At 45.6% G+C, this 121,680-nt stretch overlaps 1 protein-coding gene across 3 annotated transcripts; it reads right to left on the bottom strand.

Annotated features, from left to right (window-relative positions):
- Positions 1 to 5,151: 5,151 nt before the first annotated feature.
- Positions 5,152 to 101,601, bottom strand: nipal2 (NIPA like domain containing 2). Of its 3 annotated transcripts, XM_078541104.1 has the most exons (11): positions 101,226 to 101,601; positions 83,283 to 83,351; positions 74,579 to 74,750; positions 55,935 to 55,994; positions 51,553 to 51,674; positions 36,214 to 36,310; positions 32,377 to 32,512; positions 27,851 to 27,939; positions 23,985 to 24,048; positions 23,605 to 23,699; positions 5,152 to 6,597 (listed from the first exon to the last, which is right to left on the bottom strand). In XM_078541104.1, the coding sequence occupies exons 1-11, from the start codon at positions 101,331 to 101,333 to the stop codon at positions 6,488 to 6,490; spliced, it is 1,122 nt and encodes a 373-aa protein (XP_078397230.1). In that variant the 5' UTR covers positions 101,334 to 101,601; the 3' UTR covers positions 5,152 to 6,487. The 3 variants fall into 3 exon arrangements, with proteins under 3 accessions (XP_078397230.1, XP_078397231.1, XP_078397232.1); XM_078541105.1 differs by lacking the exon at positions 55,935 to 55,994 and having other exon boundaries at positions 101,226 to 101,484; XM_078541106.1 differs by lacking the exons at positions 23,605 to 23,699; positions 23,985 to 24,048 and having other exon boundaries at positions 6,342 to 6,597; positions 101,226 to 101,484.
- Positions 101,602 to 121,680: the final 20,079 nt, after the last annotated feature.

The raw sequence follows: 121,680 nt of genomic DNA, 5'->3' as shown, positions 1-121,680 counted from the left end.
CAGCATCTGCGGAGAGGAATACAGTTAACGTTTCGAGTCCGTATGACTCTTCATCAGTTCTCCTGATGGTGAGTTAATGGTGTGTTGAGTATCCCGCTGCCTGGTGGTGTGAACACCATTTGCATTCATTACCATCTCATGAATTCCCATTAAATTAGCTGCTCGCCAGAATCATGTGACACCTTCCGACCTTGCCAAAACATGTCAACCTGAATCTCGTTTGAAAAAGAGTGGTGTGCACCGATTGGACCTCATTTCGTTTGTGACTGGTTTGGACTTTGGAATCAAAAAACACCATTTCTAAATTGGCGGATGACACTAAGTAAGGGGGGGTAATCAATATTGAGGAGGATTGCAACACATTACAGGACATTAATAAACTTGCAGAATGGAAAATAATTGGCCAATGAAGTTCAACACAGATAAATGTGAGGCCGCACACTTTGGCAGGAAGGGTAGGGAAGTCACTTATTACTCCGTAGGTGTAAGTCTAGGTGAGGGGTAGGGGAGAAAAGGGATCTCAGAATGAAAATACATCAGTCACTAAAAGTTCCACCATATAAAAAAGCAAACCAAGCACTATCTCTTATTTCTAGAAGGATAGAAGTGAAGAGTAGGCAAGTTATGTTAAACCTGTATCAAACCTTGGTTGGACCACACTTAGGCCTGGATATCCGTGAGGTCAAGACGACTCCAGAGTCATTTAAAAATGGCAGGCGGGACCCCCCCATTCCCATTGCCCCCAGATTTCATCAGCGTGGGATAAGGCTGCGGTCAGCAAGACTTATGTACCCTGCACTCCTGACCCGGCTGGCTCCATTGCGTGGGCAGGCAGCTCCCAGCCCCTCACAATTTTCATGGAGGTGGGCCATCTTCTCCATGACTCATGGTTCACGGCTCCTCAGTGAAGTCATGAACCATAGACTGAATTCGGGAACCTTTTAAACCATAAGTTCAAAATGTTTTACCCATGCCAACAATGATTCTTCCATGCTCCCTCATTCCAACTCAGTGCCAACTCATGAAGTCCACCCACCCTATGCTGCCTTATAGCCCTCATGCCAACTCATGGCCCTTCCATGCCCATTCATCCAGTATACACAATGTATAGATCCAATGAGCCATATAGTAACAATGGCATGTGTGTAACTGCTCAGCAAAAACACACCCAGTCACAAATCTTCATTTGAAAAAAAACAGGTCCTACAACCCTAGTTTTAAAAAATTCATTCATAAGATGTGGGCTTTGCTGGCTGGGCCAGCATTTATTGCCCATCCCTAGTTGCCCTTGAGAAGGTGGTGGTGAGCTACCTTCTTGAACGCTGCAGTCCATGTGGTGTGGATACACCCACAGTGCTGTTAGGGAGGGACTTCCAGGATTTTGACCCAGCGGCAGTGAAGGAACGGCAATATATTTCCAAGTCAGGATGGTGAGTGACTTGGAGGGGAACTTCCAGGTGGTGGTTTTCCCATCTATCTGCTGCCCTTGTCCTTCTAGATAGTAGTTGTCATGGATTTGAAAGGTGCTGTCGAAGGAGCCTTGGTGAATTCCTGCCGTGTATCTTGTAGAAGGCACACACTGCTGCCACTGTGCGTTGGTGGTGGAGGGAGTGAATGTTTGTGGATGTGGTGCCAATCAAGCGGGCTGCTTTGCCCTGGATGGTGTCAAGCTTCTTGAGTGTTGTGGGAGCTGCACTCATTGAGGCAAGTGGAGAGTATTTCATCACACTCCTGACTTGTACCTTGCAGATGGTGGACAGGCTTTGGGGAGTCAGGAGGTGAGTTACTTGCTGCAGGATTCCTAGCCTTTAACCTGCTCTTGTAGTCACAGTATTTATATGGCCAGTCCAGTTCAGTTTCTGGTCAATGGTAACTCCCAAGATGTTAATAGTGGGGGATTCAGTGATGGTAATGCCATTGAACATCAAGAGACAATGGTTGGGTTTTCTCTTGTTGGAGATGGTCATTGCCTGACACTTGTGTAGTGCGAATGTTACTATAAAAGTGTCAGTCAGGCAGACTGTTAAAGTATCAATAGCAGAGGCTTCAAACACTTCAGATCTCTTAATCTTGTGCAAATAAATGTTGAGACATTGACACAAGAGATCACAGAAAGAACAGGTGTTGCCCAGGTATAATTGCCCTGGTATAATTTGCCCAGGCATGTCATGCCCAGAAAAAGCAACACAATCCTAACCCAATCAATTACTGCCCTAACAATCTACTCTTGAATGTCAGCAAAGTGATGGAAGATGTCATCAACAGTGCTATTACGGGGCACTTAATCAGCATTAATCTGCTCACTGATGCTTAGTTTGGGTTCCACCAGGGTCACTCAGCTCCTGGCTTCTTACAGCCTTGACCTAAACATGGAGACATCCAAAGTAGCATTTGAACAAGTGTGGCATCAAGGAGCCCTAGCAAAACTGGGTTCAATGAGAGTCAGGGGAAAAACTCTCCACTGGTTGGAGTCATACCTAGCACAAAGGAAGATGGTTATTTTTGTTGAAGGTCAATCATCTCAGTCCTGGGACATCACTGCAGGAGTTCCTCAGGGTAGTGTCCTCGGCCAAACCACCTTCAGCTGCTTCATCGATGACCTTCCTTCTATCATAAGGTCAGAAGTGGGGATGTTCACTGATGATTGCATAAGGTTCAGCACTATTCGCGACTCCTCAGATACTGAAGCAATCCATGCCCAAATGCAGCAAGACCTGCACAATATTCAGGTTTGGGCTGACAAGTGGCAAGTAAATTTGCAACACACAAATGCCAGGCAATGGTCATCTCCAACAAGAGAGAATTTAACCATTGCCCCTTGGTATTCAATGGTATTACCATAGCTGAATCCCCCACAATCAACATCCTGGGGGTTACCATTAACCAGAAACTGAACTGGACAAGCTATATAAATACTGTGGCTACAAGAGCAGGTCAGAGGCTAGGAATCATGCAATGAGTAACTCACCTCCTGACTCCCCAAAGCCTGTCCACCATCTACAAGGCACAGATCAGGAGTGTGGTGGAATACTCCCCACTTGCCTGGATGAGTGCAGCTCCCACAACACTCAAGAAGATTGAGACCGTCCAGGACAAAGCAGCCGCTTGATTGGCACCACATCCACAAACATTCACTCCCCCGATCACCGACATACAGTAGCAGCAGTGTTTACCATCTACAGGATGCACTGCAGCAACTCACGAAGCTCCTTCGACAGCACCTTCCAAACCCACGACGTCTGCCACCTAGAAGGAGAAGGGCAGCAGACGCAGGGGAACACCACCACCTGGAAATTCCCCTCCAAGTCACCCACCATCCTGGCTTGAAACTATATTGCAATTCTTTCATTGTCGCTGAGTCAAAGTCCTGGAACTCCCTCCTTAGCAGCACTGTGGGTGTGCCTACAGTGTGTGGCAGCTTATCACCACCTTCTCAAGGGCTGTTAGGGATGCGCAATAAATGCCAGCCTAGCCAGTGACGCTCACATCCTATGGAATGAATATTTTTTAAAAACCTACTATAACCACTTAAAGTTGCCAATCAAGCAAAACCAACTGTTCATCTGTCAAAACAACCCCCGCTGACATAACCCTTTCATGAGTCTGGGTTATCAGCCAAGCATGCATGATGAGGACGGGTGTTAGTACTCTTTCAGTAGAATTGGTTAGCCTCATATTTACCTTGTTATAATAAGTTGTTCTTTCTGAATTGGATGGGCAAATCTGGCCCTTTGACCACTGCATAAGGTTCTGGGCACCATATTATAAAGAGGATATAGAGGCACCGGAGAGGGTGCAGAGAAGATTTACAAGGATGATACCAGAAATGTCTGGGTGTACATATCAGGAAAGGATTGACAGGCTGGGTGTCTTTCATCTTGAAAAAAGAAGGCTGAGAGGTGACCTAATAGAGGCCTTTAGAACTCTGAAAGGTTTTGGTAGAATTGATGCAGAAAGAATGTTTCCTCTTGTGGGGAAGAGCATAGCTAGAGGCCACCCAGATAAGATAGTCACCAAGAAATCCAATAGGGAATTCAGAAGAAACTTCTTTACCCAGAGAGTGGTGAGAATGTGGAACTTGCTACCTCAGGGAGTGTTTTTTAAAAATTCTTTCATGGGATGTGGGCATCATTGGCAAGGCCAGAGTTTGTTGCCCATCTCTAATTGCCCTTGAACTGAGTGGCTTGCTTGGCCATTTCAGAGGGCAGTTAAGTGTCAGCCACATCGCTGTGGGTCTGGAGTCACACGTAGGCCAGACCAGGTAAGGATGGCAAATTTCCTTCCCTGAAGGACATTAGTAAACCAGGTGGGTTTCTACAATTGATGGCAGTTTCACAGCCGCCATTACTGAGACTAGCTTTCAATTCTAGGTTTATTAATTGAATTTAAATTCCACCAGCTGCAATAGTGGGATTTGAACCTGTATCCCCATTAGCATAGGCCTTTGGGTTATTAGCCCAGTGACATTACCATGACACCATCATCTCCCTCAAAGCAAATAATATGGATGCGTTGAAGGTTTTGCTGATAGAGTGAGATGAAGAGAGGTGGGAGAAGGCTCATGTGGAGCATAAACAGTAGCATGGACCAGTTAGGCTGAAAGGCCTGTTTCTGTGCCGTACCTTCTGTGTAAATAAAAAGGAAAAGATTGAGCAATGGTTGGAAGAGGGGAGGATTGTGGAAAAGGTGAAAGGGCAAAGGAGGTAATGGGAACAAAAGGGTGCAGGGAAACATGAAGGCCAAGGGTGGAGCGTGGTTGAAGGGAATGGGTGAGGAATTGCTGATGGCCACACTATTCATGCATCTCCGGCACCCCAAGCGCAGTGTACATTTTTCCTCCAGATTCCCTTTGACTCCAGTTTTGCCAGGGCTCCTTAATGCCGCCCTCGGTCCAATACCACCATTGGCGGCTCATCTTCAGTCGTACAAAACCAGGCAAACGCCTCTAACCAAAGACAGGGAGAGATGAGGAAGACAGCAAAGAGAAACAATGAGAGTTAAGGAGAAGTAACCGAAGAGAAACAGAGACAGAGAGGCAGAAACAAGAGAAAAACAGCAACTCAGATGCATCAGGCCCAAATAAGGAAGTGACTATATCCTATGCCACCACAAAAGATCAACCAGGTTTTTGTTGAAGCTTTGAGTTAGAGATTTGTTTTCAACAGGAAACCATTTTATTCATAATGACAGCAGAAGTTTAACATTTTGAAAGAATCAAATATTAAGTAACTTCTTGAACGTAGCTAAAATAAATATTCTATCCTGTGGTTTAAAATAATAAATGACTGAACTTTGTAAATATAGTACTTAATGTTGTGGGTTCAAATCCCACTCCAGGGACTTATCCACGTAATCTAGGCTGACAGTCTAGTGCAGCACTGGGGAGGCCTATCTGCCCTCTCAGGTGGATGTAAAAGATCTCATGGTATTATATTGAAAAAGAGCCAGGAGTGCTCCCCTGTGCCCTGGCCTTCATTTATTCCCCCATTCAACACCACTAAAACCTTCCCCAGTCACATATCACATTCCTGTTGGTGGATTCTTGCTGTGCACAAATTGGCTGTCACTTGTCCTACATTACAACAGTGTTGCACTTCAAAAGCACTTCATTGGTTGGAAAGCAACTCATGGGGTCATTATGGCACAGAAGGAGGCCATTCGGCCTATCGAGTCCATGCCGGCTCCCTGTTGCGCAATCCAGTCAGCCCCATTCCCCTGCCGTACCCCTGCAAGTTCATTTCTTTCAAAGCCCGTCCAATTTCCTTTTGCAATCGTTTATAACTTCTGCTTCCACCACCCTTGTAGGCAGCAAGTTCCAGATCATCACCAATCGCTGTACAAAACGTTCTTCCTCACATAGTCCCACAATTCTTGCCCAAAACCTTAAATCTATGCCCCCCCCAATCCTTTATTATCAGCTTTAGTATGTCCTGAGATCATGAAGGACATGAAATGAGTTTATGTTCTTATTTCTTAAAATAATCTACACCTTTACCCTAGAATTGATGACATTTTTTCTGATTGATTTTCCTCTGCACTTGTATTGAATGGAACAGCTAAGCTGACCTTCTCCTTAAGGGCATTTTACACAACAAATAAAATAAATAACGGAAAGAATTTCTGTCTTGTTTCTTTGTCTAAACCTTGGAATAAGCTTGTGTCCATTTGTCAAGAGTTGAGTGCAAAAATATAGTCGAATCTTTTCAGCCCAAAATAAGTTGGCCGATATCAAAAAAGGTCGTTAAGAGTGTCCTTTTGGTACATACTTTTAAAAGCTGGCAACAATAAAGGAGAGTGTTATTTTCCAATGTAAACAGTTGTGTTGTCTGGTTGAACCACAATTGGCTCAACGATGCAGAGACATAATATTGTCAAACGAAGGATCCTAGCCCCAGCTAGAAAAAACTAAGGATATCTAATTTGATGAAGTGTTAAGGTTCAGTTAATGCTTGGCTTGGAATATTAAGTCCAATTTGTGCTTTAATGGTTATTTTGCGTCTTCACTCGGAGAGTCAGCAGTTTGTTCTCCATCGTGTACAGTCCCATAAGAATTGATGTTGCTCAGCTCGGGTTGGATTTTCTCTGTGTTTCTTTGCTCTGCCGAGAAATGGAAAAGTGTGGTTAAGTACAATTTTTTTCAATGCTTCTTCAAGCTGGAGTTAACGACAAACCCATCATATCCATGGATAATGTCGTGACTCTTCATAGAAACAGAAAGTTTACGGCACAGAAATAGGCCACTTGACCCATCGTGTCTGCGCCGGACAAAATACACGCCACCCTTTCCAGCATTTGGTCCGTATCCCTAGAGGTGACTGAACTCCAGGTGCAGATCCAGTCACCTTTTAAATGAATCACAGAATCACTGAATTTTAATGGCACAGAAGGAGGCCATTCGGTCCATTGTATCTGCACCGGCTCCCCAAATGAGCATTATGACCTAGCGTCATCACCCTGTCTTTTCCCCGTACCCCTGCACATTGTTTCTATTCAAATAATCATCTAATGGCCTCTTGAATGCCTCGATTGAACCTGCCTCCACCACACTTCCAGGCAGTGCATTCCAGACCCGAACCACTCATTGTGTGAAAATGTTTTTTCTCACATCACATTTGCTTCTTTTGCAAATCACTTTAAATCTGTGCCCTCTTGTTCCTGATCCTTTTACGAGCGGGAACAGCTTCTCCCTATCTACTCTGTCCAGCCCCCTCATGATTTTGAACATCTCTATCAAATCTCCTCCCAGCCCTCTTCTCCCCAAGGAGAACAGTCCCAACCTCTCCAATCTATCCTCATAGCTGAAGCTTCTCATCCCTGGAACCATTCTTGTAAACCTCTTCTGCATTCTCTCCAATGTGTTCACATCCTTCCTATAATATGGTGCCCAGAACTGTACACAATATTCAGCTGAGCCTAATAAGTGTCTTATATAAATTCAGCATTACTCCCTGCTCTTCTATTATATGCACCTATTAATAATGCCCAGGATATTATGCACTTTATTAACTGCTCTCTCCACCTGTACTGCCACCTTCAATGATCAACACACATATACACCCAAGTCTTTCTGCTCATGCACCCCCTTTCAAAATTTCACCCTTTATTTTATGTCGTCTGTCTATGTTTTTCCTACCAAAATGCATCATCTCACACTTCTCAGCACTGAACTTCCTCTGCCATCTATCTGCCCAATCCACCAACTTATCTATGTCCTCTTGAAATTCCACACTGTCCTCCCAAGCTTTGTATCATCTGCAAACTTTGAAATTGTCCCCTGCACAACAATATCTAGATCATTAATATATATCAGGAAAAGCAAGGGTCCCAATACCAACCCATGGAAAACTCCACTACAAACCTTCCTCCAGCCCGAAAAATATCCATTACTCTCTGCTTCCTATTTTTCAGCCAATCTTGTATCCACATTGCTACTGTCCCTTTTATTCCATGAGCAATAACTTTTCTCACAAGTCAGTTTGTGTGGCACTGTGTCAAATGCCTTCTGAAAGTCCTTGTACACCACAACAACAGCATTACCCTCATCGACCTTTTCTGTTACCTCTTCAAAAAACTCCAGCCGGTTAAACAAAATTTCCCCTTTAGAAATCCATGCTGGCTCTTCCTTATCAACCCATATTTTTCCATGTGACTGGTAACTCTATCCCAAATAATTGTTTCTAGAATCTTGCCCACCACTGAAGTTAAACTGACTGGTCTGTAATTGCTGGACTTATCCTTACAACCTTTTTTGAACAAGGGCGTAATGTTTGCAATTCTCCAGTCCTCTGGCACCAGCCCTGAGTCTAAGGAAGACTGAAAGATTATGGCCAGTGCCCCTGCAGTTTCTACTCTCACTTCCTTCAGTATACTTGGATGCATCTCATCCGGTCCTGATGCCTTGTCAACTTTAAGTACTGACAGTCTATTCAACACTTCCTCCTTAACAATTTTGAACCCTTCTAGTGACAGAGTTTCCTCGTCTGTCACCATGGCCTGGTTAGCATCTACCTCCTTGGTAAAGACAGGTGCAAAGTATTCATTTAATACCTCAGCCATGGCCCCTTCATCCATGTGTAAATTCCCTTTTAGGTCCCTAATTGGCCCTACTCCTCCTTTTACTACCCTTTTACTATTTATATGTGTCGATAGAAGACTTTGGGATTCCCCTTTATGTTGGCTGCCAGTCTTTTCTCATAATCCCTCTTCGCTTCTCTAATATGTTTTTTCACCTCCCCTCTAAACCTTCTGTATTCCTCTTGGTTCTCAATTGTATTTTCTACCTGACACCTGTCATAACTGCACTTTTTATTCTTTATTTTAATTTCGATCTCCTTTTTCATCCAGGGAGCTCTGGATTTGTTTGCCCTTTCGATGGAATATACCTTGACTGTGCCTGAATCAATTCTTTTGTTCAGCTTCAGTTTTTCCTGCCAACCTTTCGTTCCGGTCTATCCAGCCCAGTTCTGTTCTTGCCCCATGGAACTCAGCTCTTATCCAGTTAATCAATCTTACTCTGGATTGCCTATCGTCCTTTTCTATCATCATCCTAAAATGTACAATACAATGATCACAGTCTCCTAAATGTTCCCCCACTGACACTTGGTGGTCCACATTTCCAAGAACCAGGTCCAACAGTGCATCTTTTCTTGTTGGATTAGACACATGAGGGTTTCTGCCTCTATTACCCTTTCAGACAGAGAGTTCCAGGCCCCCACAACCCTCTCGGTGAAAAACCTTTTCCTCATCTCCCCTCTAATCTTTCTAACAATCACTTTAAATCTATTCCCCCTAGTCACTGACCTGTCTTATTTCCTCCTCTATTTATGATGGGGTCAAGGTTGCTGTACTGATTCCTACCATGTGGAATCTTGAGAAATGTTACTTTTTCTTTATTCATTCATGGGATGTGGGCGTCACTGGCTAGGCCAACATTTATTGCCCATCCCAATTTCCCTTGTTCAGAGGGCATTTTTAAGAGCCAACCACATTGCTGTGGGTCTGGAGTCACATGTAGGCCAGACCAGGTAAGGATGGCAGATTTCCTTCCCTAAAGGACATTAGTGAACCAGATGGGTTTTTACAACAATCGACAATGGTTTCATGGTCACCATTAGACTTTTAATTCCAGATTTTTACTGAATTCAAATTCCACTGCTTTTGCACTACTTCTGTCAGGCTTGGAATTAACAGCCTACGTCAAGTTATAACCAGTTGTGTTGTGTGCTCTCTGCCATCTGCATTGTGGTTCATGTACAGTGCACCTTTACAAATTTCTACCTCTTCAGTTCCGAAGAAGAGTCATATTGGACTCAAAACGTTACCTCTTGCTTCTCTCTCCACAGATGGTGCCAGACCCTGCTGAGCTTTTCCAGCACTCTCTGTTTTTCTTTTAGAAACACAAAGACATGTTCATCAGAAATGAAGGAATTACTTTGCGCGATGACCTACAAGTGTTATTTGAACATTTATTGGTGTTGGTTCTCCTGACTAGGAATATGTGCTGTCAGGGAACAATGGGAGAGAATGGGACTGTTTCCAGTGAAAATACTCCAAGGAAAACATTCTAATGGACCAAGTGATTGATTAAGAATGACAGTATCTCTACAAACCTATTTGAAAAATTAGTTGGATGAAATTTTGAAAGATTTAGTAAGTTAAATGAAGAGTCTTAGAAGAAAAATTGGGCTCCAGTAGCTGAAGGGTTGAATTCTGTTCCCCAGAGAGCAGTGGAAGTTGGGTCATTGAATTTATTCAAGGCAGAGTTAGACAGATTTTTGATAGACAAAGGTTATGGGGCAGACAGGAAAGTGGAATTGAGGCCACTACCAGATCAGCCGTGATCTTATTGAATGGCAGGCTTAATTAATGAAGGGCTGAATGGCCTACCTACTCCTGCTCCTAAACCTTACCTTCCTAGGTGGAGTGGAATTATGTGATGTTAGAGGTGAATTAGGCAGTCTTTATGTTGGAGAGGATAAGAGATTGGAAATTCAAATTTAAAAAGGTTTTATGTTGAAATTATGTGATGTATGTTAGTTATTACGGTTGTTGTATAGGTATAATATGATCAGGCGTCACTGCAAGTCTCTCTGATCAGTTTGTCTTGCAGTTGGCTCCCAGGTTAGTTACCCTGTTTTGCCCTCCTCATGTCCAAGTTTGTATGCCTTGAGGGGTTTGGCACATTTCCTTCTTGGGAATCTCAATTTCCAGGCTGTTTTGAAGATTGTGAAGGGCACAGTAGGACATGACAATTCACAAAATAACATACGAACATACAAATTAGGAACAGGAGTAGGCCATTCAGCCCTTCGAGCCTGCTCCGCCATTCAATAAGTTCATGCTCCAGGTGACAGATGGCCCCTAAAGCAAAGAAGATGGCAGCCCCCAAATTTAATGGCTCCTTTCTGAGGCGCCTACTGGATGCACACAATGATGTCCTCTACCCTTGCTCTGGCACACAGGAGAGTCACCAATCCGGCCTGGGAGGTGGTGGCAGAGGCACTCAGCACCACCGGAGCACAGAGGAGGTCAACCATTCAGTGCAGGAAGAGCATGAATGATCTCATCCGTTCCGCCAGGGTAAGTCAACCACTTCATCACTCTCAACTCACACACTCCCAAACCCATCACACATCCAGAGGGATCTCACACCTCAAAGGACAACACCACTAACTCTCACACACACCCTCACATCTCCATCAGGCTCATACCCTTTGGAGCTCTCGTCCTCATCCTGTCCATGGCTCCACTCACCACACAAACATTCCCCTCAGTGCCATGTGCCCTGCTCACACTCTCCCCATCTGTTTTCACGCAGGAGAAGCTGACTCACATCAGCAGGGAGAGGTCCCAGCCACATTAGGTCCCTCACTCACTTTGAGGATTGTGCCATCACACTGACTGGTGAGGACGTGGACAGTGCCTGCGGTGACGGTGAGGTCAGCAGCAAACACCCACATGAGGATCCTGCACCACCTCATCGCACTCTCAAAGCAACTGTGAGTGTCTCTCTCTCTCCTGCGTTTGGATCTGCTGTCATGCATTAATTATCTCTACTTTGATTCACAGGGAGCTCTGCCAAGCGATTGATCCCCTCAGCCAGCCAGCCATTCCTCAGCTCCATCCACATCCTCAGCAGCTAAGGGCAAACCTCCTCCATTGAAGAGCTGGAAATAAGCAGCCTGGAAGACCCGTCACAGCGCCTACCCACACCCTCCACCAGCGCAGAGACACACACCTCGGTGGGACCTCGATCTAGAGCAGGCTCGGGTTCACAATCTGGTGGTCACCGCACGGACACGTGTCCGCAGCAGGAGGAGGCAGGTTCAGCTGAGCACCCCGGCACTCGGAGGACAGCTGGGGAAGGGGTATCTGTGAGGTCCAAGTCAGGTGATGAGCTTCTGGATTCAGCCTTCTGACTCACCCTGGAGAGTCAGCAGAAGGTGGGGGAACATCACACAGAGCTGGTGGAAGCCCTCAACAGAGTGGCATTTGAGTTAGAGGAGTACGCCTGCCCGCTCTCTCATAAAGTGGTGCCCACATGTGAGCGTATGGAGGTCTCCATGGGAAGGATGGTGGACGCCATGGAGACACCTGGTCCAGTAGAACATGGAGATGTGTGCAGACCTGCTCTCCATCGCGGGAGCCATGGGTGAGTTCCTGCAGTGGCAACACAAGAGGGAAACGGGGCACCTCGACATCCCTCCAGGTGCTCCTTCCCCTCAAGGAGCCTCCCACATACGCAGAGCCTTCATCCATCTCACTCATCTCACTGTCCTGAGCATTTTCAATGCTGCCTGCTGGGGTTCACTTTCAGTTGTCCATCTGAGCCGACCTGCATCGCCGCCCACCCACTGATCCCACTCCCATACAGCACCTGTCCCCGTCCAACACCAGGTTCCGCCCACTTTCGATTTCGACAACGATGGTCATAGTAAGATTTCTTGCTCAATTCCCTTGTCCTTTTCCCTCTCTCAGTCACCCATGTCCTTTCTCCCATCACTGTTGACCCCTCTGGCATCACCTTCCACCTCCCCATTGTCACCTACCAACCCAAACCCTTTACTTTCCAGGATGTCCAGGTGAACATGCACATTCCCTACCTCCCTAAGAATCCCACCCCTATCCACATTGAACTCCCTGACCTCCTCCTTCCTGCCCCCCCCAGGTTCATGTCTGCCTCCGAATCCCCAGCAACCACTCTCGCCATCCCTTCTACCGCTATCAATGCACCCTCACCCTTCCAGCTCCCTCTCATACTGACCATTCCCTCCTACCACGTCCACCCACAGTTTGCTCTCCAGGAGACAGTCATCAACTCCACGGACTCTTGCACTACATTCTCCATCTCTTACTCCCTCCTCCACCCTTACTCCCTCCTCCCCACAGGCACCTTCCTACCCTGGACTCGTTCCCCCTCTGAACCCCATCCTCCCCGCACATATCTTCCTCCCTCTGGACTCCTTCCCCTCTCCAAACTCCTTCCCCCTTTCAAAGTCCTTCTCATCTCCAAACACCTTCCTCCCCCTGGACACTTCCTCTCCCCGGACACCTTTCCCCCTCCAAGCTTCCTCCTTCCCCCAGACTCCTTCTCCCCTCTGAACTCCTTCCCCCTTCCAAATTCCTTCCCTTACACATTCCTCCTCCCTTACAGCTACCTCCCCACTTACTGCATTAACCCTGCTACACCCTCCTCTCCTTGTACTCCCTCCAGCCCCTCCCCTCTGACACCTTTGTTCCCCCTTTCCAGCTTCATCACCCCGACACCTTCATCTCCCCCTCCCAACTTCACCCCTACAACATCTTCATTACCCCCCTAACCAACCTCACCCCCTGCACCTTTGTTCCCCCACCCAACCCCACTCGCCCGACACCTTCATTCCCCCACCCCTCTCATCCTCACCCCCCACCTCCTGAGTACACCTTCCTCTCCAGCTCACAGCTGGACCTTCCCCTCCACTCCCGCCGATCATTCATAGCCACCCATGGCCAAAACAACGAAGTTCCGAAGCAGACCTGAGATATCAACGGAGACCTCCCACCTTCCGGGAGCTGCTTGGTGGTGGAGCCATGTCCACCAGAATCCACCCAGCATGTGATGCACGTGTTGTCCCAGGGTCCGGTAGCTGTGGTGCTCCAGCACCTTCTGCTCCTTGGGTGTCCTCAACCTGAGCAAAGCGCTAACGATAAGTCCCAACTTCCGCACGTCACACTTGTTCAGATGTGACCTGGGACAGCGTAACAGTAAATCTGCATAGGGGATGATTCAGGTTGGGCCTTATTTGCATCACATTAGTGGGATCTAAAGGGGTTCACGCAGGCCTCCATTGTGATTGGCGTTCTGCCATGGCCAACACCATCAGAAGATCTCACTGTGCTTTCATGCTGGCGTGAAACCAATTTTTGACTTTCTCGCCATATTGTTCAAGTATCTCACCAGCCACTTCTTTTAAGACCCTAGGATGAAGTCCATCAGGACCTGGGAACTTGCTGGCCCAAAGCTCCAACAATCTGCTCAGTACCCTTCCTTGGTGATTATAATTTTCTTGAGTTCCTCCCTCCCTTCCATTTCCTGATTTACAGCTAATTCTTGAATGTTCTTTGTATCTCTATATTGTAGACTGATACAAAATACCTTTCAAATCATCTGCCATCTCTTTATTGTCCATTATTAATTCCCCAGACTCACAATCTATAGGACCAATGCTCACTTTGTTAATGATGCTCTTATTTAAATATTGATAGAAAATCTTAGTATCTGCTTTTATATTTCTAGCTATCTTTCTCTCGTACTGCAATTTTTCCTTCCTTATTAATCTTTTTGTCATTCTCTGCAGTTTGTTATATTCTGTCCTGTCTTCTGATCTGCCAGCCATCCTTGCGCAAGTTTAAGTTCTTTCTTTAAGTTTGATACCATTTTAACTTTTTTAGTTAATCACAGATGGTGGGTCCTTCCCTTGGAATTTTCTTACTTGTTGGAATGTATCTATTCTGAAAAATCCCCTTAAATGTCTGCCATTGCATCTCTAATGATCTATCTCTTAACATAATTTGCCAGTCCACTTTAGCTAACTTTCATGCCCTCATAATTGCTCTTATTTAAGCTTAAAATACTAGTCTTGGACCCACTCTTCTCTCCCTCAAACTGAATGCACAATTCAATCATGTTATGATTGCTGCCACCTAGGGGCACCTTCACTATGAGGTCATCAATCAATAATATCTTCTTGCACATTAGGAGCATAATAAAGATAGTCTCAAGTCTATTTTAGGCATTTAATTCTTACTTTAGCATGGTAAGGCTTGTTCAAATTGTATTCAAGTGCAGATATGAGCCTCAATGTTCCATTTCTTCTATTCACCAGTGGTCCTTCTCAATCATCTTAGAAGCCATAGCAGTCCCTAATCTCCCAAAGTCCTGACCTTGTTTCTAACAGATTGCATGAAGACTGCACTGCCAAAAGATGAATAAATCATAAACTCCCTTCATGCTGGTCATGATTATGCAGAGAACTATCCTTGTAATCATGTTTTCCCATTATTCATTCATGGGATGTGAGCATTGCTGACAAGGTCAACATTTATTGCCGATCCCTAATTGCCCTTGAGAAGGTGGTGATAAGCCGAAGTCGGTGCAGGCACAATGGGCCGAGCGGCCTCCTTCTGCACGGTAATAATTATGTAATTCCGTGAAGTCCATGTGGTGTAGGTGCACCAACAGCGCTGTTAGGAAGGGAGTTCCAGGATTTTGACCCAGCTACATTGAAGGAGCGACGATATCAAGTCAGGATGGTGTGTGGCTTGGAGGAGAACTTGCAGGTTGGCGCATTCCTATGTTTCTGCTGACCCTGTCCTTCTAGGTGGTAGAGCTCGTAGGTTTGGAAGGTGCTGTTGAAGGAGCCTTGATGAGTGGCTGCAGTGCTTCCTGTAGATGGTACACACTGCAGACATGATGCGCTGATGGTGCGCAGTGAGTAGATGTACAAGGCGACCATTAAGGGGCTAAAATTCCTTTCAGTTCCCATAGTAAACTGATAACAAGGACCTGTATGAGAACCTGACAGCTACCTAAAGCTCCATGTACTCATAGAAACCCATCAAACATGGGCAAGGAAACTTCCTGCTGATTACCACATACCCTACCTCACCCCCCACCCCTCAGCTGATGTATCAGTGTCGCTCCATGTTGAACACCATTTGGAGGAAGCACTGAGGGTGGCAAGGGCACAGAATGTACTCTGGGTGGAGGACTTCAATGTCCATCACTAAGAGTGGCTCGGTATTGCCACTACTGACCGAGCTGGCTGAGTTCTAAAGTACATAGCTGCTAGTCTGGGGCTGCAGCAGATGGTGAGAGAACCAACAAGAGGGAAAAACATACTTGACCTCATCCTCACCAACCTGCCTGCTGCAGATGCATCTGTACATGACAGTATCGATAGGAGTGACCACCGCACAGTCATTGTGGGGACAAAGTCCTGCCTTCACATTGAGGATACCCTCGATCAAGTTGTGTGGCACTACCACCATGCTAAATGGGATAGCATTCGAACAGATCTAGCAACTCAAAACTGGGCATTCATGAGGTGCTGTGGGCCATCAACAGCAGCAGAATTGTACTCGAACACAATCTGTAACCTCATGGCCCAGCATATCCCCCACTCTACCATTACCATCAAGCCAGGGGATCAGCCCTGGTTCAATGAAGAGTGCAGAAGGGCATGCCAAGTGCAGCACCAGGCATACCTAAAAATGAGGTGTCATCCTAGTGAAGCAATAACACAGGACTACTTGCATGCCAAACAGCATAAGCAGCAAGTGATAGACCAGAGCTAAGCGATCCCACAACCAATGGATCAGATCTAAGCTCTGCAGTCCTGCCATATCCAGTCATGAATGGTGGTGGACAATTAAACAACTCACTGGAGGAGGCTCCATAAATATCCCCATCCTCAATGATGGGGGGAGCCCAATGCATAGGCGCAGAAGATAAGGCTGAAGCATTTGCCACAATCTTCAGCCAGAAGTGCCAAGTGGATGATCCAACTTGGCCTCCTCCGGAGGTCCCCAGCATCACAGGTGCCAGTCTTCAGCCAATTCGACTCATTCCATGTGATATCAAGAAACGGCTGAAGGCAATATAGCTGAAGGCAGGATAGTGCAAATGCTATGGGCCCTGACAATATTTGAAGACTTGTGCTCCAGAACATTCCACATCCCTAGCCAAACTGTTCCAATACAGCTACAACATTGGCATTTACCCTTTTTTTCATTCATTCACAGGATGTGGGCTTCACTGACCAGGTCAGCATTTATTGACCATCCCTAGTTGCCCTTGAGAAGGTGGAGGTGAGCTGCCTTCTTGAACCGCTGCAGTCCATGTGGTGTAGGTTCTGAGCATCTAAGAGTCAACCACATTGCTGTGGATTTGGTGTCACATGTAGGCCAGGTCAGGTAAGGACAGCAGATTTCCTTCCCTAAAGGACATTAGTGAACCAGATGAGTTTTTACGACAATTGACAATGGTTTCATGGTCATCATTAGACTTTCCATTCCAGATTTTTAATGAATTCAAATTTCACCATCTGCCGCTGTGGGATTTGAACCCAGGTCCCCAGGACCTCTGCCCTGGGTCTCTGGATTCCTAGTCCAGTGATAATACCAACATGCCACTGCCTACCCCGGCAATGGGGAAAATTGCCCAGGTATGTCCTGCATATAAAAAACAGGGCAAATCCAACCCAGGCAATTACTGCCCATCAGTCTACTCTCGGTCATCAATAAAGCGATGGAAGGGGTCTTCAACAATGCTATCAAGCGGCACTTGCTGATCAATAACCTGCTCACTGATGCTCAGTTTGGGTTCCACCAGTGTCACTCAGCTTCTACCTCATTACAGCCTTGGTTCAAACATGGACAAAAGAGCTGAACTCCAGAGGTGAGGTGAGAGTGACTGCCCTTGACATCAAGGACGCATTTGACTGAATGTGGCATCAAGGAGCCCTAGCAAAACTGGAGTCAATAGGATTTGGAGGGAGAAGATGGTTGTGATTGTTGGAGGTCGATCATCTCAGTTTCGGGACATCACTGCAGGAGTTCCTCAGGGTAGTGTCCTCGGCCCAAACATCTTCACTGCTTCATCAATGATCTTCCTTCCATAATAAGGTCAGAGTGGGGATGTTCGTTGATGATTCCACAATGTTCAGCATCATTCGTGACTCCTCAGATACTGAAGCAGTCCATGTCCAAATACAGCAAGACCTGGACAATATCCAGGTTGGAGCTGTTAAGTGGCAAGTAACATTCACACTACACGAGTGCCAGGCAATGAGCATATCCAACAAGAGAAAATCTAACCTTGATATTCAATGGCATTGCTATCACTGAATCCCCCGCTATCAACATCCTGGGGGTTACCACTGACCGGAAACTGAACTGGACTAGCCATATAAATACTGTGGCTGCAACAGCAGGTCAGAGGCTAGGAATCCTGCGGTGAGTAACTCACCTCCTGATTACCCAAAGCCTGTACTATGTGTACCATGTGTTCAAAGTATTTTTGTATGGTAGTAAAGATGAAAAAGCCATTAAATTCAAAATTAAAATATATTTTAAACTATGACTGTGTCAAAAATGCATTGCAGAACCCCGACATGTGGTGAAAGAGTAGATTCCTTCAGCAATGATGGGCATTGCAAATTTATTTGTAATACACCAAATATATCAGTGAATTGTGTTGCAATTGCAATATTGTATGAGATTGTCATGTTTTAGATCATCTCTTTAATTTAAGGTAAAATGGAGGAGTGAAGAGGAACATGTGTTATGAATTCTGCCTTACTAGCCTGTGTTGCAAGCTTACAAGCTTTGTTACCATGGAGACCGGGGGCCCAGGTGGGACTTGCTGAGAGCAAGGTGCAAAATGTTCAGAAGAAATCAGAGACCCAGAGCTGTCAACTAAGCAATGTTTTCCCTGGGTTGCAGCTGCATCAACAGCCTAATGGAGGCTTGGCTGAGATTCCAGAAATCCATTACACTGTTGAAACAGTTGCACCCCAGTTAGCTGAGAGCTTGGAAATCCATTAGACTGCTAAAACAGCCGCACCCCAGGGAAAGCATCACTTGATTTACATCTCTGGCTCTCTGATCTCTTCTGTCAATTGCACAATGTTTCTTTACACAAGATAAGGAGGTTTCGACTGCTTGCAGTTTCTGCCATTGATGCTTTAAATGGTCTGGATGATTGACAATTTTATGGGCCTGTAGTAAAAAGGAGCTTTTTTTAAGAGTTATTAATGAATGACTATTTTTTAAAAATTATTTTTAATCCTCCCTATTGTGACTATAGGGCTCATTGCCTCTACACAGTATGAATGGGTTTAGAAGCATTATAGCTTGACATGGAGTGGGGAATGAGTTTAGAAGGATGAGAGGAGATCTAATTGAGGTATATAAGATGCTAAAGGGGATAGACAAAGTAGACGTGGAGCGGATGTTTCCCCTTCTGGGGCATTCTAGAACGAAAGGCCATAATTTTAGGCTAAGGGGTGGTAAATTTAAATCAGAGATGAGGAGGAATTACTTTTCTCAAAGGGTCGTGAATCTATGGAATTCACTACCTCAGAGTGCAGTGGATGCCGGGACGCTGATTAAATTTGAGGAGGAGATAGACAGATTTTTAATTAGTAACAGGTTGAAAGGTTATGGGGAGAGGGCAGGAAATTGGAGTTGAGGCCGGAATGAGATCAGCCATGATCGTATTGAATGGTGGGGCAGGCTCGAGGGGCTGAATTGTCTACTCCTGCTCCTAGTTCTTATGTTCTAATGAGGGAGCAGAGGGTTTGGTGAGGGACATATCTTGGCATGGGGGCATGAAGGACATGTGGGGTGGGTGGGGGGTATAAGGTGGCATAGATAGGGCATGGAGTGTGTGTGTGGAGGGTGTTTGGGTATGAGGGGTGAGGACTAGAGGGCCTTTTATCATTATAACTGGGACAGAGTCCCTCGGTAGGCAAGCCTTTTAAAAAGCCCGACTGAGCACCTGGCAGCCGCTGTGGCTGCCTCCAAACTTTTTCCTGGGTCAGCAGGTACTACTGTGAAGGGAAGGGAAGAGAAGAGAAGAGAAGAGAAGAGAAGAGAAGAGAAGAGAAGAGAAGAGAAGAGAAGAGAAGAGAAGGGAGGGGAGACGAGGGGAGACGAGAGGAGACGAGAGGAGAGAAAAGAAGAGAAGAGACAAAGGCTTCTGTTGGTGTGGTCAGCTGAGAGGAGAAGACTGCTGGTCCTGGTCCTGTGTGAGCTACCAGATGGAGCATGGGAGGAAGGACCGTCTCTGGTCAAAGGGACACATCCTGTGGTGATCTAAAGATTTTCCCAGGAATAACCAGAGTCAGCCTCACTGCTGAAAGTCAGTTCTGGAATTCTCGGGAGACTGAGGGAGAGGATCTTTGCTGGTCGCTGGATATTATGACTCAGTGAAACAGGGAGATGTGAACCCATTGGAAGCTGGGAGTGACCATTCCCTGTAAAGACTGCAATCCTGTGGAGAGCATGTTGTAAAGTATAAATATACAGTGTGGGGTTATCAGTCATGTTAAGACATTAATAAGTGTTATCTTTTCTGTAGTTTAGAGTATTAGTTGCCTGCTAAGTAATATTTAGTTGACGTTGCTTTTAGTTTATTGTAGTAAACATCTTAAAACTTGAAACCCTGTTGTGCAATCCCTTGAAGTTAGTCACTGGGAATTCAAATCTTATCTAAAGTTGTCGGTCGCTACGGGGATCGGAATAATTGAGTTGATTTTACATCTTTGCCTTAAAAAACCTTTCCTTTTTGTTTCTCTGAGGTTATATTGGTGCCAATTAGTGAAAGATGATGTGGTTTGCAGATTGCACAATGTCCGAAAGGGATCAAACTGCGTAAGTCTCATTCCTCCACTGGCTTTATCTGTTGATATTAAGGGCTCACATTAAGGAGCCACTACAATTGCCAAATGGCAATAAAATATGAAGGGTCCTCCTCATCCTTACTAATGCTTCCTTACTCATGACTAAAAATAGATGTGGTTTCAATAGGGAACACCACCTAAACGCACCTGAAAGTAATACCAATTATCTGTTGCTTGCAAGTTAGGAAAACCAATCTTTCCATCGAAATAGCATTAAGGGGAAGAATATTACAACTTAAAAGTTTTCTAACTAAGAACTAACTAAGATCTCCCTTGGGAGATAACATTCTAAGACCCAATAAATCTCTGCCTATATAACTCAGTAAACAATGAGGCATCACTCTGTGTTATGGTGCATGTGTTATGAATTATCTGAACCATTTTGACTTCAGTCCAGTCTTAGATCACGTTGGTCTCACATTTAACTGATAAATATTCCATGGAGTTTGCAATTGATAGATTATCAAAGATGCGGGGCACAGAATCAGATCAAATTGAAGTGACATAAATGAAAGACAATATGGGAGTGGGACTGTATCCTTTTACTGTAAGCTTTGTATTATCCAGCACTCCACCAGCTGGAATTCTTTCCTAACTGGAATTTCTGATATTCCCCGAATGTGAATCATCACTTTACCAACTGGAAGCCATTCAGAAGTTATCTGGAACCCAAAGGTTTCCCAGGTCTCCTTGGTGTAGCTAGACAAGCTTCCAGTAGAGGCATTGGTAGTCCTTCTTCTTCGTAACCACCATTATAGTTTTTATTTTTGCTATTGTGTGAATTATAAAACCCATCCTGCCATTATGGCATCCAATAAACTAGAGAAAAGCCTGAGGGGAGGAGTGACGAAAAGAGTTGTGTTGACACTAAAGCAAAAATTGACATCCGTAGACATACTGAAAAGGATAAGAATTGGACGGTTTTGATGAAAGAATATAATGTTGGCTCATCCAGAATATACATCAGGGAGCAAAAAGAACAATTGCTGAAGTTTGTCACTAGTTCCAAATCAAATAAAGCTGTTTAAGTATGTCATACCCTAAAGGAATATGGAATACTTCCCTATATTAGGCATAGAATATAAGAGCAGTGAGGTTATGCTGGAACTATATGAAACACTAGTTAGGTCACAACTTGAGTACTGAGTGCAGTTCTGGTCACCTCATTACAGAAAGGGTATAATTGCATTGGAGAGGGTACAGAGGGGATTTGCGAAGACCAGGAAATTGCAGCTGTGAGGAAAGATTGGGTAGGCTGGAGTTGTTCTCCTTGGAGCAGAGGAGGCTGAGGGGAGGTTTGATTGAGGTGTACAAGGTTGTGAGGGGCCTAGATAGGGGGAGTGCCTATTTCCCCTGTTATGGACCAAGTGCTGGAAAATGGGATTAGGCTGGTTGAGGGGGGGGGGCTTGTTCTTTGGTCAGCACAGCCACGATGGACAGAGTGGCCTGCTTCTGTGCCTTCATTTTTTTCTAACGTCTCTAAATATCTGAAAGGGAGGAATGTGCAGGGATGTGCGGAGAGTGCAGGGGAGCGGTAGCGCGTGAATTGCTCTTTCAGGGACACAATGGGCCGAATGGCCTCCTTCTGTGCTCTCGCAATTCTATGGTTCTATGTCCCTTAGTTAGAGCAGCTAGGCAGTGTTTTATACAAATGGTTTCCTTTGAAACTTGTTACTCTGCACAAGAGGTTCTGCACATTCTGCACTCTGCTGTGCTGCATAACAGGCAGAAGGCAGATAGGCAAACTGATATCAGGGGTTTATTCAAGAGCTTGACTAGGATCCAATCTCCTAAGCCTTCTACATCTTTAGGGGTAGTTATAAAAGATACTGAAGATTAGTTCTTATTTTATTTTATGTTATAATGTGAAGGCTCAGAGGATAAAGAGTACTGTGCTTCCTGAGTACCTGTATACATATTAAATTTATATTTTATTTTATGTTTTAATGTACTGTTGAGGATTAGAAGTAAAAAGAATGCTGTTCTGTATTCAGCACGTGCATATTATTTTATACTTTCCTCTTTGAAAGTTTACGCTAAAAGTATTGCACTGTATTCCATCGGTAAATGTAACTCTCTGTTAACCAGCATTATTGATTAACCAGCACCACCTGTTCCCGGAGCATGCCAGATAATAAAAGTTTTACTGTAGTATGACAGGATTTATGATGTAAAGATGAAACTAGAAATAACGTTCAATTTTTGGCAGTTTATCTACCTGATCCTCTGATAGGGTCAATCGGAAAAACGCTGGTTTATTGCTAAAATCTGGAGATGGCCTCCAAAAGTGTTACCTCACAGGACTACAGTAACAGATCCATAGAACCATAGAAAAGTTACAGCACAGAAGGAGGCCATTCGGCCCATCTTGTCCATGCCAGCCCGAGGACACCCAGGTGCCCTTTCTAATCCCACCTTCCTGCACCCGGCCCATAGCCCTGCAGCTTACGGCACTTTAGGTGCAGATCCAGGTACTTTTTAAAAGAGTTTAAAGTTTCTGCCTCTACCACTAACTTGGGCAGCGAATTCCAGACACCCACTACCCTCTGCTTAAAAAAGTTCTTCCTCATGTCCCCCCTACACCTTCTGCCACTTATCTTGAATCTATGTCCCCTGGTTCTAGAATTCTCCACCAAGGGAAACAATTTTATCCTGTCCACTCTATCTATTCCCCTCATAATTTTGTACACCTCATGTACGAGGATCGTGAGATCCTTCGGGCATCTCCAACCACAAGTTCGTAGTGAAGCAAAACTGACAGTAGTGTTTGCGAGACACGACTGTGGGATCGCCAGTGTTTCTGCCTTTGTTTATTCTTTCATGGGATGTGGGCGTCGCTGGCTAGGCCAGCATTTATTGCCCATCCCTAATTGCCCTTGAGAAGGTGGCGGTGAGCTGCCTTCTTGAAGCGCTGCAGTCCATGTGGTGTAAGGACGCATAGCCAGGAACCGCCTGTACTTGTAGTCAACTTCATTGTTTCAGCTCTCCAATCTAAACAAAAGCCACTAAAATGTAGTTTTGTTTGACTTTTTGCCACATTTCTGAACCCTATAGGCTGTGTTGTATTTAATCGCTGCCAGCTTTTTTTTTTGTTTCTTCGCCTATGTTTTGTAAAATGACCAGGACTGACAAATATAATAACCACATAAAAAGTCCATACTTGGAATGGTGCCCAAGTCAATATATGGGATTTCAGATGTCTGCTTTTCTCTGTTTCTGGCTATCAGGAATACTCCAAGGAATGACAGCATACACCTAGGAATATTGAAACAAGACATTACTGAACCACTGAAGACAAAACATGCACTCCAACAGTACAATATTGTCCTTTTACACTGTACAACTTGTGCAAAGCGGTCTTAACTTGCAAAACATTGTTCGTGCATGAAATCACTTCTTAGGATTTACTGTGCGAAAAAGCAATTTGGTAAAACACACGCTAAGATTTAAGCAGCCATGGGACAAAGGCATAAATCCTGACCAAGGGAAATGGGAAGCAATGAGGGACTTTGTTTACTACTGGCCGATTTAATCACTTACCCGAATAAGAACATAAATATATTAAGTATAGCAGCACCATGGAACTCCTGATAAAATATCACCCCTGCAGTTAAAAACAAAATGAAATACAAAACCATGGTTAGAATAACACATTCAACCTTCTACCAGTTTTTTAAATGTTTAAATGCTGCTGAAACAGTATCCCATTGCGCCCTCTTGGATTTGGTTTCCAAATTGTATATATAACTTCATAGAAGCTTACGTTTAGACTAACAAATTGCAATACTCCACATCAATCCACTTGTTAAAGTGAGTGTAATAGGAATGATACTTAATATATACACAAAGATAAAGATAAAATACTGTGGGTGCTGTAAATCTGAAACAAAAACAAAAATGCTGGAAAAACTCTTCAGAGTCATATGGACCTGAAACGTAAACTCTGTCTTTCTCTCCACAAGTGCTGTCAGACCTTAATATATACATTTTGGTAGGAAGAATGAGGAGAGGCAATACAAACTAAATGTTTAATATTATCGGGAGTGCAGGGACAGAAAGACTTGTGGATATACCTACACAAACCTTTGAGGGTGCCAAGGCAAGTTGAGAAGGCAGTTAAAAATAACAGGGGATCCTTGACTTTAGTAACACAGGCATACATTATAAACACCATAAGCTAATTATTTATAAATTACTGGTTAGGCCTCAGCATTGTGTTCAACTCTGTGCACCACACTCTAGGAAGGATGTAAACCCCTTAGAGAGGGCGCAGAGGAGATTTATTAGGATGTTACCAGGGAGAGACTAGAGAAGCTGGCGTTGTTCTCTTTAGAGCAGAAAAGGTTAAGAGGAGATTTTAAAGATGTGTTCAAAGTCATGAAAGGTTTTGATAGAGCAAATAAAGGGAAACCATTTCCAAGGGACAGTTATTTTGACTGGACCTCTCAAACTCACGAGCTCTACCAGCGAGAAGAAAAGAGCAGGAGACATGAATAACACAACCACCAACTTCCTCCCCAAGCCCACTCTCCATCCTGACTTCGAACTATATCGCAGTTCCTTCACTGTCACTGGGTCAAAATCCTGGAACTTCCTGCCTAACAGCACTGCAGGTGCACCCACACCACGTGGACTGCAGCGGTTTAACAAGGAGGCTCAACACCACCTTCTCAAGGGTCATTAGGGATGGGCAATAAATGCTGGACCACATCCGACGAATGAGCAAATTTTAAAAAGTAAGAAGGTAGTGCAGTAACCGGAAAACTCTGATTTAAAGCAATTAGCAACAGGCAACATGAGGAAAAACAATTTTATGCAGCAAGTTATGATGATCTGGAATGCGCTGCCTGAAAGGGTGGTGAAAGGATAGTTACATTCCAAAGAGAACTGGGTAAACACTTGAAGGGGGAACGTTGACAGGGCAGGTGAATGGGATTAATTGGATAGCCCCACCAAAGAGGGGCAGAGGCACGATGAAGCAAATGGCTTCCTTATGCACTGAGTCGTTCTATGATTCCATAGTGTTATGAATGAAATATGTTGTGATGGTACCTCATATTCAGTTGTATCTTTACACCAATATGAAACTCATATTAAGACAATACTAGCACCAAATAATTATGTACTTCCCTGGTGCTGGCTGTCAAAGAGTATGTCACGCATGCACCATGAATAATTCATAACCAAAGCAACTAATGATGGTTGTGTCAAGACACGTGTTATTCACATGCGTCTGCCGCCCTTAGGATAAAATCAATGATCCACGTCCTTGACAGGGAGGCTTTGCTGCAAGAGAGCCTCAGTCACAAGATACGGCACTTCAGCCCTAATTCTGCGACTCATATTTCCTTTGACCATGCTCCTGCTGGGCTGTACAGGATTACTGAGTGCCAAATGAAAGCGCTGCTCACAATCAGTGAATCATATGACATAGAAGGGAGGCCATTCGGCCCACTGGCCCTCTGACTGCTCTTTGGAAGAGCCATCCAATTAGTCTCACTCCCCTGCTCTTTCCCCATAGCCTTGCAAACGTTTCCTTCTCAGCTAATTATCCAATTCCCCTTTGAAAACTTCCTAGTAATTCTGCAGCCGTCCCAGATCATGGCAACTCTCTTGCGTAAAATAAAAAAATTCTCCTCACATTTTTCCTGGTTCTTTCTCCAAATGCCCTAGATCTCTGTCCTCTGTTAAAATCCTGTCAGGATTTAAAAAAAAAAATCTAAACAAAAATCTTCCCTTAAACTTCCCCGCTCTAAGGAGATCAAACCACTCATAATTCTAAATTAGAAAATCTTATCTTTCTCCTCCATATACTACAACACCCAGTAAGTTCAACTTACCCTTCATTTTTTTCTTTTAAATTCAAAACTCTAGCAGGCATTGTACGCTACGTGCCATTGAGTGATAATCTTGCTTGGCTTGGTATTTAAACACACATTAGAAATTTCTGGTCCTTAAATGCCTGGCAGCTTCTTGATAAAACCATCACCAATTGCTACGGTTATTAATTATTCACCGTGCCTGAGTAACATGCTGGCTGGCAGAATCTCGACTTACACTTGCTGCTGACACTAAGATCAGGCTAGCTCCGAATAGCAGCACATGTGAGGCCACGGTGAGTTTTGCAAATGAATTACAGATACCCAGCAGTGATTTCAAGGCTGTAATTTAATCGGATGGGTAGGCGCACAGCTAGAGCAATGACAAAGGCAAGCTTTCACCCGATTAATGCTTTGCAATCAACTTTGGATGGTTATTTCCCAAATCAATCATCTCTATTGATTATTGCCACAGCAGTGTTGCGTCACAGGAAATCATAGATCGAAAACCGGAGAAGGTGGAACTTTTCCCAATGATATTGTTGACAGAAATATAATTTGCTGAAAACGTGGAATTAACTGAGGGAAATTTCCAGAATAAAATGAAAAATTCCCTTCACTGGAAGCTTCAAAGTTACAGGTGCAGAGATGCTCACTTACAGTTGCAATCGCTGTGAAGCGACAGGCGGTGCTTATATTATTTTCTCTAAGGGGGCATCCAGGAAAAGGGGGTGTGACCTGAAAATTAAAGACAGGGCACACGGGATGATGTCAAGAAACATTTCTTCACACTCAGGAAAGTGGAAACCTGGAACTCTCTCCCCCAAAGACCTGTTGAGGCTTTGGGCGGGGATGGGACGGGCGGGAGGGGACAGGGGTTGGGGGGTGGGGTGGTGAGGAGTGGGAGGGGGGCGGGGGTGTTTGTTGGAAATTTCAAACCCGAGGTTGATAGACTTTTGTTAGGTTAGGGGATACGGAACCACACAGGGTTAGTGGAGCTCAGATACAGATAATCTATGGAATTCATTGCCACAGAAGGCTGTGGAGGCCAGGTCATTGAGTGTATTTAAGACCGAGATAGATAGGTTCTTGATTGGTAAAGGGATCAAAGGTTACGGGGAGAAGGCGGGAGAATGGGGTTGAGAAACTTATCAGCCATGATTGAATGGCAGAGCAGACTCGATGGGCCGAATGGCCTAATTTCTGCTCATTTGTTTTATGGTCTAATCCACAATCTAGTTGAATGGCTTAGCAGGCTCGAGGGGCTGAATGGCCCATTCCTGTTCCTATTGGGCTGCAGTATTTTGGACATGTCAATAAAGGACTGCAATATCTCACAACATGTCTGTAAAGTATTGGGCTGAAGGTACACAATGCATTACAAAGTGAATAGTGCCCAATATAAGTAATTGTCCATTTTCAGTGGGGTTAGAGGGGAGCATTTGGACAAAGTTCCTTTCTTAATGGAGGGAAGCAAACCGATTCTGTGGTAGTGCTCCAGTAGTTGCACCGTGTTCCTAGTCAGCACCAGCCTGGATGTTATTTGAGTCTCCGGTAGCAGCAGGATTGAGAGGCACATTATCATACCTGCGATGATGGCACTAGTTGTAAAGAAAACAAAGTTGATTGGCACCACTTCTGTTGCATTATAGAGTCGCATGGCTTGGTTCAAGAATCTGCAAGAAATCATCATTGTTGTGCATGAGCAGCAATCTCCAAATTCAGCTCACATAATCCACCTTTTCATACAGCATTTCTTTTAAGAATTCCAAAACAAAATAAAAAACCGAGCAGACTTTCATTTATGTAACAGCCTCCTTTACAGCCATTGGAGTACTTTTGAAGCATAGTCATGTAGTTGTAATGTAGAAAATGAGGCAGAAAATCTTTGCCCACAAACAGCACTGAGATAATGTCCAGGTATTTTTTTTTAAAAAACAGAATTTGGTTGAAAGATAAATATTGGCCTGGACACTGAGCAGAGCTCCTGCTGTTCCACACACAATAGCGTCCGGGACTGAGAAGACTGAGCCCTCAGCTTGATGTCTCACTTGAAAGACGGCGCCTCCAACAGTGCAGCATTCCCTCATTACTGCACTGGAGCGTCAGCCTGCATCACAAGCTCAGGGCCGCCGGAGTGGGTCTTGGGCCCACAACCTTCAAAATCAGAGGTGAGCATGATACTAAAGCAGTGCAGTGCCGAGGGAATGCAGCACGGTCGGATTCAATGCCAGAGCACTCAGTGCCTCAGACCTCAGGAGTGAATACCCAGTGATTGGAGCTGGAACTAAAGTACAACTGGGAGCATGGTTATCATTAGAGGAGAGAAATGTTACAGAGCAAAAGGGAACATTACTCAGAGATATTAATCAACAGATACTGCACAAGGTAGCAAAATGTTTTGTTAGGAAAAGTGATCAGAAAACCAGAGAGGTCAGTTTGGTCAAGAATGCAGGGCACAGAGAGATTGTATTAATAGGATATATGGCGCAGAAACAGGCCATTCAGCCCAACAAGTCCATGCTGGTGTTTATGCTCCTAACAAGCCTCCTCCCATCTTTCCTCATCTAAATTGATCATCGTAACCCTCTATTCCCTTCTCCCTCATCTGCTTGTCTAGCTTCTGCTTAAATGCATGTGGTAGCGAGTTCCACATTCTCAACAATATTTGGGTAAAGAAATTGTTTCTATTGGATTTCTTGGTGACTATCTTATATTGATGGCCTTTAGATACGTCCTTCCCCACAAGAGGAAACATTCTCCCTGCATCCACTCTATCAAAAACTTTCATAACTTTAAAGAACTCCAATCGGTCATCCATCAGGCTTATATTTTCAAGAGACCCAGCCTGTCAATCCTTTCCCGATATGTACACCCAGGCATTTCTGGCGTCATCCTGGTAAATCTTCTCTGTTCCCCCTCCAGTGCCTCTGTATCCTTTTAATGTTATGGTGACCAGAGCTGCACACAGTTTTCTAAGTGTGGTCTAACCAAGGTTCAATACAGGTTTAACATAACTTCCCGACTTTTCAGTTCTATCCATCCAGAAATAAAAGCAGTGTTTGCTTTTTTTTAATGGCCTTGATAACCTGTGGTGCAGTTTTTAGTGATTGATATATTTGGACTCTGAGATCCCTTTGCTCCTCTAATCTACCTGGACTTCTATCTCCCTATTCTTCCTACCAAATGCGCTATCTCACATTTATCTGCGTTGAACTTCCATAGAACAATAGAAAAGTTACAGCACAGAAGGAGGCCATTTGGCCCATCTTGTTCATGCCAGCCCGAGGACACCCAGGTGCCCTTTCTAATCCCACCTTCCTGCACCCGGCCCATAGCCCTGCAGCTTATAGCACTTAAGGTGCAGATCCAGGTACTTTTTAAAAGAGTTTAAAGTTTCTGCCTCTACCACCAACTTGGGCAGCGAATTCCAGACACCCACTACTCTCTGCATAAAAAAGTTCTTCCTCATGTCCCCCCCTACACCTTCTGCCACTTATCTTGAATCTATGTCCCCTGGTTCTAGAATTCTCCACCAAGGGAAACAATTTTATCCTGTCCACTCTATCTATTCCCCTCATAATTTTGCCAATTCATTTGCCAATGATTTGTCCATTCTGTAAGTTTATTAATGTCCTCCTGTAATTTGTTGCAGTCCTCCTCAGTATTGACCACCACCTCCCCACCCACCCAGAAAACAATTGGCATCATCCACGAATTTAGAAATGGTGTTTTTGATTCCAAAGTCCAAGTTGCTCGTGTAAACTGAACAGCAGGGGTCCCAGCACCTGATCCTTGTGGAACACCGCTTCCCAACTTCTGCCACTCTCAATAACTACTCTTCACTCCCACTCTCTGCTCTGCCTTGAAGCCAGCTAGCAACCCATTCTGCCCCCTCCTCCGTCTCCTGACTCCACATCCTCTGACCTTATCCATTAATCTATTACAGGGCACCTAACTGAAAGCCGTTTGAAAAATCCAGATGAATTACATCTGCTGTATTTCCATTGTCCACTCTCTCTGTTACCCCCTCCAAAAAAAATTCAAGGTTGGTCAAGCAAGGTTTTCATTTTTGAAACTCATGCTGACCATTTATATAAGTGACTCCTTGCGCACAAAAGTGGATCCTCATGTTGGCAACACACACCAGAAGGTGAGCCGAGTGCCTGGAGCTAGAGCAGCTTAACAGCAATCAGCATGGTTCAGAAGGGAAGAATCTGCCCAACCAACCTCCTTGACTTCCTGGAGGAATTAACAGCCAAAACGGATCCTCATTGCATCTCGCGGCTTGGGAGCCTGCTCTATTTTTGTCAACGACAGCGGCTGAACCCTTGAACAGAAGCCCTCAGAACGGGAGACCAGAATAAGGGCTCTCCAGCTTGCTAGCTTTCTTTGAAGATATCCAAGGTGGATTTCCAGGCGGGCATTCCTGGTGAGGAACATAGGCACAGGAGGAGGCCATTCAGCCCATCTGCCTGTTCTATCATTCAATGAGACTGATCTGCAATTTAACTTCATCCGCTCACTTTTGCCCCACATCCCTTAAAACCTTTGGTTAACAAAAATCTCAGATTTAAAATTTACGATTGATCTAGCATGAATTACCATTTGTGAAAGAGAGTTCCAAATGTCTTATGTATGTGGAAGGATTTTCTGATTTCACTCCTGGAAGGTCTAATTTTTTAAGCTATGCCCCAAAGTCCCAGGGTCCTCAACCTGTGGAAATATTTTCTCTCCATCTACCCTGTCATTTTCCCTTACTATCTTGAAATCTGATTAAATCAACCCTTAATGGTCTAAATTCCGGGGAATACAGCCCTGGTTTATTTAATTTCTCCTTGTGAGTTAGACCTTGGAGTCCAGGTATCATTCTGCTAAATCTATGCTATGAGGAAGGGGCTTTGCAGGGAGCAATGGTCCGGAGATTGCATCTCTTCACTTTCTACCCAATCAATTGAAAGGGAAGCGAGCTCAAACTATCAAGAGGATATTTTAGTTTTGGTATCAGAAAATTCATCTTGACCCACGCAGAATAATCATAACATGACAGAATAATGGAGGCAAAATCCCAGGAATCAATTACAACAAAAACCAATTCGATGCTAGAATGGGGGGGATGTTAGGGTCACCAGGACCTTCGATGGGCTGAGTGGCCTTTCTCATCTGCGCCGCTTTTGGGAAACAGAGGATCAATTCCCCATGGACTGGGGCAACAAGTTTCCTCATGTCAACTGTCCTGCTCTAGCTGGGCAGAGATCAGGTACCTGCCTATGGAAGGAATAAGAGGAATCAAATTCTTCAGGCTGCTGTCATGTTTCAACTCACAGGCCACAATATGGTTTGTACATGGCATAATAAAGATCCCACGCCCACTATTTCCAAGAGGAGCAGGAGAGTTCTCCCTGGTGTCACGGCCAATATTTATCTCTCAACCAAAATCGCCAAATGAAAAAGATTATCCGGCCATCATCACATTGCTGCTGGTGGGAGCTTGCTGTGTGCAAATTAGCTGCTGTGTTTCCTACATTACAACAGCGACTACATTTCAAAATGGCTGTAAAAGACTTTGCGACACCCTGAGGTCGCAGAAGGCGCTATAGAAATGCAAGTCCTTCACTTATATGAGGGGGGTCTCAGAGCAGGTTTCTGCTGTACTTTATCGGATGCAGGTTAAGTCAACGCGTGCACAAACTGACAAGAATGGAGAGATTTTACGTCCCATTGCATATTTCAGCCTAAGCAATGTCCTGCACTCTGGTCCTCCGCTGAAAGCACCATCCATATAGGAACAGGAGCTTGTCTGTGCTCTCAGGAGGATGGGGAGGATCCTGTGGCACTATTGCAGAGGAGAGCAGGGGAGTTATCCCCGTTGTTCCGGCCAATATTTATCCCTCAATCAATGTCACAAAAAACAGATTGCCTGGTCATTATCACATTGCTGTTTGTGGGAGCTTGCTGTGCACAGATTTGCCACCTACATTACGACAGTGACGCCATTTCTAAAGTACTTTTAGTGGCTGTAAAGCACTCTGGGATGTCCGGAGTTGGTGGAAGATGCTATATAAACGCAAGTCTTTCTTTTCTTTCCAAACTGTTGACTGAAAAACACTTACTGTACTTGGAAAATACAAGATGTGATCATGATAATAAGCATCACGTAGAATATGGGATACTGGAACTGAATCTGCCCCTTAATGGAGCTTGTTACCATCCCGGACACGGCCTTTACCGAGATCACAGACAATGAGGCTGTAAAAGACACAATAAGGATTATTATACTTATATACGCAAAAGTCAAACAGAAAGAGAACAGGCCTGGGGGTACTGTGTACAGTTTTAATCTCCGTACCTAAGGAAGGGTATGCTCACTTTAGAGGGGCTGCAAAGGAGATTCACTAGATTGATTCCTGGGATGACGGTGTTATCCGATGAAGAGAGTTTGAATTTAGAAGAATGAAACATGGAAGACTCTGAGAGGGCTTGACAGGGTAGATGCTGAGAGGCAGTTTCCCCTGGCTGGAGAGTCGAGGGCTAGGGGGCATAGGGGGCATGGTCTCAGGCTAAGGGGTTGGCCGTTTTGGACTGAGGTGAGGAAAAATTTCTTCACTCAAAGGGTTGTGATTCTTTGGATTGGCTACGCAGAGAGCTGGGGATGCTCGGTTGTTCAGTGTACTCAGGACGGACATTAGATCCTTGGACTCTAAAGGGGCATGTGGATTGGCCAGGAAAGTGGAGTTGATGTGGAAGATCAGCCATGACCATGTTATATGGTGGAGCAGGCTTGAGGAGCTGAATGGCCTCCTACTATTCCAATTTCTTATGCTCTTAAGTAAACAAAGATCACACATTCCTCTGAGATCTGAGCTGTCATGTGTAAAAACAAGCACTTAGCCCTCTCCAGAGTCTGTGCTGTAAAATAAAAGGATCACAAATCCTTCTGGAACCTGTCCTGTAATTTAAACAAAGGGGATTACATCACTCATTGACAGTGCTCTAAGACAAATGGAGATGCGCACAGGCTTCTAACTCTGTGCAAAAATAGAAAATAGACAGCCCGTTTGATTGGCACCACATCCACAAACATTCACACCCTCCACCACCGACGCACAGTAGCAGCAGTGTGTAGCATCTACATGATGCGCTGCAGGAATTCATCAAGGCTCCTTCGACAGCACCTTCCAATCCCATGACCACTACCACCCAGAAGGACAAGGGCAGCAGATAGATGGGAAAACCACCACCTAGAAGTTTCTCTCCAAGTCACTCACCATCCTGACTTGGAAATATATCGCCGTTCCTTCACTGTCGCTGGGTCAAAATCCTGGAACTCCCTCCCTAACAGCACTGTGGGTGTACCTACAACACAGGGACTGCAGTGATTCAAGAAGGCAGCTCACCACCACCTTCTGAAGGGCAAATAGGGATGGGCAATAAATACTGGCCCAGCCAGCGAAGCCCACATTCCATGAATGAATAACAAAAAAAGAAGTTGCTGTAACTATCAACAAAGGGACATGGAAAATTCCAGCTGCAAAGCTGTGATATAAATGAACACCGTCTTGGGGGATGTAGCTTATAAGCAAAGTGCAGAGGAAAATGTAAATGGTTATCACTTACATTGAATAGTTGGCTGTCTATTCCGTTTATTCATTGGTGTTGATCACTAAGTATTTTGGAGGTTATTTTATTTACTTTATTCTTTGATATGGAGGATGATGTTGGTGACTGGTGAACGTTCTGGTTAAAGAATTATAAATGACTTTGATTCAGCAAAGACAAATTTTTTTTTTGCCAGTCGTTAGATTCATAAGCCCTTAAAAACCGAATGAGGCCATTCATGGGTGATGTGACGAAACACATCCTCACACACAGAGCCGTGAAAATCAGCAACTTGCTCCCCAAAAAGACCTCAGGATGTCCCGAAACACTGAAGTATTTCTTGAATTGCAGTCACTGTTTGGATGTAGGGAACATTTTAATATGTGTTCTGAAGCAAATAAAATAAACTGAGGCCCTGTCTGCCCTCTCATGTGCAGGTAAAAGATCCCACGGTCACAGTTTTGGAGACGAGCAGAGCAGTTATCCCTAGTGTCCTGGCAAATATTTATTCCTTAACCAACATAGGAACAACCTTAGGAGGAGGCCACTCAGCCCTTTGAACCTGGTTCTGGCATTCAATGAGATCATGCAGCCCAACTCCATATACCCACCTTTGCCCTATTCCCCTGAATACCTCTGGTTAACAACAAAAAATAGCACATCTCAGCTTTAAAATTTACAATTGATCTAGCATAATTTCCGTCTCTAAAAAACAGATTTTCTGGTCAATGCTATTTGTGGGAGCTTGCTGTGTGCCAATTGGCTGGCGCCTTCTCTAAATTACAACAATGACTACACTTCATAAAGTGGGCTTTAACACGCTTTTGGAGGTTGTGAGGAAGGCTATGTAAACGCGAGTCCTGCATATCTTTCTCAATGCCTACTTTGATTAACATGAAGAAAGAAAGCACTAAAAATATAAAGCGTTTTTACTTAATCCACTGTTATAAGGAAGGTAACATTTAATATGAGTGCTTTCATCTACTTGTGCACTGAAAATAGTGGCTGCAATAGGGATGGGCAAATCCCATCATTCAAATTCAATGGATTCAAATCCAGAGAACCTCCCCCCTTCCTTGAATTTTGCTTTGCTGCTGATTACAAAGGCCCTATATGAAATTTTTTCAGCCCACGTTTCCTGGCTGGATATGAGCCTGGAGTAAAAATTGGTCAATTCATTCCTGGATATGAAGTGTAGGAAATAAAATCACTCTTCTGTGTTTGGTATTTAGGCCCCATTCTAAAGGGTACGATTTGCACTGCGTCTCACCAAGTTGCACCTCACCCGGGTGTGTTAACAGTGGATCTAGGCTGACACTTCAGTGCAGTACTGAGGGAGTGCTGCACTGTTGGGGGCACTGTCTTTTGGATGAGATGTTAATCCGAGGCACTGTCTGCCCTCTCAAAGATCCAACGGCCACCATTTCAAAGAAGAGCAGGGGATTTCTCCCCAGTGTCCTGACCAATATTTATCCTTCAGTCAACACCATAAAAAAACAGATGATCTGCTCATTATCACATTGCTGTTTGGGAGAGCTTGCTCTTCACAAATTGGTTGCTGAGATTCCTACATTCCACCAGTGAATGTACTTCAAAAAAAAAGTACTCCATTGCGCTGTACTCCATTACTTTGGGATGTCCTGAGGTTGTGAAAGGTGCTATAGAAATGCAAGTCCTTTATTTCCTTCTGCATGGCTATCTTGATTAGCATGAAGAAAAAGTACAAAAAAGTTTTTAAAAATGAAATGAATATTTAAAAGAAACTTGTGTCGAATGTTTTATGTCTTGGAGCTATGCAGAGATGACATTAGTTTCTATGTGTGTAACAGGTTTTATTCACAGTGTTTTAAAATGTCTACTCCATCCTTCAACTCTGGTTTCCTTTTTCCTGAGTCTACACTCAGGCTTAACCAGCCAATCACAGTGAACATTCATTGTAAACAGACTCACATAATCAAACACTGAACGAGTGAACTATGGAACACTACAGGTGGCACAGTGCAGAGGTGTTTCAAGTTGGTATCATGCTTGCAATTTCATGTGCAGCAAATTTCCAAGCTCAGAGATGCTGCTCTGAGGAGGTAGTGACTGTATGCCTTCCGACAGGGCAGGGACAACTTGTTATTTATCACTTTGGGACTGTTTTAATTTGTATTTCCTCCCCGGTTAGGAGCAGCTTTACAGCGGCCTGGGAATTGCACACTCCTGGTTTCCTTAGCTACAGTCTGCAGCACGTGGAGACCAGAGGCAGGGAAGGAGTTGGTCCCACCGAAGCATTTTTCTCTCCGCGTCAGAATGGAAAGAGTATTAAAGGGAAGCTGTGGCTATTCCCCCAACGCATCAGCTCTTACCAAGTAATGAAGAAATCAGCAGGAGGAGCACTATGTGTTTCATGCCTCTTCTCTTGTAGAGATACAGCAAAATAACGAACAATATGAATTCCAAAGCCTGCACGAAAACAGAAACAACGTGTGGTTATTACGCTGCACAGCTGAAATTCCATCTCAAACAGAGAGTTTGTCTCGTACAAAACTAGGAAAAGCTCCACAAAACAGGGCCAAAATGGTCCAATTTTGCAGGGCCAGGTCCCATACAGGAAATACGTCCAATGCCATATTGGCTCAACCTTTCAAATAATGGGGCCTCTTAAAAGGTAAGAAGAGAGGATGGCCTGGCAGGTCATTGACGCTGAGTCTCCTGATGCACATTCACTTCACCAGCCAGCAAACAAATGTTCATTGTTACAGTTGTCAAAATTTGATCAATGATCACCGAATGGGGGGCTGAAGCAGGTATAAACTTTTCAGATTTCAATTTTGTTCAGTGCTGTGCTGGCAAGGAAAATTACATTATAACTACTCTTTGTTTGGGTTCATTTTTGATTGCCACAAAATTCAACACTATCCAGGACAAAGCAGCCTGCCTGATTGGCACCCCATCCACCAAATGAAACATTCACTCCCACCGCCACTGACGCACAGTGGCAGCAGTGTGCACCACCTACAATGTGCACTACAGTAACTCATCAAGCCTCTTTCAACAGTGCCTTCCAAACCCATAACCTCTACCACCTAGAGAGGCAAGGGACACATGGGAACAACTCCACCCTCAAGTTCTCCTTTAAGTCACACACCATCCTGACTTGGAAATATATCGCCGTTCCTTCACTGTCGCTGGGTCAAAATCCTGGAACTCCCTCCCTAACAGCACTGTGGGTGTACCTACACCACATGGGCTGCAGCGGTTTAAGAAGGTGGCTCACCATCATCTGCTCAAAGGCATTTAGGGATGGACAATATTTTATTGGGGGAGGGTGAACAGCCAGAGGTCGTGGTCCACAATGGGACCAATGATATAGAGAGGAAAAGGGATGAGGTCCTGAAATTAGATTTTAGGGAGTTAGGAAGGGAATTAAAAAGCAGGACCTCATGAGCAGTAATCTCAGGATTACTTCCAGTGCCACACGCTAGTGAGCATGAGAATAGGAAGACTGAGCAGTTCAACACGTGGCTGGTGAAATGGAGTAGGAGGGAGGGCTTTAGATTTCTGAGGCATTGGGACTGATTCTGGCGCAGGTGGGATCTGTATAAGAAGGATGGGCTACACCTTAACAGAGCTGGGACTAATGTCCTCACAGGGAGATTGGGAGGAGGATGGGAACCTGAGGAGAAATTCTGAGTGCAGAAGAGAAAACCTGGCAGTGAGAAGTAGAGAAGTATTAACTGATAAGGAGGGTATCAGAGAGTTGTATCAAGGTAGATAGAACACTTGGAGAGTTTGATAGAACTAGAGTAGGCAATAGTAAGTCATTAGATGGGGTCAGAGCAAGGGGGGGAAAGTAAAAAAGCCTAAATCAGGGCTAATGTGAATGTATGTGAATACACATGGTTGAAAAGATTGGTGAACTACAGGCACAGGTTGACAAATGGAATTATGATATTATTGCTATAACAGAGACCTGGCTCAAAGAAGGGCAGGACTGGGCGTTAAATATTCCTGGGTACAAGGTGTTTAGGAGAGACAGGAAAGGAAGAAAAGTGGAGGGGCATGGCAGTATTGATTAAGGATGGCAATTCAGTACTGGAGAGAAAGGATGATCCAGAGGGGTTAAGGACGGAATCTCTCTGGCTAGAGGTAAGGAATGAAAAAGGTGCAGTAACATTGATCGGTGTAGTATATAGACCACCAACTAGTGGAAGGGATGTAGAGAAACAAGTTTGCAAAGAAATTACAGAGAGGTGCAAGAATTATAGAGCAATTATAATGGGGGACTGCAATTATCCAAATATAGACTGGGATAGGAATAGTGCAAAGGGAAAAGAGAGGCGAGAGTTCCTGGAATGTGTTCAAGATAATTTTCTACAGCAGAATGTTTCCTGTCCAATGAGAGGGCAGCCACTGATGGACCTGGTTTTGGGGAATGATTTGGCCCCAAGTGGATCAAATATCAGTGGGAGAGCATTTAGGGGACAGTGACCATTGCATCATAAGGTTTAGGTTAGCCATGGAGAAGGACAAAGAGCAATCCAGAGCTGGGAAAATTAATTTGGGGGAAAGCCAAGTTCGATGGGATGAGAGTGTATCTGAGTCGAGTGAGTTGGAATCAAACGTTGGCAGAAAAGACGGTGGCTGAACAGTGGGCCACCTTCAAAGGAAAACTATTGCAGGAAATGTCAAGGTATATTCCCTTGAAGGGGAAAGGTAGGACAAATAAATCCAGAGTGCCCTGGGTGACGAGAGAGATAGAGGTAAAGATGAAAAGGAAGAAATGCGCTTATGACAGATGTCAAGTGGAAAATGCAACGGAGAATCAGGCTGAATATAGAAGGACCAGAGGGGAAGTGAAAAAACTAATAAGAAAAGCAAGGAGAGAGCATGAAAAGAGGCTGGCAGCTAATATAAAAGAGAATACCAAGGTCTTCCATCAGCATATAAATAATAAAAGGATGATAAAAGAAAGAGTAGGGCCGATTAGGGATAAAAAAGGAGACTTGCATGTGTGGAGGCAGCAGAAATAGTGGAGGTATTAAGTGAGTACTTTGCGTCTATCTTTACAAAGGCAGAAGATGCTACCCAGGCCGAAGTGAAAGAGGAGGTGAAAGAGGACTCTGAAAAAGAGTCATAGGGACTATTTTCGAAGAGGTAACAGAGAAGGTTGATAAGGGTAATGCTGCTGATGTGGTGCATATGGATTTTCAAAAGGCATTTGATACAGTGCCACAAAATAGACTTGTCAGCACATTTCTAGCTCATGGAATAAAAGGGAAAGGAGGCACTTGGATAAGAAATTGCCTGAGTGACAGAAAACAGAGTAGTGATAAATGGCTGTTTTTCAGATTGGAGGAAGGTTTGCAGTGGAGTTCCCCAGGGGTCAGTGTTGGGGCCTTTGCTCTGCTTGACCTAGACATTTTAAAAATTCATTCAGGGGATGTGGGCTTTGTTGGCTGGGCCAGCATTTATCGTCCATCCCGGGTTGCCAGAACCGCTGCAGTCCATGTGGTGTAGGTACACTCACAGTGCTGTTAGGAAGGGGGTTCTTCCTTCTACATCGTAACAATTCTGTGATTCTGTGATTTTGACCCAGCGACAGTAATAGAACGGTAATATATTTCCAAGTCAGGGCAGTGAGTGACTTGGAGGGGAACTTCTAGGCGGTGGTGTTCCCATCTATCTGCTGCCCTTGTCCTTCTAGATGGCAGCTTGTCATGGGTTTAGAATATGCTGTCTAAGGGTGCTTGGTGAATTCCTGCAGTACATCTTGTAGATGGTACACACTGCTGCTACTGTGCGTCGATGGCGGGGGGAGTGAATGTTTGTGGAAGTGGTGTTGCTTTGTCCTGGACAGTGTCAAGCTTCTTGAGTGTTGTGGGAGCTGCACTCATCCAGGCAAGTGGGGAGTATTCCATCACACTCCTGACTTGTGCCTTATAGATGGTGAACAGGCTTTGAGGAGTCAGGAGACGAGTTACTCATTGCATGATTCCTAGCCTCTGATCTGCTCTTGTAGCCACAGTATTTATATGGCTAGTTCAGTTCAGTGGTAACCCCCAGGATGTTGATAGTGGGGGATTCAGTGATGGTAATGCCATTGAGCATTGAAGGGCAATGGTTAGATTCTCTCCCATTGGAGATGGTCATTGCCTGGCACTTGTGTGGCACAAATGTTACTTGCCATTTGTCAGCCCAAGCCAGGATATTGTCCAGGTCATGCTGCATTTGGACATGGACTGCTTCAGTATATGAGGAGTCGCAAATGGTGCTGAACATTGTGCAATCATCAGTGAACATCCCCACTTCTGACCTTATGATGGAAGGAAGGTCATTGATAAAGCAGCTGAAGATGGTTGGGCTGAGGACACTACCCTGAGGAACACCTGCAGTGATGTCCTGGAGTTGAGATGACTGACCTCCAACAACCATAACCATCTTCCTTTGTGCTAGGTATGACTCCAACCAGTGGAGAGTTTCTTCCCGATTCCCATTGACTCCAGTTTCGCTAGGGCTCTTTGATGCCGCACTCGGTCAAATGCGGCCATGCTGTCAAGGGCTTTCACTCTCACCTCACTTTGGGAATTCAGCTCTTATGTCCATGTTTGAACCAAGGCTGAAATGAGGTCAGGAGCTGAGAGACCCTGGTGGAACGCAAACTGGGCGTCAGTGAGCATGTTATTGCTCAGTGGTGGTTAGAGCATGATTTCAAAATTTGCAGATATACGAAGATTGGAAACGTTGTCAACTGTGATGAGGATAGTCTTAAACTTCAAAAGGACATAGACATGTTGGTGGATTGGGCAGACAAGTGGCAGATAAAGTTCAATGCAGAGAAATATGAGGTGATTTATTTTGGCAATAAAGAGAGAAACTCCAAAGGAGGTGCAGGAACAGAGGGACCTCAGTGTATTTATACATCGGTCGTTGAAGATGGCAGGGCAGATTGAGAGAGCAGTTAATAAAGCATATAACAAGAGTAAGGAGGTCATGTTGGACTTGTGTAAGACACTAGTTAGGCCTCACCTGGAGTACTGCGTCCAGTTCTGGGTGCCATACTTGAGGAAGGATGGAAAGGCATTGGAGAGAGTGCAGAGGAGATTCACAAGAATGATTCCAGGAATAAAGAACCGGAACTATGAGGATAGTTTGGAGAGGTTGGGATTGTTTTTCTTGGAGAAAAGAAGGCTTAGAGGAGACTTGATAGAGGTATTCAAGATCCTGAGAGGTATGGTCAGGGTAAATAGTGAGAAACTGTTCCCACTCAAGAGAGCAACAAGAACTAAAGGGCACAGATTCAAAATAATGGGCAAAAGGAGTAAGGCAATGTGAAGAAAAATGTTTTCACCCAGAGGGTGGATGGAATCCAGAACAAACTTCCTGAAAGGATGGTGGAGGCAGGTTCAATCGAGACATTCAAAAGGGAATTGGATTGTTCTCTGAAAAGAGAGAATATGCAAGGTTACGGGGATAAGACAGGGGAGTGGGACTAGGTGGAATGCTCTTTCAGAGGGCCAGTGCTGACTCAATGGGCTGAATGGCCTCCTTCTGCACTGTAAAGTCTCTGTAAAATGTTGGCCTAGCCAGTGACACTAACATCCCATAGAATAGTAAATTTTAAAAATGTTTCAAGAAACAACGGTTAACAGTTTCAATTATTTGCTGTCGTCCATTAATAGTCCAAACTATTTCCACTCCAATCAGAATTGTGGCAGAGTCGTGCAGGGATTTTACACATGCTGTTCCTTGATGTGGTCACAAGGAGGTGCCCAAGTCCACTGAGCTTGACTTTGAGGGAGCTAAACTGCAGCTTCAATCAAGTCAGGTCCAATATGTAGGCTAAGTCAGGTCCAATATGCAGGCCAAGTCAGGTCCAATATGCAGGCTAAGTCAGGTCCAATATGCAGGCCAAGTCAGGTCCAATATGCAGGCCAAGTCAGGTCCAATATGCAGGCCAAGTCAGGTCCAATATGCAGGCCAAGTCAGTCCAATATGCAGGCCAAGTCAGGTCCAATATGCAGGCCAAGTCAGGTCCAATATGCAGGCCAAGTCAGTCCAATATGTAGGCCAAGTCAGGTCCAATATGCAGGCCAAGTCAGGTTCAATATGCAGGCCAAGTCAAGTGCAATACACAGGCCAAGTCAGGTGCAATATGCAGGCCAAGTCAGGTCCAATATGCAGGCCAAGTCAGGTGCAATACGCAGGCCAAGTCAGATCCAATATGCAGGCCAAGTCAGATCCAATATGCGGGCCAAGTCAGGTGCAATACGCAGGTCAAGTCAGGTCCAATATGCAGGCCAAGTCAGGTGCAATACGCAGGCCAAGTCAGGTGCAATATGCAGGCCAAGTCAAGTCCAATATGCAGGCCAAGTCAGGTCCAATATGCAGGCCAAGTCAGGTGCAATATGCAGGCCAAGTCAGGTCCAATATGCAGCCCAAGATAGGTGCAATATGCAGGTCAAGTCAGGTGCAATATGCAGGTCAAGTCAGGTCCAATATGCAGGTCAAGTCAGGTGCAATATGCAGGCCAAGTCAGGTCCAATATGCAGGCCAAGTCAGGTGCAATATGCAGGCCAAGTCAGGTCCAATATGCAGGCCAAGTCAGGTCCAATATGCAGGCCAAGTCGGTTCTGTCAAAACATGAGACTCAATTTTAACTCAGTCTAAGTGAATGGGTTTTGAATTAGTTAAAAGATATCTCCTCCAAACCAAATGTTCCTGTGAACCACCAAGACTCACCAGGATTAAAGCACAATCAATGGGAAAGAAAGGACAGTAAGAGCTAATGTAATACTTCATTGCCCGACGTTGATATGAGAGAGAAGGAATAAGCAAGGAACTAAAGAGGAGTGGAGGATGAAGACAGGCAGGCAAAAAATGTCCAGGAAAAGTAATAACAAAACTAGGAAAGCAAAAAGGAAAGGCTTGTGATATAATTTTAAAATAAAAAGTCATATTGACAAGCAGCACAAGGTAAGTCAGGGCAGTTAATACCAGGAGAATCTCTGATGAGGACAGTTTCATACAGAATAATTAAATTCATCGAAAATTTATATCAGTGAAACATGGTGAAGAAAATAATTAAAGACAACTTTTAAAATGCACATGTTACATAGCCTATTATGCAATCTCATTCTATATATGTGCTTTTATTATGGGCCGTGTTATGTTAACTGAAAGTAAGGGCAAAATCTTGCCCTCGACATGCGGGCTCGGAAGGCAATTTCACACCGGACGGGCCGATGAAGGCCCAGTGAAAGTCCCAGTGTGAAACGTGAGCAGCGGTGCTGAGCGCTGTCTGTGCGGGCGGGGGCAGGGCGGCGAGCGGGCCGAGCGCCACCTTGGCACATGCGCGCGGGTGCGCGCTGCATAATAAGACATAAGACCATAAGACATAGGAGCAGAAATTAGGCCATTCGGCCCATCGAGTCTGCTCCGCCATTCAATCGTGGCTGATAAGTTTCTCAACCCCATTCTCCCGCCTTCTCCCCGTAACCTTTGATCCCCTTACCAATCAAGAACCTATCTATCTCCGTCTTAAATACACTCAATGACCTGGCCTCCACAGCCTTCTGTGGCAATGAATTCCACAGATTCACCACTCTCTGGCTAAAGAAGTTTCTCCTCATCTCTGTTCTAAAAGGTCTTCCCTTTACTCTGAGGCTGTGCCCTCAGGTCCTAGTCTCTCCTACTAACGGAAACATCTTCCCCACGTCCACTCTTCCCAGGCCTTTCAGTATTCTGTAAGTTTCAATCAGATCCCCCCTCATCCTTCTAAACTCCATCGAATATAGACCCAGAGTCCTCAAATGTTCCTCACATGCTCTCTGCCTCAGGGAGATGAAGATATATGAAAAAGTATACTTAAAAAAATAAAAATGCAATGAAATATGTCTGTTAGTGTGACTCTGTCACATGAGCAGGGACATGTTATTAATGAAAAAATAAAGCTTTTATTTGATTTTTATTTGCTTTTGGAAACCTCATCCCCACCCGTGGATGAGGTTTCCAAAAAAGTGCAAAGCCATAAGGTTGGACGGGCAGCGAAAAATTTCTTTTAATCAACTTTTTAATGGCCTTAATAGGCCTTTTAATTGTCGGCGGGCGTGCTGCCGACTCTGGCGCGCGCCCGCCGACCGAAATATCGCGCGAGTGCGCGATGACGTCGGGACGCACGCCTGACGTCATCGCACGTCACTTTGCGCTTGGTCGGGTCAGGCACACGCCTGCCCGCCAAGCTAAAAATATCACCCTCGGTTCCTGCGGAAATTTCTTTTCATCCATTCGTGGGATGTGGGTATCGCTGGCGTTTATTGCCCATCCCTAATCGCGCTTGAGAACCGAGCGGCTTGCTCAGCCATTTCGGAGGGCATTTAAGAGTCGACCACATTGCTGTGGGTCTGGAGTCACGTGTAGGCCAGATTGGGTAAGGACGGCAGATTTCCATCCCTAGTGAACCAGATGGGTTTTTACAACAATCAACAATGGTTTATATGGACATCATGAGACTTTTAATCTTGACTTTTTTAAAAATTGAATTCAAAGTTCACCATCTGCTGGGAGGGGCGGGGTGGGGTGGGGGCTGGGGTGTGGGTGGGGGTGGTGGTGCGGGTGACAGGACCGGAAGATTCCGCCCACCATGACGTCTGCTCCTTTCTCCTTCGCCTGTTTATTTAGCTTCCCCTTAACTGCATTTCCAGTATTCACCTCAACTACTCCTTGCACAGCGCGCTCCACATGCCAAACACTCTCTGGGTTGTAATTCATGCTGAAGCTGAGTTATTCAATGATCATAAATAAACTCAGAAGTTAAAGCGACTTCACTCTCCCCGATGAGGGAGAAAGGGATGAACGGATATATCCGCAGGGTGAGATGATGTAAGTAGAGTGGGAAGGTGCTCCTGGGGAGCATAGGCCAGGTTCTGTGCTGTAAATTCCACGTAATTGTTTTATTAGCTGAAGTCTTTCCCTGTTCCTTGGTCACATTGAAGCAAAACAAAAGGCTAAAGACAAGCCTGTAATTTGTCTGGAATGTGTAACATACTTAAGCTGTCAAAGACTGATACCAGATCACAATTACACAACACTGAAACTCCGCGGTCGCAAAGCTCTGCAGCCTTGTTTGCCTGAGATCCGCCTTGGTAAACTGAGTCCTCATCAGAGGGTTCTCGATGTTGACAATGCTGCATTCCACACTGAGGGACACCTTCAGCAGCAAACGGACAGACTCTCACACCCTTAAAGAGCTGGATTTGAACCATCGGCATCAAGAAGACAAATATCCTGATCCAACATGTTGCCACACTGCCATCTATCAGCATTGACAATGTGGCGCTGGAGGTTGGCGATAGCTTCACGTGTCTAAGGCTCCACAATCACCAGCAATCTGTCACTTGATGCTGAAATTCAACCTTAGCATTACATTCCCATAATACAGTCACTTCTGTGCCGATGAGATTTGCTAAAGTCCTAGGGTGGAATCGTCCCAGATTTGCACTAAGTGCAGTAGTGGGCATGAAAACATGACGTTTTACCCACCGGCCGCAGTGACGGGTTTTCACGCGGTATCGCCCCAATCCCGCCTCATTAGTTATGCAGCCACGGGAAACACGCTGTCTTGGTGGCTGGTGGCCTCTGATTTGCCCGCCATGCCATTACCTCACCGCTTCCTCACACTGAGCGCCATGTTTAAACTGCAGCTATGTGCACACTTATCGATGCTCGCAGACCAGAACTGCTCTGGTGAAGACATGGTCCCAAAAGCTAGATAGAATGCAGTCCCCCAATTCAGTGACACATCCCCGGGATGGTGTGGAGGCCGGTACAATGTCCTGTATCCCCGCTCTGGCCGCGGGGTCCCATCAGACTCAACGCTCCAGCTTGGAAGGCAGTGGCAGTGTTGGTTAGTGCCAATACTGCATATAAGAGGTCGGCCATCCAGTGCAGAAAAAAGATGAATGAAGGGTAAGACAACCATCTCATCACTCTAAACTCACACACTCACAAGCCCATCACACATTCACTGGCATCTCACTCACTGCCAGCTCAAGGGACATCACCGCCCACTCTCTCACACAAACCCTCACATCTCCATCTGGCCTCATCTCCTCTGGAGACTGCCTCCTCAGCCCTCACCCTCTTGAGACCAATCGCACTGATCAACATGTGTCCCCCACACACACCCTGGGATACCTCCACCCTGCCCCAAACAAGCACTTGCCCTTAAGCTGTTGAAAAGCCACCCCCGCCTTCCAACCAGTCTGATGGGTAGAGACCTGCCCGTGAGCCCCCCTAAAAGTGATGTGGTGCTGCCTGTGAAGCCTGGCGCTGATGACTGCGAGTGCTGCCCGAAGCAAGATGGGCAAACAAACCTCGAAATCCCAAGTGAAGTGCAGCCCGCAAGGTGCTCGAGGCTTATGTTGAGTTGTGAAGCAGGTCAGCGTATAATCACGCCAATGTGCCCGGATGATCCAGCCTAGAGGGGTGGGAGGGATGATTCCGAAGAGCAGGGCTTAAAATGAGATGCTAAAGTATTGAAATTAGGTTTCATGACGTGCAGTGGCGGACGATTGCAAACTGGTTTCACGACGAACCGAAACCAATTTTCGGCCTTCCCGCCACATTGTCTCCTCCCTTCCTTGGCCGCGATGCCCAGCGCCAACGGGGCAGGAAAATCCCAGTCCTAGATCCTGAGCAAAACTACTTCCAATGTAAAAGAAACTCAGCTCCTGAGGGATGAGGAGGAGCCAGAGGGAGTTAAGATAAACAACAGAGGGTTAATAATCAGTTCACCTCAAATGAAGGGATGTGACACCCAGAGCCACTCACCTGTTATTGAGATAACAGGAACATGGGCTGTTCTTCTTTGTTACTCAGTTCACCCCCACCTTCCCCTCAGCCCCCCTCCTCTCGGCCTCCCACCGTGCCCAGCCCACCCAAAGGCAATGCCGACACATGGGCAGACGCATAGTGCACTTAAACGTGCACTCCTCCATCCACATACACTCGCACACCCTCTCAAACAGAAGCACATCAGACAGCTCGACAAACATACCAGGAGTGGGCTTAAATAATTAGAAGGTTGTCCTGGTAATGCTGCTGGCAGTTTGCCAAGGCACACAAAGTTGACTGGCAGCAAAGAGCATGTTACTGTTTGGATAATTACCCACCAAACATTGAGGGATTGACTGGAATTTCAGAACTATTGGCTCCTGCTTTTCAACGTGAAGCAATGTGAGGTGATTCATTTTGGTAGAACATGGAGAGACAATATAAAGGGTGCAACTCTAAAGGGTGTGCGTGATTTGGGTGTATATGTGCATAAATCATTGAAGGTGGCAGGACAGGTTGAGAGCACAGTTAATAAAGCATATAGTATCCTAGCTTTATTTATAGGGGCATAGAGTACAAGAGCAAGGAAGCTATGCTGAACTTGTATGAGACACGGCTAGGGCAGGATTTTCCCCCCCATCGGGGGTTAGGGGGGTGGAGTTGAAGTACGGGCATGTGGATGCGCGCCCCCAATTGGGGGCACGCTGCCATTTTACATGGGCGGGTCAATTAAGGCCCGCCCAGCGTGATGTCCGTACGGAAGCGCTATGCGCTCCCTGTGCGGGCAGGGGGATTCCCTAAACCCGAGAGTGCGCTCTTTCGCGCATGTGCACAAAACAGCACACTCATCTCCCTGAGGCTAAGTGCTGCCTCAGGGAGATCGACCCTCATGTACAAATTATTAAAAATAGAAAAAAAGAAGTTCCCTGACATGTCCCCTCATGTGACACTGTCACATGAGTTGGGACATGTCCATAACTTTTAAAAAAACTTTCATTAAATTTTTTAAAACCTACATGAAACCTCATCCCGCCCCTGGATGAGGTTTGATGCTTTTTCTAATGCCCGCCAGGGCTCCCACTAATTAGGTCCACTAATCAGTTTAATGAGTCTGTCAATGGTCTCAATTGGCCATTGACAGGTCGGCGGGCGCACAGCTAATTTTGCTGAGCCCCCGCCTACCTGAAAATTTAAATGGGGCGCGGTGACATCATCGGGAGTTCCCCTCGACGTCACCGCGCGTCATTTTACGCGTCGGCGAGCGGGCCCCGCGGACGCAGGAGTCCATTTGGCCCATCATGTCCGCACCGGCTCTCGAAATTGAGCAACTCACCTAGTGTCAGTAACCCACCTTCCCCCCATAACCCTGCACTTTCTTCCTTTTCAGATATCAGTCTAATTCCCTTTTGAATGCTTCAATTGAACTTGTCTCCACCACGTCTCAGACAGTGCATTCCAAACCCTAACCACTCGCTGCGTAATAAAATTTCTCCTTATATCACTTTTGCTTCTTTTACTAATTACTTTAAATCTGTGTCCTCTCATTCTCAATCATTTCATGAGTGGGAACAATTTCTCCCTATCTACTCTGTCCAGACTCCTCAAAATTTTGAATACCTCCACACCTTAGGAAAGGTGTGAAGGCATTAGAGAGAGTGTGGAAAAGGTTCATGAGAATGGTTCCAGTGACGAGGAGCTTCAGTTATGAAGATAGGATTGAAGAAGTTAGAACTATTTTCCTTAGAGAAGGGAAGGCTCAGAGGAGGTATTCAAAATCACGAGGGGTCTGGACGAAGAGGGAGAAACTTTTTCCATTTGTGAAAGGATTGAGGATGAGAGAGCACAGGTTTAAAGTAATTGGCAAAAGGAGCAAAATTGATTTGAGAAAAAACTTTTTCACGCAACAAGTGGTTAGAGTCTTGTGGTAATTATGGATTTATTTAGTGTGTAATATACCTTTAAGAAGAATGATGGTAAGGAAGATCACATGACCTTTAGTATCCAATGGGAGAGTAGTGCGGGCTACCTCTGTAGTTAGTAGTTAGTCAGTAATTAGTGGTGTAGAGATCGAGTTTGAAGTGAAAGCACATGTTTAGTCACTGCTGGGCACCTTTGTAAATAAACTAAAAGTTTCTATCAAGAAGTGTCTGCTGATCAACTCTATCAATAGTATCCACTCGGCCGCCACTCACAACAAACTGGCAACGAGGATCCACAGCAACCCACAGATCTGGAACGCACTGGCTGAGAGTGTGGTTGAGGCAGATTCAATGGAAGCATTCGGAAGGGAATTAGACTGTTATCTGAAAAGGAAGAACGTGCAGGGTTACAGTGAGAAGGTGGGGGGGATGGCACTAAGTGAAATACTCATTCGGAGAGCTGGTGTAGACATGATGGGCTGAAAGGCTTCCTTCTGTGCTGTAGTGGGGAAATGGAGGTAGAAACGTGTGTCTAGAGAATGTTAAAGAGGCTTTAGATGGGTGGGAATGACAGAATGTTAAAATATCTGATGGGAAACAGTGGAGCACAAGGGAAAGTTAAAACGTGTTTACTCAGACTGGCATCACCTTCACCAACAAGATCCAAAAACTCATCTCACTCCCGTCCCCAAGTAGTTTCTTAACCCTTCATGACTTGAAGGATTGACTCACATTGAGATATAATACTAATGATAACTGCATATACCTGCTGATACCTCTCTCAGGTACGTGAGCCTCAATGGTGAAGGTTGTCAGAATGATACTGGGACTAAAATGAGTAAATTATGAGGTCAGGTTGCATGGATAGCCTTATATTCCCTTGAGTACAAGAGTTTAATGGGTGATCTAATTGAGATAATAAAGGAGTTTGATTAGAAAGCAGTGGGGGAGTTTTTTTTTAATTCTTTCATGACATATGGCAAGGCCAGTATTTTTTTCCTCATCCCTAATTAACCTTGAACTGAGGGCAGTTAAGAGTCAACCACATTGCTGTGGCTCTAGATTCACAGGTAAGCCAGACCATGTTGGGATGGCAGATTTCTATCCCTAAAGGATAATTAGTGAACCAGATGAATTTTTACAACCATCATGTTTTATGTTCCAGATTTTATTAATTGAATTTAAATTTCACCAGCTGCTTTGGTAGGATTAGCATGGGCTGCAGGATAACTAGTCCAGTGACATTACCACTACACCACCATCCCCCTAAAGTGCAACCTTAAAATTAGAACTAGATTGTTGGGGGGGTAATGTCAGGGGCCACATCTTTACACAAAGGGTAGTGGATATCTAGAATTCTTTACCCCCCCAAATGTTTTTGAGGCTGCAGATCAATTTCAAAACTAAGATTGATATATTTTTGTTCATTAAGGGCATTTGGAAATATGGAACCATTAAGAATAAATTGAGTTGAGATATAAATCAGCCATAACCTCAGTGAATGGCAGAATAAGCTTGAGGGGCTGAATGGCCTCCTTCTGTTTCTACCATCAGATTATTTGACTGTGAGGATATCTCAACCTGATCCTTTCCTCACTCAGTGCCCATGAGCACATTTTCCAACACTCTAATGAATAGCAATTGGATTTTCTCCCAAACTGAAGGAGGGAGAGTCCGACTTTAGCACTTACGTTGCTACTCTAACTGAGATCAGCCAACGGCCCAGATCAGAGGTGAATCATAGAAATATACAGCACAGAAGATGGCCATTCAGCCCATCATGCCTGTGCCGGCTCTTTGAAAGAGCTATCCAATTAGTCTCACTCTCTCTGCTCTCTCCCCACAGTTCTGTACATTTCTCCTTTTCAATAATGTATCTAACTGCCTTTTGAAAGTTACCATTCAACCTGGTTTCAGGCAATGCATTCCATAACACAACAATTTGCTGCCTGAGAAAACATTCCTCTCAGATCCCCACCGGGATCAGGAATCTCCCTGACCTGGCTCACACCGTGCAACAACAGGTCAAGTCATTGGCCCAGTGGACTGTCAGTGAAGCCATCACTTTCCAAACATGGGCAGGACTTTCCCTGTGGGCTACAGGACTCTGTCATCAGGCTCGAAAGAAGGTCAGAGGCCCCCACTGGGTGGGGAATGGTCACTTACCTGTGATATTGTCCAAAATGGCCAGTCGGTGGTCAGAAGGCAGGCTCGCCATGCAATTAAGGATGGTGGGCAGGCTTTTGAGGCTGGAGGGTCAATAGGAGGAACTCCCGCTCCAAAGAAGCAGCAGGATGTTATTCAAGGTAAGTGAGGGAGAGGGCACCCCAAGATGTTTCAAATTTAAAGTGAAAAATAGGTCAAGCAGCCTGGCCATCTTCGTGGGGGAGTAAGGAGGGGGTTGGGTGGGGGGGGTGGTGCAGAACCCTTGCAGAGGGAGGCCTGAAGCTGCAGCTGAAGCCTGCAGGCTGTGAAGGCCTCTAAGCCTGCCTGGAGCATTGGTCCCCCTGCCAGTCTGGCAATGAGAGACCTTCTCCAGGCAGCTGGCCTGTCCCCCAATGCCTCTGGGGACCTTGGAGACCAACTGGAAAATCCCAGTCAACCTCCGACAATAGGCCTTAGGCCTTTAATCATTTGAGTCGACTGCTCGCCACGGTGTGGGCGGTTAGCCCTGGCTATCGCCCCCATATCCCTGCAGGAAAATGGCCTTGGGATGGGATGGAGCTGGGCAATCAAGCTGCACGTCTGCCAGCGTGAAATTCTGTGCCCTTCCCAATCACGGCCTTAAAACTCAGCCCATATGGTGCCGGAAAGTCATTAATTTATAAGCCCCTGCTTTAAATATTTGACCAAACGCCAATGTCATAGAGGGTGTGTAACACAGGCAGGTGGGAATGACTCTGGGTGCCCTGGAAGGCCAATTTATGTACACCTTGTTTCCGCGTGCCTTACCAAGTAAAATAGAAACTGCCAACTGACAATATATTTATGTATTTTAGTGGCTGTGATCTCTTGCTGGACGTTAATGGCAAAGGTCACCAGAAGATACGTTCCTAGGACGGCCAACGATCCCCCTACAGGAAAAGCAAAAAAAAAACAGAGCAGCTTTAAACCAGTTCTGGCATCTGCCATTCATAAATCGAGTCCAATCAGATCTTTCTTCTCCTGCATTACTGACCAATGTGGGTTCAGTCGCAATTAATCCTGAAGTTCCCAATTCTCCATGACAGCCAACGCTTTGTTGGACAGAGGGTTTCTCTGTGGGTGCTTCCAGGAGGTCATCTGGGGGATGGTGGTGATGGCCAGGGCTATCAGCCCCCAACGTGGGCGAGTGGTCAACTCACTGATTAAAGGCCTAAGGCCTATTGTTGGAGGCCCACTGGGATTTTCCAGCTGGTCTCCAGGCCCCCGGAGGCAATGGGGAACAGGCCAGCCGCCTGGAGATGGGCTCCCAGGAAAGTCTATGTTGTGATATGCAATTCTGTGGGCTGGGCTGGGCTGGACAGGCTCGAGCAATTTATTTTTTTTACCTGCCATTGCTCAGATGTGTTCCAATCTCTCCAAGGCCTCAACCTCCCCCCCACTCCGTCTCTCTGAACCTCCTCCTTCCCTACTACCCTCTGAAATCTCTGCCTTCCTCCAGTTCTGGTCTTTTAAGCATCCCCTATAGTCATTCCTTTACCAACGACGGCAGTGCCTTCAGCTGCCAAGGCCCTCGGCCCCGGAATTCCTTCTCTAAACCTCTCACGCTCGCTCTCCTCCTTTAAAAAGCTTAAGACCAGTTCTGAAAAAGAGTCATATTTGACTCGAAACGTTAACTCTGTTCCTCTCTTTGTGGGAGGTGCCAGATCTGCTGAGTGTTTCCAGCACTTTCTGGTTTAATTTATCTCTTTGACCACTTGTCCTAATATGTCCTCATGGGGCCCGATGTCAATGCTTAAGCTTTGTGATGGTTTTACTACAGCAAAGGTGCTATGGGAGTAGCTCAGCAGAGGCCAGTTCCAATTCCCATTTAAATTTGGACCAGTTACAACTGATTTTTTCCAAGAGGGACAAATGTGGGTCATTGCTCGGAGGATACAACACAGAAACAGGCCAGTTGGCCCAAGAAGTCCCTGCCGGCAAATTCCAGAGTTTATGGAGGCTGAAGACATGGCCGCCAATGATGGTTATTGTGTTGGAGGTTGGGATCTTTCCAGTCAAGAGTGGGGTGCAGCTGGGTCACGGACAATAAAAACAAAGCCTAGTTTAAGAGACAATGATTAAGTGTAGCCACACTCTTCCCTGCATCAGTCACCCAGCCCAACCCCTTTCCACGTGGCTGAAATATAACTTAATTTGTTACCTCTAGACTTGACTATTCCAATGCTATCCTGGGCCTGAACTTCTCCCTCGCCAGGTGCGGGCAATCGGTGAGCTGGGGAGCTCAGCGCTGCCAGGGTGGGGGCAGGAAGAGGGTGGGCGCCGTGGGTGCTGAGCGAGCGCTTCCGCCGAGCTCCCTGAAGACAGACGGCTGCCTCAGGGAGCTGCGGACACTCAAATAATAAAACAAAGCACAAAAAAGCTGCAAAAAAACATCCACGCAGTACAATCAAGCACCTGAAAGCATAGCTCATGAAAATGCTGTCCCCGGATATCTATTTTTATTTTATTTCCTGTCAGGGGTTTCATCCCGCCCTTGGGTGGGGCTTCATCATAACATGTAAAGGCCGATTGGCCCGTCCGCCAACTGTAAGGTTGGACAGGCCACGAAAAATCGCTGACAACTGCGCCGTTTATGGGTTTAGTTGCCCTCTTGATTGTCGGCAGGCACGTTTCCAACTGCCACGCGCACCCGCCAAGCGAAATATCGCACGAGTGCACGGTGACGTTGGGGCGCTCGCCCGACGTCATCTCGCACGATTTGACACCCGTTTGGGTGGGGCACACGCCCGCCCGCCCGCCCGCAGAACGTAAAGTTCTGCCCTCCCGGTCAACCTTCCAACTCCTACTGCCCATGAACTTGAGCCCATCCAAACTGTGTTGCCCGTGTTCAAACTTGTCCCAAGCCAGCGCTTGCTGACCTACACTGGCTCTGCCTCCATTTTGAAATACTCATTCTTTCCCCCCCCCCCCCACCCCCAAATACCTCCATCACTTTGCTCCTCCCTATCTCTGCAAGCTCCCCCAGCCCTTTGCGCTCCTTCAATATTCGGGCCTCTTGAAGATCTCTGATTTTAATCACCCCACCATTGGCGACCAAACTACCAAAGCCCTTAGCTCTGGAATTCCCTCCCTAAATCTCTCTGCCTCTCTCCCTCTTTCTCTCCCCTCCTTTAAGAGATTTGTTAAGAGCTGCCTCTTTGCCCAAGCTTTTGGCCATCTGCCTTAATATTTTCTTACGTGACTCGAAATTTGATTGATAACACCCTTACGAAGTGCCTTCGGGATGTTAAAGGTGCTATATCAATGCGAGTTGTTGCCGCTTGACATGCAGCCCCTTTCAATAGTCTTGTTTCTGAAGCAGCTCCTTTTTGAAAGAATCTAGGGACACTGAGTGGTTTGTGGAAGAGGTTTCCACATTCTCAATGCTTTGCATGTGATGGAATTATTTCTAATCTCCCCCTTAAGTTTTTTTCGCGATTATCTTAAATTTTGGGCAGACAACATTCACTGTCGACTGAACACATAGACCAGCGAGTGATCCCGAAAACAGCAGAAACTTATTTTCTGTAGCCGTTTGTAGAGAGATTTCTCTTCGTCGGTGCATTAAAAAAAATACGTTGCATCTAACGTGTTCACATCAGAAAATGGAAACTTTTTCAATTCCAGGCACCAAAAACATCGGAATAAAACACTATAACGCCAAAAGCGCATGACTAAGAGAGGAGGGAAAGTTTTCTTCCTTTACCCTAACAAGGTGCCTTAAGTGTTAAGTGTCCCTGACTCAGTAATGGCCTTGAATTACCTCTTGTGGGTGATATTTCACCACATGGGTATGTCCACCTTACCGTGTGTGTGTGTGTTTGTCCTAATCCAGGCCTACCTGCCCAGGCTGGGATCAAGGCCTACAGCAAGTACGTCTCTGGAGGGAGATCACAGCGCTAGGGTGATCTCTCTCTCGCTCTCTCTCTCCAGTTGGCTATTCACTATTACTTCCTAGGGTTATCTGTCACCTCCCATACGGTGGTCCTGGCACATGGCAGGAAATAAGCAGTCACAATGACAGTGGGATGGGGGTGAGGGGAGGAAGAAGGGGAAACTTTGGTCAGGCAATGGGGTGGATTTGGAAAAGAGAAGAGGTCAGATAGAGGTCTTTCAAATCATGAATGAGTGGACAGGGTAGATGTGGAAAGAATGTTTTCACTCGTGGGAGAACCCATAACTGGGGATCATACATAGAAGATAGCGACCAATAAATCCAACAGGGAAATCAGTAGAAATTTCTCCACTCAAAGAATGCTTAGAATGTGAAACTTGCTACCACAGGACGTAGTTGAGGCAGATAGATTAGCGGCTTTCAAAAGGAAACTGAACGAGTACATACGGGAAAAGGGGATAGAAAGAAATGGAGAAAGGCTGAGATGAGATCAATGGAAAGGAAGTAAACTGACGTGGGGAAGGCAATGGTGTAGTGGTGGCAATATCACTGGCCTAATAATCCAGCAGGCCCAGGCTAATGCTGTAGGGGCACAGGTTCAAATCCTACGTCGGCAGCTGGTGGAACTTAAATTCAATTCGTGAATCTGGAATTGAAAGTCAGTAACGGTGACTGTGAAGCTATCATTTCTTGTTATTAAAAACCCATCTGGTTCACTAATGCCCTGGAGGGAAGGAAATGTGCTGCCTTTACCTGGCCTGCAATACATGTGACTCCAGACCAACAGCAACATGCTTGACTCTTAACTAACCTCCGAAACGGCTGAGCGAGCCACTCAGTTGAAGGGCAATTAGGGATGGGCAAAAAATGCTGGCCTTGCCAACGATGTTAGCATCCCATGAAAGGTATAAAGAAAATAGGCTAGTTGGGCCGAATAGCCTGTTTCTGTAGGGTTTTAAAAAAAACTGCTTCCAACTAGACCACCTAACGATGAGAATCTGGGCTGCTCGTAAACACTGCTTTACTATGTAAATATTCTCATTTCAGGCTTTGTGCCATAGCGGAACCTTTATTTTTATTTTAAGTAGCTAATTATTTATTGTGTTTAAGATAAGAGCACACATGGGGTAACAGGGAAAGAAGGGCCATCCCTACATAAATCGTGGGGTTGCTTGGTATAATACAGCACTAACGCTCAGTAATCAGCCACATAAGTCAAACAAAGACACAAGGGGGTTGCAGAGATATGACTTACCCAAAATATCTGAAGAACGCAGGGTCTCCTTCAGAAACACCACAGAAATGGCTGCACTTGCTAAATAAACAATGATAGTTTCGGCATTATTATATGATACTTGCAATTGTCAAAGTCTCGCATTAAAACGGAAAAACTGAAAAATTGAAATTGACGGTGATGGACCCAGGTTGTCTGATTCCCGTGTAATATTATCATATTCAGCAACTCCTTCGACAGCACCTTCCAAACAATGGCACCATCTTTCAGATGAGGGTCTGCTCAGGTACACATAAATATCCCCTGGCACTTCATGAAGGGAGGTGCCTGGACAACATTCATCCCTCGACTCAAAAAAAGTGTAACCCTTCATTTATCTCACTGTTGCTTGTGGGATCTTAGACCAGAACATGATGCATAGACAGACAGACAGATGGTCAGCAGGAAAGTGTTACCTTATTTTTCTGAACTGAATACATGCTGCTTATTCACGTCACTTGACAAGGATCAACCTGTAGAAAATTATTTTTTTTTTGTTCTTTAATCGTGAGATGTGGGCATCACGGGCAAAGCCAGAATTTGCTGCCCATCCCTAATTGCCCTTGAACTGAGTGGCCTACTAGGCCATTTCAGAGCCAACCACATTGCTGTGGGTCTGGAGTCACATGTAGGCCAGACTAGGTAAGGATGACTTCCTTCCCTAAAGGACATTAGTGAACCGGATGGTTGGTTTTTTCCACAAAAATTGCCAATGGTTATCAGTAGACTTTTATTGAATTCAAATTCCACCATCTGCCATGGGCAGGATTCAAACCCCAGTTCCCAGAGCATTTTTAAAAATATCTATAACACAAGTCTCCTCCATACTCACCTCAGCTCCTTAAACAGCACCAGCATTATCCTGGAATACTAGTCCAGAAGCAATACCACTGCACCACCACCTCCCTATGTTGGGAGTTGAACCCATGCCCACAGAACATTGACCTAGGACTCTGGGGTTACTAGCCAAGTGATAATACCATTACACCACCATCACCCCATGCCACCAGGTATAGAAGTTATTCTGAATATCATAGGAACTTCAGACCATGAACCTATTTAATCATCGTGTTAATGCCACATTGGAGCCCCTCAAGTCTGTTCCAGCATTAATGAGATCGTGACTGATCTGTATCTTAACTTCATCCTTAGCTCCATATCCTTATATCTTGTCTAACAAGGTTGTCTTGACAACCTGTCTATCAAATTTTAAATGATTAGTTGAGCTGACATCTTCTGCCATTTGTGGGTGAGAGTTCCACACTTCTACCACCTTCTGTATGAAGAAATGTTTCCTAACCTTTCTGTTGAGTGGTCTGTCTCTGATATTAAGGTTATGTCCCCTAGTTCTAAACTCTCACTCTAACAAAATGATTTTCTCTCGATCTACACTAACATAGAGTCATAGAGACATTTGGCACAAAAGGAGTCCATTCGGCCTATCAAGCCCATGCCAGTTTTCTGTAGAGAAATCCAGTCAATCCCATTCCCCACTCTATCCCCGTAACCCTGCAACTTTATTTTCCTCAAGTGCCCATCCAATTTGATCATTGGTTGTCGCTTCCTCATAGGCAGCAAGTTCCAGGTCATTACCACTCGCTGGGTAAAAAAGTCCTTCCCCACATTCCCCTTGTATCTCTTGCCCAAAATTTTACATCTTTGTCCTTTGGTCCTACTATCATCAGCTAATGGGAACAATTTTTCTTTGTCTACCTTAGCTTAAACCTCATGATCAAATCCTTTCAAAATCCTAAAAGCCTCAATCAAACTATCTCTTACCCTTCTATACTCCAAGGGATACACACCTAGTTTATGTAATCTCTCTTTATAATCTAACCCTTGGAGACCTGGTAAGCTTCTGGTGAATCTGTGCTACATTCCTTTCAAGGCCAATATATGTTTTCTAATGCCCAGAACTATACATAACTCCAGGTGAGATCTAACCAGGGCTTTGTAAAGTGGTACTTGCCTGTACCCTTAAATATTTTTCCTCTTTGAATGCTCATTCAATTCTTTCTTTAATGTAATCACTGAAGTTGCTGCAAAAGGGTAGATGGTTATAGTGGCAATGTCATTGGGCTAGTAATCCAGAGACCCAGGTTAATGCTCTAAGAATGTGGGTTCAAACCCCAGCATAGTAACATGTGGAATCTGAGTGCCATTAATAAGTCTGGAATTATAAAGCTAGCCTCAGTAATTGTGACCATGGCAACTGTTGTTGATTGCTGTTTAAAAACTCATCTGCTTCACCAATGTTTCCCACCACTTTAGGGAAGGAAATCTGTCCTTACTTGATTGCCATAGCAATGTGGTTGACTCTGAAATGAACCTAGCTGTTTAGTTCCAGAGCAATTAGGGATGAGCAACAAATGCTGGCCTTACCAGTGACGCCCACATATTGTGATAGAATTTTTTTAAAAACTTGTATTGACACATTACTATTCAAATAATCCCTCCCCCCATTCAATGGATGTGGGCATCACTGGCTGGGCCAGCATTTATTGCTCATCCATAATTGCCCTTGTTCAGAGGGCATTTAAGAGTCAACCACATTGCTGTGCATCTGGAGTCACATGTAAGCCAGACCAGGTAAGGATGGCTTGTATTTGTCCTTCCCTGAAGGGCATTAGTGAACCAGATGGTTTTTTTTTACAACAATGGCTCCATGGTCATCATTAGACCTTTAATTCAAATTCCACCATCTGCCTTGGCAAACCCAGGTCCCCAGAACATTACCCAGAGTCACTGGATTACCCATCCAGTGACCATACCACTGCACCATCACCTCCTCTTTGTGTAAAAGTATTTCCTTTATGCTATTAGTATTAATTCAAAATTGATACATATCAGCACAGAGGGACAGAGGAAGGTTGGTATCCTGAATGCAGCAAGCCCCTTGTATGGAATTGGTATGGGGGTGCTGGTGGGTGGTGGGTGGTCGGGGGGAAGGATGAGTTTTTTAAGGGATGCGTTCTGGCTGACTGACAGCCGACAGGTTTAAAGCAAACCTGACTAGATCCTGACTAGACCCAAATTCTGACTAGATTCCTACAAGAATGCAGATGCTGGCACAATAGACTAGAAGGGAAATATTGAAGCAATCTTGTATGTTATTGTGTGGGTGTGAGGAAGATTTTCACTGCCTTGAATGTAAGAACACGCTGCAGGGATAATAAAATGTCACTCAGCTGCAGTTAGACGTGAATGAACATCATACACAGCTTGAGATGGAATTTAAGAGTCAAGGCTGTATAAAAAAAAATAAAATGCTGTGCTCCTGACTGAGCAATGCACCCTTAGGAAATACCACAGAATTATTGGACTTTTGTGCTTCTAATGAGGCTATCATATTCCATTAGCTCTATGATAAACTGAGGGCATTGTGCAATTATACTCGCATTGAATATCTGCTAACTATTCGTTTTTATCAACTTTTTATTATACATTTAAAGAGGCCACGGCAAAGTTTTCGAGCCATGCTGAGGTCAGGAGTGAGCCAGGCCCGGCCTGAAAAGTTACAAGGCCGGCCAACGGGCCGGTGACCTGGCCCCATTCCTGACGTCGGCCATTTTGACCAAGGCAGGCTAAAGGACCTGGGAAGGCCGCTGTCTGCATGAGGCAGAAGGCAACTGGTTAAAGGCAGGTAATGGGATTTCCCTGTCGGTCTCCAACGCCCCAATATGAGAGTGGTCAATTTAACTGCCTGGAGGCGGGCACCCAGCCTAATAAGAAAAATCAATTGCAGTTTTTGAAACTTTCAATTGGCCCCCCCAGCCTCAACAGTTTTTTTGGGGGAAAATTGCATTGGGGGCTGGGTTTTATTTTCAGTCTTGCTCTTTGGTCCACCCGAGGACCGGATTCTCGTGGAGTTAGGAAGACTCCACAGACACTTAAAGGTGGCAGGTTGGACCCGGATGTGGAAGCCTCACCCCCATTTCTGACGGTCCAAATTTTGCCAGTAGGGGAAAGGGAGCAGCACATGAATCACACTGATGGAAACCCCAAACTCAGCAGGGCCATTTGAGCTCAGTGCTGAGTTCAAACAGACCCCATTTTGGTTGTTTGAAGGGCCTTAACAAGCAGCGTAGGAGACATGAATGATGGAGAAGGTGTAAATGCTCCTGAAGAGTGGATGAGGTCCATAAACTCTCATGGTCGGAAGTTTTTAAACTTAAAAAAAAAGGCTGCAGCTCTCAGTGAGCATTAAAAAAATAACCCTCTGCTTTGATTGACAGGCACAGGATAGAAAAAACCTAGCATCTGGTTGTCCTATTTCAATAAAGCTCTTTGATGACATTTTCCCAAGGGCTATCATTATGAATGCTTGGCTGAGGGTGGCTGAGTTTCAAAAGCTAATAGTTATCTCAGCAGGGAGTTCTGAGTTCGCAGTTTGATTGACATTTTAAAGAACCGATAAAATGATTAGCTGTCTTTTTTTTCATTCATGGGATGTGGGCGTTATTGTACATTCCTAATTGCGCTCGAGAAGGTGGTGGTGAGCGACCTTCTTGAACCACGACAGTCCGTATGGTGTAGGTACACCCACAGCGCTGTTAGGGAGGAAGTTCCAACATTTTGACCCAGTGAACGTGACGGAACGGCAATATATTTTCAAGTTAGGATGGTGAGTGGTGTTCTCATGCAGCTGCTGCATTTGTCCTTCTAGATGGTACGGTCGTGGGATTGGAAAGTGTTGCCTAAGCAGTTTTGGTGAACTCCTGCAGTGCATCTTGTAGATCTCACACAATGCTGCCACTGTAGGTCAGTGGTGGAGAGAGTGAATGTTTGTGGATGGGGTGCCAATCAAGCAGGCTACTTTGTCCTGGATGGGGTCAAGCTTCTTGAGTGTTGTGGGAGCTGCACTCACCCAGGCAAGTGGAGAGTATTCCATCACACTCCTGGCTTGTGTCTTGTAGACGGTGGACAGGCTTTGGGGAGTCAGGAGGTGAGTTACTCGCCGCAGGATTCCCAGCTTCTGACCTGCTCTTGTAGCCACAATATTTATATGGCCAGTCCAGTTCAGGTTTTGGTCAATGGTAACCCCTAGGATGTTGATAGTGGGGGATTCAGTGATTGTAATGCTATTGAATGTCAAGGGGCAATGGTTAGATTCTCTCTTGTTGGAGATGGTCATTGCCTGGTACTTGTGTGGTACGAATGTTAATTGCTACATGTCAGCCCAAGACTGTCTAGGTCTTGCTGCATTTGGACATGGACTGCTTCAGTATCTGAGGAGTTGCGAATGGTGCTGAACATTGTGCAATCATCAGTGAACATCCCCACTTCTGACCTTATGATGGAAGGAAGGTCACTGATGAAGCAGCTGAAGATGGTTGGCCCAAAGACACTACCCTGAGGAACTCCTGTAGTGATGTCCTGGAACTGAGATGACTGATCTCCAACAGCCAGAACCATTTTCCTTTGTGCTAGATATGACTCCAACCAGCGGAGAGTTTCCCCCCTGATTCCCATTGACTCCAGTTTTGCTCGGGCTCCTTGGTGCCACACTTGGTCAAATGCTGTCTTGATGTCAAGGGCAGTCACTCTCACCTCACCTCGGGAGTTCAGAGAGTTCTTTCATGGGGATGGGGGTCTGAATATTTATTTTTATAAGAGATTAACCACTTGAGATTTTTTAAAAGCTTCGAATGGATTTTATGACTGGGAGTTTTTTCACTTAAAGTGTGTGAGTGAGAACTGTATTAGATTGTTTGAAGTGTTTTTTTCATCTCCACGTGGCCCCTGAGGTCTTCCTATTGAGGATACCAGGCGAGTGGCTGTGGAGGTGGCATAAAGGGTATGAGGTGTCATGGGGGAGCGGGTGGGGACACGGGTTGACATTGAATTGGCATGGAGTTAGTGAAGGGCCATGGGGGATGGGTGGGGGGGTGGGTTGAGGAGGTGTGAAGAGTGAGGGCTAGAGGGCCTATAACCTCTAAAACAACTGGGATAAGTCCCATAGAACTAAGGCAGGCTTTCCTGCCTTGGGATATGCCCATCCGCATGGCCACTTACGCTCTGCTTCCAGTGTTGGTGGGCCCAACTCTATCCCACACTTGCCCCCCGCCCCTACCCCGGAGTGAAAATTGCACGATTTGGGGTATTTTTTTTTAACTGAGGTGGCTCCGGCTAGTCAGCTGCGCGCCGTGGTAGTTAAAATCTAGCCCCAAGCCCTCCCTCTTATTTTCGGCTCTGCCAATGGTGAATTTGCTGCATAAAAGATGAGCATCTTTTTTCTGGGACAAGTTTAGTTCCTTTTGTCTGTGAATGCTCACAGCTTGAGCAGTGATCTATTCAGCCGAATCTATTCAGTAACTGATTGCTCACAACAGTAATTTTATTAAATCCAAGCCATACACAGCAGATGAGCTGGGTTGGGAATAAAAAAAGTATGTTGCTCCTCTTTTTTTTATTATTACGGGTAACCATAGGAACAAGGATGTTATTTGAGGCTTCACAGAGTGATCACATTAGGTCAATTTGTTCGCTATTGAATTAGTCACTGCAAACCTCACATTTCATGTACACCTCCACACAAAAACATATTAATCAATACAAGTTATTGAACTCAATGAGCTCTCATCCCAGTTTGACCATTATCAACACCTACAGGAATATAGAACCAATGTTTCTAGTTCACTAGATTTCCTAAATGCATGTTTGTAGCACAGAGAATTTTACCACATCAACTACTAACTCATGTTTTTATTCCCTTGATTTAGTGTTTTGAATCTTCTTTTTTTTTCAATTTTTACCCCTTAAATCAGTTGTCAGTCCAGCATCACCGTGAATGGCTGCACCGAAATCTAGTAGCTGCATTAACCGATGCACCAGAGACCAAAGGCTGCATTGATCAATGCATCAAACACTAATAGCTGTTCTTATCAATGCAAAGATATGGTTGCAGCTGAATGGAATGAAACCCGAGTGAAACCCAATTAAAACCGCAGAAAAGGGAGACTCATTGCCGAAGTTTTTCATCTTGCCCTCATCAGGACTAACACAAGGGTGCCAAATTTCACACAAAATCCCAAAATAAAGCCTTTACTGTTCGGTGTGATTCTGCGATTGAGCAGCACTTACTGAACAATCACAAAGGCGATACCAACATCCAATTTAATCTAGTCAGTCAAGCTCGTAACCTGGCTCACTTACGCTTGCTAGAAGTGATATATGTTCATATCTGGGGCCTATTCTCTGCAAACAAAAGGAATATGTTCAAGCCTGGCACCTTTTTTTGAATTGCCCAGGGGCTTGGGTGGCCTATAGTTCCTCGTTATTTTCTCTATGACAACGCCTCAGCCAATCAGCCAACCAATCAGTACCGACCAGTATATTACTCTTGTAATGTACTTTGTCATGATCATTTGAAATTTGGGCCAGGATTTTAAGGCCCCGCCATGGCAAACCCTCCCTCCCCTGTCAGATGCGACGAGCCATTTAAATCTCCGTTCAGTTTGGCGGGACCATAATATCCTGCCGGGTGAGAGGGGCCATAAAATCCTGGCCTTGGCATTCTTGCATTTGTCCTGATGAGTGCAAGATGAAAAGCTTCGACAACATGTCCTTCTTTTCAACAACACTCAAAGTTCTGTATTACCAAGCGTCTGTTTAAAACTGGGGACTTTACTTCTTGAAAGTGAAACCAATGCACAAAAAAAAACATTTGGACAGCTTCCCAGAAGGTTAAATAAATTTTCCCACCCAAGGGATGACCCATATCAGAACAAGGAGGTACCATATTTAATCCCTGCCTGGATAGTGTTGGTTAGTCTCAGTCAGGTTCACAGCAAGGGCACTGAGTGACTAATAGTGCCTCAAAATGAGGGAATGGGGGACAGTTTGCTACTCCAGCTCGGGAACGTTACCCAGTGCCTCCTGTAGAGGTGAGAATGTGTGGACATTGAGTGAGCTTAGCTCCTGGAGCCTTTGCAGCTGTACGAGTTGCCAACGTTGACTGCCAACATTCATGTATGTGTGTCGGCCACTTGCACAAGTTACCAGAGGTTCACTGACGTCTATGGAAATGCTCTCCAGTGAGGAACCAGTGCTTTCAAAAAGAATGAGGGGAGAGCGGGGAGGGGGAGGGAAGGTTGGCCATGAAAAATTGGCAAGAAGATTACGAGGAGCTGCCTGCCAGATGGTGCAAATTCTACATATTGCCTGTAAATCCTATCATCATCCACTGGCCGTAAAGTCTAATCCAAGAGCCTGAACTGCTTCGATCTGATACAGTCCGGGGCGTTTTGCAGAATTTAATTTCACCTTGGCAGCACCTACGATTTCATTCGAAAATTCAGACATCCGGTAACCAAGGTAACGCTGCTTGAAGTCACATTTCCAATGTTACTAAGAACAGGAGGGCTAATTTTAACTCTGCTCACCCACCAGGAATTGCGCTAGTGGGTGGCCAACATGGTGATTCGGACAGATCCCGCTGTGGTTTGAACAGCGCTGATTTTGGTGTGAGGATAGGTACCCGGAAACCAGCAGCCACCATTCTGACCAGGGATATCCACACCCTCTCCCAAAATCCCTTGTGGACCACCTTCCCCATACCACACACCCCACCCCTTACCCCCTCCCCCCACCCCCCCCACACCCCGCCTCTTTACCACTGCTTCTGCCTTGCACAGCCCTGATTCCTAATTCGATATAATGAGAAAGGTCAAATGAAGGACCTCTCTGTCAAGGTACAATGTGTGACAGTCTGTGTTACAGAGGGTGCACACCTACTGTGAGAATGAAATAAATTATTGGTACAGCAATTGGTTGACATTTCTGCCCAAACTTATTTGTACATTGCTCCTGTGAGAACACCAATCTTGTATCTCGTTCGTTCTACCTTCCTCCGACCCACATAGTAAACTTTGTAATTGTTTTTTTTTTGCTGTATTTGTAACCTTAAGCTGATGACAGCTGTGGCTAAGGAGGTAGAACTCATACCTCTCCTACAGAAAGGCTGTGGATTCAACTCCAATTTCAGAGACTTGGGGCTGGGCTTCTCCATCAAAGGCAGAGAAACACCATGAGAGAGGAGCAATCATTCTTCAGGATTTTCCCAGAGGCGCCCTCCACCACCATCGCACAGGGACAGTAGTGTGTACCATCCTGAAGATGCACTGCAGCAACTCACCAAACCTCCTTAGACAGCACCATCCAAACCCGTGACCTCTACCGCCTAGAAGGACAAGGGCAGCAGACACATGGGAAAACCACCACCTGGAAGTTCCCCTCCAAGTCACTCACCATCCTGACTTGGAAATATATTGTTGTTCCTTCGCTGTTGCTGGGTCAAAATTCTGGAACTCCCTTCCTAACAGTGCTGTAAGTGTACCTACACCACATAGACTGCAGCGGTTCAAGAAGGCAGCTCACCACCACCATCTTCTCAGGGGCAACTAGGGATGGGCAATAAATGCTGGCCCAGCCAGCGAAGCCCACATCCCATGAAAGCATAAAAAAAAACATTGGCACGGGGACAGTCCAATTAAAGGAGGTGTGCAGGCTCTTGAAACTGGAGGGCCAATCAGAGGACTTACAGCTTGAGAGAAGCAGTAGGATGCAGTACAGGGTAAGTAACTGAGAGGGTGCTTCAATGGGGGAGAGGGGTGTCATCTCACCAACTTTTTTGAAAGTTCATATAAAAAGCAGAAAAAGAAGCCAAACCCCAACTGTGGCTGGGGGGGCGTTGGGGGTTTGGGGGTGGGGGCGGTGTGTGTTGTGGGGTTGGGGGGAATGGAGGGGATACTGGTAGGCTAATTGTGAAGTAGTTAGGTATGACTGGAGTAAACACAGAAAAGTGCTGGTAATACTCAGCAGACATGGCAGCGCCTGCAGAGAGAGAAACATTTGAAGAACACTCATATTGGACTCAAAACATTAACTCTGTTTCTCTCTCCATGGGTGCTCCCAAACCTGCTGAGCTTTTCCAGCACTTTGTTTTTATTTCAGATTTCCAGCATCCGCTTTTATATAAGTATGGATCGAGACTAAGAATAGCAAGAGTCAGAAGACGCTGTTGGGAGTAGCTTATAGGTCACCGTAACAGTAGTTATACTGTTGGACACAGCATTGAACAAGAAATTGTTGCAGTATGCAACAAAGGCAATGTAACAATTGTGGGGACACTTAATCTTCATATAGACAGGACCAATCAAATCGGCAAGGGTGGTCTAGAAGATGAGTTTGGAGAGTGTTTTTGTGACAATGCCTTGGAGCAATACATTGTGGAAACAGTGAGGGATAAAGCTATCTTAGATCTTGTATTGTGTAATAAGGCAGAGTTAATTAGTAATTTCATAATAAAAGGTCCACTGGGAAATAGTGATCATAATACAGTTGAATTCCATGTTAAATTTGAAAGCAACATACTCTAATCACAAATAAGAATCTTAAACATAAACAAAGTCAATTATATAGGTATGAGGAGAGAACTGGCTAAGGTTGATTGGTTGAATAGACTAAAAGGTATGGCTATAAATAAATTGTGGGAAACAGTTGTAGAAACAATTCAAAATGCTCAACAAAAATATATTCCATTTAAAAATAGAAATTAATCAAGAAAGATGCATCCGAGGCCTACTCAAGAAGTTAAGCATTGTATTAGTTTAAAAAAAGAGGCTTATAATGTTGCAAAGAATATTAGCAATTCTGAGGATTGGGAGTGTTTTAGAAACCAATCTGATAATAAGGAGAAAAAATAAAATACAAGAGCAAACTACCCAGGGATATAAAAATATATTTATTGTAAGATCTTTTACAAGTAGCTAAAGTAAATGTTGGGCCCTTAGAAGCCAAGGCAGGCTAAATTATTGGGATGGAGGAAATGACAGAGGCATTGAACAAATATTTTGTGCCTGTTTCCACAGTGGAAGACACAAGTTGCATGCCAGAAATAAAGGGTAACCTAGGTGCTAAAATGAGTGAGGGAATTAATACCAGCAGAAAAAGTATTGGAGAAACTTAAGGGACTAAAATCTGACAGATCCCCGGGATCTGATGGCCCACACCCTAGGGTTCTGAAAGAGATAGCTGCAGAGATAGTGGTTGCTCTGGCTATGATTTTCCAAAATTCCCTAAGTTCTGGAGTAGTCCCAGCAGATTGGAAGTTAGCAAATATAGCACCACTATTCAAGAAAGGTGGGAGAGAGTAAACAGGGATCTACAGACATTAGCCTGACATTATTCTTCGCAAAAGTACTGGAATCCCTTATTAAGGAAGTCTTAATACACTTTAAAGTCATTGTATATGATTGGGCTAAGCCAACATGATTTTAAGAAATGGAAATCCTGTTTGACAAATTTAAGTTTTTAAGGATGTAACTAGCAAGGTGGATAAAGGGGAATCTGTAGATGTAGTATACTTGGACTTCCAAAAGACATTTGATAAGGTGTCACATGAAAGGTCAATAGGCAAGATAAGGGCTCATGGAGTTGGGGGTAATATAATAGCGTGGATAGAGGATTGGTTAACATCATGGAGTTGGGGTAATATAATTGCACGGATAGAGGATTGGTTAACAAACAGGAGGCAAAGGTAAACAAATGGGTCTTGTTGGCAGGCTGTGGTTAGTGGAGTGCAGCAAGGATCAGTGCTGGGGCCTGAGCTATTTACTATCTATGTTAATGACTTAGACAAAGAAACAGAGAGCAATGTATCTAAGTTTGCTGATGATACAAAGCTAGGTGGAAATATAAGTTGTGAGGAGGACAGGAGGCTGCAAGGAGATATAGAAGCAAAACACTGAATGCTGGAGAACTGAAGAAGTCATATTGGACTCAAAACGTTAAATCTGTTTCTCTCTCCACATATGCTGCCTGACCTGCTGAGTTTTCCCAACATCTTATATCTCTTTGCAATAAAAACAGCGACAGGTTAAGTGAGTGGGCAGCAAGGTGGTAGATGGAGTTTAATGTGGGGAAGTGTGAAGTTATTCACTTTGGTCGTAAGAATAGAAAAGCAGAATATTTTTTTAAAAAGACATGAAGGCACAAGAGTTGATGTTCAAAGACACTAGTGTGTGCTTGTACAAGGGATGCAGAAACTTAGTGTGCAGATACAGCAAGCAGTTAGGAAAGCAAGTGGCATGTTTTTTTTATTCATTCATGCCATGTGGGCTTTGATGGCTGGGCCAGCATTTATTGCCCATCCCTAGTTGCCCTCAAGAAGGTGGTGGTGAGTTGCCTTCTTGAACCGCTGCAGTCCCTGTGTTGTAGGTACACCCAGAGTGCTGTTAGGGAGGGAGTTCCAGGATTTTGACCCAGCGACAGTGAAGGAACGGTGATATATTTCCAAATCAGGATGGTGAGTGACTTGGAGGGGAACTTCCAGGTGGTGGTGTTCCCATCTATCTCCTGCCCTTGTCCTTCTAGGTGATAGTGGTCGTAGGTTTGGATGGTGTTGTCTAAGGAGCCTTGGTGAGTCCCTGCAGTGCATCTTGTAGATGGTACACACTGCTGCTACTGTGCATCAGTGATGGAGGGAGTGAATGTTTGTGGATGTGGTGTCAATCGAGCGGGCTGCTTTGCCCTGGACAGTGTCCAGCTTCTTCAGTATTGTGGGAGCTGCACTCATCCAGGCAAGTGGGGAGTATTCCATCACACCCCTGACTTGTGCCTTGTAGATGGTGAACAGATTTTGGTGAGTTACTCATCTCACGTGAATTGGCTTTTACTGCAAGGGGAATGGGGTACAGGAATAAAGAAGTCTTGCTTCAGTTATACAGGGTTTTGATGAGGCCATACCTGAAGTACCATGTGTAGTTTTGGGTTTTCTTATTTAAGGACGGATATACTTGCAGTAGAGGTGGTACAGTGAAGGTTCACTATATATGTCCCTGGGATGAGAGGGTTGTCCTATGATGAGCAGCTGATTAATTTGGGCCTATATTCTGTGGTGCTTAGAAGAATGAGGGGTGATCTCATTGAAGCATACAAGATTCTGAAGGGGCGTGGCAGGGTAGATACTGAGATGGTGTTTCTCCTGGCTGGGGAATCTAGAACATGGGGGCACAGTCACAGGACAAGGGGCCGATCACTTAGGATTGAGGTGAGGAGAAATTTCTTCACTCACAGGATTGCGAATCTTTGGAATTCTCTACCCCAGAGTGCTGTGGATGCTCCACCGTTGAGTACATATGCAGCCCACCCCCAGCCCGCCGCTGGGTGCCCAGCTCATCGGGAAGGCTAGGCTCTTAATGAACGAGGTGGGGCGACCCTAACAGCCTCAAATCTGCTTCGCCAAAAGTGGCCGGCGTTGGGAACGAGCCAGCATGCTGGCCAGCGCCGGTATTTCTGGGCCCCATCAGCCTCCATCCCTGCCCTCATCGAGGCCTGAAATTTCAGCCCTTGACCTGTATTACAGGATTACCCGTACCTCACGCTGCCCAACATTGTAAACCCTGGGAAAATGACCATTAGACTGTCGACTTGTCTTGAAAACCCAATTGGTTCACCAATGTCCTTTTGGGGAAGGAAACCCTCTGTCCTTAGCCAGTCTGGCCTACACAAGACTCCAGTCCCTCAACCATGTTCCCACAGTGGCTGCAGTTCAAAAACTACTTTGGGAGGCAGCTGGATCTTCTACATTAGTTATTTTTTCCCAATGCGGTTAGCTGCCCTCTGATGTGGTCTAGCAAAGCCACGCAGTTTTATTGTGATGGGCAATAAATAACAGCCACGTCCTGAAAATGAGTGATCATTTTTTTTCCCCCCAAGAACATCCAGTCCTACTGTTACTGGTGCTGTTCAAGCTGTTTGCTTGAGCTAATCTACGTTTAAAAAGAACAAAATGAGAAAAAAAAATCAGCAGCATAGATTAGGAAGCAATATGAGTGCAATAACACTGCTTAAACAGTGCCTTCAGCTCCCAAATTCAATGTCACCATAGCAACCGCCGTAGCAAAGCGCTTTCCAATTTAATTTGGAGCAGCAGTTATTAACTCTACAGTTCAATAAAAAAAAGTTAATCTTCTCTTCGAGCAATCTGTTTGATCCATGCCATTTAGAAACACAAATGGTTATTTTACTCAGAAAATTGATTTCAAGTAAAACCACGGCCTGGACTTTATTCAGGAGCGCTCACTCTCGCCCCTGGCCCTCTAACTCCGCCGGAAGCATCTGTTAGGAGCCTAAACCCTGTTTCCCGTCACACTTTGGAAAAGTTACATCGGTAGCGCTGCAGGAGCAGCTCTGAGGGAAACTCAGCACCGTGTGCGGAAAAAAAAAAGGAAGATTTGCGCACGTACTCGGTGGACTAGAGTTTCTGCTTTGGGCACAATTACCAATTCCATTGCAAGTTGCACACGTTTGAAAAAGGGGGTTCCTTTTCTCCGAGTTTCTGCTCAAAACCTGTTTGCATATTGCTGACCGCAAAATCTTCCATGAACCAGGGCAGTCAGGTAGTGTCATAAAACATAACTTCTTAATAAAACTTGTTTAAAAAACTTTCCTTCATATATTTAGAAGCCATAACTTGGTGAAATTTAATTAAAACGGCTGATAATTGGCTTGCCAGATAAAATCAGCATTGAGATCACATCGAGATATCTGCGTTCTTCCAATTCCGGCCTTTTATAATCTCTCCACCACTGATGGCTGTGCTTTCTGTTGCCTGGAATTCCCTCCTTAAACCTCTCCACCTCTCCCTCCTTCTTTTAAGGCGCTCCTTAAAACCTGCCTTTTTAGTCACCTGCCCTAATATCTCCTTATGTGGCTCGGTGTCAAATTTTGTTTGCTAATGTTCTTGTGAGGTGCCTTGCCACGTTTTATTATGTTAAAGGTCCTATTTTAAACGCAAGTTGTTGACAATAAATAAACTATATCGGTGGGGGGGAAGAGAAAGACAGTGATTTTGAGTGTTCTACTTCAACCCACATATTGCTGGTGCAGCACCATGAAACCCACAGACACCTTGGCCAGCAGCTTCAGCTGCTGTTGCCATATTTTTAGGAGGGCCGCGGTGCCACTAATAACTGGCCCCAAAACGTGAGCCACAAAAATGACTCCCAGTTGGGTGGGAGGGTTGCAGCCAATCCCACTGCACAGACTGTTGTACCAAATCTCAGGACACTAGATATAATCTGCTGCTGAGCCTAGGCTCTCCTTCAGAGCATGCACCATGGGTTGAGGGAAGGTTTCTTCTCCCGTGTTGTAACTCCGGGAAATGGGTACAAGATCCCAGGACCTTGAGATGAGTTTTGACCGCACCCTGCTGGGCTAACTACAAGTTTTTCTCTATTCATTCGTGGGATGTGGGCATCGCTGGCTAGGCCAGTTTTTATTGCCCATCCCTAATCTCCCTTGAGGTGGTGAGCTGCCCTTCTTGAAGTTTCCCGGACAACCTACATTTCTATGGCGCCTGTAACAAAATGGAGCATCGAAAGGCGTTTTGTAGGAGCATTGGAAAAGAAAGAAAGACACGGAGTCAAATAAGGAGATATTAGGTCAGATGACCAAAAGCTTGGTCAGAGAGGCAGGGTTTAAGTAGCGTCTTAAAGAGGAAGGTGAGGTGGAGAGGCAGAGAGGATAGGGAGGGAATTCCCGAGCTTGGGGCCTTGGCAACTGAAGGCAATGGCGGGAGCAATTATAATTGGGAATGCACAAGGGGGCCAGAGTTAGAGGAGCACAGAATTGGTGGAGGGTAGTGGGTCCAGAGGAGACTACAGAGATAGGAGAGGGCAAGGCCATGGCGGGGTTTGAAAACAAGGATGTGAATTTTAAAATCAAGATGTGGCTTGACCGGGAGCTAATGTAAGTCATCGAGGACAGGGGTTTAAGGGGAGTGGGACTAGTTGCTATTAAAGACAACAGGCAGCAGAGATCTGGATGACTTAAATTTATGGAGGGCAGAATGTGGGAGACCAGTTGGAATAGTTGAGCCCAGAGGTAACAAAGGCATGGGTGAGGGTTTCAGCAGCTGATGAGCTGAGACGGGGCAAAGTTGGGCAATGTAATGTAGGTGGAAACAGGTGGTCTGAGAGATATGAGGTCGGAAGCTCATCTCAGGGTTAAATGTGGCGCCAAAGTTGGGACAGGCCGGCTTATTCTCGGACTGTTGCCAGGGAGAGGGATGGAGTCCGTAGTGAGGGAACCAAACAGGAACTAAAAACAATGGTTTCAGTCTTCCCAATATTTAATTGGAGGAAATTCTGCTCATCCAGTACTGGTACACAGACATCAGATATATGGGAAGTGAAGCTCGTTGGGGCAACACGAGGAGCCCATCGAGGTAAAAGTGCAAAAGCATAGCAGTGAATGTACCCTGAATGGAGATTTTATGGGGCAAAGGCATAGGTAAAGAAACAGGAATGACCTGATTTAGAAATAGAGATAAAACAGTATAGCAGCAGTAACACAGGGGACCAGTCAGATTTCATTTGAAGCACTATGTTCAGTTTAGAACTCATCACCTTAGGGAAATCCTACGTCTTAACTTGTGAAATACACTAAAGTAAATAGGATTTCAGAAAAAAAGAGACACGCTGTCAAAGCTTTTCATCTTGCACTTCTCAGGACAGATCTGGGAATACCAAATTTCAAAAGGAGCAACCATTTATACTGCTTGAGAAAGGGGTGCTGATTTGTTGGCATCTCGACTCTGATTCGTCGAGGTGTTGCCATGGAGAATGCATCAGGGAACTATTGTCCCCAAGGCTTTTGTTTAATTCAAAAAAGGCACAATGCCTGGACATATTCCTTTTGCCTGCACAGGACAGGACCCCTGTGTATGAATAATGTGGCTTCTAGCAAGTGTAAGTGAGCCACATTGTGAGCTCGACTGATAATCCTGAATTAGTTGTTAGTGTAATTCTTGGCACACTCAGGATTATTCAGCAAGTGCTGTCCAATTGCAGAATCAAGTCTAACATGTTCTGAGTTGCAGGCATAGGTTGGTTGAGTACGGTCGACACTCTGCCTATTGCAAACAGCCAAAGGAATGTACTGTTTGATACGATCCTCCAGGCTTTGGCACTGAAAATCATATACTACATTACTCATTTATGCAGCTCTGTACAGTTCCATGCACTGTAAGATTGGCCTTATCGCAATCTTGTAAATAGGGCCCTAGCCATTTGCCCACCATGCGAGCTTGATGCTGATACAGGGCGCATCAAAGCCACCCTGTGAGATAATGGCTACCCTGATTGGGTTATTGCTTGCAACAGGTAAAGCTAGCCGTTTCATGCTGCTTCTATGCAATAGTAACACGGGTGAAATTTTCCACTAACAAGATGCTAGCTTCAAGTCAAAAAGACATTCTGCTTACCACACTTTACATCGGCACTGAGATTCATATACCACATTACTCATTTGTGTGATAGGCAGAACATCTTTTTTGGCTTCATCTGTTGCGAAATATTTGAGATAATGTGCCTTACCCTTCCAGGAAAATTTGAGGTAGACTCGGCACTTTTCAGGTCCAAAAGTGGCAGCCTTAGGCTCATTCGTGAGTATGCGTAATACAGAGCGAGCAATGATCTGATTGGTGTAGCCATTATTCCGCAGGGTGGCTCTGATATGCCCTATTTCAGCGTCAAGCTTGCATGGTGAGTAAATGGCCAATTGTATAGTGCACGGAGCTATGCCACACAAATGAATAATATGGTATATGAATTTCAGTGCCGGTGTGATGCCATCTACAAAGGCCATACGTTGCAATGACTGGTGGATCATATCAAACAGCTCTTCACTTCAGCTGTTTGGAATAGTCAAGGTATTGGCTGTACTCAACCAGCCTGTGCTTGTTAAACTCAGAATATAATGTCACTGTTAGATGTGAGTCCACGATTGGACAGCACTTGGCTTGCACTCATCAGGACATTCGCAAAAACAGCTTAGACATGTGTGTTTTCTCAGCAACACTCAAGTTCGGTAAGCACCAAATGACTATTTGCTGAACAATCCCGAATGTGCTAAGAATTACACTAACAACCCGTTTAAGATTATCAGTCAAGCTCACAATGTGGCTCACTTATACTTGCTACAAGCTACATATATTCCTACACAGGGACCTGTCCTCTGCAGGCAAAAGGAACATGTTCAGGCAGTGTGCCTTTTTTGAATTAAATAAAAGCCTGGGGGACAATAGTTCCCTGGTACAGTCTCTGTGGCCTTGCCTTGACCAATCAGTACCCTTTTTCCATGCAGTATAAATTGTTGCTCCCTTTGAAATTTGGCATTCTTGCATCTGTCCTGATGAGTGCAAGACAAAAAACTTTGACAGCATGTCTCTTTTGTTCAGCAATATTCAAGTTCTGTACAGCAAGTGACTACTTAAATAGGGTTTGTTATATTGAAGGCTGAGACTAGTTTGTAATTTGCAAATGTCTGGCGCTTCCTAGTGGCTCTTGTTCCTTTTATGTGAGATATTTGTAACTGTCAAGACATGCCCATATTTTACATATAGCCATTGATTGTCTCTCCCTGCAGGACCAGTTTTTCTTTAAATGCATTCTTGAGATGTGAGCATTGCTGGCAGAGTGAGCATTTATGGCCCATCCCTAACTGGCCTTGGTTCACTGCATATCCATCACTGCACTCCAGTATAAACCTTGAGGGATACAATGGGGGAATTTAAATGGTTAGTGATCAACCCTCCAGAAGAGGCTGCAGATCATCCTTACCAATAACAGACACGCATCCCAATGGAGCGACCAGAGTAGCTGGAGCAAAGCCATAGGCTGCAAAGTTCCCCAGCTCACCCATTCCCATCAAAACGATTCCGCACCACCACAACTTGCTCTTGTAATAGGGCATTGGGCTTTCTTGACATAATAGTCGGACATGCGTATATTTCTGTGACGGAGGAAACAAGAGTTTTGGGGTTACTGACAATGAAACACGTGATTACCATCAACAAGGCGTTCAGGGTATAAACAAGACTGTCGGTAAATTGAAGACCGTTTCTGTCATGCGAAAACGTACAGCTAAAAACGTTATTTTCAAGTGCCCAATAAAAACTGAAATGTTGACAAAGTTTTATCATTTCAAACTTTTCGGAACTTCTTCCAACAACAAGTGAGCGAACGCAGGATGTAGTGGGGGGGAGGGGGGCATTGAAAAGTCATATAACCTCCAAACTGCTCCCACCTATCCCCCCAAACAGATCCGCTGCTTCTGCCTGCTTTCTTGGATCTGATTAAAGCAAGAGACCATCAAATCACAAGGCCCCATTTCACTTGTGTCTCACTTAAATGCGGAATATTAGATTAATTTGTTAGCTTATTTTTAAAATTCAGTAAAAGATTTTGCAGCGTTTTGATCGCAACCAATGAAATCCCTGAGGACAGGTTAACATTTATGGAGTTTGACAAAAGCCTTTTTCCTGTATCCTGGGCCAGTCCACAAGACAAACCCTTTTGGGCTAGGATTATATAAGAAGTCGGCTTTGCCAGGCTTAAGCCATTAGACAAAACCTGATTTAGTGTCTTTTAGGGCTACCTATGAAAATTCCGTTAAACCCAGTCAAAATTCAGCTTACTGACTTCCACCTCCACCCTTTGTTTTGGAGCTGTCTGAGCCCAGGTGCTCTGCAGCAGTAGCCTGATCTGAGGTAATCAGGGTTATATCTCCCTGGGCTCGGGTTGGGGAAATTCATGAACTTGTTGAAAAGTGAAGATTCTCACAATAGGTATAAAGCTAGAAATGGGTCTCACGGGCTACATTGGCAAGTTCCACATGATATCATCTGTAACGTACCATCAGCCAAAGTTTTGCTAAGCTCATAGAAGAAAACAATAGCTGCAATAAATATGGACAATGCTGGAAAACACTCATCAGGTCCGGCAGCATCCGTAGGGAAAGAAACAGGGTTAATGGGCCAGATTCCCGTGGGAGAAAGTGGGAAGGTAGAGTCGGGAAATTTCCTGACTCAGCACACCCGTCTCCTGAAAGGGGCCTCCACCCACTATAATTTTCTTTGCAGGGAAGCGGGGTTTTTTTTATTATTCATTCAAGGGATGTGGGTGACACTGGCTGGGCCAGCATTTATTGCCCATCCCTAATTGCCCTTGTTCAGTATTTAAGAGTCAACCACATTGTTGTGGGTCTGATTCACATGTAGGCCAGACCAGGTAAGGATGGCAGATTTCCTTCCCTAAAGGACATTAGTGAACCAGATGGGTTTTTACAACAATTGACATCCATGATCATCATCAGACTTTTTTAATTGGAGATTTTTATTGAATTCATATCCTACCATCTGCCGTGGCAGGATTCAAACCCAGGTCCCCAGAGCATTACCCTGGGTCTCGGGATTACTAATCCAGCGGCAATACCACTACACCACCGCCTCCCCTCCCCTCCCCTCCCCTTATGGACTGTGGTGGGATGGAGTCAGGCCTGCTGCCTCCAGAGGCAGTTTGGAGGTGGCCACAGAGGCAGGTGTGTGCCAAGGTGGACTGGTTAGAAGGCCTAACTCAGTCCTCTGGGCCTTCTTCCCAGTTGTAAAGACTGCTTGGCCCTCTAGCTCTCACACCACCTCAACACCCACCCACCCACCTACACCCCATCCATGCGTCCTCAAATCCCAAAGCACCCTCCATACGTCTCCCATTACCCCCATGCCCCTTCCATGCACACCCCTCCCATCCTCCATTCCTATTCAGCCAGTATAAACTATGAACAAAACCAATGAGCCACATAACACTGGCGTGTGTTTGAAATGCTCCTAAAAAAAAACACCCAAAAAACACCTGAACATACCTTTGATAAAAACTGTTCTTACAACCTTACGTAAGTGTCAATCAGGCACTGCCATTCATACTTTCAATAACAGAAGCCCTATCCTATTTCACACCTTTTAATCTTGTCCAAATAACATACAAACATTGAAACACCACTACAACGAGTAACTTTTAATAACCTCATTAAGGTGTCAATTAATCAAGGCAAACACTCCCCCTTAAGCTGTCTAAACAATCTCTCTGCTGAGCTGATTCCATTAGTGCATCCTGGAACTCAGCCGAGTATTCATAATGAGGCCATCTGGAGAAACAGGTATCTGGCCAAAATGGCTGGACTGTAATGAGGTGGTAACCTGTAGCATTACAGGTGAGATCCAGAATCCACTGTGTGGGAACTCATGATTGGTTCTCACAATTGATATTCCATAGCATAAGAACATAAGAAACAGCAGCAGGAGTAGGCTATTCAGCCATAAGACCATCAGACGTAGGAGAAGAAGTAAATCATTCAGCCCATCGAGTCTGTTCTGTCACTCAATGAGATTATGGCTGATTTGATAATCCTCAACTCCACTTTCCTGCCTTTTCCCCATAACTCTTGATTCCCTTACTGATTAAAAATCTATCTCAGCCTTCAATATACTTAACAACCCAGCCTCTACAGCCCTCTGCGGTAAAGAATTCCACAGATTAACAGCCCTCTGAGAGAAGCAATGCCTCCTCATCTCTGTCTTAAATGAGCGCCCCCTTACTCTGAGATTATGCCCTCTGGTCCTAGCCTCTCCCACAAGGGGAAACAACCTCTCAGCATCTACCCTGTCAAATCCCCTTTGAATCTGATATGTTTCAATAAGGTCGCCTCTCATTCTTCTAACCTCCAATGAGCACAGGCCCAACCTACTCAACCTCTCCTCATAAGAAAATCTCTCCATACCCGGGATCAACCTAGTGAACCTCCTCTGGACTGCCTCCAATGCCAGTCTATCTTTCCTTAGATAAGGGGACCAGAACTGTTCATAGTGTTCTAGGTGCGGTCTAACTAGTGCCTTGAATAGTTTTAGCAAGACTTCCCTATTTTTATACACCATTCCCTTTGAAATAAAGGCCAACATTCCATTTGCCTTATCTATTACCTGCTGAACCTGTATGTTAGCTTTTTGGGATTCATGCACGAGGACCCCCAAATCCCTCGAACGCCATTTGGAACCAAATATATTACATCTACTGGTTCCCCTTTACCTATCCTGCTTGTTACCTCCTCAAACAATTCTAATAAATTTGTCAGGCATGATTTACCCTTCATGAAGCTATGCTGACTCTGCTTGCTTATATTAAGCATTCCTAAATGCTCTGCTATTGCATCCTTTATAATAGACGCCAACATTTTCTCAATGACAGACGTTAAGCTAACTGGCCTGTTTTTTGTCTCCCTCCCTTTTTGAATAAGGGTGTTACATTGGCAGATTTCCAATCCTCTGGGGCTTATCCAGAATCTAAGGGCAGAATATTACGCTTGACGTGCGGGTGTGCACCCGACACGCCCGAGCGTAAGATGACACACGATGACATCGGACGAGTGTCCTGACGTCATCGCGCAGTCTCGTGATATTTCGTTGGGCAGGCACGCGCCAGAGTCAGCTACGCGCCCGCCGATAATTAAAAGGCATATTAAGGCCATTAACAAGCTAATTAAATTCAAATTTACTCTGCCCGTCCAACCTAACTGTTGGCGGGCAGGCGAAAAGGCCAAGCGGCCTTTACATTTTTCAGGAAACCTCATCCACGGGCGGGATGAGGCTCCCTAAAGCAAATAAACATCAAATATAAATGTTATTTTTGAATTAAACACATTTCCCAGCTCGTGTGACAAAATCGCATGAGGGACATGTTTTGTGACAATTTTATTTCCTTTATTTTTTTTTTAAGCAGTGCTTCAGCTCCCTGAGGCAACTCCGGGCCTCAGGGAGATTGGAGCGCTCATTCACACGCATGCACAAAGTTCGCACTAGGCCTGGCTCTCCCTCCTCCCCCCCTCGCCCACTCAGGCAGCGCTGAGCGTTGCCGAGCGTTGCCACTCACGTTCCACGCTGGGCAGGTCTTAATTGGCCCACCCGTGTGGAATCGCGGTCCGGAGCCGATTGCAGTCAGCTTCCCGACACCCCCCACCCCCCCTGCCGAGCACCCCCACTAAGGGCAAAATCCTGCCCTAAGGATTCTTGGAAGATTACTACCATCCACTATCTCTGCAGATATATCCTTTAATAATTTAGGATGCAACCCATCAGGTCCAGGTAACTTCTCAGCCTTTAGCCCCATTAGTTTCCCTAGTGCTTTTTTCTCTAGCGACACTTATTGCATTTATTTCCTCCCCTCCCACTTTTGCCCCATGATTATTTAGTATTTTTGGAATGCTATTAGTGTCTTCTACCGTGAAGGCTGATGCAAAGTATTTATTCACCTCCTCTGCCATTTCCTGGAAACAATCATAGTAAGACTTCTTTGTTCTTGTACTCTCTAATTGCTTTGTAACAAATGCTAACACACAATTTGCCGTCCTGATTGTTGCATACTTAAATGTATAAATGTATGATTGAGGGGGCAGGAGCTGGTGCTGCCAACGCAAAACACTGACGCTGAATAGACTGCCATCTGCTCAATGGAAAAAGGTGCAAATCATTTCTGCTGGTGTTAAGAAACAGGAGCTGGAATCCAAGGGCATCCACACTCCACTCTGACTAGTCACTCACATCAACACAGCGAAAAACAAGCTGGTGAGACGGGGGCCACACCCATCAGGCAGGGGAACAGACAAACAATGTTCTCAGGCCAATCTTCAACAAATATTGCCATTCACGCACTGTCCCACCCATTGACTGGTTTATTATAGGCCCTGATTAGCTTCCATTACCTCATAAAGCACCGTATTCTGTCAGATTAGTTTCGAATCTGCCGTGGGGCTGAATTTTATTCTCTTTGCTTTGAAATATTTAGTTTGAGGAAAATTACTCAAAGGAGGTATGAAAGCGTGGAAATGAAGCCATGTTATTCCGATATTCCGAACAATTGAGAATATGGGCCTATATTCTCTGGAATTTGGAAAAATAAGAGGTGACCTCATTGAAATTACATGCATAACATTTACAGCACAGAAAAAGGCCATTCAGTGCAATTGTTCCATGCTGCTGTTTATGCTCCACACAAACCTCCTCCCACATCTAACACCATCAACATATTCTTCTAATGTTTTCTTCTGCGTATGTTTACCATAAAACACAGAGGAGGCCTTCATTAGCTAATGCCTTACATTATATCTAAGGCCTGATATTAACTGAATTTCATAGTTCATCCAATGAGTAAAGCCAAGTTTCAGGAGGAATACGAAGATAAAAGCAAAATACTGCGGATGCTGGAAATCTGAAACAAAAACAGAAAATGCTGGAAAAACTCAGCAGATCCGCAGAGAGTGAAAAACAAAGTTAACGTTTCAAGTCCGTATGACCCTTCTTCACAATACATTCGACTTGTCATATAGCAGTTAGACTCCGTTTTGAAACCCTGTCATGGAGGTTTGGCTGCTCTTTGTAACCCTTTTGATGTAACTTTGCTAAGGTTCATGTCAACCAATGAGAAATTAGAAAGAGGGTTCCTTAAAAAATAATTTTCAAAATGTTTTGGAAGGCCTTTGAAAGTGGCGAGGTATCTATCAAGATTGAGGCTTTTACAAAGGATGTACTGCACAGAAAAAGGCCATTCGGCCCAACTGATTCATGCTATTGGCCTTGGTGAGACCACATATGGAGTATTGTGTACAGTTTTGGTCTCCTTATTTGAAAAAGGGTATAATTGTGTTATAAGCAGTTCAGAGAAGGCTCCTGGGATCAGGATTTATCTTATGAAGAAAGGGTGAGCAGGTTGTGCCCATACCCATTGGAGTTTAGAAGAATGAGAGGTGACCTTATTGAAATATATAAGATCCTGCGAGGATATAGAGTGATATAGAGTGGATACTGGGCAGATGTTTCCTCCAGTGGGGAAGACTAGATCTAGGGGACACCGTTTAAAAATAAAAGGCCTCCCTTTCAAGACGGAGATGAGAATTTTTTCTCTCAGAGGATCCCTTGCCCAGAAAGCAGTGGAGGCTGAGTTAGACAGATCTTTGATAGACAAGGGAGTCAAGGGTTATGGGGGACAGACAGGGAAGTAGAGTTGAGGTCACAATCAGATTGAAGATGGAGCAGGCTTAAAGGGCTGAATGGCCTATTCCTGCTCCCCCATGTTCCAATGAGCCTCTTCACACCCCTCTTGATCTCACCCTATCAGCATATCCTTCTATTCTTTTCTCCCTCATGTGTTTATCTAGCTTCCCTATAAATACCTCTGTGCTATTTGCCTCCAGTACCCCATGTGGTAGTGAGTTCCACATTCTAACCACTCTCTTGTGAAGATGTTTGCCCGGAATTCCCTATTGGATTTATTGGTGACTACCTCATCTTTATGGCCCTTGGTTTTGGCCTCACCCTGATCGGAAAACATCTTCTCCACATCTACCCTATCAAACCTTTCATAAACCTAAAGATAACAGGTCAGCTTCCCAGCCTGTTCAAACTTTCCTGACAGTTATAGCCTCTTGGTCTGGTATGATCCTTGTTAATATTTTTTGCACCTTCTCCAGTGTCTCTATCCAAGGAGTCCCCATTTTAAGTGTCTCCTTTTAAACTGGTTTCGTTTCAAAGGGCTTTATTTTTTTATGCCTGGGTTCTATTTAAAGTGTAGTGTTCCCCGTTTTAACAGGTGCGAGTGGTGTGATGACATCATCACCCCCCCGAGGTGATGACATAATTGAGTACCTGACATGACGATGTCATCACACTCTCGATGTGATGACACCATCGAATCCCTGGTGTGATGATGTCATCACCCCCCAAGGTGATGACATCATTGAGTCCCTGACGTGATGACATCATCGTGCCCCCCGATGCGATGATGTCATTGTGCGATTCTGTGAGTAGAGTCTGGTTTGTGAATTGTGTTGGCACCATTTTGTCCTTACTGTACATTCGAGGATCATTGATTTTTTTCTGCATTTTCAGGTAATCCCCTGTACCAAACTAAGCTTTATTTTTATATTTTTTTCTAACTGTACCCTGTTCTAGTTGAGGAACTCTGTGGACTTTGCTTTTTTTGGAAAGAATTCTCCACTGTATTGTGCAGGCACTGTACTGTAAATTTTAATTTTCAAAGTTCTCTGCTGTTTGTACAGTACGTACCTGAGGAACTGCTTTGGGCTTCTGTTTTTAAAAGAATTCTTTGCTGTACAGGGGTACTGCTCTGCAATACCTGTGTTTAAATTTATACAGTATTTCTGTTATATTCGGTGATTTCCTTCATTTTGCAAGTTATTTCAGCTGGGAATGCACAGCGCTGCACAGGCGCGGTACAGCGTTTCTATTTTTACCTTGATTTTTCTGGGCAAAAATTGTCCTCAGGAGCCTAACTCAGGCTTTAACACTGATTCCTATGGGAATCCATGCTTCACGTAAAGGGGTTTCACTTAAAGTGCCGATTTCCAGGAACGCAGCCAGCTCTTTGACTGAGGACTCCCTGTGTCCTTTTATAATCTTCCTTTAGCATTAACTAACTGGTTAAAAAGAGAATTCCCTGTGTGCTGGCACAATAGCTGCAGACTCTGTCACTGGCAGGACAAAAATGAGAGAGTCTCATGAGCGAAGAACAAGAACAAAGATTGGGAGGAGGTTATAGAGATAGGGCAGGGCCATGGAGGAATTTGTAAATGATAATGAGAATTCTAAATGTCAGTGCATTGGGAGATGGCATGTCAACTGAGTTCCGCACCATGTTGGTGGTTGATAGAAAGCAGGCGAGTACAGAAATGAATGTCGATGCAGAGTTTGGAAGAGTTGAAATCTGGAGGGCATTATAAAAGCCAGTCAATTTCCAACAATCTATTTAACTTAATTAATGCCAGGTGGAAGACATCCAGTTTAAAAGTCAACCTTATAGATCAAGTATTAAAAATTAACAAGCGGGTTTTAAATTTTAAGGAGCAGTTACTTGGGTACTCAGTGTTGCATTCCAGATAGTGTGAAAGCCTATCTTCCTCATGTGGCACATTCATCCCCAGAATACCGCTTAGGGATAATACAAGGACCGCAGAGTCAAGTGATAGACGATTGGAAAGGCAGTAGAAGCAGATTCAATAATGACTTGCAAGAGGGAACTGGTTATGTACTTGAAAAGAAAAGATATTGAAGGTTTGCCTTGAAGTCTCCAGAAGTTGTAGATTAATCTCCAGGACATTTCTGTAGCAAACCCAAGAGAAAAACCATGCAGACATCAAAAAATTATTTTGTTTCCCAACTTCTTTGAGCACTTATAAAAAAAATAATCACTAAATGATTGAAGTTGAGGAAAAAGGGCCGGGTGGTTTGATCTGGGAAGTCATGGGATAAGGTCTCCAGGAATACACCCAGCCAGAGTTGGCAACTCTGCTTGTAATGTGCTCCTAGCCACAATTGGGATCATGTATAATCTCACCAATGAGAGCTGACGTGCTTTGCAGAGGGAAGAGAGCGAACAAATGAATTAAATCCAAACCATTGAAAGATGGAGAATGTTACTGTACCTGTATATTTAGTGAAATACTGATAAGGACATTTCCAGTTATGGCTAAGACTGTTCCCAAAACATTAGTCTGGAGGAAAAAAAAGACATCACAGTAAAGAAGAGCACAGTTCAACAAATCTACATATGACTAAGTATTAAGCAAACAATTGTGGGGCACAGAATAATGTGGTTAATATGTCCAGCCTCTGCTCAGACCGACTCTGATTTTGAACAAGTCAGTTTGGTTTCTTGAGAAAAGGAAATTCCAAAATTTAAATCGTCCACCAAAGGTTTGATCTTAAATCATGAGTCTGCTCTTTTTTTGCTGGTGTAAGTGTGAAAGAGAGTGAAGAAATTTTCTCATTCTCAATTCCCTGTTTACTCGTTCTAGTATGCAGTGTCGGATGTGTTGGGCCAGGGGCACTGAGGCTTGTGGAAGAAATCATAGGAATCAACCTGGGCTAAAGCAAAGGATGGGAGAAGGTGCTTGACCCAACTTACATTTAGCTCAATAGTTACATTTTCTCTAAATGTGCATTACATTAGAGCAAGTCCCCTTTGGCGACAGAGTTTTGAAATCCCAAACTGAACCCCCACCCCCATTCATCTAGTAGATGTACGATGAATGTTCCATTCTGTACATGTGCAGAGTTGAAGCTATTCATTGGCGCATCCATAATGAAGTGTGTTGTGGCAACGTGGCAGGTGACGGTTCTGGGTTACAGACTGAATATTCCAATCTTCCACCAGGGTCCTGGCTTCAGGTCACGTATTAAGTATTTATCACAGCCCCTTTCTGTCTTTAAACTCTGGTGATGTGTCACCCCAGTAACACAAGAAGGAATCAGTTATTCGCTGCACTAACGCCCATTGTTCCAATGACCATTTGACAACAATATGCTCCTTTGTACAGTTATTAACAACACGCTGTGTTCTAGTGCTCTGAGAAAGATCAGCTGTTCCAAACTGGCACAAGTCACAGCATCTTCCAATAAATTCTCATCATTCAATCTTCTTACTTTAGACTATTTTGTCCTTTTTCCTTTACCAGATCTTTGTGCAGCGTTAGATTACTTTACATTAATCTTGCTGCTCTCCATTTGGAACGTTTCTTCTGACTATCTGTCTTTCCCTTTCCATTGTCGGAATTTTATGGCACTGTAAAATGCGGCGAGCCATTCTAAGCTCCATTGGCTTTGGCGGGACCGTAAAATCCCGGGCATAAAATTCCGCCCATTGTTTTTTTTTTGAGCTATTTATGGATGAAGACTCCGTATTCCACGATGTTCAAAATCACAAAGGGTTTTGATAAGAGCAAATAGGGAGAAACTATTTCGGGTGGCAGGAGGATTGATAACCAAAGCTTTAAGGTAGATTAGCAGAGGCCGGATGAGGAAATATTTTACTTTTTAAAAAACATAGTGGAATGCTCTGACTGACAAGGATAGCGGATGCATATTCAACAGAAAGTAGCAAGAGGCAGTTCCCTTTCAGAGGACACAGATTTGAGGTGATATATAAATAAACCAAAGGCAACTTGAGAGAAAAGTTTTTTTTAATATAAACGCAGGAGATGGTTAGGATCGATTATCTCTCTAACTACTGTTTACTGCATGCAGCCAAGTTGTTGCACTGTGTGCAGCCCCTTTAACATTGATGCATGGCCATGCATGTGTGCAGCTCAGAGGGAACATTGGTTAGGATCTGGAATAATCTGCCTGAGAATATAGAAGAGCCAGATTCAATCGTGGCTTTCAAAAGGGAATTAGACAAATACCCGAAGGGAAAAATGTTTGCAGGGCAAAGAGATAAAGGCAGGGGAGTAGGACTAGCTAAATTGCTCTTGCACAGAGCCAGCACAGACAGGATGGCCAAAAGGTCTCCATTCTAGGAATTGGATAAATGCTTGAGGGAAAATTTGCAGGGCTGTGGGGAAGGAGAAGGGAAGTGGGACAAATTGGAGAGTTTTTTTCAAAGAGACAGCATGGACACAATGGGTCAAATGGCCTCTTTTTAAAATGTAAAAAAATTTCATTCATTGGGATGTGGGTGTTGCTGGTTAGGTGAGCATTTATTGCCCATTCCTAATTGCCCTTGAGAAGGTAGTGGTGAGCTTCCTTCTTGAACCGCTGCAGTCCATGTGGTGCAGGGGGAGAGTATATGGGGAGGCATATACACTTGGTAATGTCACCAGACTAATACTCTAGAGACCCAGGGTAATTCTTTGGGGATCAGGGTTTGAATCCCACCATGGCAGATGGTGAAATTTGAATTCAATAAAAATATGTGGAATTAAAAGTCTAATGATGACCATGAAACCATTGTTGATTGTTGTAAAAACCCATCTGGTTCACCAATGCCCTTTAGGGAAGGAAATCTGCTGCCCTTACCTGGTCTGACCTACATGTGACACCAGATCCACAGCAATGTGGCTGACTCTTAAATGCCCCTGAAATGGCTGAGCAAGCCACTCAGTTCTCAAGGGATGGGCAATAAATGCTGGCCCAGCCAGCAATGCCCACGTCCTACGAACAAATAACAAAAAAGGTACACCCACAGTGTGAGAGGGAGTTCCAGGACTTTGACCCAGCAACAGTGAAGGAACGGTGATATAGTTCCAAATTGGCATTGTGAGTCCCTTGGTGGTGTTCCCATGTGTCTGCTGCCCTTGTCCTTCTAGATGGTAGTGGTCGTGGGTTTGGAAGGTGTTGGTGATAGTGGGGGATTCAGCGATAGTGATGCCATTGAATGTCAAGGGACAATGGTTCAATTCTCTTTTGTTGGAGATGGTCATTGCCTGGCACTTGTGTGGCGCGAGCGTCACTTGCTACTTGTCAGACCAAGCTTGATATTGTCCAGGTACATTTGTCTTGCTGTATTTGGATACGCTTCAGTATCTGAGGAGTCGTGAATGGTGCTGAACATTGTGCAATCATCAGCGAACATCCCCACTTCTGACCTTATGATGGAAGGAAGGTCATTGATGAAGCAGCTGAAGATGGTTGGGCCGGGGACACTACCCCTGAAGAACTCTGCGCTGTATCATTCTATAACATCCATTACACCTTGTCAAATTCATCCCTGCCATCCCTGTGCTAGAACTAGTTACATGTCATATTCATAAGACAGGAAATTAAATGTAATGTTAAAAAGAAAAGGTTTCTTATGGCCTTGGTAATTTAGTCTGTCCCCAAAGGAAAGAATGTGATTTACAAGCACCCGTCACTCTAACAAAACATATGTCAAATTAGCCTCTCATTACTCCTACCATGTGCCAACTCTGATTACTTTCCCACAGGAAGTAGCATTAAGACATAGACTGGTTAACTCCGCCAACATAGGAGAAGGAAAATACCAGCTGATCGTCTGCCCATTATCACAATGGTGGAGCATCATGAGTAAACATTTCCTTCGCTGTATATTCTCTGCTTCATTCCTCAAACATTTTCATACCTCTTCATTAGAACAATGTTGCACTATATGACTGATGTGCCACTAGAGCTGGTGTTACAGAAGTTCTCTATTAGCAGAAAAGTGTACAGTCTGCAAGTCTGTGTGTAACTACTAATGGAATTAGCCCGCAGCAGGAATCCCCCTTGTGCCCACAGATGAGACGTTAAACTTATGCCCCATCTGCCCTCTCAGGTGAATGTCAAAGATCTCATGGCACTGTCTAAAGAAACACCTGGGATTTCTCTCTGGTATCCTGGCCAATATTTATCCCTTAACCAATATCACTGAAACAGGTTGTCTGGACACCATCTCATTAGAACCATAGAACCATAGAACACTACAGCACAGAAAACAGGCCATTCGGCCCTTCTAGTCTGTGCCGAAATATTATTCCGCTAATCCCATTGACTTGCACCCAGTCCATAACCCTCCAGACCTCTCCCATCCATGTATCTATCCAATTTATTCTTAAAACTTAAGAGTGAGCCCGCATTTACCACGTCAGATGGTGGCTCGTTCCACACTCTCACCACTCTCTGAGTGAAGAAGTTCCTCCTAATGTTCTCCCTAAACCTTTCCCCTTTCACCCTAAAGCCATGTCCTCTCATGTTTATCTCTCCTAATCTAAGTGGAAAGAGCCTACTCGCATTTACTCTGTCTATACCCCTCATAATTTTGTAAACTTCTATCAAATCTCCCCTCATCCTTCTATGCTCCAAGGAATAAATCCTAACCTGTTTAATCTTTCCCTGTAACTCAACTCCTTAAGACCCGGTAACATCCTAGTAAATCTTCTCTGCACTCTTTCAATCTTACTGATATCCTTCCTGTAGTTAGGCGACCAGAACTGCACACAATACTCCAAAGTTGGCCTCACCAATGTCTTATACAACCTCACCATAACATCCCAACGAGCTGCTCATTGCTGTTTGTGGGAGCTTGCTGTGCACAAATTAGCTGCTGTGTTTCCTACATTGTAACTGTGACTACACTTCAAAAGCATTTCACTGGTGTAAAGCCCTTTGAGATGTTCTGTGGCCATGATAGGCACTGTACAAATGCAAGTCTTTCTTAATTTTCTTTCTCCAGCTATTCAATTGGAACTTTGACAAAGATAGATATACATACACTAATCATCTTTGGCTGCCTTTTATCTCTAATTCTTTTTAGGGCTTTGAAAACCTACCGTTGTGATTTGACTGACTACAGGAAATACTCCAGAGCAGTGCATGTGGAATACTAATCGACAGCATTAACAGACAAAGCCATTTCAGCCACACAGCACCTTCACAGAGCCTTGTGATTATTTACATCACAGGAACCTCTGTATGAACTTTATTTTCTGACTGTAGCTCCTTCCTGATTGCGAAAAGGTGCAACCTGCTCATCAATGAGAGTTTGACATTATTGGATAGGGTTACCAAGCCTGACTAGATACATTTTGGGGGGTTTCATTAATGACCTCCCATTTCCAACCACCCAGTTATAAAATCATACAGCTCAGAAGGAGGCCATTTGGCCCATCATGTCTGTGCCGGCTCTTGAATGAGTTACCTGATTAGCCCCACCTCCATGTTCATTCCCCATTTACCTTACTGCTCTGATGCTGAACTTTGAGAATCATTGGCTAGATACAGTATAAATTGCAAGTAAAATGGAGAACATACATCCTGATACCCCTTCCTGATCCCTGCACTTCTGGCCAGGTGAAGACAAGGAATAACAGGTTGATTCATTTCTTAAATCTTACATCCCACCCAGGAAAGCAGGTGGGACCCTCGTTTAACGTCTCATCTTAAAAATGGCACCTCTGACAGTGCAGCATTCCCTCAGTGTCAGCCTTGATTTTTATGCTCAAGTCCTGGAGTGAGACTTGAACTCACAACCTTGTGACTCAGAGATGAGAGCTCTACCAACTGAGCCACAGCTATTAGAAACTGTTGCTGCTGGTAGGAGGGTCAGTAACCAGAGGACAGAGATTTCAGATAATTGGCAATAGAGCCAGAGCAGTGAGGAGGAGAAACGTTTTAAGTGCAGCTCATTCTGATGATCCGAAAGGGTGGTGGAAGCAGATCCAACAGGGAATAGGATCCTCCTCCTTCATGTACCATGTCCTAAGAGGGTGTTGATGACTGTGGACTTCCATTGGATTGGTCCATGATTAGGCTTGGTAAACCACTGCAGTGATTTGCCATTGCCTTCTGCAGTATGGCTGACCATGAAACTCTCCTGCTCTTCCCCACCTGCCATCAGGTGTATTGGAAGGATTTACAGCCTGATACTCAACCTGTTTGGCCACATTATGAACGCACCTTCCTGGGCCATCAAGTCCGGAAATGGGACTTGAACCCAGAGCTTCTGGTCCAGTGGTAGGCACACTACTCACTGCACCACAAGACCTCCTGTGGAAAGGATAAATACTTAAAAAGAAATTTGCAGTGTTGGGAGACTGTTGGTTACAGAACGGTGTCTCTTAAAGTCTTCGTAGCCTTCAGTAGGTTAACAGCAAGTCTTTATTAACTACTTTTAACTATATACATATATACAGTAAAGGGTACAGGCAAGGAGCTATCTCCATGTCTAGGTCCTCACACATCTCTGCTCAACACCACACTGACCCTAGGTTTGGGTCATGTGCCTTCTAACATCACTGTGCGGGCTGTAACTGTACTCAGTCCCTCAGTCTCAGTACATTAACCCTGCATGTGCCAGACCTTATATTACATGCAGGACGATGAGGAGACTATGGGAGCGGGGAGTAGGATTAATTGGATAGCTTTTTCAAAGAGCTAGAATAGGCAAAATGGGCTGAATGGCTTCCTTCTGTGCTGTGCAATTTTATGACTCTGCGATTCTACTTCAGCCAGTCTTTCTGAACATGTGCCACAAGGCACTCTCGGGGATGAAATGCCTAGAGAATTCACTGAACAGCGTATAATGCGATAGATTCTCGTAAATCCTACCGCTGAAACTCTGCATGGAACTAACTAGAATGACTTTCCAATGGCCTTGCTTGCTGCAGGCAGCTGTCAAACCATTAAAGCAAACTGTCCTTCTGCCATCCATCAGCATGCCCCATTTCCCAATGACACTTTTAATGCTCTGACTGATAGCTGAGATCTCCTCTCTTCCTAGCAGTCTAGAACGACAGCAACAGAAGAGGGTGTGAATCCTTATTTGGCAACAATGGATGTTACACATGACTAATCTGTTGATAACAAAACAAGAAAGCCGCAGATATCAGTATATGCACTGACACAAAGATTACTCCTGCACGCATCACGCAAATCTAATGACACAGCCCCCTGCTAGAATGATGTACTGCTAACGTCTGCAGTTCTCCGTACAGGATCAGAGGCATGGATTCCAAAAAAGCGAGAAAGTTGTGCTGAAACTTCAGAAATCACTGGTTAAGGCCCTCAGCTCATTGTAGCCAATTCTGAGCAACACACTTCAATCATGTGTCAAGGCCTTGGAGAGGGTACAGAGGAGATTTACGAAATAGTACCAGGGACGTGGGGCTTCAGTTCATGTGGAGCGATTGGAGAAGCAGGGATTGTCCTCCTTAGGGGAGATTTAATGGAAGCGTTCAAAATCATGAAGGGTTTTTGCGGATTAAATGATGAGAGACTGTTCCACCGACAGATAAGAGTTATGGATCCAGAGGGCGCAGATTTAAGATAAGAAGCAAAAGAGCCAGAAAAAAAGATGAGAAGAATTTCTGCTGGCCAGTGAGTCGCTGTGATCTGGAATGCACAGCATGAAAGGGGAGTGGAGGCAGATTCAATAGTAACTTTCAAAAGGGGATCGGATAAAGACTTGAAAGGGAAAAATGTGCAGAGCTGTGGGGAAAGGCTAAGGAAGTGGGATGAATTGAATAGATGAGCCAGCACAGCCACAATGGGCCAAAGGGCCTCCTCCTGTGCTGTACCATGATATGATCCCATACATTTGGCTTTTCGCCAGATGGGTGTGGAACCTGCAGGGAATAAACAGACTCGGTTATTGTGTGCTGAACAGGAGGACTCTGCTCTTTCTTCTACTCTTGTGCAACATGAGGTAAAGTGACACACCAGTGGCAGGCTGCCACATTTAACACAAGCTCACATCATGGCTTTGGCAGAGCTGCACATTTGTCCCACTTAAAAGCCGCCGGTCTGCTTTTTCCTTCTGCTGCAGCTCTCCGAGTGTTCCCGTCCCGGGGGGGATGCCCGCTGGTGTCGGAAAAACCCTGCCCAAGGTTAGCGTCCGTCACCCGTCCCCGTACAGCACAGTGGCTCCTTAGGCCCTTTCAGAGGGTTTAGAATCAGAGACAAAATCAAAAAAATTGCTGGAAAAACTCAGCAGGTCTGACAGCATCTGCGGAGAGGAAGACAGAGTTAACGTTTCAAGTCCATATGACTCTTCATCAGAACTAAAGAGAAATAGAAATGTGATGAAATATAAGCTGTTTAAGGTGGGGGAGGGTGGGACAGGTGGAGCTGGATGGAGGACAAGGAGAGGTTGCCAAAGATGTCATAAACAAAAGGACAAAGAGGTGTTGACGGTGGTGATATTAGCTAAGGAATATGCTAATGGTGACATTAAGGGTATAAAGCAGGACGAGCAAGGTACAGATAGCCCTAGTGGGGGTGGGGTGGGGTGAAGGGATTCAAATAGGCTAAAAGGTGGAGATAAAACAATGGATGGGAATAAATTTTTAAAATAATACTAGAAATAGGTGGGAAAAGAAAAATATATGTATAAAAATATATATAATAATTATTAGAAAAAAGGGGATCAAAAAGGGGGTGGGGATGGAGGAGAGAGTTCATGATCTGAAGTTGTTGAACTCAATATTCAGTCCGGAAGGCTGTAAAGTGCCTAATCGGAAGACGAGGTGCTGTTCCTCCAGTTTGTGTTGAGCTTCACTGGAACATTGCAGCAGGCCAAGGATGGACATGTGGGCATGAGAGCAGGGTGGAGTGTTGGAATGTCAAGTGACAGGGAGGTCTGGGTCATGCTTGCGGACAGACCGAAGGTGTTCCGCAGAGCGGTCACCCAGTCTGCGTTTGGTCTCTCCAATGTAGAGGAAACCTCATTGGGAGCAACAAATGCAGTTGACTAAATTGAGAGAAGTGCAAGTGAAATGCTGCTTCACTTGAAAGGAGTGTTTGGGCCCTTGGACGGTGAAGAGGGGGGAAGTAAAGGGGCGGGTGTTGCACCTTCTGCGATTGCATGGGAAGGTGCCGTGGGAGGGTGTTGAGGTGTAGGGGGTAATGGAGGAGTGGACCAGGGTATCCCAGAGGGAATGGTCCCTATGGAATGCCGCCGGGGGGAGGGGGTGAAGGGAAGATAAAGGGAACATCCCTTTAGAATCAGGGAATGGCTACAGCACCAAAGGAGGCCATTCAGCCCATCGTGACCATGCCAGCTCTCTGCAAGAGCAACTCAGCTAATACCACTGCTTCTGCCTTTTATCACATGTGCTCTGAAAGCAGATCCTGGGCCAATGGCTGCTGATGCTTCATCCTAGGCTGCCCTTCGCAGCAGTGGTGGTGGTTTGCCATTGTCTTCCACCCTCAGGGACAAGGTGAGGAGGCAGCCCCTAAGTCTACCTCAGCTGGAACAGGAATTGAACCCACGCTGTTGGCATTAACCTGAACCACACACCAGCTATCTAGCTAACTGAGTTAACTAGGCCTTTCTCTGTCCCAGCAGCCTTGCAAATTTTCCCTCTGCAAGTGCTTAGCCAATTCCCTTTCAAAAGGCTCAATTGTATTGTCCTCCACCACACTCTCAAGCAGCGCATTGCAAAGTCTAACCATTCAGTGCATAAAAAAGCTGTTAGTTCCTTTGCCAATCACATTAAGTTGATGTCCTCTGGTTCAGGTCCCCTTCAACCACTGGGAAGAGTTTCTGCATAATGTGTCTAAGTTTGTTGACAAGACAACACTAGGTAGGAATCCAAGCTGTGGGGAGGACACAAAGAGGCTGAAAAGATGCATAGACAGGTTAAATGACTGACAGAGTATAATGTGGGCAAGTGTGGGGTTATTCACTTTGCTCGTAAGAATAGAAAAGCAAAATATTTTTTTGGAAACTTCTGAACATTGATGTTTAGACTGACTTGAGTGTACTTTTTTTATCCGTTCATGGAATGTGGGCATCGCTGGCTAGGTCAGCATTTTTATTGCCCATCCCTAATTGCTCTTGAGAAGGTGGTGGTGAGCTGCCTTCTTGAACCGCTGCAGTCCGTGTGGTGTAGGTACACCCACAGTGCTGTTAGGGAGGGAGTTCCAGGATTTTGACCCAGCGACAGTGAAGGAACGGCCGACATATTTCCAAATCAGGATGGTGAGCGACTCGGAGGGGAACTTCCAGCTGGTGATGTTCCCATGTGTCCTTGCCCTTCTAGGTGGAAGTGGTCATGGGAGGGACAGATTATTGGTCTCTCAGGGAATCCAGTGGTATAAGGAATGGGTGGGAAAGTGGAACTGAGGCAGAAGATCAGCCATGATCATATTGAATGTATGGTCCACTGCTACTCCTATTTCTTACATTCTTTCGTCCTCTCTGTCCACTGATTTTGAACACTTCTATCAAACCTCCTCTCAACCACCTCTTCTCCAAGGAGAACAATCCCAGCTTCCACATAACGTAAGTCCCCCCCTCCCTGGAACCATTCTCATAAGCGTTTTCTGCAGCCTCTGTAAAACCTTCACTTTCTTCCTAAGTTACGCCCAGGGCGCTGGACAGTCAACCACCATTGCTGAGGTCCTCAAGTCTAATATAGGCCAGACCAGGTAAGGATGGCAGATTTCCTTCCCTAAAGGGCTTTACCAAGCCAGGTGACATTTTACAACAATCTGGTGGTTTCAAAATCATCATTAAAATTAAACAAAATTCCAGAGTTAATAACTGAATTTAAATTCCCCAGCTGCCATTGCTGAATTTATTCTACTCATACTACTTTAGATGGTTAGTCCCGGTGTCTAGGTCACCAGTGTAGTAACATACCACGATACTACCCTAGTTCCAGTTTCAGAGATGACATCCTCTGAAGTGGTTGCAATTGTTTACTCATTCCTTTCTCTTAAAAAGAACTTAAACGTGTTCCAGCATCGCCGCCTCCATAGGCTGGCCCATCAGTTGCTTTCAAGGTTATAAAAAGTAATTTCACCTACCCACCTTGGTTCCCTAACCCTTAATATCCTTGCCTCTGAGGAGGAGGTTTTGAAGGGGGGGGGGGTGGTGGGGGAGTCCACAAAATGGAGGCACAGCCTTAAAATTGGAGTCAGACCATTCTGGGGTGATGCCAGGAAGCACTTCTTCACACAAAAGGGTAGTAGAGATCCGGAACTCTCTCCCAAAAAGGCTTGGGGTGAATTGAAAATTTCAAATGTGAGACGGATAGACTTTTGTTCCACAAAGGGTAGCAAGAGATACTGGAGCAAAGATGGGTAAATGGAGTTGAGGTCATGATCATCGAAAATCCAACTGAATGACAGAATGGGGGCAAGACCTACTCCTGGTCCTATGTTAAAAAAGACGTGCATTTATATAGCACCTTTCTCCACCTCAGCACTCAGAAGTGCAAGCGAGCCCCAGGAGGGCAGAGGAAACATTTCAAGGACACCCTCAAAACCTCCTTGAAAAAGTGCAACAGCCCCACCGACATCTGGGAAACCCTGGCCCAAGACTGTCCGAAGTGGAAGGAAAGTACCCGGGAAGGAGCTGAACGCCTCGAGTCTCATCGCCAAGGGCTAGCTGAAGCCAAGTGTCGACAGCGAAAGGAGCGCGTGGCAACCTGGGCACCCACCCACCCGTCCCCCTACCACCGTCTGCCCCACTTGTGACAGAGACCGTAGGTTGCGCCTTGGACTCTTCAGTCACCTGAGAACTCATTTTTAGTGTGGAAGCAAGTCATCCTCAACCCTGAGGTACTGCCTAAGAAGAAGACTCAGAAGCGCAATGTCGTCACAGCTAGAACATTGAAAAATGTAGCCAGCAATTTGCACTTAGCAAACTCGCACAGTAATGATGACCAGACAGTTGTTTTAGCAATTTTGGTTGTGAAATAAATATTGGCTCTTCTTCGAACAGTGTCGTTGAATCTTTTACACCAAACAGGGCTTCAGTTTAACATCTCATCTGAAAGATGGCTCCTCCGATAGTGCAGCATTCCCTCAATACTGCACTGAGGTGTTAGCCTAGATTGTCCACTCAAATCTGTGATGTGGGACATGGCGGTCCGACTCAGACCCTATATTCCAAGATGTACTGACCCATTTTCTGTGCCAATATTTATCCCCGTGTGACAAAAAACATTTCTTATGGTAGTCTCGGGTGGCAACATTGCAAAGGATTCGGGCAAATGCCAATTCCGTTTATCTCTTCCCCGGGCGCCGACAGCATTTCTCTAAAAATCTGCCGACAGATGAATTCTTTCATTAATGCCCTGGGCTATTTTGCTTTGTGGGTCGATCGTCTCAGAATTCTCATTTCCCTTTCATTGGCTTCTTGGCTCAGTTTGGATTTCAAGACAGAGTGCACCTTCCGCAGATATGAATGCATCAAAAAATAGAATGTGAGAGACAGTGAAGGAACGTGAATGGCGGGAGAAGCCAAAAGGGATAAAGTGAGCAGATGATGAAACACAGCAGCAAAAGGAAAATAGAAAGTTGTGAAGAATTGGCAGCGAGGGACACAAGAGGAAGGAGGAGTTGCATGAAAGGGACCTTTTAAATTGTTTTTCTGGTGTACGCTGTTGCCAGGATCAGTGGGGTCCTTACCATTTAGCATCCACTTACCAGGAAATTGACGCTAAATGTGTTAAATGCTTCTTGATGGAGATTACCAGAAGTCTGAATTTTCTACAATTTGGACAGGAACCTTCTACATCCTGGGAGTTACCATTGACCAGAAACTGAACTGGACTAGCCATATAAATACTGTGGCTACAAGAGCAGGTCAGAGGCTGGGAATCCTGCAGCGAGTAACTCACCGCCTGACTCCCCAAACTGTCCACCATCTACAAGGCACAAGTCAGGAGTGCGATGGAATACTCTCCACTTGCCTCAATGAGTGCAGCTCCCACAACACTCAAGAAGCTGGACACCGCATCCACAAATATTCACTCCCTCCACCACCGACGCACAGTAGCTGCAGTGTCTACCATCTACAAGATGCACTGCAGGAATTCACCAAGGGTCCTTAGACAGCACCTTCCAAACCCACAACCACTACCATCTAGAAGGACAAGAGAAACAAATAGATGGGAACACCACCACCTGGAAGCTCCCCTCCAAATCACTCATCACCCTGACTTGGAAATATATCACCGTTCCTTCACTGTCGCTGGGTCAAAATCCTGGAACTCCCTCCCTAACAGCACTGTGGGTGTACCTACACCACATGGACTGCAGCGGTTCAAGAAGGCAGCTCACTAACACCTTCTCAAGTGCAACTTGGGATGAGCAATAAATGCTGGCCCAGCCAGCGAAGCCCACATCCCATGGATGAATTTTTAAAAAACTTGATTTTTCTGTCTTTATTAATTAGGGATGGAGAAAATGCCATATTATTTTACGCCCACAAAACGTGATACTTGCCAGACGCAATGACTGAATTAGTCCCAGTGGAAATTGTATGGTAAGCAATCTTTTTTAAATGCCTTGTTTGAAAGAAAGGGTGTGTCAATCCGTGCAGTCTCTATGAGCACATAAACAGGGAACAAGAGAGACCAAGGGAAAATGCATGTGGGACTTAAAGGCACTTATATTTTTTTTGAAGGGAGCAACAGTGATGCTTTTGTGATTTTATTTCTCTGCTGAGAAATTGCTGATAACACGCGGGATTTCTGCTGTTTTAAGGGAGGTCAGTTCTGCTGCAGTTGTGATTCTGTCCTCTCCTGATAATTGCCCCACGTGACAGTCTTAACTGCTCGTCTCTTCAATTTGAATTTCAATGTTTTCTCTCTGATTTGTCAGTTAATTTTATCTGACGCATCATTCAACATTGTCGTCAGTATTCCATAGAATCACAGAATCGTGCAGCGCACAAGGAGACTATTCGGCCCGTTGTGCCTGTGCCTGGTCTTCGAAAGAGCTGACCCAATTAATTCCACTCCCCTCCTCCCCCACAGCTTTGCAAATTTTTCTTCTTCAGGATTTATCCGATTCTCTTTTAGAATCTGCTTCTTTCAGGTAGATCATTAAAAGCTGGCTACATTAAAAAAAAAACTCGTGTCACTGCCAATTATTTAAATAAGGTATTATTTTACAATGCTTGTTTAGTTCCCTTCGATGTGACGTGTGTCCTATCCAATACCGGGAGCTGCTGGACATTCCTTTGTAAAAAGTGAATGAAAATGTTGGCCCAGCAAATGTTGTACTAAATTATTGACTTTGTGTTATGCTTCCTTTCAGTCAGCCACTGGTGACACAGGCCTTTTAAGAACTGTTTGTTTTGAGTCATACACAGTGCTGTTTGAAGAGTATCTTATCTTAACTAGGTGTGTTTTGCCTATGCTTCGTGAGACAGAGCCTTCACTATTACGAACAGTGTTGATTCCAGGCTCAGCTCTGGAATTCCATCCCTAAACCTCTCACTCTTCCTTTAATACTTCATGCTTTGACCAAATTTGTTTTTTTTTTTGTCACCTATCCTAATATCTAGCAGCCTCCATAAACTGGAGCTCATCCAAAACTCTGCTGCCCTCTGGAATTCCTTTGCTCTCTAAACCTCCCCACCTACGTACCTCTCTCTCTCTCTCTCTCCACCTTTAAGATGCTCTTTCAAATGTACCTCTTTGGCCGGGTTTTTGATCTCCAGTCCAAATATCTCCTTACATCTCATTGTTTTGTTATATTAAGTTTTTGCTATATAAATGCAAGTTCTTGTTTGGCTAGTAGTTAAATCTATTTTTTTGATTCTTTCACAGGATGTGGGCAACACTGGCTAGGCCTGCATTTTTTGCCCATCCCTAATTGCCCTTGAAGAACATGCTGGTGAGCTGCCTTTTTGAAACGCTGCAGTCCACAGTGCTGTTAGGAAGAGAGTTCCAGGATTTTGACCCAACGGCAGTGAAGGAACAGCGATATATTTCCAATTCAGGATGATGTGTGGCTTGGACAGGAATTTGCAGGTGGTGGTGTTCCCATCTATCTGCTGCCCTTGTCCTTCTAGATGGTAGTGGTCATGGGTTTGGAAGGTGCCGTCTAAGGAGCCTTGGTGAATTCCTACAGTACATCTTGTAGATGGCACACACTGCTGCTACAGTGCGTCGGTGGTGGAGGGAGTGAATGTTTGTGGATGGGGTGCCAATCAAATGGGCTGCTTTGACCTGGATGGTGTTGAGCTTCTTGAGTGTTGTGGGAGCTGCATTCATCCAGGCAAGTGGAGAGTATTCCATCACACTCCTGACTTGTGACTTGTAGATAGCGGACAGGATTTGGGGAGTCAGGAGGTTAGTTACTCTCCACAGAATTCCCAGCCTCTGACCTGCTCTTGTAGGCACAGTACTTATATGGCTGGCCCAATTCAGTTTCTGGTCAATTGTAACCCCCAGGATGTTGATAGTGTTGATTTTTTATTCCTCCACAGAACCAGTGAGCTATGGAAGCAACCGGTGGGTAGGCTGTGTCTAAGCTGGTACGAGTCAGCAGCAATGCTGGCAGCAGCTGTTAGGTTAGGCCCTGGTTGGAGAGGGAGGCGGTGTGGAGGGAGGAGAGGGATCCTGACAGGCGCAGTGTTGGTGGGTAGGAGGGAGGAGACCGGGACATCAGTGGCTTACGGTTATTTTGTGGAACCAGGTGCATCCCCTTCAGGCTCCACAGAAATGAAAACAATGACACTGCTGCGATTGCTGTTTCTCAAGTGACAGCCAATAGCCCCTTGAAGAAAGAACTTGCATTTAGTTACTACTCTAATGTGGCATCAGCAACCAATTTGCTTACAGCAACCTCCCACAACCTGTGATAATGATTCGGTCATCCGTTCTTACGAGGTAAATATTGGCTCTTCTCTGTCTTCCTGAGAGGGCTGGAGGGGCTTTGGTTTCATATCTCATCTGAAAAATGGTCCATCTGAAAGTGCAGCACACCCTCAGTACCACACTGGAGTGCCAACCTTCACTTATGTTCATTTGTTGCCCATCCCTGATTGCCCCTGAACCAAGCAGCTTGCTAGGCCATTTAAGAATCAACCACATTGCTGTGGGTCTGGAGTCACATGTAGGCCAGACCAGGTAAGGATGGCAGATTTCCTTCCCTAAAGGACATTAGTGAACCAGATGAGTTTTTATGACAATTAATGATAGTTTCATGGTCACCATTTCTGAGACTAGCTTTATATTCCAGACTTATTAATTGAATATTAGAATACTGAGTAATTTGTTCAGGATATTGGTGACTGGATGAATAGAGCTGCTGTGGTTGAAATCACTTACAGAGGCTCAGGGACAATCTGCAATTTAAGGGGAGCATTGAAAGTTTTTCAGTTCTGTTCAACAAGGTGGGATTTGAACCCATGCCCACAGAGCATTTCTGGATTATTAATCCAGCAACATTATCACCACACCACCGTCTCTCCCACTATACACTGGAGTCTCTGAAATGGGACTCAAACCCACAAATTCTGACTCAGAGGTTTTGGTGTTACCCACTGAGCCACGGCTGACAATTTAAGGTTGGGGTACTTAAGACCCAGTACAAAGTGCCTGTGCTGCCCAATTTTATCCCAATTTTTCAACTGGTGTAGCTGCCCAATTTGCACAAACAATCAGCCTAATGCCCATTTAAGGCAGAACCCGGGGCAATTTAAAGTCCTCCAATCCAATATGGCAGCCACCAAACATCAGCTGCCAATCAAGCACAAAGTTATCCCAATCTAATTTTGACCAAGTTTCCCTTGTTTCACACCTGAAAAATGGGGGAGACCATATCCCGATGAGTATTAAACTCTTTTCAATGGTGTTGCGAAACTCAGCCATTTTTAAAAAAAAAATATTCACGGGATGTGGGCTTCACTGGCTGGGCCAGCATTATTTTGCCCATTCCTAGTTGTCCTTGAGAAGGTGGTGGTGAGCTGCCTTCTTGAACCGCTGCAGTCCATGTGGTGTAGGTACACCCACAGTGCTGTTAGGGAGGGAGTTCCAGGATTTTGACCCATCCTATTGTAGTCTATTATTAATATTTTGCCCTTGGAAGGATGCTTGTATAACAGTGCAATGAATGGGTATATAACCATATGCTTCATATGGTACATCAGTGAAATCTGCTACTGTTAAAACTACTGCATTTAGAAGTAACCTACTTTAAACAAGCCCCTGATATTGAGTCCACATGATGTATTAAAGGAGTAAATTATTTCACAATATTTAGAAATCATTAACAAATAACTTATTGGCAGTTGTGCGTTCAGGTCCTTTTGACTTGGCCACTGTGATTCAGTGGGTGACACTCTCGCCTCGGGGTCTGGAGGTTGGGGGTTCGAGTTCCGGAGTCTTGACTCTCCCAGGGCTGCATTGATGGATCTGCCATCAGGTGTGAAGCTGAAACCCCATGTTCCCAACTAAAATCCCACGAGACCATCCAAATCAGAGCAGGCTAGTTATCGCTGGTGTCCTGGCCAATATTTATCCCTCCGCCAACCTCACTTAAATGAAAAGATTATCTGGCGATTTATAACGCTGTTGTTTGTGGGAGTTTGCTGTGAGCAAATTGGCTGTCTCCTTTCTGATGTTAGGACAGTGGCTACACTTCAAAAATGACTTCATTGGCTGTAAAGTGCTTTGAAACATCCCGAGGCCATGAAAGGCGCTATACAAATGCAAAGTCTTTCTTTCCCCCGAATAGCATCCAAGTCAACTGTGAAGCTGTTTCATCCCTGCCCTGGTTAAAGAAAGATGTTAACCACTTGTTATGGTTGAGAGGAAGAGAAACAGATCTCCCAGTTCCTAAATCTGAGCACAAGTGTAGTGGGCCAGCATTTTTAAAAAAAAAAAAAAATTTGCCAGCTGAGCTCAACTTCACGCCCCTTCCAAAAACTTTGCATCTTCCCAGCAACAAGTGTTTGTGGGAGTGGAAAGCCAGTGTCTGGATTCTGTTTTCAAACCCCTCTCCCTGTCTGTTAGCAGAGACTGGAGGGAGGGAAACTCTTTCGAGTTATCAACAGTCACAGATTGCAACTCTTTCGAGTACAGTCACAGTTCTTGGTTTCCGGGAGTGGGACATGAACCCACAACCCTCTGATTCAAAGGAGAGGGTGCTATGAACTGAGCCACAGCTGACACCTCCCTGAAGGGAGGGAGGGAGGGGCACAAGGATCAGAGAGGAGTTAAAATTTACAGCAAATGCATGAAGGCAGGGGGGTGGGGGGGGACTGAAGATTCAAGCAGCACTTTTGAAATCACAATGTTACCAATGGAAAATATTCAACGCTGTACAATATTAACTAGAGACTGAAGTCTCCCCCTGTGTGAACCTCCCCTGCCCTTCACCCCCAGTCAGCTGTCAGCTCCTCTCACCTGGTAAGGGTGCAGGCTGCCCCAGGTGGGTGGCACCGTGCTGTTCTGCCCTTCAGAGGCAGTGTTAACAACCGCCTGTATGGTTGCCACTGAACTCGTAGTCTGCATGGCTCCGCTCTCTCTCCCTCCCTCTCTCTCTCTCTCCTTCCTTCCTTCCTTCAGCCCCACGCCCGCTTCGCTTCTCCTGTCAGATCCGCTTCTCCCGTGCGCTGGCGGGCGGAGGCTGTGCCGAGTCAGAGCTGACCATCATCTCCCCGTCCATTGCCTTTAACAAGCCAGCAGAGAGAGACAGAGACAGAGAGAGACAGAGAGAGAGAGGGGGTGGAGGGAGCAAAACAGGGAGGAAACCACCACCTTTTTCTTGCTTCCCAAGTGTAACCACCTCCCCCCTCAGGAACTTTCGGCACCACTACCCCAAGGGGGGGAACTTCCTGATCGCCTCTGGATACTGGAGATGGGCGATGTGAGGTGGAGCCTTCAAACTCTGGACAAATCAAACCAAGACCCATTCATGACTTGTGCCAGAGAGACGCAGCAGCTCCAGTCTCAACACTCGCTCCAAGGACATCAGCACACATAGGGGTTTTTTTTTGATGTCACAAGGGTAAGTGTGTGTGTCTCTCTCCAGTCCACCGAATTTGTGACAGGGCTTTGTCCGGAATGGCTTTTAATCCAAATTATTTGCCGCCTTGCCGGTCTGTGAGGACACAGCGGCTCCTGGGCACTGAAACAAAGCGGGGGGGGGAATTAACGTGAAGCTGCCACTACCCTAACGTGGGAGGTGTCAGCTGTGGCTCAGTTCATAGCACCCTTCGCCTTGGAGTCAGAAGGTCATGGGTTCGTGTCCCACTCCCGGGAAAAAAAAACCAAGAACTGTGAATGTACTCGAAAGAGTTACATGGGATCTGTTGATAACTCGAAAGAGTTACAATAATGTGGATGGTTTAACATTGGCACTTTGGCTTCCTCTTTCTGCAAAGGCAAAAGGCTGCAAATCTGATATATATATATATATAAAAAAAACACACTTGGGGGGGGGAAACGCAACAGGTCAGGCAGCAACTGTGGACACAGACAGAGACAGAGTTAAGGTGCCCACAGTTCTGATGAAGGGTCATCTACTCCCTTTTAAGACAGAGATGAGGAGAATTTTTTTTTTCACTCAGAGGGTCAATAGTCTGTGAAATCCTTTTTCCCCAGAAGGTATTGGAGGCTGGGTCATTGAGTTTATTCCAGGCAGAGTTTTGACAGACAAGGGGGCAAAGGGTTATGGGGGGGGGCAGACAGGAAAGTGGAGATGAGGCCACAGCCAGATCAGCGATTGACTAGCAGAGAAGATTCGAAGGGCTGAATGGGCTACTCCTGCTCCTAAGTCCTACGTCCCTAACCTTAAATGTTAACTCTGTTTTCTCTCTCTCTCCGCAGATGCTGCCTGACTTGCTGCGTGTTTTCCATCATGTTCGGTTTTTAATTGATATTATGCTGAAAAAAAGATTTTTTTTGTCGAAACCTTTCGTCTTGCACTCATCAGGACATGAACAGCCAATCTATATTGTATGAGAAGACAGCGTTGATTGGTTGGCAAGTGGACTCTGATTGGTGGAGGTGTTACCATGGAGAATGCACCAGCTGATGGTGACTGACAGTTAACTGCCAAGACAAAAATAAAAATACCTGGAAAAACTCAGCAGGTCTGGCAGCATCTGCGGAGAGGAACACAGTTAATGTTTCGAGTCCGTATGACTCTTCAACAGAACTAAGTCAAAATAGAAAAGAGGTGAAATATAAGCTGGTTTAAGGGGGCGGGGGTGGGGGGGTGGGACAGGTAGAGCTGGATAGAGGGCCAGTGATAGGTAGAGATAGCCAAAAGATGTCATAGACGCCTCCAATATTCTCCCTCCACCTGGACCCCTCCCTCTTAATTCTTACCTTTTCATTGAGAACTGACGGCGTGACATTAGTTACCTCAATTTCTCTGCTCCTCTCACCCACTCTAAACTGTCTCTCTCTGAACTTGCTGCACAGGTCCAACCCTGACATTGTCATCAAACCCGCTGACAAGGGTGGTGCTGTTGTTGTCTGGCGCACTGACCTCTACCTCGCAGAGGCTGAGCGTCAACTCACAGACCCTTCCTCCTACTTCCCCCTGGACCATGACCCCACCACTAAACATCAAGCCATTGTTTCCAGGACTGTTACTGACCTCATTTCCTCTGGAGATCTTCCTCCCACAGCCTCCAACCTGATAGTCGCCCAACCTCGGATGGCCCGCTTCTACCTCCTACCCAAAATCCACAAACAGGACTGTCCCAGCAGACCAATCATGTCAGCCTGTTCCTACCCCACAGAACTCATTTCTTGCTATCTTGACTCCATTCTCTCTCCCCTTGTCCAATCCCTTCCCACCTACATCCGTGATTCCTCTCACACCCTTCATTATATCAACAATTTCCAGTTCCCTGGCCCCAACCGCCTCCTCTTCACCATGGACGTCCAATCCCTCTACACCTCCATCCCCCACCAGGATGATCCCCCTCCGCTTCTTCCTCGAACAGAGGCCCGAACAATCCCCATCCACCACTATTCTCCTCTGTCTGGCTGAACTTGTTCTCACACTGAACAATTTCTCCTTAAACTCCTCTCACTTCCTCCAAATAAAAGGTGTGGCTATGGGTACCCGCATGGGCCCCAGCTATGCCTGTCTCTTTATGGGGTATGTGGAACATTCCTTGTTCCAGTCCTACTCCGGCCCCCTCCCACAACTCTTTCTCCGGTACATCGATGATTACTTCGGTGCTGCTTCATGCTCTCGTCTGGACCTGGAAAAATTTATTAATTTTGCTTCCAATTTCCACCCCTCCATCATTTTCACATGGTCCATCTCTGACACTTCCCTTCCCTTCCTTGACCTCTCTGTCTCAATTTCTGGTGATAGACTGTCCACCGATATTCATTACAAGCCTACCGACTCCCACAGCTACCTCGACTACAGCTCCTCACACCCGGCTTCCTGTAAGGACTCCATCCCATTCTCTCAGTTCCTTCACCTCCGTCACATCTGTTCTGATGATGCCACTTTCAAAAACAGTTCCTCTGACATGTCCTCCTTCTTCCTTAACCGAGGTTTTCCACCCATGGTGGTTGACAGGGCCCTCAACCGTGTCCGGCCCATCTCCCGCGCATCTGCCCTCACACCTTCCTCTTCCTCCCAAAACCATGATAGGGTCCCCCTTGTCCTCACTTATCACCCCACCAGCCTCCGCATTCAAAGGATCATCCTCCACCATTTCCGCCAACTCCAGCATGATGCCACCACCAAACACATCTTCCCTTCACCCCTCCTGGCGGCATTCCGCAGGGATCATTCCCTCCGGGACACCCTGGCTCACTCCTCCATCACCCCCTACACCTCAACCCCCTCCCACGGCACCTTCCCATGCAATCGCAGAAGGTGCAACGCCTGCCCCTTTACTTCCCCTCTCCTCACTGTTCAAGGGCTGAAACACTCCTTTCAAGTGAAGTAGCATTTCCCTTGCACTTCCCTCAATTTAGTCTACTGCATTCGCTGCTCCTAATGCGGTTTCCTCTACATTGGAGAGACCAAACGCAGACTGGGTGCCCGCTTTGCAGAACACCTTCGGTCTGTCCGCAAGCATGACCCAGGCCTCCTTGTCGCTTGCCATTTCAACACTCCACCCTGCTCTCATGCCCACATGTCCGTCCTTGGCCTGCTGCATTGTTCCAGTGAAGCTCAACGCAAACTGAAGGAACAGCACTTCATCTTCCGACTAGGCACTTTACAGCCTTCTGGACTGAATATTGAGTTCAACAAATTTAGATCATGAACTCTCTCTTCCATCCCCACCCCCTTTCCGATCCCCCTTTTTTTTCCAATAATTTATATAGATTTTCTTTTCCCACCTATTTCCATTATTTTTAAATGTATTTCCATCCATTGTTTTATCTCTCCCTTTTAGCCTATTTCGATCCCTTCCCTTCACCCCACCCCCACTAGGGCTATCTGTACCTTGCTGGTCCTGCTTTCTACCCTTATTTAGCACATTCCTTAGATAATATCACCACCTTCAACACCTCTTTGACTTTTTGTCTATGACATCTTTTGGTTATCTCCACCTATCACTGGCCCTCTATTCAGCTCTACCTGTCCCACTCCCCCCTTAAACCAGCTTATATTTCACCTCTTTTCTATTTTGACTTAGCTCTGTTGAAGAGTCATACGGACTCGAAACGTTAACTGTGTTCCCCTCCGCAGATGCTGCCAGACCTGCTGAGTTTTTCCAGGTATTTTTATTTTTGTTTTGGATTTCCAGCATCCGCAGTTTTTTGCTTTTATCTTAGTTAACTGCCAAGCATTGTTTGAAATTAAACCAGGCAACTTGACTCTGATTGGACCATAGAACCATAGAACACTACAGCACAGAAAACAGGCCATTCGGCCCTTCTAGTCTGTGCCAAAATATTATTCCGCTACTCCCATTGACCTGCACCCAGTCCATAACCCTCCAGACCTCTCCCATCCATGTATCTAATTTATTCTTAAAACTTAAGAGTGAGCCCGTATTTACCACGTCAGATGGTAGCTCGTTCCACACTCCCACCACTCTCTGAGTGAAGAAGTTCCCCCTAATGTTCGCCCTAAACCTTTCCCCTTTCAACCTAAAGCCATGTCCTCTCGTGTTTATTTCTCCTAATCTAAGTGGAAAGAGCCTACTCGCATTTACAAGGCATTGTCGTGAAGAATGAAGCAGCAAATAGCTGTCACTTATCTTGTTTAGTTGAAACAGGTGCAATGTGTGTACACGTTCTTTCTGCCTGCAAAGAACAGGGCCCTGTGTATTAATATATGTAGCTTCCAGTACACGCAAATCTGTCACACTGCAAGCCCCACTGACAATCTTAAATTGGTTGTCAGCATAATTCTTAGCACACTGAGGGTTAGTTATTAAATGTTGTCCAATGCAGAATCACATCTAAAGTTGGAGACTGTGTTTTGAGTTTTACAAGCATGGGCTGGTTAGGTGCGGTCTGTATCTTGCCCATTGCAAACAACGGAAGGGATGTGCTGTTTGATATGATCCACCAGCCTTTGGGATGTACACCCTACATACCTGGCATCGAGATTCACATACCACATTACTCATTTGTGTGATAGGCAGAACATCTTTTCGGCTTGATGGCACCATCCTGTTAGAGGTGAATACCACTCGTGTTTGTGCTGCACAGTAGCAGCATTAAACAGCTAGCTTCACTTGTTTTCCCATTTGATTGTTACTTTTTGTACATTTTGGCTTCAGTGTAAGTGATGCAAGCTGATAAAGCTATCAGTTCTGTAGCATAGTGGGATTGTTTCTAGACTAGTAATGCAGAGAACTGAACTAATAATCCTGGACATGGGTTCAAATCCCACTACAGCATTTAGGGGAATTTGAATTCAATTAATTGATTAATCTGGAATATAAAGTTAGTCTCAGTAATGGTGACCATCAATTGTTGTAAAAACCCATCCAGTTCTCAATGTCCTTCAGGGAAGGAAATCTGCCAAACTTATCTGGTCTGACTTACATGTTTGTTTTTATTCTTTCATGGAAAGGCAGGCATTTGTTACCTATCTCTAATTGCCCTCAAACTGAGTGGGTTGCTCAGCCATTTCAGAGTCAAGCACTTTGCTCCTGGAGTCACATATAGGCCAGAGTGGGTAAGGACGGCAGATTTCCTTCTCTAAAGGTCATTAGTGAACCAGATGGGTTTTCACAAAAACTAATGATAGTTTAACAGCTAACATTACTGACACTAACCTTATATTCCAGATTTATTAATTGAATTTAAGTTTGTAGCATCCTTTCACAGGACATGGGCACCACTGACTAGGCCAGCATTTTTCTACCTACTGCCACAGTGGGACTTGAGCCTGTACCCCACAAACCATTGGGTTACCAGACAAGTGATGTTACCACTATGCCATCATCTCCCCATGTCACTCTAGGTCCACAGCAATGTGGTTGACTCTTAGCAGCTCTCTGCAATGACCAGCAAGCCACCCAGTTGATTCAAGAAGGCGACTCACCGTCGCCTCCACAAGGACAATTAGAAATGGACACTAAATGCTGGCCTTAGCAGCCATTCCCACATCCTGTAAATAAAAAAAACACCAGGATATTCCCAGGCTTCATACAGCATGGGCAATGTGTTCCCATTCCAGGAGTACAACCCCTGTCGTAACTTTGTGTGTCGAGTCGCTATTTCTCATATGTAGCCATGCTGTGACCTCATTTTGAAAGGGCAAATTGACTGGCAGTTTGTTCCAATGTTTGTCTTACATTGTGCCAATGTTTGAACTTAAGTTTGACAGGAATTAAGGAGCACAGGATTCAAAAGAGACTTTGCCAAGTATCACTGGTTTCATGTGTGTCATCCTTTGGAAAAAAAAACTGAGCCGGTTATGTTTAAACAGGTTTGTGATCGTTCCCAGTTGCTCAGTACAGCCCTCATTCCTCTCCTTACCCGATGTTGTCAGTAAACTGCAGGTGTATGTGGATGCCTGTGAAATGTGAAGGTTAAAGTGAATCTAAACTGCTGTTAAATTTCTTGGCATGTTTACCAGTGTGCAAGCTTGCTTGAGTAAATAGTGCCTTAGACTCTGGGAATCATCATTGGATGATACCTCTAGACTTGGCTACCCTAACATGTCCCTGACTGGCCTCACATTCTACCCTCCATAAACTTGGAGCCAAGCAAAACCCTGCTGTCCAGGTCCTTTCTTATTGGATTTAATGGAAGCCACCAGCAGTAGGACTGACAGGAGCTGGGGAAGGGGCGGTGGGGGGGAAAGGAGAATCGGGTGGGAGTGCCCACATTAGATTCCTGGCGTCAGGAAAACTGTCGCCAATTAAGCTGGGGACAGGAAGGGCCGAATGCCAGGGGAATCCTGCCCGCTGGTGGCAATTAGGCTCATTAATGAGCCACTTAAAGCCAATTATCCCTGAGCAGACTGGAATTTAGTGCTGTCTCAAGGATTTAATGGGAGTTGCAAGTGCCTTTCCCATGCCTCCTGAAGGCTTCAATGTCGGGTTTGACTGTGGCCTCGAAGGGGAGGGTCTTTCATTGTCAAGCACAATGTGCCCAATCGAGGTGCCCAGCTGAAAGCCGCCACCACGCCTTTGGCCATGACCATCCCGCTTCTCCCTCTCCGAGGGCCCCTCCCTACCGCCCTCATTCACCTGGGTTCCAGGAACCGACGACAATCCTGGAGCTAGGCCTCAGCGCATTACCAGCAGTGACCACCAGTCCCGCTCCATCCATGGAGGGCTGCTGGCCCCTGATTGGCTGGCAGATCTCAGGGGCTTGGTCGTGAGGGAGGCCTGGCACTGGCCAGTGAAATGGTTGATGGGCACTTAGTCTCATCGGGCCTCCCCTTCAGAAGCCCCGTGGGATTCCTGGCGGTTCTCCAAGCAGTGGTGTGTGGGGTGGGGGGGAAGGTTGACCACATCACTGGAACATAATCCAGCCCCAAACGCCATTCAGCCACCTCCTCTGTGCTCACTGACCTACATTGGCTACTGGTTAAGCAGTGCCTCAATTTTAAAATTCTCATCCCTGTTTCCAAATCCCTCCTTGGCCTCACTTCTCCTTATCACTGTAACCTCCTCCAGTCCCACAGCCCTCCGAAGATTTCTGTGCTCCTCTAATTCTGGCCTCTGGATCACCCCTGATTTTAACTGCTCCGCCATTGGTAGCTGTGCCTTCAGTTGCCTCGGCAACCGGAATTCCCTTTCTAAACCTCTCCGCTTCTCTACCTCTCTTTCCTTTCAGGTGTTCCTTTAGAGCTACCTCTCTTACCAAGGTCTTGTCATCCACCTTCTTATACCCCATGAGTGTCAAATTTTGTTTTATAATGCCCCTGTGAAGGGCCTTGGGCTGTTTTATCATGCTAAAGGTGCTATGTAAATATAAGTTGTTGTTGGTTGACTTAAAGTTACGCTGCTTAATGCAAATTAAAACATTGTAATGATGATGATTTGTGTGGAACAGATTTGCTGCTGATGTGCGAAGAATCTCAAGATCATTTGTCATATAAAACAATACAAAGCAGAGGCTGGCACAGTCACATTGTGAGCAAAGCTATACTTCACTCCTAAAGGTGGAAGACTGGAATGATTTTTATTTTAATATTCAGATACAGTGCAAGCTCTGTTCCAACTGAGCAAGCAGGAACGAGTCTGTTCACTGTCGGGGTTCTCCAATGTTTGGTTAAGAGTCCTATAAATAAAGTAAAGCAGTGTAGGGTGCCAACCACGAGATGGAATTCAATCACTCCGACTGGTTTGATCGAAAATCATCACAGAGTCAGTCTGGGCCAGCCATCTGCTTGAGTTCTGGCTGTGCACAGTTTAGGAGGTGGATGGGGAGATGGTTTGCCGGGGGGGGTTGGGTGAGGGGGTGGAAATCTCTAATTCTTCCGATTTTACATCTGTCACAAAATGCACTGATTCTGGGCCTTCACTGTCTTTTTCTTAAACCTTCGAATAAGCACATTTTAAACAAAAGTGGAAGAATATCCTAAGTGTCACGTACGTGATATTATAGATTTTGTAAAAAAAGCCCATCTTTTCAATGGACACAAGGACCCTTAAAAATGGCTGCTATAAATCACCTGACCTTTTGCAACTGTATTGTCAAGCTTCGGGAAGACTCCAAGTGGATTTGCGAATAGACACACCCAGACAAGTGAGGACGTTTGAAATTCAATGCGTATTTCTACGAGGGTGTACAGAAACTCACTGACAATGGCTTCCCTAGAGGTGTGAATAGCTCTTTCCCTATCTCCCCAAACCTGGAAGAATGGGAACCATTCAAGTTAATGGCTGAGGTGCTTAAAATGCGAGTTACCTCGCCTAAAAGACAATGGTTGGGACAATGCCCAGAACTGAGTTAACCCAAAACCTAATTTGGAAGCATGATTCAACAGTTTGGGATAGCAGCCGTTTTCAGTTTTCAGTGGTATAAAGTCTGGCTGAGAAGAGTCATTTAGTGTAGAGAACCCAGGGGGTGCCAGGAAGTCAGTTCCAGCCTACAGCTCTCAGCTGAACCAACCATGAACAGCATGTGAGAGGTGGGTTTCTCTCTTCCACCGGGAGTTGCAGAGGAAGTTGCCCAGGAACCATCACTATTCTGCTGAAAAGGGAATCCAAGCAGTATTCAAGTGTCGTGCCAGCAGAACCAGTAAAGAAAAGGGACCTTCACTCACTGCCCAAAGCTGCTCTACCTGCTGAGTCCGCCTGAAAAGGCAAATACTGTCTAGTCAACTACATAAGTCATCGTGGCTGCTGAAAACAACTCTTCAATTTCAACCCTTCACTCCAACTGCAAGCTACGGGCCTACAATGATATTTTAAAGGACTGAACTGAATTTGATCTTGTTAAGCATCTTTTATTTTCATCTTTGTATGTATTCAGTTAGTAACTTTATTACTTTTACTTAAGTAACTCATAGCAGAGTTTTGTAATGCGTTTACCTTTTCTGGTAAAAAGCCTAGCTGCTGGGCTATTTTTAAATTGACCCACTCGCTTTAAAAGGGGGCTACATACAAGCACACACAAATTCTTAGCTCACTGACAATTTGGAAGAAATATCTTTTACTTGTTTGTGACATAAGCTATTTAGAGAAACAAAAGTATTGAAAGTGTGTGAGATTCCTTTTTAAGCACAGCTGCAACTCTGCTTTGCATTTGAATTTGTTACCAGTTGTTTCTAAGAAAGTGGTGATGGGCTGCAGTCCATCTGTGGTTAGGGAGGGAATTCCAGGATTTTGACCCAGTGACAGTAAAGGAACGGCGATATAATTCCAAGTCAGGATGGTGAGTGGCTTTGAGGGGAACTTCCAGGTGATGGTGTTCCCATGTGTCTTCTGCCTTTGTCATTCTAGGTGATAGAAGTCATGGGTTTGGAAGGTGCTGTTGAAGGAGCCTTGGTGAGTTGCTGCAGTGCATCTTGTAGATGGTACATACTGCTGCCACTGTGCATTGGTGGTGTAGGGGGTGGATGTTGAAAGTGATGGATGGGGTCCTAATCAAGTGGGATGCTCTGTCCTGGATGGCGTTGAGCTTCTTGAGTGTTGTGGGAGCTGCACTCATCCAGGCAATTGGGGAGTATTCCATCACACTCCTGACTTGTGCCTTGTAGATGGTGGACAGGCTTTGGGGAGTCAGGAGGTGAGTTGCTCGCCATAGGATTCCTAGCCTGTGACCTGCTCTTGTAGCTACAGTATTTATATGGCTAGCCCAGTTCAGTTTCTGGTCAATGGTAATCCTCAGGATGTTGATAATGGGCGATTCAGCGATGGTAATGCCATTGAATGCCAGGGGATGATGATTAGACTCTCTCTTGTTGGAGATAGTCACTGCCTGGCATGAATGTTACTTGCTACTTGTCAGCCCAAGCCTGGGTATTGTCCAGGTCTTTCTGCATTTGGACATGGACTCCTTCAGTATCTGAGGAGTCACGAATGGTGCTGAACATTGTGCAATCAGCAGCGAACATCGCCACTTCTGACCTTATGATGGAAGGAAGGTCATTGATGAAGCAACTGAAGATGGTTGGGCCTAGGACACTACCCTGAGGAGCTCCTGCAGTGATGTCCTGGAGCTGAGGTGACTGACCTCCAACAACCACAACCATCTTCCTTTGTGCTAGATATGACTCCAACCAGTGGAGAGTTTCCCCCCTGATTCCCATTGACTCCAGTTTTGCTGGAGCTCCTTGATGCCACACTCAGTGGTGCAAATGGAATATGAGGATAGGGTGGGAAAGTAGAGTTCAGGCAGAAGATCAACCACAATCTTACTGATTGGCACAGCAGCTCAAGGGGCCATATGGCTTCCTCGTGCTCCTGCTGCTTCTGCTCGTGTTCTAATACTCCATTGGTTTGTAAGGACAAAAGAACCTTGTTTATGCTGCAGTATATAAATCTTTAATTCTGTACCAGAGCTCCCTATATGACCGTTCCTGATGGCAAAATTGGGCACTAAGTGAATTTTTACAACCTGGTTTCCATCCTTTTGGTACTTGTGTTAGTTGAAGTTTTAGACTTGACTATTCCAACACATTCCACTCTTTGTAAACTTGAGGTCATCCAATACTCCACTGCTTGTGTCCAACCTCAGGCTAGGTCCCATACTCCTATCACCCCTGTACTCTATTGCCTCCCAGTCAAGCAATGCCTCCTTTTTAAAGCTCTCGTCAACTTCCTCCATGACTTCACCCTTCCCTACCAGCCCCACACCCCTCACAGATATTTGCCTTCCACTAATTCTGGCCTCTTGAGCATTCATTCATGAGATTTGGGCAACATTGGATAGGCCAGAATTTACTGTCATTTAAAAGTCAACAAATCTGGAGTCACAGGTAAGGTAAGGACAGCAGATTTCCTTCCCTAAAGGGCAGTAGTGAATCAGATGGTTTCATGGTCAAATTTCACCATTTGCCATGGTGGGACTCAAACCCAGGCCCCCACAGCATTATCCTGGGCCTGTGGAATACCAGTCAGTGACAATGTCACTATGCCACTGCTTCCCCATTATGACTCCAGCATTGGTGTCTGTGCCTTCAGTTGCCTAGGCCCTAAGCTCTAGAATTCTCTCCTTACACCTCTCCACCTTTTTCCTCCTTTAAGACACGCTTTAAAACCTACCTCTTTGGCCAAGCTTTTGGTCATCTGACCTAATATCTCCTTACGTGGCTCGGTGTCATATTTTGTTTTAGTGGTCTGATCTAAATATGTCATCTTTCCAGCAACTCCTGCTATCAATCCGGTGCCAAACAATAGTGCTTTGCATTCTTTTGGACTCAGGCAGGAAGGTCCAGAGTGGGACCCTGATGTTTGGGCAGCCCTGGGTCTCTATATATTTTGCCCAGGCTGATGCCCTGGAGAGAAGACTCTAGTTTCATTGCAGAACATTAACACAACACAAGATACAGCAGTTACAAGTGCTAAACCCAACCCGATTAGCATGGAGGAAGGATGCAAGGGTTGTCTCCGATGGTTGGAGAGACCATCATGTCCCACTGGTCAGTCACCACCGACCCCAAATCGTGAGCCCCCGACTAGTAAGGTGCTGACCCGCCACGGTCCATCTGCTTCAATAGGTGCTTGGAGCTTAGAGTCTCTGCTGGGCAAGTGGACAGAATCCATCACATCAGGCAAACAAACGAAAAGAAAGAGGACACCAACTCTTCGATTGGCAAGCTAGAATGTCAAGACCACTTGCACGGGACTGACAGACGGCTCACAGCTGGTCAATAACAATGACAAGACAGCTGTGATCAACATGCAACTTGATAGGATGAACACTGACATAGCTTCCCTACAGGAAAGTGGACTCACCGAGAGCGGATCACTGAAAGAAAAACATTCATCTGGCAGGGGAAGAGCTCAGAGGAAACACGGGAACACAGCGTAGGCTTCACTGTGAGGAATTTGTTACTCTCGATGATGGAACCCCACCCCCTCCCCCAATGGTTCAGAATGTGTTCTCTCCATCCGCCTCTAACTTAAACAGCGCCAGTTAACCTCAGAGGTGAAAGACCAGCTCTATGAGGAGCTTGACACTGCTAGAAACAGAATCCCTCAGTCAAAACGTCCTTATCTACTGGAGGGATTTCAACACAAGAGCAGGCATGGACCATGAGGATATCGAACAAACAGTGGAGTTGCTTAGGAAAGCTATTGACTCGCTTGCCTAGGGCAAAGCTCCAGGTGATGATGCCTGAACTCATCAAACATGGGAAATCAGCACTCCTGCAGCATCTGCACAAATTTCTCAGTCTGTGCTGGAAGGAGAGGGCAGTGCCCCAGGATATATGTGATGCAAAGATTGTGACCCTGTACAAGAACAAGGGCGACCACAGCAATTGTAACAACTATCGAGGCATCTCCCTGCTGAGAATGGTGGGAAAAGTATTTGCCTGTGTTGCCCTTGTCAGACTGCAGATCCTGGCTGCACGCATCTACCCTGAATCCCAGTGTGGTTCCAGAGCTGGAAAATCTATAACTGACATGATCTTCTCAGTCCTGCGGCTGCAAGAGAAATGCCATGAACAAGACAGACCGCTATATTTTGCCTCCATTGATCTCACCAGGTCATTTTATTTATCCCTTCACAGCATGTGGGTGTCACTGGCTAGGCCAGCATTTGTTGCCCATTCCTAGTTGCCCTTGAGAAGCTGGTGGCGAGCTGCCTTCTTGAGCTGCTGCAGTCCATGTGGTGTAAGTACACCCACTGTGCTGTTAGGGAAGGGGTTCCAGAATTTTGAACCAGTCACAGTGACAGATCCGTAGACTAAAGGGTTAACTCTAATGATAGCTACTGAGCATGTGCACAGGAAGCTATGTCACAGTGCTGTGACTCATGGAGAGGAGGAGCATGAAGCACCTCAGAGAGTAGCCCCAGCTATGTCTTGATCTTAACAGGACACTTAGAAAATATCAACGGGATTAGACAAAGTCACCATAGATTTATGAAAGGGAAATCATGTTTGACAAACCTGCTGGAGTTTTTTGAGGACGTAACTAACAGAATAGATGAGGGAGAACCAGTGGATGTGGTGTATTTGGATTTTCAGAAAGCTTTTGTTAAAGTCCCACATAAGAGGTTAGTGTGCAAAATTAAAGCATATGGGATTGGGGGTAATATATTGGCATGGATTGAGAATTGGTTAGTAGACAGGAAACAGAGAGTAGGAAACAGAGAGAAGACACCACAGCACAGGAGTAGACAACTTCCAACCAGGGGGAGAAATGGCTACTGCTTTTCCCTCGCCAGATCCCTTTAAAACTATCGAGAGCCCCAGGCAGGCTGGGCAATGGTCAAACTGGCAAAGATTTTTCACCCGATTCGGCAACGCCTCAGGCCACGCAGGTAAAGGCAACAAAGATCACGTTGGCACTTTGTTACATGCTGTTGGGAGCATAGCAGATAAGACGCTGGCCAGACAGTGAGTGAACAAAGAGGGGCAGCTCCCTATGAGGATGTCAATGGAGTCTTTGACTCACACTTCAGTCTTCATAAGAATATTGTCATAGAGAGGGCACAGTTTCATTGACGCATTCAAAGACAAGGTGAAGGGATTGGCTCGTTCATTAACGAATTGTACTGCCGAGCTGAAAATTGTGAGGGTGGAACACTAAAAGACGACATGATCGGGGATAGAATAGTCCTGGGCATTTTAGGTGACAGTCTCTCTGGCTTCGAACAACCTCGGGAGGATTTAAATTTAAAGGAAAGCTGTACACTGGCCGGAGAGGCCGATGGGCGGAGGCAGAATAAGGCTTTTGTCAGAGATGTGAGGGCAACTTCCCACGAACAGCATGATGAAGTCATTCAATATGCGGGTTGTAAAACCGAAAGTAAAGCAAGGCAGCAGCCAGGGAGACACCCTGAAAAGATGCCGATCACCATTTTCCAATGTCCCCGTTCTGGCCTGAGAGAAGACCCCACCCAGAATTGCGCAGTGCCAATGGCTGGGGCAATTTAGGCCATTTTAAAGAGGTCAGCCCTTCCAGGAAACCTGTCTTTACGAGACTGAAGGAGGATTGTCTCAAAGGAACCTACATTCAAGAAACCCAAGGCCCTGATGACCAGGAAATCGCCTTCCTAGGAGAAATAAAGGAGAATGCAAACCAGTGCTGACATTGCTATAAATGGGCATCTGTCCGAATTCAAGCTAGACACAGGAACTGGTGTCTCAGTGCTATCTCACAGAGTTTCATGGCTGAATAAAGTGACACTGCGGCCGTCCTCTATTCGACTCCAAAGCCCAGAGGGGATCAAGTGAAATGTTCGAGGCCAGCTGGAGATGACACTAAAATACAAAGGCAGAGAAATTTCAGAAACATTGTAGGTTATCGAGGATGCCCTTTATTAAGCAGGAAAGCCTGCATTGTTCTGAACCCGCTTATAAATATTGGTGAAGTCAATGGAAAAGCACACGATTATGGGCGTTATTTTCAGCACCTGCCCACTGCCGCCATCTTCCGGGCCCGCCGCACGGTATTGGGTTTCTGGCTAGGGCACCGCCTCGCCCATGGCGGGTCCCACCCGCGATAGGGGCCGGAAAATCCCGGCCTGTGTATTTAAGAGGGAATCCCCCACATTTTCTAAAGGCTTAGATAAACTGAAGACCTTGGGCTGAATGATACGCGATGAAAACAGACCCGTACCACGCAGGCACCGATATATTACTCGGCACGATGGCGTCAGGTCAACGTTCCCAATGTCATCATGCTGGAGTGTGATAATATACTGACAGGGCCGGTGGGGGGGGGCGGGGCAGGGGGGGAGCGGGGCGGAGTGGGGCGGGGCGGAGCAGGGGGGAGCGGGGCGGGGCAGGGGGGAGCGGGGCGGGGCAGGGGGGAGCGGGGCGGGGCAGGGGGGAGCGGGACGGGGCAGGGTGGGTGGGGTGGGGGGGGCGGGGCAGGGGGGGAGCGGGGCGGGGCAGGGGGGAGCGGGACGGGGCAGGGTGGGTGGGGTGGGGGGGGCGGGGCAGGGGGGGAGCGGGGCGGGGGGCACTAGAAATCACCTTATTGAAATTGATTTAAGCTGGTTTGATAAGATTGTTAACGTGCCAACTAAATGGAATAAAATGTGCTGGGAGCAATAAAACGTTTAGAGAGTGTGAATCACCCCAGCTGGGGATCTATGTTTGTTAAACTGAATGTTTGAAAGGGCAGGTTAAAAGTCATCAGCTGGGTCCTCGGTTTAACCTCAGCAGCTCAGGCTGCTTTACTATTTTTAGTATTTTACTCATTTACTATTGGAAGCTGTGTTTCAGTGGGGGTGGGGGGGTGGGGGTGCTGTTAGCTTTGCTGTTTTAATGCTTCACTGAGACTGCAATTAGTGGCTCACCTGCACCTCAGCCTGTTTGGCTGTAAGGACCTGGGCACAGTGGTCTCCGTGGGAGACACACACCCTCCAGTGTGGAGGAGGAGGAAGAGGAGGAGGAGGAGGAGGCGGTTGAGAGGGAGAGAGAGGAGGCCGCATGGTCAGGGGCAGGGTGCCCTGGTGGTGGACGAGGGGGGCAGACCTGCCCCTGAGCTAGTAGCTGATGAAGACAGGAAGCTGCAACCAGGGAAGTGCGGAGCAAGGACTTAAACTGCCAATCGAGCATATCGGCAGAGAATGAGTTACCTCCAGATGCCAGAGACACATCAGTGCCGGAGGAGACTCAGGCTCTCCAGAGCCACACTAACCCGTCTCTGTGAGATGCTGGCAGGGGAGATGGTTCCCAACTGTGTGGGTGGTCACCCAATGCCAATGGCTGTCAGGGTGACCATTGCGCTGAATTTCTTTGCCAATGGATCCTTTCAGGTTGCCTGTGGAGATCTCAGTGGCATTGCCTGTAACTAGTGGAGCACCACAGGGATCAGTGCTGGGGCCACAATTATTTACAATATATATTAATGACTTGGATGAGTGAAATGAATGTACTATCGGCAAGTTTGCAGATGACACAAAAATAGGTGGGAGGGCAAGTGGTGAGGATGACACAAGGAGTCTACAGAGGGATATAGATAGGATAAGTGAGTGGGCAAAAACTTGGCAGATGGAATATAATGTGGGTAAGTGCGAGGTTATGCACTTTGGCAGGAAGAATAAAAGAGCTGAATATTATTTAAATGGAGAAAGGCTGCAGAAAGCTGCAGCACAGGGGGATTTGGGGCCCTCGTGCATGAATCCCAAAAAGCTAACATACAAGTTCAGCAGGTAATAGGGAAGGCAAATGGAATGTTGACCTTCATTTCAAAGGGAATGGGTTATAAAAATAGGGAAGTCTTGCTAAAACTATACAAGGCACTAGTTAGACCACACCTAGGATACTGTGAACAGTTTTGGTCTCCTTACCTAAGGAACGTTATACTGGCATTGGAGGCAGTCCAGAGGAGGTTCACTAGGTTGATCCCGGGTATGGAGGGATTTTCTTATGAGGAGAGGTTGAGTAGGTTGGGCCTGTACTCATTGGAGTGTAGAAGAATGAGAGGCGACCTTATTGAAGCATATAAGATTCGAAGGGAATTTGACAGGGTGGATGCTGAGAGGTTGTTTCCCCTTGTGGGAGAGTCTAGGACCAGGGAGCATAATCTCAGAGTAAGGGGTCGCCCATTTAAAACAGAGATGAGGAGGAATTTCTTCTCTCAGAGGGTAGTGAATCTGTGGAATTCTTTATTGCAGAGGGCTGTAGAGTCTGGGCTGTTAAGTATATTCAAGGCTGAGATAGACAGATTTTTAATCAATAAGGGAATTAAGGGGTATGGAGAAAAGGCAGGAAAGTGGAGCTGAGGATTAGCAGATCAGCCATGATCTCAGCGAATGGTGGAGCAGACTCGATGGGCCGAATGGCCTGCTTCTGCTCCTACGTCTCATGGCTTCCCACCACTGCATTAAGGTCATTACTGACGCATTGTTCTGAAGGGCAGGTCAGTACAAATGGGCCACCACAGTCAATTTGAACAAGCCAGAGGGTTTGCGGTGATCACAGGTTTCCCCATGGTTCAGGAAGCAATAGACTATACTTTTGTTGCCAGGCTTCAGCAGGCCAGCTATGTACATTCATTAACAGAAAGGGCTTTCACTCCTTAAATGTCCAGTTGGCGTGACCACAATCGAAGAATTCTGCAGGTACCCAGGCAATAGACACGTCTCCTACATTCTCCAGAACTGCCAGGTACCAGACATGTTTAATGCACCTGATGCCCTGGGTGGTTGGGTTCTGGGTAACAAGGGCTACCCATTGAAGAGATGTCCTGAGACACTTATGAAGTCCCCTAGAACAGACACGGAGAGGAGCTATAACTACAGCCATGGAATTACCAGGCCCATCGTCGAGCAGACAATTGGGCTGCTAAAGATGAGGCTCTGACACCTGGATAGATCAAGAGGAACATTGCCGTACACACCATCCAGAGTGTCACTGATGGTCGTTGTGTTCTGCGCCCTGCACAACCTCACCATTCAGAGAGGGGATGTCCTGGAGGAAGGGGAGGCACGAGATAGCAGGTATTCCACTGATGGTGAGGTTGGTGAGGAGGTGAGAGAACACCCCAACAGAGAAGTGCAAGGGCCTGAACGGGAGCGTATGGAAGGCTGTGACACATGGGAGGCCTTAATAAGGCAGAGGTTCCACTAGGTCAGGCAATCATGGCCTCTGAGAGGCAAGTCCTGCCTGTGTCTCAATGTCATTCCATCTAAACTGAGAAAGTCCTGTCAGCACAATCACCCTCTCGATACCTCAGGCATTGTTGAATCCTGAGCAACGTTCCCTACTGAAAATGCATGAATCTTTTCTCCAGACATTTCATAATCGCTTACAGATAAACTCAACCTCTGCATGAGGGATAATACAGTGAGGGTTTATTAACAAATGGGTCCACTTGTCCTGGATGACATTGGTGGGTGTCCTTTGTGTGGCTGAGGCCTTGAGGGCCCCGCCCTGTTAGAAGATGCCTCATGAGTGGCAGGAGGAGCTTCTGTTGCCATGGCAATTGAGGTGGACTGTGCCAATGGCGGAGGGGTGAAGGAAAGGTTGCCCCATCAGAAGTGCCCCAAGAGGTGTTTCCAGATAGTGGCAGCTGCTGCTCATCCTCTCACGAGGAGCAATTGATCCCCCCCTGCCTTCCTGTGAGGTCCTAGGAGTTAGTTCATTGTCCTGGCGCCCAGTCCTTCTGTTGCCCTGGCTCTGGGGGCCCCTGAGCTGAGAGCCAGGGCAATGATGCTCAGGCCGGAATCGCCAGTCTGTCCATGGAAGAAGCTTGGCGCTCTGCAGAGTGAGTGATCGCAGTGCACGTGGCCCAGCTGGACACCTCTACAGTCCGGGCCAGAGCACGCAACCCCTCTGGTATATCCGCCAAATCTCCATGCACCACACGCTGGACATCCAGCATCTGCTGCCTCACAGAGGACTCCAGAGGCTCATCGTCCGACTCGGACAGTCTCTGGATCACCTCAGACACTCCTCCAACTACCCGAGGTGCCAGCATCTGCACTGGTGATTGGTGCAGGGAGAGGATGTGATGCTGCACCCTCCGAGGATTCCTCTTCCTCCTCGGGGGGCTAGTGTCAGTTCCTCAGGACTGGGAGGGTCAGCAGACAATGGTTCACCTGCGCCGGACACACAGAAGAAAGGAGTTAATTGGCCTTTTACCTCCTTCATGGGGTTGTACAAGGATACAAGATTCAACACCATTAGCACCATATGAGATATGACACCTTGCAAACGTTAAACCACTTATAACAAATTCACAAGGTCTCTACCAGGAAGCTTCCTGGTCTTTGAACACATCAACCACACATGTACAATTCCTGTCACCATGCCAGTCCTCAGTCACCCTCCCCCTAGCCCTCTCACCCTCTGTGCCCCAGATCTGGATGAAACCTCTCGCAATCTCACCAGGCAGAGGCCTTCCTCCGGTTTCTCCTCTGCCAATGGGGCGGCTCCATTCCGCCGAGGTCAGCAGCAGGAGCTCCTCCTCCAGCGGAGTGAGGATTGTCAGACCGGGCACTCCGCCTGCAGGCCTGTTTCTCCCCCAGGCTTTCTGGGCCTGCTTCTCCTGAAATGAGGTGGGACATTGCAATGATGTTTATTCTCAGGTACCTGTGTAGACTGCACAATGATTGGCGGCCAATAGGCTGTGTACCTTCCTGAAGCCTAAGGCCAACCCTCACCCCAACCCTACCCCACCCCCACCCCCGGAAACACAATGATAACTCCAGAGGCATCCGGGCCACGAACAATGTCATTGGCGCATAACGCTGCTTCAGACTTCAGAGGTACTCTCAAGGCCTGAACATTATCGATCTTCCCTGTACCGACCATGTACACTAATACACAGAGTGAAGACTTACTCACCTTTGTGGGTCTCAAAAGGTCATTTAGCCCCTTCTCGCATTGACTCCAGTTCCGAGGCACCGCACCGACACTGCTGACCTCTGCGGCCACCTCTGTCCGGGCAGGACGGGTGATTGAGGGAGTTTCCTCTTCCTGTCAGCTGTCATCAGGACCTCATGCCTGGGGGACACAGCCTGAAGGAAGGCGCGGAGGGAGTCACTATCGGAACGCTGGATGGTTTGGGACCTTCTTCCCTCCCTCACTCCTCGCTCCCTGCTCTCAGCCAACCATGGAAGAAAACATGTTAGAACCAATCAGATTCAGACCTTAACATTACCAGAATGCATGCCATGTGTGTTCACTGGCAAAAACAGTTAGTTCTGAGCCTCTGGAGAATTTCTAACGTTATTCAGATTAATAATTCTTACTTCAGACAATGCCTGAGTATCTTGCCGGAATCTAAAACTCCCTTCAAGGCTTTGGAGTGTAGTAAATAATCACAGGGTCACCTGACATTGTCCCGTGCCACCTGTCCCTTTAAAATAGTGACCGTGACCT

Source organism: Cetorhinus maximus, chromosome 4 (assembly GCF_964194155.1).
Source record: "Cetorhinus maximus chromosome 4, sCetMax3.hap1.1, whole genome shotgun sequence".
NCBI lineage: Eukaryota > Metazoa > Chordata > Chondrichthyes > Lamniformes > Cetorhinidae > Cetorhinus > Cetorhinus maximus.
This window is presented reverse-complemented; position numbering and strand designations above follow the sequence as displayed.

Bases quoted from the DNA above. Each gene is read 5' to 3' on its own strand.
- nipal2 (XM_078541104.1), bottom strand. From the start codon at position 101,333: ATGCAGACTACGAGTTCAGTGGCAACCATACAGGCGGTTGTTAACACT. The intron at 83,352-101,225 runs GTGAGAGGAGCT...TTTTTCCTCCAG, and splicing joins GCAGCCTGCACCCTTACCAG to ACTAATGTTTTGGGAACAGT. The intron at 74,751-83,282 runs GTACAGTAACAT...CCTCCGTCACAG, and splicing joins GTATTTCACTAAATATACAG to AAATATACGCATGTCCGACT.